Source organism: Microcebus murinus, chromosome 1, assembly GCF_040939455.1.
Source record: "Microcebus murinus isolate Inina chromosome 1, M.murinus_Inina_mat1.0, whole genome shotgun sequence".
Lineage (NCBI taxonomy): Eukaryota > Metazoa > Chordata > Mammalia > Primates > Cheirogaleidae > Microcebus > Microcebus murinus.
In genome coordinates, this window is record NC_134104.1 from 140,152,538 (window position 1) to 140,276,493 (window position 123,956).

The 123,956-nt window shown below is 40.4% G+C and overlaps 1 protein-coding gene, 1 long non-coding RNA gene, 1 other non-coding gene and 4 pseudogenes across 3 annotated transcripts; 1 reads left to right on the plus strand and 6 right to left on the minus strand.

Annotated features, from left to right (window-relative positions):
• Nucleotides 1–13,743: 13,743 nt before the first annotated feature.
• On the minus strand, nucleotides 13,744–55,227 carry DYNC1LI1 (dynein cytoplasmic 1 light intermediate chain 1). Its single transcript, XM_012769176.2, has 13 exons — nucleotides 54,983–55,227; nucleotides 54,698–54,771; nucleotides 31,837–31,953; nucleotides 30,923–31,153; nucleotides 28,126–28,295; nucleotides 25,474–25,567; nucleotides 22,662–22,797; nucleotides 21,957–22,068; nucleotides 19,489–19,548; nucleotides 19,314–19,358; nucleotides 17,788–17,908; nucleotides 16,426–16,581; nucleotides 13,744–14,650 (listed from the first exon to the last, which is right to left on the minus strand). The coding sequence occupies exons 1-13, from the start codon at nucleotides 55,126–55,128 to the stop codon at nucleotides 14,541–14,543; spliced, it is 1,572 nt and encodes a 523-aa protein (XP_012624630.1). The 5' UTR covers nucleotides 55,129–55,227; the 3' UTR covers nucleotides 13,744–14,540.
• LOC142875409 (uncharacterized) lies at nucleotides 24,434–24,477 on the minus strand (annotated as a pseudogene).
• LOC142874375 (E3 ubiquitin-protein ligase RNF13 pseudogene) lies at nucleotides 45,357–50,410 on the minus strand (annotated as a pseudogene).
• A 3,286-nt stretch (nucleotides 55,228–58,513) lies between the features above and the next one.
• On the plus strand, nucleotides 58,514–78,462 carry LOC142861605 (uncharacterized). The gene is made up of 3 exons (XR_012912836.1): nucleotides 58,514–58,592; nucleotides 62,625–62,674; nucleotides 77,541–78,462. It is a non-coding gene; the product is annotated as an uncharacterized LOC142861605 (long non-coding RNA).
• On the minus strand, nucleotides 65,918–73,508 carry LOC109730975 (large ribosomal subunit protein eL43-like; annotated as a pseudogene).
• Nucleotides 78,463–81,869: 3,407 nt separating the features above from the next.
• On the minus strand, nucleotides 81,870–81,931 carry LOC142875378 (U7 small nuclear RNA). Its single transcript, XR_012922753.1, has one exon. It is a non-coding gene; the product is annotated as a U7 small nuclear RNA (small nuclear RNA).
• A 705-nt stretch (nucleotides 81,932–82,636) lies between these two features.
• LOC105873904 (large ribosomal subunit protein uL18-like) lies at nucleotides 82,637–83,596 on the minus strand (annotated as a pseudogene).
• Between the last annotated feature and the right edge of the window lie 40,360 nt (nucleotides 83,597–123,956).

Below are 123,956 nucleotides of genomic sequence, written 5' to 3' on the forward strand. Positions count from 1 at the left end.
GTCCAAGGTGGGCAAACTTTTTCTTTTTTTTTTTTTTTTTTTGAGACAGAGTCTCGCTTTGTTTTCCAGGCTAGAGTGAGTGCCGTGGCGTCAGCCTAGCTCACAGCAACCTCAAACTCCTGGGCTCAAGCGATCCTCCTGCCTCAGCCTCCCGAGTAGCTGGGACTACAGGCATGCGCCACCATGCCCGGCTAATTTTTTTATATATATATCAGTTGGCCAATTAATTTCTTTCTATTTATAGTAGAGACGGGGTCTCGCTCTTGCTCAGGCTGGTTTTGAACTCCTGACCTTGAGCAATCCACCCGCCTCAGCCTCCCAAGAGCTAGGATTACAGGCGTGAGCCACAGCGCCCGGCCCAAACTTTTTCTTTAAAGGTCCAGATAGTAAATATTTCAGGCTATGAGGGCCATATGGTCTCTGAAACAACGGCTGAACTCAATTCTGTTGTTGTGAAATGAAAGCAGCCACAGATGATACATAAACAAATGGGTGTGGCTGCCTCTGAATGAAACTTCATAAAAGGAGGGCAGTGGGCTCAGTTCGGCCTATAAGCCATAGTTTGCTGACCCCTGCTCTAGTTCAGCAGTTCTCAGACTTGAATGATCATCAGAATCTCCTGGAAGGCTTCCTTTTTTTTTTTTTTTTTTTTTTTAAGACAGAGTCTGGCTCTGTTGCTCAGGCTAGAGTGCTGTGGCATCAGCCTAGCTCACAGCAACCTCAAATTCCTGGGCTCAAACAATCCTCCTGCCACAGCCTCCCAAATAGCTGGGACTACAGGCATGTGCCACCATGCCTGGCTTCCCCCCACACACACTTATTTTTAGAAGAGACAGGATCTCACTGTTGCTCAGGCTGATCTCGAACTCCTGATCTCAAGCGATCCTCCCGCCTTGGCCTCCCAGAGTGCTAGGGTTACAGGCGAGAGCCACCACACCCAGCCTGGAAGGTTTGTTAAACCACGGATATTGCTCTGGGTCCCACCCCCAGAGTTTCTGACAGTAGACCTTGGGTGGAGCCTGAGAATTTGCACTTCTGACCAGTTCCCAGGTGATGCTGATGCTGCTGGTCCACGGACCACACTTTGAGAACCACTGATCTCAGATGATGCTGAAAGGGCAATCAGTACTTCTCTCACCTTATTTCCAGGTTTTGGGTCATTTGTTTCAACAAAGGGAAGACGAAGAACTCAGATTTAGAGCATACTGAGATTCAGGTACCAGAGGGCATCCAGTGGTTTTGTGGTAAATAGTTTCAAACATGGATCTGCAGCACTGGAGCAAATAAAGCACTTGGGAAATAGTCATAGCACTGAATAGTTAAAGCCATTAAAATGATAAAGGGATGAACCTATAGAAAGAAGAGGAATTAGGCCAGGACTGTGGAGGGAGTGGGAGAGAAGGTGAGGAGCAGCAAGGGTAAGAAAGGGGAGGAGAACGCAGAAAGCTGTGTTGTACAGTCAAAGGAAAAGTCTTCGCTTTCATCAATACTTCCAAACTGTAGCGTGGCCAAGGGGCCAGATAAGCAGAGTTCGGATCAGAGATATTCTAGGGATGGTAGCTTATCAAAGCTCCTCTCCCAACAAAACTGCAACAACTATCATCAGCTTCCACGTTTTCTTTACACCAGCAGAGGGCCGCAAAGGCAAAGGAATGCTAATAACGTCTTTGGTGCTGAGGTGAAGACCAGTGCTGAGTTAATTCCTAAGAGGTATTAGGGGATAAAAGGACTGTGGGTCACTTAGCTTCCTTGCTGCCATCATCACTTGGGTATTTTAGTCCAGGACAGTTTGATCACTTGAACGAGAGTTGCGATAAAGGAAGATGGAAGCTTCCGAGTGCCTGGGGAAGGGAGAGTGTAGGGTCCAGTTTGAGGCTTGGATTGTAGGGAGCCCTGGCGTCACCATGCCCCCTCAGCACAAGCCTCGCCTCATACCAAGTGCCATTACAGGTCACAGAATCCATCTCAGAGTTCTTTCCTCGTTATTGCTTTTATTTTTTCAAAATGTAAAACATTGATAAAGGTTCCAGGAGTAAAAACATACAAAAAAGTTTACTTAGAGAAGTGTCACTCTGGAAATTGGCTGAATAAACTGTGGCATAGCCACATGGTAGAGTACCTCAATTTTTCTCTTTCTTTCTTTCTTTCTTTCTTTCTTTCTTTCTTTCTTTCTTTCTTTCTTTCTTTCTTTCTTTCTTTCTTTCTTTCTTTCTTTTTTCTCTTTTTTTTTTTTTTTTTTTTTTTGAGACAGAGTCTCGCTTTGTTGCCCAGGCTAGAGTGAGTGCCGTGGCGTCAGCCTAGCTCACAGCAACCTCAAACTCCTGGGCTCAAGTGATCCTTCTGCCTCACTCTCTCGTGTAGCTGGGACTACAGGCATGCGCCACCATGCCCAGCTAATTTTTTGTATATATATTAGTTGGCCAATTTATTTCTTTCTATTTATAGTAGAGACGGGGTCTCGCTCTTGCTCAGGCTGGTTTTGAACTCCTGACCTTGAGCAATCCACCCGCCTCGGCCTCCCAGAGAGCTAGGATTACAGGCGTGAGCTACCACGCCCGGCCCCAATTTTTCTTTTAATGAAGTTGATTTCTGTGAACTGATAGGAAGTAACTTCCAGCATATATTGATAAATGAAACGCCCAGCCCCCAGCCTCTATTTTTAAATATTTCTTCATGTATTAGAAATATTAGCTCTTTATCTGTGATGTTACATTTGCTTATGGCACTTTTTGTTATCTTGTTTTCTAAAATTATTTGTATGTGGTTGAAATTAAAAATTTTCTCTTATTGCATGTGGATTGAATTAAAACTAGAAAACCTTTCCCTACTCAGGTACAACACAATTTACCCATGTTTTCTTTTAGAACTTGTATGAGCTGGGTGCGGTGGCTCATGCCTGTAATCCTACCATGTTTCCCTGAAAATAAGGCCTACCCATAAAATAAGCCCTAGCAGGATTTCTAAGCATTTGCGCAATGTAAACCCTACCCCAAAAATAAGACCTAGTGATGGGCGTGGCTACGCAGCGTGTCTGCACAACCCATGCATCTCATCGCAGAGCGGTAAAGAAGACGAGCAGCCCTTCTCATCTGCCCCATGAGAGCTCTGTTGCTCCACATGAGAGATTGGGGCCAATGATTCTAAAGGAAATAGAGTCGCAAGAAATTCAGGATGGAATTTGGAGTTAGGATGATGTTCCAGAAGAAGACGACTTCACTATATATTTGAATAAATGTAGATTGTTGTACTGTACTTAAAAAGAATAACACATCCCCCGAAAATAAGACCTAGGTGCCTTCTTGAAGAAAAATAAATATAAGATCCTGTCTTTTTTTTTTTTTTTTTTTTTGAGACTGAGTCTTGCTTTGTTGCCCAGGCTAGAGTGAGTGCCGTGGCGTCAGCCTAGCTCACAGCAACCTCAAACTCCTGGGCTCAAGCAATCCTGCTGCCTCAGCCTGGCATGCGCCACCATGCCTGGCTAATTTTTTCTATATATATTTTAGTTGGCCAATTAATTTCTTTCTATTTATAGTAGAGACGGGGTCTTGCTCTTGCTCAGGCTGGTTTCGAACTCCTGACCTTGAGCAATCCACCTGCCTCGGCCTCCCAGAGTGAAGACCCTGTCTTATTTTCGGGGAAACAGGGTAGCAGTCTTGGAGGCCAAGGCAGGAGGATTGCTTGAGCTCAGGAGTTCGAGACCAGCCTGAGCAAGAGTGAGACCTTGTTTCTACCAAAAAGAAAATAAAAAGTACCCCAGCCAGGCATTGGGGGTGCGTGCCGGTAGACCCAGCTACCCAGGAGGCTGAGGCAGAAGGATCGCTTAGAGCCCAGGAGTTGGAAGTTGCTGTGGAGCTACAATGATGCCACTGTAGTCAACCCAGGGTGACAGAGTAAGACTCTGTCTCAACAATAACAAAAATACCAAGGCAACTGAGCACTCCTCCTCATAACCTCCAACCCATTAAAAAAAAAAAAAAAAAAGGTTAAAGAATAAATTTAAAAACAGAAAAGAAAAAACTAACACTTGTGGCTAGGCATGGTGGCTCATACCAATAATCCTAGCACTCTGGGAGGCTGAGGTAGAAGGATCACTTGAGGCCAGGAATTGGAGACCAGCCTGGGCAATATAGTGTACAGGTATGGACCACCATACCTGGCCTGTATTTATATTATATAAAAAATTCTTAACCCAGGCTGGGCGCAGTGGCTCACGCCTGTAATCCTAGCACTCTGGGAGGCCGAGGCGGGCGGATTGCTCAAGGTCAGGAGTTCGAAACCAGCCTGAGCAAGAGCGAGACCCTGTCTCTACTATAAATAGAAATAAATTAATTGGCCAACTAATATATATATATATATATATATATATATATATATATATATATATATATATATATAAAAAATCAGCCGAGCATGGTGGCGCATGCCTGTAGTCCCCGCTACTCGGGAGGCTGAGGCAGCAGGATTGCTTGAGCCCAGGAGTTTGAGGTTGCTGTGAGCTAGGCTGACGCCATGGCACTCACTCTAGCCTGGGCAACAAAGTGAGACTCTGTCTCAAAAAAAAAAAAGAAAGAAAAGAAAAAAAAATTCTTAACTCAAGATAAGGGAAAGGAATTGTCACCAACTAATTCTAAAAAAGATTGTGGTAATACAGTGGATCAAGGTACTACTCTACCCCAAATTTGTGTGTGTATGTTTATATTTACTCCTTTTCTCTCTTTATCTGTGTGTGTGTGTGTGTGTGTGTGTGTGTGTATCCACTTTCTCAAAGTATTACTATGGCTATCCATTCTCTAATTATTTCTATCTTATTGAGAAATAGTTTTAAAAATATTTTGAATTCCACGTACCTCTTCACATTAATAACCACATATTTTTCATTATATCTATGGATTACAATGTGAAACAGTAAAACAAAAAATGGTTGGTGATTTTCTCCCTATTACATATTTAAGAGAATAAAATGCCAGCTATTCCTGGCATTTCTTGGTAGAGGGTAGCCAAGAACTTACTAGGCAATGGACAAGTACACTTTCTTTTATTTTTTAAAATGTCCCTATTTTACACAAGACTTGTCCAAATGGTTTAAATATTTCCTCATTTAAGCCATTTTTTCTACCTGTTGGTTTAAACTATAATAAATTAGGCTTCAAGGGCTGTCTAATCATAATATCCATGATTCTCTTCTACAAAACCAAACCAAACTCATATAATCAATCAAAAGTTATATGACAGGATGTTTCCAAATAGGTATTCATATGTCTTAGCTATTTTCTAGGCCACATAGCTCAAGGAAAAAGAGATAAGAATTCTAGTAAATTATCCTATACTGTACCTAGCTTAAGTTTCTCCCTAGGGTTTATTAAACTTTAACCCATTGGAATAAGAGATTCACTAGTTTTTCCTATAATTTCCTAAAATGATCATGATCCCAGGAAAAGTCTTACACTTTCAGCAAGAATTCCCTGGCATCATTGTCTACAATCCTATTTCAGCATGGGAAACACCTATTTAGTAAGGCCATTAGTAAGGTGTTACATGAAGGAAGAATTCCCAGATTCTGGGATTTTGCCAGTTTGAAAAGCAAGTAATATTTATATAAATGAAAAGTCCCCAAATAAGAAAACTATGATAGATATTACCATTTGAGTCATTCTTCTGTTCCATGAAGGGCCTTAAAAATTGATATCTGATAGTTTTGGGGGTTTTTTTGAGACAGGGTCTCGATTTGTTGCCCAGGCTAGAGTGAGTGCCATGGCATCAGCCTGGCTCACAGCAACCTCAAACTCCTGGGCTCAAGCGATCCTCCTGCCTCAACCTCTCGAGTAGCTGGGACTACAGGCATGCGCTACCATGCCCGGCTAATTTTTTGTATATATTTTTAGTTGTCCAATTAATTTCTTTCCATTTATAGTAGAGACGGGGTCTCACTCTTGCTCAGGCTGGTTTCAAACTCTTGACCTCGAGCAATCTACCCGCCTCGGCCTCCCAGAGAGCTAGGGACTACAGGCATGAGCCACCGCGCCCGGCCGATATCTGATAGTTTTAAAGAAACAAAATTGACAAGTATTGCACCAATCTTACATGAACTCTTTACAAAACCATGAAGAGGAAATATTTCCCAACTTGTTTTAGGAGGTCAACATAATCTTGATATCAAATACTGACAGAACATTATGAACAATGAAGATTACAGGCCAGTCTTTCTCAAGAGCATAATGCAAAAATTCTCACAAAATATTAGTAAATCAAATCCAGCAATATAATAAAACTAATACATTAAGATCAATTTAGGTTTATTCCAGGAATACAAAGTTGGCTTAATTTTTAAAAGGTAAGATCACTCATACCATTAACAGAAAAAAAAAAGGAATAATCTCAATAGATGAAGAAAACAAGCATTTGATAAAATTCAACACCCATTCATAAAACTTATGCTATAAAGTGACTAGAATAGTACTTTCTTTGATAGAGTGTCTACAAAAAGCATGCAGCTAATACACTTAATGGTGAAATGTTGAAAGTTTTCACTCTTATATGGGCAAAAATTAAAGATGCTTCCTCTTACCAGTTTTATACTATTCTGTATTGGAGTGCAGGTATCATACAGAAAGACATTAGAAAGGAAGAGATAAAACCTTATCGGCAGATAACATAACTGTATGTAGAAAAAAATAAAAAATAAATAACGGGTGAACTATTACATTAATACATGCATTAGGTAAGGGTGCTGGATGAAAGTAATGTGAAAAAGATGTATTTATATATACCAGCAACAAAGTGAAATGAAATTTTAAAAGGATGGCATTTATAATAGCATCAAAAACAAATACTCTTCAAAGAAACTACCAAAAGGAGGTGCAAAGCTATACATTAAAAACTACAAGCAGGCTGGGTGCGGTGGCTTAACCTTGTAATCCTAGCATTCTGAGGCTGAGGCAGAAGGATCTCTTGAGCTCAGGAGTTCAAGATCAGCCTGAGCAAGAGCAAGACCCCGTCTCTACAAAAAAATAGAAAAATTAGCTGGGTGTGGTGGTGTACACCTGTAGTCCCAGCTACTTGGGAGGTCGAGGCAGGAGGATTGCTTGAGCCCAGGAGTTTGAGGTTGCAATGAGCTTCGATGATACCACTGCACTCTACCCTTGGCAACAGAGTAAGACTCTATCTCTAAAAAAAAAAAAAAAAAAAAAAAAAATTCAATAGTTTAATTTTTTTTAATTAAAAAAAAAGGAAACTACAAATATTGCTAACAAAAATTGAAGACCTATATAAACATAGAATGATATTACTATTCATAATTTGGAGACATTGTAGAGATGAGTTATCCCCAAATTGATCTGTAAATTTGATACAATCCTAATGAAAATGCCAGGTTTTTGTGACAAGTGACCAGTTGGTTTTAAAGTTTATATGGAAATGCAAAGGGACAAGAATAGCAAAAACAACATAAGGAAAAAGAATACTAAAGGGCTTAGGAGATCAGATAAAGGCTTTCATAAAAAACCTACAGAAATTGAGATGGTAGTACTTGCACGAGGATAAGCAACCTGGCAATGAGAGAGACGAGAAAGCCCAGAAATAGTTGTGTGCATAAACGGACAGTGCAGTTATGACCAACGTAGCACTGCAGTGTTGTAAAAACAGGATGATTTTTTCTCAATAGTAGTACTGGATTAATTGAACACTCATATTTTAAGAAACTATGGGTAGAACTCAATTCCAGATAGATTGTAGGAAAGTGAAACAATGAAGCTCCTAAAAAAAAGAAATTAGGCCGGGCGCGGTGGCTCACGCCTGTAATCCTAGCACTTTGGGAGGCCGAGGCAGGCGGATTGCTCAAGGTCAGGAGTTCGAAACCAGCCTGAGCGAGACCCTGTCTCTACCAAAAATAGAGAGAAATTAATTGACCAACTAAAAATATATATACAAAAAAAAAAAATTAGCCGGGCATGGTGGCGCATGCCTGTAGTCCTAGCTACTCGGGAGGCTGAGGCAGGAGGATCGCTTGAGCCCAGGAGATTGAGGTTGCTGTTAGCGAGGCTGACGCCATGGCACTCACTCTAGCCTGGGCAACAAAGTGAGACTCTGTCTCAAAAAAAAAAAAAAAAAAAAAAAAAGAAATTATAGTAGAACATCTTCATGACCTTGTGGGCAGGCAAATACTTCTTAAAAACAGGTCAGAAAAGCAATAACCACAAATAAAAACTGACAAATTGGACTACATTAAAATCAATAACTTCTAATCATGAGAAGACACCAATAAGAGAGTGAAAAGGCAAACCAGAGAGTGCAAGAAGATATGTGCAATACAGATCTGACAAGGACTAGTAAACAAGTCAGTAAGAAAAAGTATGATACAACCTTCTCCCTCAACACTCTCCACCCCAGCACCAAATGACAAGACTCTTAAACAGGCATTTGACAAGAGGATATCCAAAAGTCCAATAAACATGAAATATGCTTAACTCTAATTAACTAATTAACTCTTGTTATCAAGGAAATACAATTAAAGCCATGAGATCCTACCATCTCTCTGCCAGAATATCTAAAACAGACAATAGCAAATGTAGACAAGGATGTTGAACAACTGGAACTCTCATGCTGCTGGTAGTAAGAGGAATTCTTTTCAGAAAATTGGTATATAATTCACATACCATAACATTCACCCTTTCCAAGTGTACAAGTCAGTAGTTTTTAGTATATTCGCCACCGTATAATTCCGGAACATTTTCATCACCCCAAAAGGAAATCCCACTTCCCATTTTCCCTTCCCCCTAGCCATTACTAATCTACTCTCTGTCTCAGCAGATTTGTTTATTCTGGACACTTCATATAAATGGAATCCTATAATGTGGCTTTTTGTGACTGGCTCCTTTCACTTAACATGTTTTCAATGTTCATGTTATGGCATGCTTCAGTCAATAGTTCATTCCTTTTTATGGCTGAATAATTAGTGTTTCACTGTGGTTTTGATTTGTATATCCCCAAGGACTAAAGATATTAAGCATCCTTTCGTGTGCTTATTTGTCATTTGTATATCTTCTTTGGAGAAACTGTCTATTCAAATACTTGGCCAATTTTTAAATTGGGTTATTTGTCATATTATTTAATTGTAAATATTCTTTATATATTTTGAACATGAGGCCCTTATCAGACATGTCTTGCAAATATTTTCTCCTAATAATGGAAATTCTCATAACCACTTTGGAAAAACTAGTTGGCTTTATCTACTAAAGTTGAATACATACATACACAGCCTATGGACCCAACAATCCAATTCTACAAATACACCCAACAGAAATGAAAACATGTTTTCCACAAGACAGTCATTCAAGAGTGTTCACAATAGCCCTATTCGTAATAGCAACTGAAAAACTGGAAACAACCCAAACATCCTGTTTGGATGTTTGCTGAACAAGAGAACTCCAGAAGATGTCCACTTTCTAATTGCTGGAACCTGCAAATATTACCTGACTTGGCAAAGGGACTTTGCAGATATGATTAAGGATCTTGAGAGGGAGGAAATTAGGCTTCCAGTTTCTGGTCCAGCACGTAAGGACTTTGGAAGTCATCATTTGATCCTAACAAGTAAAAAGCTGAACAAATGAAAAAGAATTCTTAGATCTGTCAGAGAAGTGAGGTCACAGAGCAAACCACAGCCTCAAAATTGGAGGCAGACAGACAAGAGAATCACCTTACCAAGTAGACATTCACAGGCAGAGACCTCCATGGAAGCCAGTACTGGGGTATGAAAATCTGAACCGTGATTGACGAATTACTGGAGGTTCAGTGCGGACAAGCCTGGGAGTTGAGAATTCCAGGGGGACCCAGTCATACATAAGAGGGTTCTTGCACTTTAGTGAGTTTTACCTCCGGCTCTACCAGGTTCTCACAGGGACGATCAGAGAAAAATCCTTTCCACCTTCAGGTAGGAGAAGAGGGAAAGTAACCATTTTGAAACATGCCAGAGCTTTCTGTTCTAACAAGGCCTGCCCTCAAGATAAACTATTTTACCGGAGCCTATTTCCCTAGCATCAGGTCAGTCATGGTAGGGAAATATTCAACTCTAGCCCCCTTTAGACAACCTGTGCCACCTCAAGGCGGGGGGTGGGGGGGGGGACTGAGAAGCGCTAGTGAAGTCTTCACAACGTAGGAGCACAGGCTCATTAAAACTGAGACCTAATCAGAGGACTACAGCACACTTCCCCTCCCCCACATCATAAAGGCCTATGTACTGGAGTTACTTTTACCATATACCATGTCCTGCTATTAACAAAAAATTACAAGGCATACTAAAAACGCAGCTTGAAGAGACAGAGGAAGCATCAGAACCAGACTCAGACATGGCAGGGATGTTGGAATTATCAAACCATAAATATAAAACAACTATAATTAATATCCTAAGGGCTCTCACGGAAAAAGTAGACAACACGCAAGAACAGACGGGTAATGTAAGCAGAAAGACAGAAGTCCAAAACATATCAAAAAGCAATGCTAGAGATAAAAAAAAAAAAAAAAAAAAAAAAAGCAACCTAATAGAGGAATGCCTCCTGGACTGAGGCAGGAATCTTTGAGCTGTAGGACATGTCAATGGAAACTTCCGAAATTGAAACAGAGAGCAAAAAGACAAAAAAGGAACAAAATATCCAAGAACTGTGAACTGTGGGATAACTTGGCAAACCAATAGAAGAGAAAGGAACAGAAGGAATATTTGAAGCAATAGGTTGAGAATTTCCTCCAAATTAATGTCAGATACCAAACCACAGATGCAGGAAGTTCAGGGAGTGTTAAGCAGGTTAAATGCCAAAACCCCCCCCACAAAATCTGAAAAAACTACACCTAGGCATATTATATTCAAACTGCAGAAAGCTTTAGATAAAAAAAAAAATCTTAGGCTGGGTGTGGTGGCTCATGCCTATGATCTCTAGCACCATTGGTTGCTGAGGTGGGATTGCTTGAGGCCAGGAGTTGGAGACTAGCCTGAGCAACATAGTGAGACCCCCATCTCTACTAAAAATAGAAAAATTAGCCAAGTGTGGTGGCACCTGGTTGTACTCCAGGCTACTTGGGAGGCTGAGGCAGAAGGATTGCTTGAGCCCAGGAGTTAAGAGGTTGCAGTCAGCTACGACTGTGCCACTGCACTCCAGACTGGGCAACAGAGCAAGACCCTGTCTCAATTTATATAAAAAAAGAAAAAAAAATTTGAAAGAAATCAGAGGGAAAAAACACCTATAGACGAGCAAATTTTACACCTGACTTCTCTTCAGAAACCATGCAAGCACGGGGGAGGGGGGCCATGGGCAATATACGTAACCTTAACACTTGTACCCCCATAATATGCTAAAATAAATCAGGCAAGCAAGAGAGTGGAGTGAAATATTTAAAGTGTTAAGGGAGATTATACTGGATTATTCAGGAGGGCCCAATTTAATCACTTGGGTGAGGGAGGCAGGAGAGTCAGAGCAGAGAGTCATGCAGAGATGCTATGCAGCTGGCTTTGGAGAAGGGACCAAGAGCGGAGGAATGCAGGCAGCCTCTTGAAGTTAGAAAGGAAAACAATGCGTGCTTCTCTGAAACCCCCAAAAGAAACCAGCCCTGCTGACACCTTAACTTTAGCCCAGTAAGACTGATTTTGGACTCCAGAATGGTTAAGGTAATAAATTTGTATTGTTGTAAGCCATTAAATTTGTGGTAATCTACTATAGCAATGATAAGAAACTAATATACATTCATCAATAGTATAATATATATATATATTTAAATTTTTTGTAGAGACAGGAACTTCCTATGTTGCCCAGGCTGGTCTCAAACTCCTGGCCTCATGTGATCCTTGCACCTTGGCCTCCCGAAGCGCTGGGACTATAGGCACGAGCCACCTCACTGGCCCACTGGCTGTATTTCCACAATGAATATCATGCTGCAATGAGAATAACTATTGCTACATGCAAAAAAAAAAAAAAAAAAAAAGATGAACCACAGCCCTATATTGAAAGATGCCTAGCACAAAAAATATGTATAAACTTAAGATTCCACTTACATAAAGCTCAAAAAATAAGCAAAATTTATCTATGGCTTTGTGAGGCAGTGGTGGTGGGTGGGGATACTGATTTGAGGGGGCACACTGGAAGCTTCTGGGGGATGCTGGCTGTATGTGGTCACTGTGATATTTCAAACTGTACACTTGTAACTTGTACGCTTCTGTACTGTATATTTCAATAAAAACTTTGCTTAAGAATTTTGGGGAAAAAATGTATTCAAAGGAGGATTTAAAAAGTTACCTTAAAAACAAAAAATTAAGTTGTAAAACAAACTTCCTTGCAAAAATTGGTATAAAAATAGGTTCAAAGTTTAAACATGGTAAACACTAGGCTGTAAACTAAATTCCAGATAGAGTGTACATACAATTTACAATAATTTTAGCTAACTCAATTCCAAGGATTTTTCTAGTACATGCTCAACGTCACACACAAAATGAGTTGGTTTCTGCATGCAAACACAGTAGCTGATGTATCAAAATATATGACGATGCACAGTCTGCATTCTTTTTTTGTTAGTTCCACTTATTTCATCAAACACTAATTTAGAGAAAATCTACACTGTCCTAATTGCAGAACCCTTTCTGGATGAAATATTTCATCAATGACATTTCTTATCTCAAATATTTTATGAAACCAAATGTACTTACAAACTTTTCTATGCCTATGAACACCCTGTTTTTCCCACATGGAAACAATCATTGCCCTCTCACATATTTTTGACATTAAATTATAAGGTGTCAAATACTATTGTAAAACTAAACAGATTTTAAAGTTTTAATGAAAGGATTGTGCTAAATAATAGAGGTATTATCTTCAAACACTTTGGTGAAAAAACCTTTGGAATATATATTTTTAAAGTAGCAACAACGACCAATTTAAAGGGCAGTAACCATTTTGGTCCCAACTATCTGAAATGACTCAATAGGTCAAATGTAGATGTATTCTCTAGGTGAACTTCAATAAAAAGATCAACTCGTTCTTACGAAGCAATGAAAACTGAGTATTGAAAAGGTGCAATCAGCAACAGATGTTACTACCTGTGAGTAGCTATGTGTTAATACATCTGCCAAGCTTTTAAAACAGCTTCTTGCCATTGAATGATGACAAACAGCTAAGTTTACCTACTAGGAATGCTGACATAAGATTTTACAGTTCAAGACATGCCTGTGGGGATGATGTGTTGATCAAGGCAAACTCCCAAATTAAGGAAACTTACAGGATAGGGAATCTTATGCACTCTTATGTCTCTTAGGAAGATGACCAGAATGCTTATGAATTCTACAAAGTCAAACATTTCAAAATACAGTCCACCCTCTGTATTCATGGGTTCCACATCCGAGGATTCAACCAATTGCAGATTGAAATTATTCGGGCAAAAACTGCATCTGTACTGAACATATACAGACTTTTTTTTGGTCATTTTCCCTTAAATAATACAGTATAACAACAATTTACATAGCATTTATACTGATTATAACTAATCTAGAGATGATTTAAAGAATACAGGAGGATGTGCATAGGTTATATGCAAATATTAATGGTATACCATTTTATATCAGGGACTTGAACATTCATGGATTTTGGTACCCAAGGAGGTCCTGGAACCAATTACACACAGATACCAAGAAATGACTATACTAACAAATCTTATTAGCTGACAAATACAAATTTAAATATAAGGGAATGCAACAAGTTATTTGAACCTGAATGCAGAGAATAAATACTTTATTAACTGATTACAGTTGAAAGTCACAAACAAAAAAAAGGGTATATTAAGGCAAAGCCATATATATATATATGTATAGACAAATCCAAAGACTGTTACCTCTTTACATTTTAATAACCTCTGCATTTTTCTTTTACATGTTCAGGCAGTGTGCTTTCTTTTCTTCTCTATTAAATAAACATCTTGGCCAATATTTCTAAATTGTATTTTGATGACAACTTATAGGATCAGTGATTGAGACAATGACTAGTGTATCAAATGCTATTGGATAGTTTTCTCAGCATATTAACATGTGTAATGGTACATTATGTTGGTGTGCAAAATCTGACAATTGATCATTTTCTTCCTTTTCAGTTAAACAATTTAAAAAAAAATGATTTTAATAGTCTTAACTAAAGTAAGTTTGGACTTCCAAGTCAGCCAAATGCCCAAATTATATATTTTCTGCCCTTCCCTAAACCCTCCTACATGTTTTAAATAGCTGTTAGAATATGATCACATGGTTGCATTTCAGATCTATAAATTCTGAGATTTTCAAAATCCAAAATTATTCCCTTAGGCAAAATGGCAATGCAAATAGCAATCCTACATAATGTAGAATAATTTTTCTTCTGTATAGCTCCTTTTATAAAAATGGGCAACCATACACACACAGAAGAGACATAAATTTAGTCCATCTGAAAAAGCACTCCAGCTCCCTAATTCCACTTTTGAAGGAAAAGGCAGAGGCAAGTTTACATCATCCCAGAAAACTGAATAAATGGCTTTATTTGGTATCTTCAGGAAGCTTCCCCTTCCGTAGGAGATGTAGGTGTTGTAGGAGAAACTGTAACTGGTTTTCGTGTAATTCTGTCTAGTTCTGCATGAACATCTAGGACAGGCTTCTGACCTACATTGAAGGAAAAGAAAGAAACAAGATTTAGATATAAGGCAAAGTACCCTTTTCATTAACGCCTCTTCATTTAAAAATTGTTAATGTGCCAGGCATGGGGGCACATGCCTATAGTCCCAGCTACTCAGGAGGCTAAAGTGGGAAGAACACTTGGAGTTCAAGACCACCTGGGCAACATAGTAAGAGTCCATCTCTAAATTAATTAATAAAAAAAAAGCTGCAAGGAAGGACACCAAAATAGGAAGAGTGGACTGGGCATGGTGGCTAGCTACTTGGGAGGCTGAGATAGGAGGATTGCTTGAAGCCAGAAGTTCAAGACCAGCCCAAGCAATATGGTGCTATCCCATCTCCAAAAAAAAAAAAAACAGTGGTTGCACACTTGTAGTCCCAACTACTCAGGAAGCTAAGGTAGGAAGATTGCGTGAGCCAAGGGGTTTTCAAGGTTGCAGTGAGCTATGATCCCACCACTGCACTCCAGTCTGAGAGAGAAAGCAAGACCCCATCTCTTGGGGAAAAAAAAAAGGCACAGCAGTGGTTGCTTCTGTAGAAAAAAATTTGCTAACACTTTCACCAACTTTAGCGTACTATGTTACATAACATCCTTAATTTAAAAATAAATTCCCTCATTTTAAATGGTGGAATCAGTTATCAAATAGAGGTAAAACTGGCACCTATGATTTAATGCCACAAAGGTATTTTTAAGAAAAGATATAGGACAAGAATGGTAAAAAAGAAAATAAAAACAAAATTTTAGAATCTGTAAAGAAGATGAATGGTAACAGATAGACAATAACAAATGTAGTGAGGATACAGATAAACTGGAACCCTCATAATCTGCTGATGGAAATGTAAAATGATGCAGCATTTTGGAAAATATTTTGGCAGTGTTTCAAAAACTTAAGTTACCACGTGACCCAGTAACTGCACTCTCAGGTATTTGCCTAGGAGAATTAAAGAACCGTGTCCACACAAAAATGAATTTCACAGCAGCATTATTCATGATAGTCAAAAAGTGGTAACACAACGGATAAATAATCTGTGGCATATCTATACAACGAAATATTATTCAGCAATAAAAAGAAATGAAATACTGATATATCCTACAACATGGATGAACCTCAAAAACATTTTGATAAAGACATACATTGTATGATTCTATTTATACAAAATGTCCAGAAAGGCAAATCCATAAAGAGAGAAAGCAGATTAATGGTTGCCTAAGGACTGGGGGGATAGAAAGGAAGAGGGTTCAAGGTTTCTTTTTTTTTTTGAGACAGAGTCTCGCTTTGTTGCCCAGGCTAGAGTGAGTGCTGTGACATCAGCCTAGCTCGCAGCAACCTCAAACTCCTGGGCTCAAGCAATCCTGCTGCCTCAGCCTCCCGAGTAGCTAGGACTACAGGCATGCGCCACTATGCCTGGCTAATTTTTTCTATATATATTAGTTGGCCAATTAATTTTCTTTCTATTTATAGTAGAGACGGGGTCTTGCTCTTGCTCAGGCTGGTTTTGAACTCCTGACCTCTAGGGATCCGCCCGCCTCGGCCTCCCACTGTAATCCTGTGTTAGGATTACAGGTGTGACCCACCACGCCTGGCCTGATTCAAGTTTTCTTTTGGGTGAGATAAAAATGTTCTAAATTTAGATTATGGTGATGGTCTGCGTAACTCCGTAAGGATGTTAAAACCACTGATTTATACACTTTAAGTGGTATGTAAATTATATCTCAATAAAGCTGTTTTTTAAGAAAAGTGACTTGCTCTGGGTAACTGTACCTGACTTTTTGGCAGATGGTGGTAAACCACTGCTTCCACCTCCAGCCCCGCCTCCAGGGCTACCACCACCAACACCAGGGCCTCCTGGAGAGCCAGTCTTTTTACTCAACAAACTGTTGAAGAAATTTGCCAGGACGCCTTCACTTGTAGCTCCAGCTATAAAAAAAACAAAAAACTTTTACTCAAAACATTAGGTTTTTCCACAAATTATTATTATAGTAATCACACATAGAAAACAAATAATAAAATTTAAGAGCTATAAATTTCAAATTTAAGTCGTTTAATCTTTTGAGGCTAACTATTCTTTTCATATATAAAACAAAACGAGTAAACTTTAAAAGTATAAAATTTATCTAAAAATTAGAATGTTATTTTTAAAAGGCCAAAAGCATTTTAAACAAAAAGATGTTAGATGCTAATGTATATCCCCCTTTTGAAAGTTCTTTAAAAATAGAACTGTTGAGAAATAGTTGCCTGAAGTATTACAATAAGTTACCTAATCCTACATGAAAACGAGTAAAAGTTCTCAGAGACAAATGGGCAAAGGATAGCAATACACAATTCATAAGAGAAGAACATAAACAGAAGGGAAATGTTATGGAAAAAGTCCTTCTTAGTTGCAGGTTTTTTTTTTTACACAGAGTCTCGCTTTATTGCCCAGCCTAGAGTGAGTGCCATGGCATCAGCCTAGCTCACAGCAACCTCAAACTCCTGGGCTCAAGTGATCCTACTGCCTCAGCCTCCCTAGTAGCTGGGACTACAGGCATGCGCCACCATGCCCAGCTAATTTTTTCTATATATATTAGCTGGCCAATTAATTTCTTTCTATTTATAGTAGAGACGGGGTCTCACTCTTGCTCAGGCTGGTTTTGAACTCCTGACCTTGAGCAATCCTCCTACCTTGGCCTCCCAGAGTGCTAGGATTACAGGTGTGAGCCACTGCGCCTGGCCTACACATGCAGTTTTATCATGTTAATTGCAGGTTACCTATTATAGTATAAATATGAAATTTCTTCAATGATCTAACATAGGAGAATGACTAAATATAACAAAACTTTCATCATGGAAATGATGATACATTAAGAATACACTGTAACATGGTTTACAATATGATTAACTGTGAGATTATGTCTCTAGAGACAACGCTTAGAAGGTATTATACAAAAATGAAAATAGTAATGGTAAAAGATGGAATTCTAGGTAGATTTCTTTCCATTGTAAAACCAGTGTACTGTGCTGTTTTCCTGAGGGGTGGGTAGAGAGGGGGAGGGGAGAAGGAGAGAGAGAGACAGACACAAAGACACACATACAGACAGACAGACAGACACACACACGGAGAAGGATAGGGAAGGAGGGAGGTACCTTTCATGTTTGGATCAATTTTTTTTGACCCAGCAGGGATGGGTGACACACTGGCAACATTGGATGACACAGATCTGTTTGGTGTTCGAGGGGAGCCTCCTGGGACTCTTGGTGAGGCATCCTATGTAAAAATAAAGAAAACCTCAATTATAAAAACACTAAACTTTCACCATCACAAAAGTTAATATTATGAAAAGGAATTACTTTACAATTATCCCCCATCTAATTTTACTGGTACTTTTACACTGCAAGTCAGTGACAAAATTGTTAGTAATCCTATCTTTAGTATTAGAAAATATCAGAAGCCCAGCCCATCACATTTGTTTTGTTTTGTTTTTGAGACAGGGTCTCACTCTGTTGCTGGGGCTAGAGTGCAGTGGCATCATCATAACTCACCATAACCTCAAACTCCTGGGCTCAAGGGCTCATGTGATACTCCTGTCTCAGCCTCCCAAGTAGCTGGGACTATGGGCTGTACGCCACCACACCAGGCTAAATTTTTCTATATTCTATAGAGATGAGGTCTTGCTCTTGTTCAGGCTGGTCTAGAACTCCTGCCCTCAAGCGATTCCCCTGCCTTGGCTTCCCAAAGTGCTAGGATCACAGGTGTGAGCCACTGAGCCTGGTCACCACCATACTTTAGAATACTAATTTTTCTTTTTACTTCTAACGCCAAATGTAGGAATACTATTTTTTCTTTCAATAGTTGGGTACAGTGGCATGCATCCATAATCCCAGGTACTCAGGAAGCTAAGGTGCAATGATCGCTTGAGCCTAGGAGTTTGAGGAAGCAATCAATGCACTATGATCACACCTGTGAAATGTGAATAGTCACTGCACTCTCACTGGGCAACATAGTCAGAACTCAGCTCTTAAAAAATACAAATAAGGGTGGGTATATACATATATAATGAGTGAGGTATGCACCATCTGGGGGATGGTCATGCTGGAGACTCAGACTTGTGGGGGGAGGGAGGAATGGGCATTTATTGAAACCTTAAAATCTGTACCCCCATATTATGCCGAAATAAAAAAAAATACAAATAAATTTTTAAAAAATGAATACTACTTTTTCCTTCAACGGAAAAGGAAGAACTTATTGAATAATGAGGTATAGTTATGAGTATAAGCTTGGGAGTCAGATTTGGGTTCCAATCTGGATTTGTATCCTACTAGCTGTATAACCTCAGGCAAGCCACAACATCCTTGCTAAAAGCCCTCATTTCCCCATCTGCAAAATGGGGCTAATAAAAGTACTTGTCTTATACTGCTGTCGTGAGGATATGTAAAATGACACACATAAATGACTCAGTACAGTCACCAACATACAACAAGCATTGCAAAATAGATCTTTATGTGATATAAATATTCTAGAAGTGAAGTTTCTTTTAAAATCTCACAAATTCCAGAAGAATTCTGAATTCAAGTTTATATCAAAGCACATCCATGTGAGATATGTAATGATTTTTAAGAAAGAACAGTATGTACTATATTTTAATAATTTTATCAAAATCTGTAATACTGACCACAGGCCTTCCAGCTGCAGTTGGTGGTTGCTTTGCTAAAAGGGACTAAAAAGAAACAAAAGAATCCTAGTTTAGACATTTGCAGCATGTACTGCTATATTTTTAAAGAAAATACATATAAGAACACAGTTTACCCGTTAACCATATTAAATCTGTTTCTGATGTAATTTCATACCTGAAGCTTCATAAGAAACACCTGGTCATCTTCTGCCATAATTTCCTTCTCATGCACAAACTGAAATGAGCAATGCATGAAGTGAGCAAGTTTAATATATTATGCCAACACTCTTGATAACTTACTCTCTAGATTAGACTAATTAAAAAACAATTCATGAATATAAACTTTATCTATATTTATATTTACATGAGTGAACTGCTCTACCCAAGCCCTATATCTGTACTGTTTAATACAGTAGCCACTAGCCACCAGTGGCTATCAAGCACTTGAGATGTGGCTAATGTGACAGAGCAACTGATATTTAAATTTATTTTAATTTACTTTACATTTAAAAGCTGTATGTGGCCAGTGGCTACTCTACTGAACAGCACAACCCTAGAGCCACAAGCATATTAATCATGTTAACAAAATTTGCTCAACAACAGGTTGGTGTTTTAAAAGGGCGAGTAATATCCCAGTTGAGTGAAATGAAACTTGTTCCTGGTTTTCCTGAAGTAAAAATATAATGGCTCTTCTATCACCTGAATAATTACGAAAAGGAATTGCAAGTTTCCTGCTTCTACTGTGCTATACCACAGACACTGAGTCTATGTTCTTCCCCGGAGCCAGAGTGACCCTTTTAAAAGGTTGTCAGATTATATCATTCCTCTGCTCAAACTCCCCAATTACTTTCCTCTTTTTTTTCTTTTTTGAGACAGAGTCTCACTCTTGCCCAGGTTAGAGTGCCGTGGCATCAGACTAACTCACAGCAACCTCAAAATCCTGGGCTCAAGCAATCCTCCTGCCTCAGCCTCCAGGGTAGCTGGGACTAGAGGCATGCGCCATATTTTTTCTATATTTTTAGTTGGCCCATTAATTTCTTTCTATTTTTAGTAGAGATGGGCTCTGGTTCTTGCTCAGGCCGGTCTCAAACTCCTGAGCTTAAACAATTTACCCACCTCGGCCTCCCAGAATGCTGGAATTACAGATGTGAGCCACCACGTCCAGCCATACAATTACTTTTCATCTAACTCAGAATGAAATCCACAGTTCTTACTGCAACCGAAATGGCCCCACAATAACTGAACTCTGCCTCTCATCTCCTACCACTCCGGCCCTCTGCACAGCTCTTTCCAGCCTCTCTGCCTTCCTCACATGTTCCTGTCTCAGGGTATGTGTACTTTCAGTTCCCTGGCCCTCAACATTCTCCTCTCTTACCAGAGACCTTCCCTCCACCTAAAACAGAATCCCTCCAGGCCCAGTCCTTTCCCTCTCTCTCTCCACATCCTGCTTTACTTCAATAGCACTCATCACCACTTGGCAGATGGTTTCTGTATTGCTTTATCATTTGCATCACCCTCCTTCCTATTTAGCACCTACCACCTAAACAGTGTCTGATTTAGTGCTCAATAAATATTTGTGGAATGAATAAAAGAAAAAGAAAACTTAAAGAAAGCATTTTGTTGGGAAACATTTTTGCTGTTTTGTTTTCCTATGTATATTTCCTTTAATAGACAACCCAACCAAATACCACATCAACTAATTTTTCATTTGACCTTACTTATTACTACTAACCCACAAACAGAAGATGAAAGCTTTATACTGTGAATGTTTAGATTCTTAAGACTCAATATATGTTAAATCAAAATTATTTTTTCCTGAAATACATGTCCAAATTAAAAGCAAGCCAGTGAGAAGTATTACAGGTTGAGTATCCCTTATCTGAAATGCTTGGGACCAGAAGTGTTTTGGATTTCAGAATATTTGCATTAAACTTCCCAGTTCAGCATTCCTAATCTGAAAATCCAAAATGCTCCAATAAGTATTTCCATTGAGCACCGTATCAAAAAGCTTCAGGCTCTGGAGCATTTCGGATTTCAGATTAGGAATACTCAATCTGTATATGGAAACATTCATTTTTATACAACTTTTTAGAAACATCTATATATATAACATAGAACTTCCCATATTGCTTAACATGATTTAATAGTTATAGAATGACATGTCACAGTCAAGACAAACTGGAAGCTCTTGGATAGCTGTGTACTAAAGTGGTAACTAATATCTGTAGAGAAGATCCAAGATCTGCCTCAATAGGTAGAACTAAGAAAATTATTCCAACAATATTTTTTGTGGCTTTTGGTGGAGATTTACGTTAGAAATTTCACAACTTCTGCCCATTCAAACTGTTCAACATACACACTCAGGCCAATCCATGATTTCCAAGGCACTGTATCAGAATACGGATTCTGTACTAATACTTGCTAATACAGATATACCAAAGGCTAAGATTTAGTAACTAGTTGATTTATATTTTGCTAAAACAAATCATTATGTGAATTGTACATTAGAAAAAGCCAAATTACACTTAGAACCCCCGTCCCCCATAGAAAAGAGTATCCTTACCTTTCTACCTACAATCTTAAAGTTGTGGAATTACCCTTCAGTTTAAAAGTCTAAATACTGAAACTACTTAAAACTGTTACCTTTCGGACAGGAGGTTTAGTTATGATGTCTTCAAAATTATCTTCTGCTTTTAATGTTTGAAAATTTTCATGTAATATTCCTATTTTCTTATCATTATCCCACCCTGCTGGACTGGAAAGAAATGCATACGATGAATTCTCAAGCATTTATACAGTCATTTTTTCATTTAACACATAATCACATAAAAGGAATATTTTATGATGCCAATTTGACCAATTAAGGAAAACTAATTAGCTTTTTATTATAATGTCCAAGTTATGTTTTAATAATTTCTACTTAAAATGATTATAAACATTCCTGATCTTAAAAAATGTCCATTACAGTTTTTTCTTGGTGTGGGAAGTAATTATTACCTCCCAATTTTATTCAGGGAACTTTTCAAAAGCATGTCTAGATCACACATTGAGTCATTTATGTATCATAATCAATTAAAGAATAAGTAGATACAATACATTAATATATGCAGCCATTAGAGAGTTTAGCTATAATGGCAAAGGGCTTTCAAAAAGGGCTCAGGCCAGCAGCAAATCTCACAGGCAATGACAAATAGACCAAGGCAGGTAATAAACACAACAATCTAGGAACAGATTCTCATCTATTTGTCATGGAAAGGTTTATTGGTCCCATCTCAAAACTGAAAATGATGATTAATTAAACAGTAGCAACAATACATAACAAAATAATATATTTAAAAGTCTACTTACATAAATACTGCATCCTTTTCCACAACAACAGCAGGAATCTTATAGGGAAATCCATATAGTTTCTGAACAATGTATTTATATACTAAGTCTATATTTTTGTTTTCTTTTACTGAAGTGTAAATAAGTGCTGCACCATCTGAATAATATCATTAAAGAAAATTTTGGGCAAATTCCATGAACAGGTACCATAAAATTGTTTCTCAGCTTATCATTTACATCTCTCTATATATCAGTCTCAAAAGTAACTTCCAAAGGTATATTATGCAGTAAATAAGAATTTCAAAAGTATAAACATGGGCTAACGTACAAATAAAAAAATCTTTGCATAATCAATTGAATTTAGGAGGGTAGAGATCTCCTCAAACCAAGAGTAAATTTAGTAATACTAACACCACTACTACCTCTATATTTAAAGCACATGAAAAGACAATGTTTTTGTTTTTAACCTTCCCAAACTTCATGAAAGTGGAGATTTTATTAACAACTGCTTTGTTTGTACCTTTTCAACAAAAATAATTTGCACTACTTTCTCTCGTTTTTTTATGAATTTCAGGAATTTTTTTTATCAATCCCAGGAATTAAGACTTCATAGACAAAGCTCAGGAGACTTACTGAAGAAGCCACAAAAGACCTATTATTGAGAGAAAGTGAACCAGACAGAATTATCCGGAGGCTTTCAGGCATGACCCAAGGCAAAAGTAGATTTCATGATCAAAACTTGAAATAACACGTGAGGATGTATTAATTGAAGCAGTTTCTAACTTTCACCTTTTCTCCAAAAGACATGGTAGATCAAAAGAGCAAGAGGCCTGTAGAAGGGGCAATGTGACTACTGACATATGATGTGTTCAGAGTGTCCATTAGAAATTCTATGATCACCCCTTAGGACTGTGCTCTAGCACTGACCACTGTGTCCCCAAGAGAGATGGTGACTGAGGCTAAGAAGAAATGCTGGGAGACTGTCTAACTGCTTGACTGCGATACTCATATTTTCTAGGACATGGCCTGAGGCTTATAAATCTAAAAGTAATGTTGCTAAATACAACTTAATTTGGTATGAAACTTCACTTGATAGAAATAATCTTAAATGTTTAACTGTGTGAACTTTGCATTAATGATCTTCTCTACAATAACCAATCTATGATCATTTAGAAGACTTCTATAACTGAAAAATTTACATTGCAATTAAAATTATTATTATTATTTTGGTAGAAACGGGATCTTGCTGTCACCCAGGCTGGACTGCAATATGGTCACAGCTCACTGCAGCCTTCAATTCCTGGACTCAAGCAATCCTCTCATGTAGCTGGCTATAGGGGCACACCACCACACCTAGCTAATCTTTTTTACTTTTTGTAGAAACAGGCACTATGGTGCCTAGGATGGTCTCAAACTCCTGGGCTCAAGCGACCCTTCTCCTGCCTCAGCCTCCCAAAGTGCTGGGATTATAGGCATGAGCCACCGTGCCCAGCCTTAACAACTTTTACATAAAGATGATTTTAAACTGTCACCTCACTCACTGATAAACACATACCTCATCTTCAAATAACAGCTCACATTTTGTATTCTTTTAAAATAAACTGCCTATAAAGGTCTCTATTTTAGTGGATAGCTTCCTTCCTGATTACATCTCTATATTTACATTTAAGGACAACATTAAATAATGTTTAAAGAAACTGTTACTAAATTTTCTAATCTTCAAAGATAACAAAAAAAAGGCTATAGACAACACTTCAATTGAAAACAAACACTTTCTGTTTTCTTTTTCTTTTTGGGGGGAACTTGCTAGACAAATTCTAAAAGAGCTGTAACACTTTTGTTTTCTTTTTGAGACACTATGTAGACAAGTGCCCTTTAACTCAACCCTCAGCTTAGGTGACGTGAGGAGACAAAGGCCCATGAAGAGGAGAAAGAACTGAAGGAAAAGAGGGGAAGGGAAATTAGCAATAATCTTATTCAGCTAGGGTTCCTGTAAGTGGGTCTTTAAATTAAATGCCCATTAGTGAGAATAATTTGTAAATTCCAGACACTAAAAACATGCGTGTGCCACTTACTACTATCTACTCCTAATATCATGTCATTACCTTTCATACTCAGAAACTGTATATGGAGAACGTAACTGAAAAGTATTTGATCCAAGAGGGTGGGTGTACTTAAAGCGTAAGTTTTCAACTGTAAATTCTTTTAAAAGCATTCACTTACAATCTTCATTTTCTCCCTCTTTTAGTTATACATATTATTGTCTCACCTAATCCTTACAATTTAGATAAGACAAGGTTTTCCAACCCTATGATTATCAAAATAACCCATGTAAGCTTTTTAAAGTACAGATTCTACAGCCTCACCTTGAAATGTTCCCATCTAATAGTTATTAGACAGGCACAGCCAGATTCTGAAACCACTGTGTTAGGCTATACACGGAGAAGACAATAACATAGTAAACAAATTAAAAATGAAAATACACAAGACTAAAGATTTATCTTGTCCTACAACTTACCACCAATATCTGAATAGGTTATTAATCAGATATGTTCAAGACAAACCACTAGAATTTTCCATGTACAATCAATACCTATTTTTCTTAAGCATAGTACTTAACCACAGCAAATCAATGTTATGTATTTCAATGCTTGCTTTTTATCTCAAAATAGCCAGATACCAATGATTTGGGAATTAAAATAGAATTTCCCACCAGAGGCAGAAGGAAAAATGTTTACAGAATAAACCCATCAGTTTAATTCTTTTACTTTAAAAAAAAAAAAAAAACAACCAAGTAAGGCACATTGCATCAATAAATATATTAAAAGGATACACTGTAAACAAAACTTCCGGATATGTGACTGAATAAAATCAAAATGTTCATCCCTGTAGTCATGTTCTTTCTCCAAAACACTAATGGCATCACACTGTTGAGTTAAAATAATACAACATTAACTTTAAAAAATCAGAACTAAATATAATAATTCAAACTTCAATTTTAGATGGGAGAACATCACAAAACTACCACTCTGATACAGTGACTAAGCAGTAGGACTCAGAGTATCAACTACTCTAGAGAGTTTTAAAATAATGAATAATTTTAATTTCTTTAGAAAAAGTACTGACTTCTACATTATATTTAATATGGTTAGAACACCACAGAGAAAGTTTTAGTACATAAAAGAATAAGGAATAATAAGCCAAGTTTATCCTAAATGGTCATACTTGCTCATACAACTACTTATATTCTAGGAAAAAAGATCTAAAATATATTCTAGTTCTATAAAACACTTCTGTATATGCAGGGAGTCTCCACTTATTCCAATTGATCTTCATTTCTTTTCTGGTGCTTTTATTCACTCTACTACAACCTCATCACAAAATAAGGGAATTACAGGTGATTTTTGAAATGCCACCTGTACAATCAATGAAACAATTCTGAATTCTGCTTGCTACCTACAAGAAAATATTATGGAAAATACAAAGAAGGCATGTTCAAACATTGTTGACATTCAAATAATTTCACTAAAACTATTCCAAATAAAAGGTGTGAAATATAAAAATAAACAAACATTTCATAGTCTTCATTATACCTAATATTAGTTTGGGGTCAAATCTGATATGTAATTTTTTTTTTGCTGCATGGATACATATATATATATATATATATATATATTAATTAGAACAGAGGCTCCTTGTATAATTATGATGAGCACTTGATTTGCCCATTTTACACAATACTGAGAGTGATATTTCAAATGATTAAAAATACTTGTAATTATTATAGTGTTGACTTAATGGTACTTTCAGTGAAGTATAGTTTAGTAAAGAGATTTTAACTGAAATCAAAGAATTTGGACTTAAAGCAAGAAAGTTAGTTTTCCTGAATCTCCATTTCCAGAGTCTTTAAACTGATGGAATTGAACCACCATACTTCCTCCACTAGACACACATTCTCCCATGCCCCTACACATTTTAAAAGCTCATAAACTGAAGAACATTTCATTTTATGAAATACAGTAGATGATCTCTCTGGCTTGAAAATTCTATGAATCTATGACTCATTTGATACTGATTCAGGACTCTTTAAACTTAACGTTTTTCCTTCGGAAAATAAGGCCGCTTATTACAAGGCAAGTTGTGGTGGTATAAAACAGGGAAACATCTGCCAATAAACAGCTCTTTGCCAAATAAAACAAAACAAAAACAAACCACACAACAAGGATTCCAGTGTGAGCTTTTAAATAATTGTTTTACAGAAAAGGTATAAGTAACAATTAACTACAGCAGAATCACCATTTGAAAAACAGATAGTAGACTTTAACTTATTTTAAATCCTGCCACTATATTCCTTTGTTATTGATAATTTTTGTAACATTTAAAGTAAAACCTAAGCTAGGTTTAAAATTTTTTTTATCTATTTTATTCCTATGATGAATAAATTCTGTGCTCTCCTTTAATTATATGTGCAAATTTTATATGTTACAAAAAACATTAGTAATTTTAGGTTTCAAAAAAATTTATCTTCTGTCATTTTCTTAACTATTCCATGACTTACCAACAGTAAAAACATACTACTTAGGACCAAGTGGGAAGAGGAACTTGTATCTATGAATTATTTTTAAAGGAAATTTGATTTTATTATAAAATGTATACAGTGAAAAAACTAAGTTAACAGAGTTTTGATTATATAGATCCTATCAAAGCCCCTTTAATAAATAAATAAGAAATCCTTAATAACAGCATGTCAACTTTACATAATGAGTGCTGGGAGGTGTTTTAACACATTAACTGCCACCCTAGAAAAAAAACTTTTTCCTTGGGGTCACAGTGTTTTATTACAAAAACAGAATAAAAACTTTGAAAACAAAATGATCTTTCCTAATTTAATGAAAAATTTATTTTCACTTGTTTTGTGTGAGTTATATGCAACGTGATCCACATTTTTAGAATTAAATTGTCAATATTAGTTGTAACAACAAGAACATCAACAGGATTTTCACGAACCAACTGCAGGGTTTTGCTTCATGAGGCCCCAGGCTCAAATCTACCATGTGTTAAATACAACTCACGTGGCAGTTAATGTGTTAAAAAGTCTATTTATTTTTAAGTACATAATCGGGTATTAAGAAATTAATATATCAAAATTTAACATTGAGAAATATTCATTTTATAAAAATTAATAAACTGCCATATTTTACCTGTACTTATTTCTACTGAACTGATGGTACAATGAAGTTTAATTGGATATGAAAATGAAATTTAACCACAAATAGAATATGTGATACATTTTCCTTCAAGGAAACTATGATTAAAATCACAAAACCAACATGTGACTATCATTTGTTATTTTAAACTATTATTTCTATTTGTTAACAAAAATTATCTAGGAAAACTAACGTGTTAACTCCAAAAAAACCTGGAAAACAAAAGTTGTTCTTCCTTGGTGAACATAAGTAGCAGAATATCTAAGAAGCAAACTAACCTTTGTGCAAACTACTAGTACTGGAATGCCCAAGTTATGTGTGAGAGTATCCGCACCCAGAGGTAAAACTACACTGTCATCTTTGTCTTCCTGTGATGTGGTATTTCTTCTCTGTGGAGAAGCTGGGAAGTCTTCTCCTGGCTCTACATATTCTTGGAAGTCTCTAATCACTGAAAATTAAAGTAAACACAGTTTACAAATTGCTTTATTTCAGCAGGTAGCTTTTTCTGCCATAATCTAAATATATATTTTCTTAAGTTTATACTTAGTCTTGTGTAAAAGAAGAAAAAAACTTGAGAAATGGATTTCAAACAATATTCAAACATTGGACCCACATTAATAATTATCAGGCAGAATCTAGATCTGGTTCAGTCTATGCAAAATATTTTGGGCAAGTCACAATCTGTAATAGCTGTGTCTCTACTCTCTCTAATTCACAAAGGACACTGAAGGAATAATAATTTAAAAATGGCAAAAAAATCCCACAATTTAAAGACACTCCTAGAAAACTTTCTAATACTAAATTCCTTTCTCTAAACTCTTTACTCAGGTCTTCTTTTTCCCTAGGCTCAATCTTGGGCCATATTCATTCTATAAAACTAGTACAACTTAATGAGAGAATGCCAATGCTGATAAATTTTTAGAAGTGATTTGCAAGATTGTCAAAATTATCACTAAAAAAGAAAAAGCAAATGCAACGTACCAAAAGCATTAAGAATATTTATTCATTGTGACTCAGTAATTACCCTTATAGGAATTCTCAAGGACAAAATCAGGGATCCACACATGCAGGGATTTACACATAATACTATTTTTTTCATGTTTAAAAGAAAACAACAAATCTGAAAACAAACTAAAATGTTATCTGAAATTCTATGTCCACAGCATAGGATTAAAACTGCATGTGAGGGCCGGGTGTGGTGGCTCACGCCTGTAATCCTAGCACTCTGGGAGGCTGATGTGGGCGAATTGTTTGAGCTCAGGAGTTCGAGACCAGCCTGAGCAAGAATGAGATCCTCTCTCTAATAAAAAATAGAAAGAAATTAATTGGCCAACTAATATATATATAGAAAAAATTAGCCGGGCATGGTGGTGCATGCCTGTAGTCCCAGCTACTCAGGAGGCTGAGGCAGAAGGATTGCTTGAGCCCAGGAGTTTGAGGTTGCTGTGAGTTAGGCTGACACGATGGCACTCTAGCCAGGCAACAAAGTGAGACTCTGTCTCAAAAACAAAAAAACAAAGAGAGAGAGAGAGAAAGAAAAAAAAACAAAGTATGATTCCAGCTTAGAAATAAACAACAACAACAAAAATACTGGGAAAAATACACTAAAGTATATTTTCAATTTTTAAAAACAAAGATGTATATTACTTAATTAGAAAAAAAGTTATTTATTTTTTTAAAAAGTAATTCTTAAAATTAAAATTTTAAAAAGCCAATTCTTCTTTGGATCATGAAGACTGATTCATATGAAGGAAAGCTATTCTAATTTTATACATGGAGTCAAAGGAAGAGAGAATCCTAAACAGTTGAGTGCGGTTCCTCCAAGAACAAAGGGGCACGAACGTACCCTCAGCAGCTCTGGTGGCTACCACCCTTAAGATTAGAGGCTGAAATCTAACAGTAGCTGTCATATTTTATCATACACCAGAATCACCCAGAGGGCTTGTTAAATCACAGATTACTAGCTCCACCCTCTGATTCAGTAGTCTGGGTGGGGAGTGAAAATATGTATTTTTGACAAGTTCCCAGCTGTATTGACTGATAATGACACTGTTGGTCCAGGAACCACACGTTAAGAATAACTGCTTTAGTATAAATTTAGACCAGGCAATGGCCAGCAAGAAAAAAATAAATAGATCAAAAGCATTTAGACATCTTTTTCTAATTTTTTTTTCTTTTCCCTCTCCCTCCCCCAGACATCTTTTTCAATGATTTAGGACATACATTCTCTTAAGTTTTTACTGTTTCCTTACATATAAATTCCAGTAAGCTGTCAATTTCCCCTTGAAAGTTATTACCAGCTAACAACAAAGCATTTCATCTATGTCTTTTCTTATGCAAAGTATAACACTGGCAAATGAAGAGCTCTCAGTGAAATTAAGAAATGTCGGGGGGAGGGGGGAGGGTATATACATACATAATGAGTGAGATGTGCACCATCTGGGGGATGGTCATGCTGGAAACTCAGACTTGTGGGGGGAGGGGGAGAAAGGGCATTTACTGAAACCTTAAAATCTGTACCCCCATAATATGCCGGAAAAAAAAAAAATGTCACTGGCTTACAACCTGTTATAAATGATCCACATCATTTCAATAATTCCCATGAAACTTTCCAATTCACATGGGCATGTATAAAATATACTGTGTAGTTTGTAAATCATAAAACCAGCTTATCATCTTTATATTTACGTTGTTAACATCTTTTCAGGCATATTTCATTTTGACAAAGTTGATGAGATTATTCTACTAATCAAGAAATGAAAACTGCTGAAAAAAAGCAGCTACAGAAAGACTCAAGTTTTTTTCACCTTGAAAAACTGCTTTCCAAAATGAACACATACAGCCTTTTGGCAAGGAGAAAAGGTATTTCTACAAAAGAGTTTACCCTTATGTGTAGGTGTGTAATATGAAAGTATATTAAAACCTAGCATGTCACTCAAACTGAATTTCAAAAATAGTCACATTAATGGTTCCTTCATTAAACATGATTCATAGTCAAAAATTCCTAATAATTATTAAAGTCAGCCAAGACATTTTGTATGTGAAACCTATATTAATAATTTCTAGACTACTCACACTTTTGCTCCATTTCTTTCATCTCTTCAGGAGGGATTTTCAATTTGTCAACATGTTCTCTAACAACACTTGCCCATTTCTGTAAAGAATCCAAAGCAGTCCAAGGCTTTGACATATCAACAACAAGCATAACTAGAGTGTCCTTCAGGGAGATGGCATCCAGTGAAAATTTAAGGAGGCCTTTGTGATATAGGTCTCCATCTAAGATCCACACATTACATCTTGTTTGATCTACAACAAAAAAGAAAGTTACCAAGGCAACAAGGTTAAGTCATTTCATTATCCAACAAACAAAACTATCTGGTATTTTAGTTTGTCTCCACAGGAGATATCTGGCTTTGACAAAGTTCAACTATTTAGGTCACATCTACCAATTTAGTAAGAGTCTAAAATGACTTGACTGCCAACGAAAGTACCAGCATCCTCTACTTCATATTTCTTAATCTGAAACCAGAAACCGGATAACATATTTATAATTTTACCCTAAGCAGATACAGTGATGCATACACAAGATATTATATGCAAAAATGAGAGGCAAGTGATCTAAATAAGAAAAAATGGCTTACCAAATGGAAAAAGCTGAATAGATCACATTTTTATCAGAAAATGAAAAGGTGAAATGGAAGTTAGCAAAAATCACTACCTAAGAGAAGATAAACTGAAAAACTAAGATTCTTTAAGGATGGCAAGAAGGCTAATGTCTGTACTCTAGAATACCCTAAAATGCTTAAGAATATCACTGTATGAATCCCAATCCCAAATTAATAAAAGTATGCATAAACATAACTATTTACCAATCAGCATGATATTGTAGTAAAAGAGGACACACTGTGAAAAGTCAAAGAATAATGTGAGGAGCAGTGCACTTCAGAACAGACTTCAGGAAACTTCTGTTACACATATATGACACTTACCATCCCTGTCTTCATCATGCACATTTAAGTACAAATATTCCAATCCTCTTCCTTTCTTATACTCCTCGATTCCCTGAATTTTCCTTATTAAGCTTGTTTTTCCAGCTCCATCTTCACCTAGAGACATATAAAAAAGGATATGTCTTTTAATTATAATATAGACTATTTAAGGATGCTTTCTGGTGCTAAGTGAAAAACCCAACTGGAACTAGCTTCAACTAAAAAGGTAATTTGATGGACAACAACCAGGCAGCTCCAAAATGGAAGATGAAGACTCCTTCACCACCAGGATTCTCTCTCCCAGTATCGATGCTCCTCTTGTTAAGTCTCGTTCGATCCCATTACAGACTGCTTCCTCTGTGGGTAATTGTCAGGGGATGGGGAGGTGAAGTGAGACACCCATAGCTTCAGGAAGCTCTACTCTTATGCCATCTCAGTTTAATCTGTGAGGAAGAAAAGACTCTCCCCCTCTTGGCTTTCAGTATGAAGAATTTCAGGTAAAGACTCTTAACTGGCCTAGTATTAAGTCATGCGCTCTCAGCCATGGGCCAATCATGGAGGATGGATGATACATCAAGACTGACCAGGACAGTGAACTGTGACTCTCACCCAAATCACACCGCCGTAAGAAATATGTAGCAGGAGAGAGATGGAGAAGATAGGGATAGTAAATTGGGCAAGAAAAAGGGTAGAGGAAATGTATAAGAGAAAAAAAAAAAAAAATAGATTTCCAAACATTAATGACAAGAAATCATGTGATTTAAACTTGGCACAAGTATAAAAACTTTAGGCGGGGTGCGGTGGCTCACACCTGTAATCCTAGCACTCTGGGAGGCTGAGGCGGGCTAATTGCTTGAGCTCAGGAGTTTGAGACCATCCTGAGCAAGAGTGAGACGCTGTCTCTACTAAAAAAATAGAAAGAAATTAGCTGGACAACTAAAAATATATAGAGAAAAAATTAGCCAGGCATGATGGCACATGCCTGTAGTCCCAGCTACTTGGGAGGCTGAGGCAGGAGGATCGCTTGAGCCCAGGAGTTTGAGGTTGCTGTGAGCTAGGCTGACGCCATGGCACTCTAGCCTGGGCAGCAGAGCGAGACTCTGTCTCAGGAAAAAAAAAAAAAAAAAAAAGAAAGAAAGAAAGAAAAATTTAAAACTAGGCTAGCTATTTGAGGTTTTGGTGTTTCGGTGAAGGCTTTTTTATACTGTGAATATTTAAATGCTACATGTTATTGTTTCATGGACTTAGTATTGCATTAATAGTATGTATAGATATAAAACTGAGTTTCTTGGATCTAACAACTTATTCCTGGAGATCCATGAGTTCTCTAAGAATTTAAAAATTGTTTTCATTTTCATGTTAAGCTAAATATATATACATATGTCTTATGTCTTCTGAATGACCATCTTTATATCTGAATGCTGTCAACTCTGACTGCAGGTTCATCTCTGCACTGGTGTTTATAATCCTACTGGTGCCAAGTTGAGGCCAAATGATACGAGCAAAACAGAGGAGAGAACAGGCACATAGGCATGCCAAACTCAAAGTTTCCCAGAGCAGCCAATACCATATTCAATTGTACTGGGCAAACTGGTTCTTTTTTTTTTTTTTTTTTTAAAGAGACAGTGTCTTGTTATGGTGCCCAGGCTACTGGGGGGGCTCAAGCAATCCTCCTGCCTCTGCCTCCTGAGTAGTTGAGACTATAGACACATGCCATGGCACCCAGCTACACTGTTTTTTTATGAACCATTTTCCAACACTTCATAGCAATAAGTGTAACCTTAACAGGCAGTAAAGAATTCAACATTAAGATATCCAAAGGAAATGAAATCGGTATATTAAATAGATATCTGCACTCCTATGTTCACTGCAGCATTATTCACAATAGTCAAGATATAGAATCAACCTAAGTGTCCACCAACAGATGAATGGATAAAGAAAATGCGGTATACATACAAAATGGAATACTATTTGGAAAATCCTATCATTTTTGACAACATGGATGAACCATTAAGTGAAATAAACCAGATACAGAAAGACAAATACTGCATGATCTTACTCATATGTAGAATCTAAAAAAGTTAATCTCATAGAAGTAGATAGTATAAGAGTGATTACCAGGAGCTGGGGAGAGGTGGGGGTTGGGGAGGGGGTTGGGGAAATGATGGTAATAGCTTATAAAATTTCACTTAGATAGGGTGATAAGTTCAAGAGATCTGTTGTACAACATCATGACTACGGTTAACAATATATTGCATTCTTGAAAAATATTGAGAGATTTTAAGTGTTCTCACCACAAAAATGAACAATGAATGTGAGGTAATACATGTTAATTAGCTTGATTTAGCCATTCCACAATGTGTATATATATTTCAAAACATCATATTGTACATGATAAATATATCCAACTTTATCCAAAAAAAGAACTTGACATTAAATCAGTATTTTTCAGTACTAATTTTACAATACTAAAAAAGTAATATCTACGATAATGACAATGAATCCCATGTTGGTCATGCTTAAAATAGAAATAATAACCAGTAAAAAGTAAAATACATAAATACCTCTGTCTACTATTAAACCCAACACTGGCATTTAATTTCACCAAAACATCAGTCTTATATTAATGTTCTTAATTTGAATTTTTATCAGTTCCATAGTTTTTATGATATCTAATTTGTAATTTTTGGTTTTGTAGTTATTTGGGAACTATAAGCAAAAAAAAAAATTATATCTATTCACCTCAGTGGCCATAAGCATTAGACTTTATAATAAAAACAATTTAGGCTGGGGTGCTGTGGCTCATACCTGTAACCCTGGCACTCTAAGAGGCCAAGAAGGGAGGATTGCTTGAGGTCAGGAGTTCCAGACCAGACTGAGCAAGAGCAAGCCCATCTCTACCAAAAACAGAAAGTATTAGCCAGGCATGGTTGTGCACCTGCAGTCCCAGCTATCCAGGAGGCTGAGGCAGGAGGATCACTTGAGCCAGGAGTTTGAGGTTGTTGTAAAGTATAACACCACTGCACTCTGCCTGGGGCAAGACAGTGAGATTCTGTCTTCAAAGGGGAAAAAAAATTTAAATCTCCATATGAGGAGATCTATGAAAACTTTCTTTTTAAAGGAGACTGAATCTGTTCTAGAACTAGAATGAAAACAATCAAGATTTCTTGCAGTCTTTACTTTTGACAAGATACTTTCCAGAAAGAAGTCCTGTAAGTTAAAATGATACCAACTGAACTCTGATCATCCCACAGAAACAATGTTATGCATTGTAAGTAAAAACCTAGTGCCCAGCCTTATAATTGAAGCTTTAATCAACCGTACAATGTTCAATAAGTATTTTATAAAGTATATATAGATCCACTAAAATAGACAGTAATTAGTCAGGTAAAACTACATTTAATATGACCAGGGTTTATGTTATTTCTTTAATTTCCACTTTAAATGTTAGAAATTGAAAAAGTACTAGCTAGATTGAACCATTCCACAATGTATACATATTTCAAAACATCACGTTGTACACAATAAATATATACAATTTTTATTTGTCATTTTAAAAAGGAAAGTAAAAAGATACCTTCATAAGGGTCAAAAATTCAGATGAATTTATTTCAATTTATATCTTAGTGTTTCCAATTACTTAAAGATAAAGGTTTCTGAATAAAAAATACGTACTTGTAGAAAATCTCAAGCATAAGCAAAATTTTTAAAAAATCATAATATCACCTAGAAACAATCATTGCTCATTTGGTTATCTCTGATGGTGATGTTATGGGTGATTTTTATTTTTTTAGAGACAGAGTCTTACTCTGTTGCCTGGGCTAGAGTGCCATAGCATCAGCCTAGCTCACAGCAATCTCCAACTCCTGGGCTCAAGTGATCCCCTCCTGCCTCAGCCTCCCGAGTAGCAGGGACTACAGGCATGCGCCACCACGCCAGCTAATTTTTTCTATATATTTTGAGTTAGCCAATTAATTTCTTTCTATTTTTAGTAGAGACAGGGTCTCGCTCTTGCTCAGGCTGGTTTCGAACTCCTGACCTTAAGCGATCCTCCCGCCTCGGCCTCAGCCTCCCAGAGTGCTAGGATTACAGGCGTGAGCCACTGTGTCCAGCCTATGGGTGATTTTTAAAGTATAAGACTGTGTCTCTTCCTTTCAGTTTATCTAATCTCTAGCTTTAAAGGCTTAAGTCAGCAGACTCAGAAAAGATTCTGAGCCTGCATTTATGACATCAAAAATACTGTCAATCTTAACTACATATGCTCACTATTTTAAGTTCTTGCAGCTATCACAGAGCATGGTTATTTCCTTTTACTAAGAACTGAATACAAGTGGAAGAGTTCTCCTCTTATCATGAGACAGGAGTTGAGTCCTCTCAGTGAATGTTGTCATTCATTCACTTCACTGAACTAATACCTGGGGAGCTTGTTAAAATACAGATTGCTGGGCCCCACTCCAGAGTTTCTAATTCAGTAAGTCTGGGCTGGGGCCTGAGAATCTGCATTTCTAACAAGTTCCCAGTGATGCTGATGCTGCTGGTACAGGGAACACACTCTGAGAAGCACTGCATTAGACACTGACTACACTAGGCCAAACACTAGGAAACAAAGATCCCTATGTCAAAGTTGCTGTCCTTTAGGAGTCCATAAATTGGAAAAGGAAAATGGAGACAATTTCAAGATACTGTCATAGGACCACACCAGAGATGAGTAACAAATTAGGAAGTGAGCCCAGAGGGAAGAAGAGCCTGGTTTTGCTTGGAAGTCAGAGGGCTTTGCAGAGAAGGTAACACTTCAGTCAAATCTTACAGGGTTAATGAACCACGGAGAGCTAGTCATTCCAGAGTACAGAAAGCATGTACAGAGACCTGGAGGCAAAGAAGTGTCCTTTTAGAAAGGACAAATAATTTGAATTCATGAAATTTAGGATGTGAGGTGGAAAGGAAGCAGAAGGTGAAAACAAACAGAAGAGGCCAGATCGTGAAGGGCATCTTATGCCATGCTGAGGAGGTCAGGCTTCATCCTGAAGATAATGGGGAGCCACTGGCAGAGTTCTGGTATGGTAGAAAGACTGCTATGGCAAAAGTGTGGAGTAAGTTTAGGATTACGGAGCTAGACAACAGGCTATTATTGGAATCCTAGCAAGGAGGCTGAGGCGGGCGGATTGCTCGAGGTCAGGAGTTCGAAACCAGCCTGAGCAAGAGCGAGACCCCGTCTCTACTATAAAAAATAGAAAGAAATTAATTGGCCAACTAATATATATATAAAATTAGCCGGGCATGGTGGCGCATGCCTGTAGTCCCAGCTACTCGGGAGGTTGAGGCAGCAGGATTGCTTGAGCCCAGGAGTTTGAGGTTGCTGTGAGCTAGGCTGACGCCACGGCACTCACTCTAGCCTGGGCAACAAGCGAGACTCTGTCTCAAAAAAAAAAAAAAAAAAAAAAAAAAAAAAAAAAAAAAAAAGAGCCCTAGGAATCCTAGCAAGAAATGAGGCAGGCCTGAACTGAAGTATAGGGACGAGAGGAGACAGCTACACTCAACGACTGATTTGGTTAGGAGTTGACAGAAGAGGAAGACAAGTCAGAAAAGACTGCCTTGCCACAACTTGAGTAACACCACCCTCTCCTACCACCTACCTCTGAGGTGGTTGGTCCTAAGTCGTCGTTGAGGCTGCTCTACTATCTCCACCCAACATTTGTGTTACCCAGTGTTCCTACTCTTTTTCTCACTCTGTATGTAATTCACAGACAATCTGCAAATCCATAACTACAATTCCACCTATAATCTGGTGAGCTATAGATTTCCTTCCAGCTATAGCCTCTCCTGAACTGCCTACCAATCATTACTACTTGGATGTCCCATAAATACCTCACATTTCAATATACCCAAAGCAATATTATCTTGCCACTTCCCCCAAAACATTCACTTATGTAATTATTAATATAAGATTCCAACCTTAAAGACTTTACATCCTCCATTCCCTCTACTTGGAACACATCTCTCTTCAGAAATCTACATGTTGCCTAAACTTCTTGCCTTTCCTAAAATACCATCTCCTCAGGCCTCCCTAACTACCTCACTTAAAATTACAACCTCCCAACATTCCTTATTCCTTCTTGTTTTATTTTTCTCCATTGAACTTATATAATATGTATTTTACTTCGCCTTCCACATCCTCAAACGCAAGCTCCAGAAGGACAGGCATTTTTGTCTGTTTTGTTCACTGGTGCATACATCCCTAGTTCTTAGAAAGTACCTGTGACAGATAGGCCTATTAACTCTGCTCCTTTCACAGCAAAATGTATATTCATAAGCCTCCTACAGAGCAGCCAGTGACAGATCTTCTCTCAAACAAAAAGTGCCATCAATTCAGTTATAGCCAAAAAATAATCTGAGTTTCACAAATTCCTGAATGAAAGATGCAAATGTTGTCCGTCTATTGGGAGTATTTTAAAACTTTATTGTGTGGCCAGGTGTGGTGGCTCACGCCTGTAATCCTAGCACCCTGGGAGGCCAAGGGGTGGACTGCTCAAGGTCAGGAGTTTGAGACCAGCCTCAGCAAGAGCAAGATCCCATCTCTAGTAAAAACAGGAACAAATTAGCTAGACAACTAAAAAAAAATAAAAAAAAATATTAAAAAAAAATATATATATATATATAATCAGCCGGGGATGGTGGCACATGCCTGTAGTCCCAGCTACTCATGAGGCTGAGGAAGGAGGATCTCTACTTGAGCCTAGGAGTTTGAGGTTGCTGTGAGCTAGGCTGAAGCCATGGCACTCACTCTAGCCTGGGCAACAAAGCGAGACTCTGTCTCAAAAAACAAAACAAAACAAAAAAACTTTATTGTGTATTATTGGGTTTGAAATGCAAAAGCCTAAAAAACTAGGACAGAAAAAGGATGGAATTTCAAGCATGTTAACATGTTTCCATACAATAAAAGTTAAATGACTACAATTCACCTCCCTTTGCCCATACCCTAGTTAAACGGCACACAGCAGCAAACAGAGTACCTACCATGTGCATCCTGCCAATAGTTAACTCTAACACAACCACAATCCTAAAGGAAGCTGGTTAACTCCTATTTGGTAGATGAAGATACTGAGGCTCAGAACTGTTAAAATTAAGCACCTTATCAAAAAATCACACAGGTAGCAAATGACAGAGCCAAGATCTGAATTCACATGACTTTAACTCAAAAGCACACTATTCCTAATATAAAACAATGCTGATTGTTTATTTTTTTATATTATGACTTACTGAAGAAAAAGGTATTTCTGTTTCTGGGGGTCACTGCTCTTTTCAGAAGAGAAAGAAAAATGATTTAATTCATTCTTCTCTACGGGCTTCCTCTGAGTGATAGGTAGATATGTTCCTATTCTGAGTCTACCTCAAAGTACTGAGAGTAAAGTTTGTTTTAGTATACTGATAATTTCTTCTCTGCTGAATAAATAATGATAGCTGTGCCTCTTAACATTTAGATCTTGTAAATGAATTTTAAGATAAACTTTACAACATGAAATTTGAAAAAGATAAGAGCATATAATCAAATAAATATGTTAAGCAAGGTAGTTTAAGATTTTTTCCCCACCCTGTGATATCAGAATTTCTCATTTTTGATAACAAATTAGAAGGGGTCACTTAGGAATAAAAAACATTTCATAAACACTTCCTTATAGCATTTGGGGGCTATAAGGAGCTCTAATGAAATTCCCTCTTCTTACAGATGAGGAAACTGAGGCCAAGGCAACAGTCAAAAAGATTAGTGGTAACATGGACTAATCAAAAAGATTAGTGGTAACATGGACTAACCCAAGCCTCCCAAAAGAATACAAGTAAATCAACCTCCTCAACTCAACTCCCCTTACCTCTTAGAGTAAACAGAATAAGGAAAAAATGGAAGGATAACTTACTTCCAAGAACATCCTAACCACCTTACTCAGTGCTTGGCACAGAGAAGGCTCTCAAAATATTTCAGTATTTTGGCTTAGTGAAACAAAATCCTTGTGGGAGCAAAATTTCTATCAACTATTCTTCTCCATCTATCATTTATGAACTTTAAACACCTGGAAGTTATAGTCAGTTGAAAATTGAACATTCATATTTTATATACATTTTAAGCCTATTTCTTTTCCTAAGTTCTAAGCCTGAATTATAACTATTTTCTGCAGCTATCACTTTCTCTACACCTAAACACACTGTGACAAGATCTGTCTTGATGGCAAATGTACACATTTGAAAAACAGACCTATTTCATAAAATGTCTAAAAGGCCAATAAAGACAAAGATTCTGTGAACAAAATCTCATTTTTTACCTACTACTGCCAGGAATCTTATTTGAAGTATTTGCAAAGATACAGTCTTGTTATAGAGTTATACACATCTTCCAATCATATTATTTGTTAGACTATTTTTCTCTTTTTATGTCTTTAAGCAAAAAGCTTGTTAGCCCATGGCTTCCTCCTAGTTCTCTTCTCCTCACTCTATAAACATACCACTTGGCTCATGCCTGTATGCCTGTAATCCTCATACTTTAGGAGGCCAAGGAGGGAGGATTGCTTGTGGCCAGGAGTTTGAGACCAGCCTGAGCAAGAGCTAGACTTTGGCTCTACAAAAAATAGAAAAATTAACTGGATATGGTGGCAAGTGCCTGTAGTCCCAGCTACTCAGGAGGCTGAGGTAGGAGGATTGCTTGAACCCAGGGGTTTGAGGTTGCCCTTAGCTATGATAACACCACTGCACTATTCCCTGGGCAACAGAGCAAGATCCTGTCTCAAAGAAAATAAAAACAAATAAAAAAGACCCACACCACTTAAAAGTAAACATTCACTAAGTGCATACCACCCTCCAATGCATTCCCATCCTGCAGCTAAGCAATCTTCCTGAGAAACAATCTCGTTATGCCACTTTTGCTCTTAAGATCTTTCAGGGGATTCTAGTTAATGATAGGCATGCTGAAGTATTTACAGGGAAGTGTACTGGTATCTACAACTTACTTTGAAATGCATTAAAAAATGGGTCACTGAGTAGGGCACATGTGATAAGGCAAGTGTATTTAAATGTTAATGGTAGAATCTAGGTTGGGATATACGACTATTAACTGTTCAGTTCCTTCAACTTCTCTGTATGTTTGGAAATTTTATAACGTGAGAAAAAACATTCAGGGTTTTCTTATTGTTCTTGTGGGTAAAGGGCAAAACATAAAAGTTAACATTTTTTACAAAGGCCCCCTTACCTTTCCAGCTTAACTTTCACCATGTCCCATCCCCCCACATGTTAGGTTCTAGACACCCAGAATTTCTTTCAGCAACTTTTTCCATTGTAGCAGAGGCCTCATTCTCTCCCAACTCTAAATCTTCATATATGCTGTCACTTCTCTCTCAAATAGCCTTCTCTTCCCCTCACCATGGAGAACCCTAGCTTATTCTTCTGGTCTCTAGGAAGCTTTGTTTTGACTCCACAAGTGTAAGCATCCCTCCTCTGTACTACCAATAGCATACTGCACACTAGGATACAGCATTGTAGAGGGTCATCTTATTTTGTGTGTTTCCTCCAACAGATTGTAAATGTGTTTATTAAATCTGTCGCCTTCATTCAACAAATACACTGTGGGCAGGTTCTCTTAACAGTAAGCAGGATATAGTCTTTGCTTTTAAGGAGATCACAGACAAGAAATTGTCTTGTTCTTCTCTAACAGGCACTGTTCCTGCTTGCTCACCAAAAATAGAAACCACGCTCTATGCACAGAAAATCCTTTATCAATGTTCATATCTTTTAATCACAACCACAGTTTCCATTTTCATAATGTACCTCATCTGTAACGGCTTGTCCTGGACCTTTACCACAATCTATTAAGATCATTCATTACTCGTATCTATAAAACTCAAGTGGCTGCCTCTCATCAATGACAGATCAATGAATAGTGTAAGCTCAAAATAATTACTCCTTCACTAAACTTAGGGAAACTTGTTCCAGTCACTGAACTGAGTTGTTGGTCCTTAGCTGCCTTACCATGACCAAATTGGACTATGTTTGAAGATATTAAAAAGTCCACCATTAACTCTTTCTCTTTACTCTACTATGCAATGAGAAGGATAAAAAAATGTTAAAATTCAGGATGGCTGTGTTTTGGCATTGATCGACACCTAAAAATAATCTTTAATTACAAATCATTCAAGAAACAAAAGCTACTAAATTATAAGTTATTGGGGGCAGGGGGAACACAGAGCCTAACAGCCTGAGGAATAAAATAAAACAAAATAAAAATAATTACATATGTACTTTATTCCAAACAATATACCTTCAAAGTGACAAGTACAGTAATGGGACTTGCGTGGCTTCAAACTATGCTGAAAGAAGTCACCTACTTATCTATCTATCTTCCATTCCTTGGCCTTCAGTTGGCCGTGAAAGAGACACACCAGCTTTAAGTTTGCCAGCCAAACAGTTAATGATCTGTAAACATACACTTACACAAGTAGAGAGTTCCTGTTTAAACAGACTAGATGAAAGCTCTTCTGTAAAGAACTCTTTAGGTGATGATGCTAAAATCATTCTCAAAATATTTTAGCTAAATTTGTATTTTCATATGTTAGATTTTCTTAAAGAAGGCACATTTTAAAGGTATTTTAAAAATAAACCAAAATATTTCATTAGCTTGATACTATTATAATAAAGCCATTTTCATGTCTACATGCACGTGCTGGGAAACTTATTCTGTAAAGGAATAGACAGTAAATATTTTAAGCTTTGAGGGCCACACAGGTCTTTGTCACATATTCATCTTTGTTTTGTTGTCCCTAATCTTTAAAAATGCAAAAACAAAACAAAACAAAAAAACCATTCTTAGCTTGCTAGCCATTCAAAAATAGCCAGTGGGCCAAACCTTGTCCTAGTAGATGGATCAAAGGAGGAAAAGTTTGTTGATCAGGCTACAGTGAAATTCTCCACAGCAAATAAGCCTGTTTTCCAAATTAGTCATCTAAATCCTGTTCAAATAAGTCACTCTCTATGAGCTAAATAGAAGATAAGTACTTAACAGAACTTCAGTTTTACCATAAAGTGACAATGGCCATCAATTTTCATCTTATCAGCTCAAATTTGAAGACTAAATTGATTACAAAAGAAAACCTCAACTACTCTTACTAGTAATCCCAGTACTTTGGGAGGCCAGGTGGGAGAATTGCTTGAGACCAGGAGTTTGAGACCAACCTGGGCAACATAATGAGACCCTGTCTCTACAAAAATTGAACAATTGGTTGGGTATGGTGGTGCACACTTACAGGCCCAACCTACTTGGAAGGCTCAGGTAGGATTGCCTGAGCCCAGAAGATCAAGGCTCCAGTGAGCAATAACTGTGCCACTAGCCTAGGTAATAACACGTTAGCCTAGGTGACAGAGTAAAACTCTGTCTCTTCAAACAAACAAAAAAACTCAAAGGCCATACAAAGTCACCAAAGAGTATATGGATAAAGGTAAAGGTGTACTCATGATACTGTTTTATCTCCCTGACAGACCTCTAATTCAACAAGATGAAATGTCCACCAACTTTATAATAATAATTAACAAATTAAAAATGTGAAGATTTAGAGGATGTGATTTCTAACTGCAACACTGTCATCATTACTTGTGGGTAAGTCAAGTAATTCCATTTGTTCCCCAACTTCTAAATGGAGGGGAGTAAGATCAGACCATCTCTAAGGTGATGGATTTAAATTCTACAACTATTATCACCCATTACTACTACTACTACTTCTTTAAGTAACGGGGTGGTCTCCTAGGTTGCCTCAAACTCCTGGACTCAAGTGATCCTCCTACTTCAGCCTCCCGAGTAGCTGGGACTATAGACATACACTACCACACCTGGTTTTATCCATTACCTCTTGATCAGTGATACAACAGATATAAAACTCAGCAGGGTTTTAAAAAGTTAACGTCAAAACATGAATCATGTCAAAATGAGTAGTCAAAGCAAAACACTTAAGTACACATAATATGTGAGTGATAACAGCTATCTTGAACACTGTCACTGTTTGACATTATGGTCCACAACATCAAGACAGTCAGGAGAGAGGGAATTCAAACCTGTCATATCCCTTCCTTGTCTAAGTGAACTATTAACATTATAAAGTTAATATGTTTGAGTTGGCCTTGTATAATGTAAAATAAATCACTCTCTTCTATCTGAAAGCTCTGGTGACAAGAGCCATAAGGGGTCTTCACTAAACTACTTTTGGCACAGATCTTCTGCATAGCCTTCTACAGGTTATCAGGAGGACCCAGGTGGGTGGGGAGATTTGGTCAGCTCTCCATCTCCCGGAGGGCATCTCCTCCCTCACTTCAGCGGGTAAGAGCAGGGAGATACTGTTAACCAGATGGAGGACTCGGTCGACTACAAGTAAATGTTTATGCATGACTGTTTAAGACTACATCCCTCCAGTATGTCAAGGCGTACCTGCATAGCAGAAAGAAAAACCCAATTTTGAATCCTAGCTCAGCTGTGCAATCTGGGGCTCAAAACCCTCTCTGTAAAACAATAAATATGCTACATATAAAACACCTAGCAGAACAACCAACACAAGCAACAGGTACAATACATGATAGTTCCCATCCCTGCAGTTGGCCAAGGCCCTACCTTTGGATTTCATTATTTTGCAATCCACTTCACATTAAAAAATAGAACTTATTATTAATCCTTTCCCTTATTCTAACAGATTGTCTACATATGAATTAAAAATCATTTATTTTGATCCAATAAACATTTACCAAAGCCAATAAATGCCAATCACAATGGTTATTAACAGTTTCTATGCTCTAGGAGGTCAAAGTTACACTAAAGCAATGGTTCTTCATCAAATATGATATATATTTTGTGATTAAATTGCCTTTACACTAACATGTCAATTTTTAACCTACCAGATAGGCAAAGATTAAAATGAATAATACTTAGTGTTGGCAATGGTGCTACATGTTTAAACAAGTACTTTCACATACTGATGGTGGAAATGTAAAATGCTACACTTTCCCAGAAGACTGTTTGGCAATATGTATATAGAAAGATTTAAAGAATATATACTGTTTTCTTTATTTTGAGACAGAGTCTCACTCCGGGCTAGAGTGTCATGGCATCAGCCTAGCTCACAGCAACCTCAAACTCCTGGGCTCAAGTGATCCCCCTGCCTCAGCCTCCCGAGTAACTGGACTACAGGTATGTGCCACCACGGCTAGCTAATTTTTCTATATATTTTCATTTTTATTTATTTATTTTTAAAGTGGAAAACATGTTTATTAACATTCAGACTCCCCTCTTACAAGGCCATATAAAAGTTCTTAGCATTTTGATTATACATTAGTCTACATTTTCTACAGTTACAATGATGTATAATTTAGCTTTTCATAATACATTGTTTCAATACATCATTAGTTCTGTTAAACATAAGCACTTTTTTACTTTTAAATTTAATACTTGAACAATTTCTTCTGTACGTAGTTTATTTAGCAGGGCTAATTAGCATAAGTTGCTCTTTATTAAGAGGTGTATGATCTGAGTATTAGCAGTTGCTGAAAGTTTGGTGTCTTTATGCAGCATTTTCTTTTTGCTTTGATCACAACACAAAACCCTTAAGGATACTGAAATTCAGTAAGTAAAGTCCAGAGCTATTACTTTAGCTGCTGAATCAAATTTATACATAACACTATAGAATTAAAAACCTTAAAAAAAAAACTTTTGAAATCTGGACTAGTACAGACTGTTCCTATCAGGATAAAACTACTTGAGAATAGGAAGGAAAAAGCTTTCAGTTTCTTTGTGCTGATAAGAAAAATGCTAAATTAACTGTTGCCTCTCACTAATGATGGCAATTTGGAGAAACAGCAGAACAAACACATTCCAACTCAACAACTCTAGGTAACTTCATGGAGGTGAAAGTTGACTTAGTTCATGCTAGTGGCCACAGCACTGACCTCATGTGTGAAACACAAAACATTTGCATACTCTGATCTAGGTCTTAATTGCAAACTATATTGAGGATTTAAAAAAATATATTTTGGCTATATTTCATTCCAAAAGAACTGATTTGATGCTTGAGTTACAGCACCAGTCTATTATTACTTATTGGTGAAATGAAGTACACTCCTGCAGATAAGTACTGGATTAAAAAGCCTGTTTCAGTAATCCAATTAAACTGTAGAATACTAAAAGTTAAGTTATTTCTACAGAAATCTCTGAAGGGAGCAAAAAAAAAAAATCAAATTACAGTATATACCTAAATAAACATTTTAAAGGGAAAATACCAACCTCATTCTGAAGGTCAAACGGTATTTGCTATGTTGTAATCCCATTCCCCATTAGGCTGCAATTGGACCACAACACTATGTTCACTAATTTCAATTTCTGCGTCACTACTGTCAGTCTCTTCATTGTCATCTTCCTCATAGTCTGAAGATTCTGTCATGTTCTGATGTGAGTGGGATTCTGACAAAGCCCCAAATGACTGGGCACTGATGGGAGCTAAAGGTCTAAGTAAAGGGGTATGTTCTGACACTTCATTTTCTTCTTAACTACTATCTGTGTCTCAGTCTGAATCGCCTTGAGAAGGAACAACATTTTTGCTTGCAGACTGGACAGGTTTTTTTGGTTTTAGTTAGCCAAGGGTCTACACACTTGCAGTGATAAGCATGGGAACAGGGAAGGATTCTGAGCTTGTCTCCATCTTCATATTCATCCAAACAAATTACACATACATCATACTCATCTCCTTTTTTGAATTTATGTATAGGGAGTTTCTTAAGTTGATCTTTACGAAGTCTGTTTCTTCTAAGCTCTACGTCTGTCCTGGACAAATTTTGTGATCTGAGACCACAGGTGACTCCACAGGAGAAGGTTGCAAAGGAGAACTGGAAGCTGAGGCCACCCGAGTAACCTGGAGACCAGCGGGAAGGGTAGGTAGATTGGCCAAGTTTCCCCTCCCCTGCATCTGGGACTGCTGGTGGGCTCCCCAGCAGGTGGAGAGACCTGCGGACACTAGCCCAGAGACGGCTGCCGCCAGTGAGCAGTAAGCCAGTAGTGGACGCGGCACCAGGCTCCCAAATCCCTTGGGGCACCTCCGTGTGCACAGACCCGAGCCGTGCGGCAGGCGCCATATTATCTCATTCTCCCCTCTGCCGACCCTACCTGCAGCTGTCCAGAGAGACAATATAGCCACCAGCCGGAGGCACCTCCAGGGAACGGGACCTTCCCCTCTGGAGCCCTACAGCTGACCAAAGGGAACTCAGACTGTGAACTCCCTACCCGCCAGCCCTCCCAGGTGCTGCTGGCATGGTGATCCCAGGAGAACGGGGCGGCCCCTGAGGCTGAGAGACACAGACCCAGCTTGGGCTCCCTGTGGGTAAATTGGGACTGGCACTCCTCTCCCTGGTGGGGATATAGCTTGAACTCTGGGGCCCAGAGGTCAGACCTGCAGACCAGATCCCATGCACTGAGGTCTCGCATTGCCCGGGACACAGAAGGGATATACCTGAACAGCCTACCGTGTGCCCCCAGGGGCAGATCAGTGTCCCAGAGGGCAACCCTCCTCCCAAAGGGAGGCCGGGAGCCCAGCCCAGGTGGCTTTCCTGCACAGGGAACCTTCTCGCCACAGGGAACCTCCCCCACCGGCATCACAGCCAGGGGAGGCCTGGTGGCGTGTGGTCTGGCCTGCTGGCAGAGGCCCAGGAGTAGCTGCTGAGTTGGGGAGGGTGGAAAGAAGCGAGGCCCACTCCAGACTCTCTACATATTTTTAGTAGGCCAATTAATTTCTTTCTATTTTTTAGTGGAGACGGGGTCTCACTCTTGCTCAGGTTTGTTTCAAACTCCTGACCTTGAGCAATCCACCTGCCTCAGCCTCCCAGAGTGCTAGGATTACAGGCATGAGCCACCGCACCTGGCCAGGATATATACTTTTGACCTAACAATTCCACTTACAGGAATTTATCCAAAAGATAATACTGGGCAAGTACAAAATGAAGTATAACAATAATAATTTGTCTTCCAATCAATTATAATTATGGTATAGCCAAACATACTATTCAGACAATAAAAGGGATAAAGCCATGTCTATTAATATGAAAAAAACTCATGTTACATGAAGTAAACCATAATATATGAAGTAAAAACAATCAAATTACAGGATGACAAAAAATACAAAGTATGAGTCTATTTTTGTTTAAGAAACAAATATATACATATAAAAAATGAACACTGATTAACTCTAGGTGGTAGGATCATGCATTATTTTTATTTTTGTTTGTTTGTTTTAGGACAGGGTCTCACTCCGTCATGCCAGCTAACGTGCAGTGGCGGCCGGGCGCGGTGGCTCACGCCTGTAATCCTAGCTCTCTGGGAGGCCGAAGCGGGCGGATTGCTCGAAACCAGCCTGAGCAAGAGCGAGACCCCGTCTCTACTATAAATAGAAAGAAATTAATTGGCCAACTAAAAATATATATACAAAAAATTAGCTGGGCATGATGGCGCATCCCTGTAGTCCCAGCTATTCAGGAAGCTGAGGTAGCAGGATCACTTGAGCCCAGGAGATTGAGGTTGCTGTGAGCTAGGCTGACGCCATGGCACTCACTCTAGCCTGGGCAACAAAGTGAGACTCTGTCTCAAAATAAATAAATAAATAAAGTGCAATGGCTCACTATATCATAGCTCACTGAAACCTCAAACTCCTGAGCTCAAGCGATCCTCCTGTCTCAGCCTCCGAGTAGCTGGGACTATAGGAGCACACCACCAAGCCTGGTTGATTTGTTAGAGACAGGGGTATGGCCATGTTCCTCAGGCTGGTCTTGAATGCCTGGCCTCAAGCGATCCTCCCACCTCTACCTCCCAAAGTGCTAGGGTTACAGGCATGAGTCACCTCGTCTGGCCTGCATTACTTTTATAATTTGAAACTGAGTTCCAATTTTGAGAAGGTGTCCTAACATAATTTCTTTTGGTGCTTTTAATCCCATGAAGTATGAAATAATCTCAGTTTACAGGTCAGGCGGTTGTAATTTGCCCACAATCCCACAGCATCAAATGACGCGAAGGGTTAACTTCCAGATTTTATGCTTCTATGTCAAGACTCCTTCTATCATACCTGTGCTACCTCGGTCCTTTTCACCAGGTTTTAGGCCTTGTTGTTCTCCTTTCAAACCTATTTAGCAAAATTTTACTCAGAACCACCTTTTCCACAAAATCTTTCATGACCTATTTAGCAATTATTTCATACTGACATATTTGATTTTTAACCCTTTGCACTCGCTGGCTTTTTTCTCGATTCCTTTATTCTACTCGGGATTTGATTCTTTAAATACTCCAGATTTTACAAAGTGCGGCAATAGAATAAAAAACTGGAGTTTCTTTTCATACAAACTTATTTATTTGGATTTTTTTATATTTCAAATTATTGATACATTCAAAGAATAATTTTAACCTCTATAATTTTTGCTAACCGTGTCAAGTCACACTCGACATCCAGAGTGCAAAGGGTTAATACTTTTGAGTCTTTTTTTTTTTTTTTTTTTAAAGAGGCAGGGGTCTCACTATGTTGCCCAGACTGGATTCCAACTCCTGGGCTCAAAGGATCTCACCTCAGCCTCCTGAATAGCTGGGACTGCATGCATGTGCCACCATGCCTGGCTTACTTTAAGTCTTTTCCCCAAAGGAGTTTTATAAGCTCCTAGAGGGTAGGAATTGAGTTTTAGTCAGCACTGTTTACCCCAGGTGACTTGGCAAAGTGTTTTATGCACAGCATGCCTCTAATAAATGTTTGATGAACAAATGAACAAACAGGTAATCTGTGAGGTCCTTCTAACAGCCACTATACTGACTTTACTATGCAAATAAAGAAAATAGGGCCCAAAAAGGTTAACCCAGGGTCACCCACTTATTAGTGACAGAGTCCCATGCCAAATGTTGGTCTTTTCTTTTTCCTAATTCAAGGCTCCTTTCTGTCTTGCATTTTCTAAGTGCTTTTGCTGACACTCTCTCACATGGACTTCATACTAGCTGCATTACTGCTCTACTGCCTTTACACTTGTGATTTTCCAGCTCTATTTTCTGTTGTTGACAATAGCACTGGGGGAAATATTACATGAATTCCTCTAAACAATTTCTTAAACCTATGTTCAAACTATACTGCTACCTGGAATAACAATGATACTTTAAGAAAAAGCTGTTCGGCATTCATTTAACACATATTCACTAGCACCTGTTGTATGCCAAACACCACATACCACTAACAGGAAACCTCTATTAACTGGCATCTGTGATTTTATTGATAAAATTGATTCCCATAGTAACCTAATACAGAGTTCACAAACTTCAGGTTATAGGTCAAAACTGGTCTGCTGCCTGTTTTTTGTAAATAAAGTTTTATTGAAACTCTGCCGTGCCCATTCATTATGTATTGTCTATGGCTGTTTTGGGACTATAAGAGCAGAGGTGAGTAGTTGCAACAGAGACCATATGACTCAAACAATGCCTAAACTATTTACAATCTGGCCCTGCACAGAAAAGTTTGCTAATCCCAACCATTTTAAGATTCCAATATGCCATCTTACTCTCAAACCATTTTATATTTGGTACATTTTCAGTAGTAGTAACACACAATACACATGTAATAAACAATTTTATGTTCCCCCGACGCCTTCTCCCTGGGGGGCGATCGGGAGGCGCTAAAAAATAAAAAAAAAAAACAAACCAATTTTATGTTAATCTTCAAAAATCACCAATTCAGTATCATATATATGGTTACATTCTATTCTTTGTATCTTATTCTCATAATCATTCATGCCAGAAGATAGCATTAACATACTTCAACTAATTAAAATCTGTTTCCCATAAGTCATGGACCTTTAATCCCGGGTCCTCACAAGATTAACAGTTCTAAAATGAACACTAATTATTTTTAAAATCAGCCCTCTCACAGAAAGCCCTTAGAAACACTCCCTTGACTGTTTTAAGTTACTTATCTCATCATATCTCTAGTTCCATTGTGTATATCTTGGTTTCCTACTTGCAATAACTCAAGCATAACAAGAGGCCAGAGTTTTGATCTTGAGTTTAAAAGAAAAAAACAAAAAGATCTTCACATATACTTCATGATGATGTTCAGCATTTCATAGAACTTTTTTGGCTAGATAGTACCCTGGATAACTTCAGGAAATAAACAATATAGTGACTCTGGATTTCTTCCCTGGGTGGAATTAAATAGCCTATGCCTACATTAATTAATTAAAACACAGCTGCAATTTGCCTTAAAACATTTCTTTAAAAATATTTAATAACTCATAAGATTTAAAAGAACAAAAAATTATACAATGTTAGATCAGACAAGACTTGGGCAATCACTAAATTCTAACAGCTTAATTTACAGATGAGAAAAATGAGGCTTAAATGACTTGCTAATGTGTCAGCCAGTTTTCATTAATTTACACTGACAGCAAATCCTAAAGTCAGGCATTGTGCTGGGGACCAGGATTACATATATATCTTTGTTGAATTCAGTAATCTAAATCAATGAGATTTTTTGCACTGAAAAAGATACACTCCAGAGAATCAGATAAAATTCCTTAATAACTGCTAGGTATTCTGTTACTTTTCCTATAAAGAAAGATCTTTTCCCATAGGGAGATAGCCCAGTATACAGATTAAGAGTACTGGCTCTGGGAGCCAGACTGCACATTTCCAATCTTTGTCTCTTTCTGGTTGTGTAACCCTAGGGCAATTTACTTAACAGTTCTGTGTCTGTTTCCTGATCTTTAAGGGAATAATCAGAGTATGTAAACAATCCTTCCATGATTAGCACATGCAAGTGCTCTACCTTAGGTATTATTATTATTATTATTATTTTCCTTAGGGAGTTTTCTTATCAAAACATGGAAAAGTAATCAAGATATGGAGAAACTGCCCTTAAAGGCAGCTATTAAAATATAATTATAATCAATTGTAATAAAATGTGATTAAATATAAATGGCAAAGAATAAAAAATAGTTCTTAAAAGGATAATTTTAAGTTAGAGGCTACATAAAATACATGCACAATAAGACCCACTTTTAATATTAAAAACAAACTTTAATGAAACCTATGTTCAAAATATTTCAATCACTAATGTCATGGTCTTTCTGGATTTTACTAGGAATCTGGCCTATGCAGATTAAATGATTGCCTAAACAAAAATTAAAGATTTTCCTTTACAATAATTACCAGTACTATTCAAAGATGGCCTTTGAGCAGGAAAAGTTTTGTACCTGGCACTCTCTCCCTTGAAGGGACTTCTATCAACTTGCAAAGCCACGTCAGAGTCACAGAACACAGGAACCTTACAGTTGTGTGACCTTGGAAAATTCAGTTAACAGGTCTCTAAAAATTCATTACCTCATCTATAAATCGGTAACATCCACATTCCAGATGGAGGGCAGATAAAATAAGATTTCTATGAAAATGCTTTGAGAATTGCCCTTACACATACATTCATTCCTAGTTCTGACCCCTTTCTCCCATTAGAAGTCCTGTAGCAAGCTAATGTTAAATTGTAATTTGTGTATGTGTGTGTGTTTGGGAGGGTGGTGGTGGTGGTACTTAGTCTATTATCATTCCTATTCTAGGTTTCTAGAAATACAAAGTCTAATTATAGCCTCAGATTTCGTTTTTTAAGTATGGGACTCCAGAGACCACTTTAAGTCAGGAAAGACATATTAGGGCCAAGCATCCTCCTGCCTGGTACCCTCAAACTCATGACAAAGAAAACCACAATCCCTATTTGTATATTTCTTTCCTCCACCGACAAAGACTGAATGCTGCCATAATATATGATGGTGAATTATCTTTAGAGGTATTTTAGAAAATTAACCTTATTTATGTAATCAGTAAAAATTTAGATGTTAGCTTCTACCAAAGCTGAAAAGGACTTTGATGAAAACCCCAATAGTATTGAAAGAAAAGATATTAAATTTTAAGCTCATAAAACCTGATACTAGATGGTACTTTATGAACTATTAAGCTCATAAAAAAAGAAATTTATATCACTGAAGACCACTCAAAAAAAAAAAAAAGGAAATTTAATCTATTTTAATATGAAGGAGTAGAGGAATCTGGGATCTCTACACTCAGTCTCAGGCACTGTTCCAGTGTCAAATGGCTGGTTAAAAAAAAACATGCACAACCTAAGTGCAAATTAGGTACAACAAGAAATGAACAAAGCTGTCACTTTTGTTTCACTTCAAACAGAACCACCTATGTAATATCTCATATACAGGAACTGGAGGGAATTTGTAAAATGAAAATTCAGGAATCTTATCTTTATAATAGCAGTATTTTAAAAGTCTTATTTAACTTAGAGTAATTAAAATATCCATTTCAATGACCTGAAATCCATTTTAGTTTAATAATTAATAGTAATTTGTTTAAATGAGTACATTAAAAACACTTTTTGAATTCTTTTTGCTTTTGGACCCTAACTCATCTCTGCCCTATTAGTATCACTTATGTCAACACTAATTCGATTTTTACAAAGACAGTTCTGATCACAATATTTTCTAATTAAGATAAATCCATCACAAAAAGTCACTGTGCTGTTATCACTTTACAAACATTATCTTATTCAATCTTCCCCAAAACCCTAGCAGGGAGGAATCATTATTTCTATAACATCCATTTTAGAGATGAAGAAACTGAGGTTTATAGATGTGAAGCAACTTGTTTAAGACCACAGGGGTTGTATGTGATAGGGCTGTGATTTTAGGCCAATATGCAGTAGGTGCTTCCAGTCACATTAAAAAAGAAAGATAAAAACTAATTTTTAAATTAATTCCATCTAACTTTAAACAATGTCAAGAATCATATATTCTAGGTTGGTTGTAGTTCATTTAAAAAATTAATTTTTTCTATTTAAACATTCATATTTAACTGTTGACCCTATAAAGTAACATTTGACTTCTTTGTTTCCTTTTGTTTTTAGATGTACATAATAAAGTCTTGAGACACCAATACCAAAGTTTTAAAACTTAATCACCACCTTAGAAGCCAAACTTTAGAATCCCCCATATAAAGAATATGGAAGAAATCTCTTATGCAAATGATTCAAGAACTAAGCCTGCAAAAATCAGAACCTACGAATTGTTCTCGAACACCTCAATCCTCGACTCCCACCCAGTCAACTAAAGAAACAAAATACACAACTTAACACAGAAACGAGGAAATATACAACAATCAGGAGAACTGAAACATCAGGCCATTTCTCTCCTTATTATATCCATCTGGCCAAACGGACTGAACTACAAAGGTGTTATTCCTATTGCCCTTTACAAATTGCAGAATTTTAAGTGACAGCTAAAAAGGCAGCTGCAACATGAGCACATTGGACTCGAGAACGCTGAATCCAAAAAACATTTATCACCAGGTCTCAGTTCTAGCTTCTCTGTCAATTATACAAAGAGTCAGCTATTAAATATTAATGGCATGCCATTTGCACTGGAGCTCTTAAAAAGAGCCTTCTGCTACCAATTTTTGTTATGAAAGAAAAATGTTCTTCTTTTCCAGGTAAACCCCAGCCCACTAGAATCCCTCAGAGGAGCTATCTTATTCCTTCCTTCCCAGGGGAGGCTGACAGGGCCACCTCCACATCGCGGGGAGGAGGAGGAGGAGGGACCTGAGGGAAGGTGGGTGCCCGCAGGTCCCGGGGTGGGGGTCTCGGCTCCCCCTCTCCCTCACTGGTCAGCGACAGGTCGGAGGACGGGGCGGGGCCGGGCCCGGCTGTCCGCACAAAGAGAGCGAGCGAGCGAGCTGGCAGGCGGACCTGGACCCCGGCCGGGGTGGGGACCGGGCGGGGCGGGGGACACTTACCCAGCAGCAGCACGTTCTTCCCCGCGGGGAGCTTGGAGCGCGAGCGGGTGGAGACCTCGCTGAGGATGCAGGACCTAACCGGGAGCAAGGCGCACGCTGAGGCCGGGGCCGGGGGCCGGAGCCGCAGCGCGGGAGGGACGGACCCGGCCTCTAGGCGCGCCCAGGCAGGGGCTGCCGAGAACGCGGGGGCCGGGCCCCGCGCCGAGCTCTGGCGGGCACGGGATCCCGAGGCGTCCGCAAGGCCGGGAGAGCCGGCGGGGGCTCAGGGAGGGGTGGGGTCGTTACCAAAGGTTCTGCCCGTCCTCGTCGTCGCCTGCCGCGGCGCCGCCGTTGCCCGACGCTAGTTCGTTGGCCAAGGAACCGCCCGTGTAAGTCGAGGCTAATCCCGGCGGAGAGGAACCGAAGGAGCCGACTCGCCCCACGGCCGCCATCTTGCTCGGGAATCACTCCACTCCCGGCAACGCTGAATGAGCGAGGCGGCGAAGACCGCGGCGGCGAAGGCGGCGGGAACCCGGATATGGGGCGTTCAGCGCACGGGAGCAGGGCGGAGCCTGTGGGGGCGGGGCCCGGGCCCTGCCGGGACTGACAGAGCCTGCGAGGCCGGACTGCGCATGCGCTGCGGGCAGCCGGCGCAGAGGTGCTGCGCTTGCGCGGGCGGCGCGCCAGGCTGCTGTGCTGCAACCTTAGGTTCTCTGATCGCATCGTGTTGAAGCGCTTTCTTCCCGCGCACCCGCTGCCCAGGGCTGCCTCGGGGAAGTGCGGGTTGGGTGTGTCAGCTGAACAGTGCTCCCTTCCACCCTTGGGTCAGGTGCACGAACCCCGCACCCGGCGCGGGATTTCTGCACTGTCATTGCCGGCCCACCCGCTATTCAGGCTGGCGCGGGTCCCCAGCCTACACCGGCGTTTCGCCGGCGCCGGAACAGAAATGGACCTCCCCGCTGGTAAAGAAGCTGTTCTGCAGCCCCGGGCTGGAGTATTACTGTGGTCTTGGATTTCTGGGCTTTCTTGTTTGCATTCTCACGGGGCAATGTGTTCCTCAGACTGGACGTACATCAGCAGCATGTTCTCCCACCCTCGAAGCAGCTGCGTGACAAAAAAAGTATTGACAGGGCTTGCTTTAATGCTCTTGATATTTTGTATGAGATGCTCTGTGAGATTTGAAAAGACCCACTAGGGGAATCATCTAACCAGTCACCAGGCGTTTATTCCACATTTAACGTTTATTTGCAGGTGGCACTGGGAATACACGGATAGAAAAGAAATAATCTTTAAAAACCTCAAAATAACTCCCTTTCTATTAGAAATTTACTGGTAAAATGTGTTTGAATGTCTGAGCTCCACGTCCACAGTCAATGGTTTTAAGGTCCTACTCTAGTACACATTGTAAGAGCAGTTGCTTAAAACCGTCAGGCCTTTGTTTATTATCGATGTCATTTCATATTTGAAGGTCACTTGCTGATCAGTGCTGTTACACTAGTGAGAAAGTCCACAACCAAAGACTGTAGTTGGTATATATTAACACCTTGGAAGGCTTTGGAGGCTGGCAAATCTGGGTTCAGGTCTAACTCTACCAGGTTACTAAGTATGTAACCTTAGGCAATTTACTTAACCTCTCTAAGTCTCAATTTCTTTATCTGTAAGAATGGGATAAAAGGACCTAGAGTTAGTTGTTACAAAGATCAAATGGGATAATTCATGTAAAAATGACTTAGAACAGCAACTAGCAAATCTCTAGCACACCCATGTTAATTGTTATTAATGAAAGATTCCTTCCCCCTCCCCCTTTTTTTTTCCTATGAGACAGGCCAGGCTAATTTTTAAATTTTTTTATAGAGACAAGGTCTGGCCATGTTACTCAGGCTGGTCTTGAACTCCGGCCTCAAGCCATCCTCCCCTCTCATCCTCCCAGTGTGCTTGGATTCCTCTCATCCTCCCAGTGTGCTTGGATTATAGGTGTGAGCCAAAGAGTCTTGCCCACTTGTTGTTTATGTGGTCAGGGAAGGAACCGGAGCCCTCCCTGGCTGTCCCAGGTTTTGTGTGGCACCAAGCAGGACAGGGATCCTCCAGGAGACTGTTCCAAAAGAGAGCTGTACACTCTTCTTGGCCCCTCTCAGAATCAGTTCACACTCTCTGCACTTTATTCTTTCACACGTCTTTTTTCCTCAGAACACTTTTCCCTCAATTTTGTTTATGTACAGAGTTGTCAGTTCCAGATCATATTTGTCTAGTCTGAGAAGTATTTACTTTTATAATGTCAGGTTTTTAACATCCTGCGACTTCCAGTTGCTCAGCTATCCACTTAAATTGAGGTCAAAGTTGTATTCCTTGTGGTTTTATATTATCCCTATCTGGTATTCTTCCATTAAGGTGGCTGACAAAAGTGGCCATCTATGGATGCCTACTATGTACCAGACACTGTGCTTGTTGTGATTTGTAGTCCTCATACTTTGTAAAGGATCAGCTACCCCAGGTTACACAGACCAGAGGTTTATAGATAACCTGAGATTTTGACTTTTCACTCTGTCAAATTGGCTAGGTGAAATCATGTTAAAATAAATGTCCTGACAGCTTTAGGTGAGATTATGGTGAATGCCTTCTGTGACAATATGTATGTTACAAAAATAAGGAACCTGTGTATTGTATGGAAATCTATAAAAGGAAATAATTGAGCAGTCCCATGGACTTTTTGTTGCATAAGTGCTGTTTACAATTGAGCTATTTTCTATACTATGATCACTTTTTCTTTATTGCCCAATTTTTTGTTACATCTAAAATTAATTATTTCTGCAGTGACTATTAGATATGTGAGGAGCAAAAAGAAAAGAAAAAAATAGTAAAGTAAAAAATATAAAAAATAAAAATAAAAAAATAAAGAATAAAATTAATAACCATCTGTTTTTCATTTGCTTAGACTTCTAAGTCCTTAACTCTAATTCGGTCTTAAATTCTTGTCCCAGTTATGTAAAACTCCTTATTAGGTATCCTAACAATTTCAGTTTCTTGAGGACACCTTTAAGAACCTTCTGGCCTGCTCCAATCTGAAGCGGTTGTTCTGTAAACATAATACACAGCAGTCATCCTGTGATCTCCTTTCACCATTGTTCAGGGGATTCCCTTTACCTCAATCCTGTGTCTTCTTTCTTACTTCCTATTTTAATAGAGAACTTCCTCCAATAGTTTTTTTTGTTTGTTTTTGTTTTTGTTTTTGAGACAAAGTCTCACTTTTGTTGCCCTGGCTAGAGTGAGTGCCGTGGCGTCAGCCTAGCTCACAGCAACCTCAAGCTCCTGGGCTCAAGCGATCCTCCTGCCTCAGCCTCCCAAGTAGCTGGGACTACAGGCATGCACCACCATGCCCGGCTAATTTTTTGTATATATATTTTTAGTTGGTCAATTAATTTCTTTCTATTTTTAGTAGAGACAGGGTCTCGCTCAGGATGGTTTTGAACTCCCAACCTCGAGCAATCCGCCCGCCTCGGCCTCCCAGAGTGCTCCTCCAATAGTTTTATAAGGAAATGTGCGTGGGTACAGTTTTGGAGTATCCAGTCAGGGTCCAGCCAGGAAAAAAATTTCATCTTTAAGAGGGCACTTGGTGAAAACTTAGCGAAGGGACTATTTAAAAAGGTGTGAAGTGTTAAGAGAAGGGACTAGTACCAACAGGAACCCTGAGGCCTGAAGGGGAAAGAGGAAGGAGTGTTTACCAGAATCCAAAGAGACCTACAACTATAGGAAAGGGTTGCTCAACAAAATCTGTAGCCTTCAGTACAGGAACACAGCACTGACCTCTCTCTTTCTATCTCCTGGCCATTGTCTCACTTTGACCAAACCCAACCGGAAGCCAGCAGGCAAGAGGACCCAAGTGAAGCGATCCATGCATGTCTACCTTCCTGAGCAAAAAGTGAGTAGTAGAGAAGGATCTGGAGGGGCAAACAGGATATCCAACACATCTTATACATTTGAAAATGCATTTAATCTACCCTCATTTAGTCATAGTTTGGCTGAGTATAGAATTCTTAGGTTACAGATTACCTTCCCTTAGGTTTTTAAAGGCCTTTATCCTGTGTCTGCTAGATTCTAGTGTTGCCATTGAGAAATCTAAAACCATTTTGATTCCTAATCCCTTGCTATGTCTTCTTTGTTTTTCCTCCTTGGAAGCCTTTACAACTTCCACAGATTCCCTCTAACATAGCTGGCCCTCTTCCAATATCTGCACTTTCATACTTTTCCTTCCTACCAAGTATCGGAAGAATAATCCTTACTCTTATACTAAAGCAATCTCTGTGCACTAGATTCTATCTCCTGTCCTCAAGGACATTGTTTCAACAATTCTTCCCCCCTCCCAGCACACTTTTCTCTAAATAATCATTTTTTATCTGCACTAGATCATTGCCATTAGTATAATGACATTTATACTCTACGTGTTTTTAATTCTATCTTTAAAAAAAAGAAATTTCTCCGAACCCTAATCCTTCACCAGCTACTGCCATATTTCTTTCCTCTTCTTAACAGCAAAGCTCTTTAAAAAGGGTTGTCTCCGAGGCTGAGGCGGGAGGATTGCTGGAGGTCAGAAATTCGAGATCAGCCTGAGCAAGAGCGAGACCTCCGTCTCTACTAAAAATAGAAAGAAATTAACTGGACAACTAAAAACATACATAGAAAAAATTAGCCCAGTATGGTGGCACATGCCTGTAGTCTCAGCTACTCGGGAGGCTGAGGCAGGAAGATCGCTTGAGCCCAGGAGTTTGAGGTTGCTGTGAGCTAGGCTGACACCACGGCACTCTAGCCTGGACAACAGAGTGAGACTCTGTCTCAAAAAAAAAAAAAAAAAAAAAAGTGTTGTCTCTGTTTGTTGTCTTAAATTCCTCTTTCTCCTTGCCCTTATGAGCCGCTTCAATTAGTTTTTTAACCCCTGACTCCATAGAAACTGCTCTTACCCTTGTCAATGACCTCCTTGTTGCTCAATCCAAGGATACATTCTCTGTCCTTGTCTTTCTTGACCTAGCAATAGCATAGTGATACTGTTGCTTGTTCCTTCTGGGTATCCTTCTTCACCTGCCTTCCTGGTCGCCATGTTCTCTTGTTTTTGTTTTTGTTTTTTCTTTCCTCACTAGCTCCTCCTCCTCAGTCTCCTTTGCTGTTTTCTCATTTTCCTGACTGCTAATGTTTGAGGACTCCAGGGCTCAGTCTTGGTTCCTCTTCTCTTGGTGATGTCATCTAGTCTCAGTACTTTTTTTTTTTCCTTTTTGCTCCCCAAGTTCCAGAATGCACAGTCTCAGTACTTTAAATTCCCTCTATATGATAAAGACTTCTAAATTTATATCTCTAGCCCAAAGCTCCATCTGGAACTCTAAATTAATACATCCAACTGCCTATTCCACATCTCCACTTGGATATTTAATAGGCAACTCAAACTCAACATGTCCCAAACTGAACTTCTGAACCTTCCCTCACAAAAACTCGTCTACCTACTGCCTTCTCCAATAGATAACAACTCCTTGTTGCTCAAGCTGAAAACCCCAGTCATTCTTGACTTCTCTGTTTCTCTTATACCCCACATCAAATCCATGAGAAATCCTATTGTCTCTACCTTAAATATCCCTTCTACCTTCTACATACCTACGATCCAACTTCCTTTTTTTATTTTTTATTTTTTTTGAGACAGAGACAAATTCCAGATTCTCCTTGCCTTGCTTGCCTTTTTGCTTTTTACAGTACCTTCTAGCATGGTATAGAATTTGTTTATTTGTTAGAATTTAAACTCTGATAGGACAAAGATCTCTGTGTTCTTCAATAATGTACCCCAAGCTCTTAGCACTGAGAACATAGCAGGCATTCAGTAAAGATTCACTAAAGTAATGAATAAATGAATGAATCTACTCCTTGTCCCTAAGGTTCTAAAATTTCAGGATGATGTGTTTGTGGTTTTTTTTGTTGTTTTTCTTTTTTCTTTTTTTTGAGACAGAGTCTTGCTTTGTTGCCCAGGCTAGAGTGAGTGCCCTGGCGTCAGCCTTGCTCACAGCAACCTCAAACTCCTGGGCTCAAGCAATCCTTCTGCCTCAGCCTCCCAAGTAGCTGGGACTACAGGCATGCACCACCATGCCCAGCTAATTTTTTCTATATATATTAGTTGGCCAATTAATTTCTTTCTATTTATAGTAGAGACGGGGTCTCGCTCTTGCTCAGGCTGGTTTCAAACTCCTGACCTCAAGCAATCCTCCCGCCTCGGCCTCCCAGAGTGCTAGGATTACAGGTGCAAGCCACCTGCCCGGCCATGTTGTTATGTTTGTGTGTGTGTATGTGTGTGTTTTAAGAGGAGAAGGGAGTAGAAGTTCCTCATTCCAACATTCAAAAGCAGGAGCTCATTTTACAATATTTTAACCATTTTAAAAATATAAATCTTCTTAAATATATTATACTCTTGACTCCTTTGCTATTTTAACAGGTTGTATAAATATAGATTTACTTTTTGTTGGAGGCTCTGGGCTTCCTTAGGCTTATCAATGATAGTAACCTGTTGTTATATCAGAGAAGTGCTGAGGTCCTACTGGGACAGCTTTAGTGTTTCCCAGCTGGCTTTGCTTTTTAGTTTGGTTCCTGATCCACCTGAGCCTCGAGACCTGTAAGTGGGAAATGGAACACTACCCAGAGAGAGACAGCTCTGTCCTCTCTCCGGCTTTCTGTCTCTCAGAAGCTACAGTGTCTCTCCTTTCTACTTGTCTCTCTTCCCTCTTTTTTCTCTGCTGACCAGCATCCTCTGCTTACTCTCCGGTTTCCTTGAGACTTCATTGGGTATGTCTCCATCTCAAGAACAGTGATCATTTGACAGGCGTAAGGGCTCTGCAGAAAACTAGTTCGACAGGGCGGGGGACTCTTTGTGGGTCTGGAGGTGAGGGATAGAGAACCACTTCCTCTTTCTGTTGGAGATGCCTCCCTCTGTGTTTGGGAACCTGGACAAGGCAACCACCAGTGGAGCTGCTTCCTGTTGTAGCAGCTTCCACAGGCTGCCTTGGGCACGATTTCAAATAAGACTTGCTTCACCCACTGCGCCAAATGCTGCCAGTCACAGTTGACATAAATGCTGGCTGAAAAGCCAAAACCAAAAGAAAAAAGGAAGTAAGCAAGATGAGTGGACCCTTCAAGTTTGACTCTATGAGCAACACAAATAACAAAAGAGTGTTAAAAAGTACTTCAGAGTTTGAATATCCCATCACCTACAGAATATATGAATCTTTTTTTTTCTGAGACAGAATCTAACTCTCTTGCCCAAGTTAGAGTGCCGTGGCATTAGCCTAGCTCACAGCAACCTCAAACTCCTGGGCTCAAGCGATCCTGCTGCCTCAGCCTCCCAAGTAGCTGGGACTACAGGCATGCGCCACCATGCCCAGCTAATTTTTTCTATATATATTAGTTGCCCAATTAATTTCTTTCTTTTTTTTTTTTATTTATAGCAGAGACAGGGGTCTCACTCTTGCTCAGGCTGGTTTCAAACTCCTGACCTTCAGCAATCTGCCTGCCTCGGCCTCCGAGAGTGCTAGGATTACAGGCGTGAGCCACCACATGCAGCCTCACCTAGGGATTTTTATCAGGCAAGTCTTCTCAGATACAAGCACAAAGAGATGGGAAAATATCAGACAAGAGAATGAAATAGACTTTCTTGGTACTTTTTTTTTTTCTTCATAGAAAACACTAGAAAGAGTATCTCTTGAGTTTTTGGGGGGTTTTTTTGGTCTAAGGTGAAATTCCTCCTTTTTTTAAAAAAAATAAGTATTTGTGTGAACATCTGTGTGTCTGTGTGCAAATATACCTTAGAATTCAATTTTACAAAGAAAAAAAATTTTCTTGGCTTAGAGATGTATTGAGAAATAATCCCCTCTGAATATTTTCCTAAATTACCAGATAAGATTATAATTGGAATTGTCTTTCATTTCAGACTGAGCTCCTCACCACAACAATATCCATATCTGTTTTCCTGGAAAATGGGTAATGAATGGAAGGGTAACAACCTATAAAATCAGCACATTCACAGCAGCTTGAGTGGACAATCAATGAAGTGCACAGAGAAAACAAGGAGACTTATCTTTTAGACCAGAAGGATGTTTATTCTTCATGTATGTGTTTTTTATTTGGGGCGGGGGGGTTGTTATTGTTTTTGTTGAGGCAGTCTCAGTCTGTTGCTCAGGCTGGAGTGTAATGGCATGGTCATAGCTCACTGTAACCTCGAACTCTTGGGCTCAAGCGATCCTCCTACCTTGGCCTCTCAAAGCCCTGGGATTACAGGCATGAGCCACCTCGCCCAGCCTCATTTATATGTTTTAATTATCTACTTACATATTTTTCAATACAGAATACATAGGATTTTTAGAATGCTTAGTTGTTATTGTTTTAATCTATTCTTAACCACTGAAATGAAAAAAGGTTCATTGATTGATATATTAGCTGGACATGTATTATAAATCTGTTTGGAGGATCTCATATTCCTGTAATCAAATACTCTGAGATTCCAGTCTATTACCTTTTTTTCAGATAGTGATTTTAATACCACTTCTTAGATTTCCAGTGTTACATTCTGCCACCCTCTTTGCTTCCTGAAGAAGATATCTAATAACTAATTATATAGTGATCTGCCAACACTAGGTCACAAGGTAATTAAGTTTATCTGCTTTAGGGGCTCTGTGTTAGGCCAAATGGAAAAAATATGAAAATTTCTGGTATTTTTAGAAATATGCTATCTTTTGTAGCTGTAGGTGATTTCATATTCATACCAATTTAGCCTACTTTAGTCTAGAGCTAATTATGGTTTCTGGTTCCTCTTACTAAAAGTAAGCCTAGAATTATAATCTATTATATTCTCCACCAACAAAAACATTATGTATGTTTCTTTTCTTTCTCGCATGGGAAAAGGACGTATGTTTCTTTTATCCTTATGGGAAAGAGGATGAAAGTGTTGCCCAGTGGGAAATTGTTTAGAAGCAAAATGAATTATTTTACATAATATGAGATAAAAGAGTTGTTTTATTGGTAGATATTTTAAAGAGATTCTAATGATCCTAAACTTTATTCTATTTTATTTTCCTCCCTAGCCCTTTTATTTTTTAGAGACAAGGTCTGGCTATGTTATCTAGGCTGGAGTGTAGTGGCTATTCATAGGAACAATCGTAGCACACACTACAGGCCCAAACTACTGGGCTCAAACAATCCTCCTGCCTCAGCTTCTTAAGTATTAGGTTATTAAGTATGAAATGTCCGCTTCCCGTAAGTTCTGACAGTTGATATCTCTGACATTTCACTTTGACACTTCTTTTTTAATTTTTATTATGAAGGTACATCTTCATTCTTTCAAATATGTGGTTTAGTTTGAGATTATTTTTCAAAGTTTTCTTTTAGAACAATTTTTGTGAAACCATAGACAAGTCCAAAATTTGTGTTATTTTTCAATATGAGATCTTTCGTGGAACCAATGCTACACAGGCAGCTTGAAATATTAATGAAGTGTTTGGGAAGGATGTGGCTAATGAACGCATAGTACATCAATGGTTTAAGAAGTTCCATTCTGGTGATTTTAATCTTGAAAATGGGCCACGTGAGATACCTGAGACCAAGGTGGATAACGATGAGCTGAAAGTCGTAGTGGAAGCGAATCCATCTAAACCTATGCATGAATTAATAGCAAGGTTTGATGATACTATTCCAATAATATTGGACCATTTGAAACAAATGGGCAAGGCAAAGAAGCTGGATAGATAAGTACCACATTAAAGAAGCTGGATAGATGGGTACCACATGAATTAAATGATCATCAGAAGAGAAATCATCTCGAAGCTTGCCTTTCTTTGCTGTCACAACATAAAGGTGAACCATTTCTATACTGTATTAATATGTGTGATGACAAATGGATTCTTTTTGACAATAGCAAGCATTTGGCACAATGGTTGCATAAAGATAAAGTGCCAAAACACAGTGCAAAACCAAATATTCATGGAAAAAAAGTTAATGGTTTCTGTCTGGTGGTCCAGCGCTGGTATTTTCCACTACGGCTTCATGAAACCTGGTCAACCGATTATAGCAGGTGTCTACGGCAACCAATCAGACAAAATGATGAGGATGCTTGCGATTAAGCAGCCTAGATTGGTCAATAGAAACAGGCAAATCCTCATGCAAAACAATGCTCAACCACGTGTTGGACAAACAATGCTGCTCAAACTACAGACGTTGGACTTAGAAACTCTCTGTGATCCGTTATATTCACCAGACTTTGCACCAACTGACTGCCACTTCTTCCGGGCTTTGGACAACTTCTTGCAAGGAAAAACACTCAATTCGCAACAAGCTGTGGAAAACACCTTTTGAGATTTCATTGCCACTTGGCCCCCAGGCTTCTTTGCTGCTGGCGTAAACAAGCTACCATTAAGATGGCATAACTCTGTCCATAGTTTAAGCACATACTTTGATTAATTGTACTGCTTCTTGTTTGAGATATAATAAACTAAACTTTTGATTCAAAATCGGACATTTCATATTTATTTATTTATTGAGACAGAGTCTCACCTTGTTGCCCAGGCTAGAGTGAGTGCCATGGCGTCAGCCTAGCTCACAGCAACCTCAATCTCCTGGGCTCAAGCAATCCTCCTGCCTCAGCCTCCTGAGTAGCTGGGACTACAGACATTCACCACCATGCCTGGCTGATTTTATATATATATATATTAGTTGGCCAATTAATTTCTTTCTATTTATAGTAGAGACGGGGTCTCGCTCCTGCTCAGGCTGGTTTCGAACTCCTGACCTCAAGCGATCCTCCCGCCTCGCCCTCCCAGAGTGCTAGGATTACAGGCGTGAGCCACTGCACCCAGCCGAACATTTCATATTTAATGACCTGGGACTACAGATGCATGCCACTATGCCCAGCTTGATCCTAAACTTTTTACTACTGGAAACATAAAGTTGGAGTTGCCTAGTGAAAATGTGAAATGGAATGTGAATGGAATGGAATCATGAAGCAGAATGTCCTTTCTGATTCTTCCCTAGTCAATTTCAGGATTGTTTTGAAGAGTCTTACATCTTTATCCTATATTTCATAGTGTCATCTTATATTTCAGTTCACCCATTGGTAAATGAGGAATAAGATAAACTACATAAAGTAGATAAACTACTAGAATTTTCACCCTGATATACCATCTCTAGTTGTGATGGTGTTGTTGTTATATAAATTAACCCATTTAGTATAGGCTAGTGATATCTGAAAAGGCGGAGCTTCTGCTGGTCTTTCAATCCCTTCAATCATCTGATGGTGGACTTACCCTAATGGCTGAAGTGGTGTTGTAGGTCCAGGTACCACTGGCTACTGTTTTCATGCAAGAACCACAGTGCCAGATCCCCACAGCTTGTCTCTTCATCTTGGCTTTTCCACATGAGGAGCAAGGATTTGGTGAGCTGGCTGATTTCAAGTTTCTTCACCATTTTCTGGAGGGAGGCACCATAGTAAGTCCCATATTTACGGATGATTCCAAACTTCTTGGTGCATTTAGCCCTGTGGGTGTGAACTAGGTCTGAGCCCAGAAGGCTCTAGTTTAAGAAGTATATTTGTTGGCCATATGATCTCATGGTTTAAAGTTTTGTTTTAAATAACAACGACATTATATTGAGTCTGGCATTTTAGACTCTGTCTGCATTATAAAACCTAAGTATTGAATCAAACAGTGTTAATGATGGACAGTTAATTTGCATCATTTAGATGAAACAAAATATTTGGATTCAATCTTTGGGATGAGTTGCATGGGGTAATTGGTTCCAGTCCAGGTTCTAGAATGAGACCAATATGAGTTTAAGTCCCAACTCTGCCACTTGCTAGCTTCATGATCTGGAAGTTGTTTAAACTCTGAAGCCTGTTTCCCACTGAGAAAAGAAATTGCAGTGGATGTAAACAGATGGAAAACCATACCATGTTCATGGATCGACAGAATCAATATTGTTAAAATATCTATACTACCCAAAGTGATCTACAGATTCAATGCAATCCCCATTAAAATACCAACATCATTTTTTATAGATCTGGAAAAAATAATGCTATGCTTCATATAGAACCAGAGAAGACCCTGTAGAGCCAAAGCAATCTCAAGCAAAAAGAACAAATTAGGAGGCAGCAATCGACCAGACTTCAAGCTACACTACAAAGGTATCGTAACTAAAACAGCATGGAATTGGCACAAGAACAGAGACATAGACCGATGGAACAGGACTGAGAATCGAGATGTAAAACCATCCTCATATTGTCACCTGATCTTTGTCAAAGCAGACAAAAACATACACTGGGGAGAGGAGTCCCTGCTCAATAAATGGTGCTGGGAAAATTGGATAGCCACATGTAGAAGACTGAAACAGGATCTGGACTTCTCACCCCTCACAAAAACCAATTCATGATGGATAACAGACTTGAACCTAAGGCATGAAACCAAAAGAATTTTAGAAGAAAATGTTGAAAAAACTCTTATAGACATCAGCCTAGGCAAAGATTTATGAAGAAGACCCCAACAGCAATCACAGCAACAATAAAAATAAATACACAAGACCTGATCAAATTTAAAAGCTTCTGCACAGCCAATGAAACTATCACTAGAGTGAACAGACAACCTACAGAATGGGAAAAAATATTTGCATGCTACACATCCGATAAAGGGCTGATAATTAGAATCTGTACAGAACTCATGAAAATTAACAAGAAAAAAATTAAACAACTCTATTAAAAAGTAGGCAAAGGACATGAACAGAAACTTCTCAAAATAAGACAGCCTAATGGCCAACAAACATAGGAAAAGTTGCTCAATATCTCTAATCATCAAGGAAATGCACATCAAAACCACAATGAGTTATCATTACTCCAGTGAGAATGGCCTTTACCAAAGATCCCCAAATGACAAATATTGGTGTGGATGTAGAGAGATAGGAACTCTCATGCACTGCTGGTGTGACTGCAAACTAGTACAACCTTTATGGAAAATAATACAGAGATACCTCAAAGAACTCAAAGTAGAACTACTATTTGATCCAGCAATCCTGCTACTGGGCACCTAAAGGAAAAGAAGACATTCTATAACAAACACATGTGCACTCATGTTTATAACAGCACAATTGACAATTGGAAAGATGTGGAAACAACCCAAGTGCCCATCAATACATGAGTGGATTAATAAAATGTGGTATATGTATACCATGGAATACTACTCAGCCATAAAAAACAATGGTGAACTAGTACCTCTTGTATTACCCTGGATGGAACTGGAGGCCATTCTTCAAAGTGAAGTATCACAAGAATGAAAAAAAGCATCACATGTACTCACCATTAAATTGGCACTAACTGATCAACACTTACGTGCGCATATGGAAGTAATATTCATCGGATGCCAGACAGGTGGGAAGGGGAAGGAAGGAATGGGTAAATTCACACCTAAAGGGTGTGGTGCACACTTTCTGGGGGATGAACACACTTGTAGCTCTGACTCGGGTGGTCCAAAGGCAATATAGGTAACCTATATTGCCTTTGGTATTCATACCCCAATAATATTCTGAAATAAAAAATAAATAAATAAAATAAAATGAAGCCTGTTTCCTTAACTCTAATAGGGTTAGAGTGTGAGGAATAAACAAAAATGAAAAAATATGACACATAGAGAGGAATGAATAAATGTTAGCAGAAATGTTTATTGTTATTCCCATTTGAGGTAAATTTTTAAGGCTGTTTTGTAGAGCACAGTTTCTCAATCTTTATTTTTTTATTTTATTTTATTTTTCTTGAGACAGAGTTTTGTTGCCCAGGCTAGAGTGAGTGCCGTGGCGTCAGCCTAGCTCACAGCAACCTCAAACTCCTGGGCTCAAGCAATCCTCCTGCCTCAGCCTCCCAAGTAGCTGGGACTACAGGCATGCACCACCATGCCCGGCTAATTTTTTCTATATATATTAGTTGGCCAATTAATTTTTTTTCTATTTATAGTAGAGACGGGGTCTTGCTCTTGCTCAGGCTGGTTTCGAACTCCTGACCTCGAGCAATCCGCCCGCCTCAGCCTCCCAGAGTGCTAGGATTACAGGCGTGAGCCACCACGCCCGGTCTCAATCTTTAAATGGTTTTAATGTGCACACAGATCCTGTGGGCGCTTCGTTAAAATGCCTGTTCTGATTCAGTAGGACGGGGCTGGGGCCTGAGATTCTTCATCTCTAACAAGCTACTGGATGGATATCGATGCCTCTGAACTTCGAACCAAGGTTATGCTGCAGAAAGAACACAGGCTTTTAGGCCGGGCGCAGTGGCTCACGCCTGTAATCCTAGCACTCTGGGAAGCTGAGGCGGGAGGATCGCTCAAGGTCAGGAGTTTGAAACCAGCCTGAGCAAGAGCGAGACCCCATCTCTACTAAAAAAAAAAAAAGAAAGAAAGAAAGAAATTAATTGGCCAACTAAAATATATAGAAAAAATTAGCCAGGCATGGTGGCGCATGCCTGTAGTCCCAGCTACTCGGGAGGCTGAAACAGAAGGATTGCTTGAGTCCAGGAGTTTGAGGTTGCTGTGAGCTAGGCTGACACCACCACTCTCTAGCCCTGGCAACAGAGTGAGACTCTGTCTCAAAAAAAAAAAAAAAAAAAAGATATGCATGTTAAAGCAGAACTCAAAATAGCCCAACACTTCAGAACATAGCAAACACACTAGTTCCCTGTACATTGCTCTTATCGCAGAGGAGAGACCAGTCCTGCTGTTGGCAGCACTGACGTTCTCAGCATGCCTCCTCTCGCCACTCCAGCTGGTTTCTGATTGGTCTGCCAACTCCAGGTGTCGATTGCATCCTCGACATTGTCCTCTGCACTCTGAGCCTTCCTTGCCTCACTATCTCTCCCCGACAGAAAGAAACTGCTTTTGACTTTTGCCAGGAACAGGCCACCCCTGGCAAGCTGATCTGAGTTCTAAGCGCTCACAAAGAGCTTAGAGTTCTTGGATCTCATAAAACATTAGACCTGGGAGAAACTTCATAGTTCAACCACCGGGAAAACAACAACAACAACAACAACAACAACAAGAAGGAGCAGCAGTGTTAAGTAGCTTGCCCTGCCTCATAATTACCTAAAAACCTCTCAAAATAAAAGGCCTATTATAATATATTGTGTCTAACTGGAACTTTCTGTGTGGTAAAATTTCAATCAAGGAGTTTCATCTCTTATTTTACATTTGGTCATCCTCTCTAACTTCCTGCTAAAGGCCAAACCTTTTCTTTTTTCTTCTCCGATATTTTGAAATATACATGTTTAGAGCAAAAAGTTATTAAAGAAGATGAAAGGTTTTTCAGTGTTATCTCATTGAAATCCTTCTTGAACTCATATAGAATTTCCATTTCAACTTTTAATTGTAAAATGTTTCAAATAGGCAAATACCAAAATAAGGTCATATATACCTATCAATATGTTAGTACACACATTGTACAAAATAAATGTAATGTGATCGTAGAAAGTCTTTCTTTCTTAAAATTTTTAAAAGAAAGCCTACTCTGCTCCCATCTTTTTTCAATCTCTTCTTCCTTAGAGGTAATCTTTATCTTAAAAATAGGTAAATTTTGGCCAGGCTCGGTGGCTCACGCCTGTACTCCTAGCACTCTGGGAGGCTGAAGCAGGTGGATTGCTCGAGGTCAGGAGTTCAAAACCAGCCTGAGCAAGAACGAGACCCTGTCTCTACTAAAAATAGAAAGAAATTAATTAGCCAACTAATATATATAGAAAAAAATAGCATGGTGGCGCATGCCTGTAGTCCCAACTACTTGGGAGGCTGAGGCAGGAGGATCGCTTGAGCCCAGGAGTTTGAGGTTGCTGTGAGCTAGGCTGATCCCAGGCAACAGAGAGAGACTGTGTCTCAAAAAAAAAGAAAAATAAGTGAATTTCATTCTCATGTAGGTGTACATTCATACACTCAATTGTTTTGTATGTTTTAAAGTTTTACATACATAGTGTGTACATTTTATAATTTACTTATTTTACTTAATATTATGTTTTCAAGATTGAGCCATATGGACTGGGCAAGGTGGCATACACCCCAGGGCTTACACCTCTTACACCTCGTCTCATAGAAAAAAGATTGAGCCATATAGATGAATCTGAGATCATTCATCTTAATTGCTAAATAGAATTATAAATCACAGTTCATTTAATCCACTCTCCTTCATAGGAACAGTTAGGTTGTTCTATTAGACAATTCTGTTAGACTTATCACTAGATATCCCATGGTATTTTTTTGGTTTTATTTTTTGGTGTTTTTTTGTTTGTTTGTTTGTTGAGACAAGGTCTTATTCTGTTGCCCTGGCTAGAGTACAGTGGCATAATCATAGCTCACTGCAACCTCCAACTCTTGGATTCAAGTGATCCTCTTGCCTCAGCCTCCCAAGTCGCTGGGACTACAGGAACGTGCTCCCACAACCGGCTGATTTTTCTTTTTTTGTAGAGATGGGGTCTCACTCTTGCTCAAGTTGGTCTCAAACTCCTGAGCTCAAGAGATCCTCCCACGTTGGCCTCCCAGAGTGATAGGATGGATGACAGGCATGAGCCACCACACCCAGGGAATTTCCTATAGTTTTTGCAACTAGGCTAAATGGTATCTTTATTGGTCCTACATTTGTCAATTTTGCCTGAACTATTTTATTCATTCTGATAGCTTATCTATAAATAGATTTTCTTGTGGGGGGATGGTAATTGGATTATTAAGTTCACCATTTTCTTAATATTTTTTACTATGACCAGATAGAATAATTTGGATTTGTCAGAATTTTAGGAGAAGAGGTGGCCGAAAGGTAGGGTAACAGATGGCCTGGTGGTACTGCTTCTCTTTAAAGAGACAGCCAGAGCTGGGGAGCTGTCCACTCAAAGCTTCGTGTAGAGAGGGTCTATAGAGCTTTTGAAAGGGTATAACATGAGGATCTAGTTAGAGGCCCCATGAGATGGCAGATGGCTGCATAATCTGTAATGTGACCCCCTCCTTTATGTCCTAACGTGTTTTCAGTAAAAATGGAAAATAATCAATGTTTAGTCCCACTGATATTTTTTCAGGAGCCATAAGGAGGTGTAGCTTTGTATATGATGTATATGATACACAGGCTGTAGAATTAAAGCAGCCTTGTGATTCCTGGGGCTAGGATCCTAACAAGCATAAAGAAGTGGAATCTGGAATCCTGGAGAGGCGCTGGAGCTACCCAGGCTTGGGGAGTGCGATTCAAGCCAAGTTTTCTAAATTCTAAGCACAGGAAAAACCTCAAGTGAAATTTGGGTTTTCATCAACAACCATCTGATTTGAATATTTCCTCGTGTGGAGTGTACACTTTCAAAAGACAAGATTCCCTTACTTTTTTTCTAAAATTTATTCTTTCGAGTTTTGACTTTGCTAATTCTTTGGACTTCCTTGAAATTAGAGTGTTTGTAAGCTGAGGGACATGAAAAGAAATACCACCTTCCAATTATCTCCTCAGTGGTTTGTCATAAAGCCAAAATTTCATCATTAGATTCATTTCCTATGGGCCTTCTACCCATAGAATGATTTAGGGTCTTGTGTTAGCTGAGAGAATAATAAACTAATACATGTATTGAATAATAAATTAATGTTAATGTAGGTTAGTTTATCCATTTAACCCATTGCTATCAAGGAGAAGATAGTAGGGGAAGATCTTGTAGTCTAGGGTCAAATCATCCGGGTTAAATCCCCACTCTATCACTTCCCAATTCTGTGTTATTTGAGACAGTTACTTTACCTGTGTGTGCCTCGATTTTTTGTCTGTAAAATGGAGACATTACTTAGAACATAGGGTGGCTGTGCATGCTAAATGCCAAGCACTTAGAACAGTGCCTGCCCTATGGAAAGTGTTATTTAATATCAGCCTTAGTTATTATTATCCTTAAAGAGAAAGCAAAACCCTAAAGAAATGGTCTGTAGGACAGCTCGTTTTGCAAGAATAATGAGATAGGGAAAATCTACACACAGTGTATGGCTGAAACCAAACAATGGAGGCAATGAGGGAAGGGACATCCGGGTAAGAGTGGAGGTTTGAAAGAAGAGGTTTCAAAAGAGAAGAATTTGCTCCTTGGAAGTTTTGCATAGAACAATGTTTACATGCCTAGTTCCCACATTTTGGAAATTCGAGTTCTCTATCATATATTAGAGTTCTCCATGCAGTTTCCATAGCTCTTATTGCAATAACAATGCATAACAAAGCACCCCAAAACTCAGCGGCACTAAGTATGTATGTATTTATTTATTTTTTGAGACAGAGTCTCACTCTGTTGCCCTGACTAGAGTGCCATGGCATCAGCTCACAGCAACCTCAAACTCCTGGGCTCAAGTGATCCTCCTGCCTCAGCCTCCCGAGTAGCTGGGACTACAGGCATGTGCCACCATGCCCGGCTAATTTTTTCTATATATTTTTAGTTGGCCAATTAATTTCTTTCTATTTTTAGTAGAGACAGGGTCTCGCTCTTGCTCAGGCTGGTTTCGAACTCCTGACCTTGAGTGATCCGCCCACCTCGGCCTCCCAGAGTGCTGGGATTACAGGCGTGAGCCACGGTGCCCGGCCCTAAGCATGTATTTATTGCTATGTGTATGCTGCTAAGCTGGAATTGGCTCCCCACCATGGATCTGCTCCACATTGTTGGTTCTGTGGTCCAAGCTGAAGGTCAGTGACTGCCTAGGCCATGTTCTTCTGGTGGAGGTCAGTAGCTCCCGGAATCCTGGCCATGAAACTGACGTACTGTCAGTTCTACCCACTTTCCTTGGCCAAAGCAAGCCTCATGGCCAAGTCCTACATCCATGGGACCGGGGAAGCACTATTTGCCCATGGAGGCCAGGAGGGCAAGGGGTGGTTATATATTGAACAAAAATCATTCTATATCTCTGTCTAAGATTTTATAGTTTTGATCATGTCTCCTTTTAGCTTTTATTTTTTCAGAATAAAGAATCCTAGTCTTTTTCTCAATCTCCCCCTTCCTACATGGCTTTTCTCTCTGGTCTCTTCACCCTTTTGTTGGCTTTCTTGCCTCTATGCCCCTATTGAGCTGTTAGCTTCAGGATAAAGTTGGAAATAGCGTTCAATATCTTTTTCTGGGATCAAGATGAATAGAAAAAGTGAAAGAAACTAACATTTTGAAGTCAACTGTCAAGCACCATGCTAGATATTCTTGATACTATGTTAGGTATTATTCTTCATGCATTTTCTCCTTGAGTCTTCAGAAACTCAAATGCCTCTGAAACTAGGAAGGCAAATGAGTGAAGTGAGTGGGATATAATTTTTCTTACTTCATACATAACTGCATTTCACAGCAGTACCACTTATTTTATTCACAATCCAAAGAAACCCTTGTTGAAATTTAAGCCCTGTTTTTCAGTTAATAATTTTTCATCAGACACCTTTTCTCCACACCCACTACAGCTCTTCCTATGGACCACTTTGGAATAATATGTTGCATTATCTTCTTTAGACATAGATACTTTGCACAGTAAACATTTATTTATTTATTTATTTATTTATTTATTTATTTATTTATTTTTTGAGACAGAGTCTCACCCTGTTGCCCAGGCTAGAGTGCTGTGGCGTCAGCCTAGCTCACGGCAACCTCAAACTCTTGGGCTCAAGCAATCCTTCTGCCTCAGCCTCCTTAGTAGCTGGGACTATAGGCATGTGCCACCATGCCCAGCTAATTTTTTCTATATACATAATAATTGGCCAATTAATTTCTTTCTATTTTTAGTAGAGATGGGTTCTCGCTGAGGCTGGTTTTGAACTGCTGCCCTTGAGCGATCCGCCCGCCTCGGCCTCCCAGAGTGCTAGGATTACAAGCGTGAGCCACCACGCCCATCCTAAACATTTAGAAATATTCTTTTCCACAAAGAACACTGCTATCCCATAATATTCTTTAAATATGTATTATCCCTCCTGATCTATATTTAATTTACCCACTCTTGTTAGGGATATACATACAGAGATACTTCATTTTTCTCTTGATTATAAGAAAACAACTACACAAGAGTGATGACAAATGACAACTGACACTCGGCTGTGCTCCCTGGGGTTTTTATCAGGAATGATGAGGACTGTGGTGAAGTATAGACTACGTGACCACCCTAGAGGGGGAATCATCACTCAGCTCCAGACAGTCATTGCCAGTTAGGAATTCAAGCCCAGCACTGCTAGATCTTCTCTTTCTCAAGACAAGTCAGGAACTCAGATTTCTTTCATGTGCAATTTCCCATTTTTAAATGTCACCAACTATGTTAGTCAGGATAGACTAACTAGGCTATGCTGTATAAACTCAAAAATGTCACTGGTTGAGCACATCATACAGAGCATGATGCAGGTCAGCAGGGCTCTCCTCTAGCTGGCAACTCAGGGGACCAAGATCCCTTTATCCCGTGATGCTATCACCTTGACATATGGCTTTCAAGGTCACACCACAGGGGAAGAAAGAGAGGAAAGATGCACACAAGCTCTTAAGTGGTGGGAAATGTCACACAATTATTTCAACTCACAGTCCATTGATCGGGTGAAGTTGCTTGATTCCAGAGAAGGCAGAGAGATGAAGGGGAACAATTGGATAGTTGATGGCCGCTACCTGCTACTGCCATGGCAATTAATTCAAAATAAACAGACAAACCAGAAAAACCTCTGGGCAGATCAATCAAAATACAAGTGCAATCTAGTCCCTACCCAGATGCTGTCATACTAGAGTAATTATCCTACCACTGGAAAAACACTGAGGCTTGAAATGAATAAAGTGTCTTGCACAAGCCTCACAGCCAATGAATGGGGGAACTAAGTCCACATTCTTTTTCCATACCATGCTACTTATGTGTTTTTTTTAATTAATTGAATGATATAGATGGACACCCATACTTCCTAAACACCCCTTAAAACTATTTATGTATGATATTAAATAAAATCTCACAATTAAACAAGAATTCTGTTAACTCCAATATTTGTATAGACTTTGTTGTCCAGTGGTTCTCAAACTTGAACAAATGTCAGAATCAGCTGGAGGGTTTGCTGGAACACAGATTGTTGAGTCCCATCTAAGAGTTTCTCATTCATTAGATCTGGGATGGATGGGGATGAATTTGCATTTTTTTATTTTTATTTTTTTTAACAGATGGGCTCTTTCTCTGTTGTCCAGGCTGGAGGCTGCAGTGCAATGGCAAAACTGTGGGTCACTGCAGCTTTGAACTCCTTGGGCTCAAGCAATCCTCCTGAGTAGCTGGGATAACAGGCCCTTGCCACCATGCCTAGCAGAGTTGTGCATTTCTCTTTTTTTTTTTTATTTTGACACAGAGTCTTGCTTTGTTGCCCAGGCTACAGTGAGTGCTGTGGTGTCAGCCTAGCTCACAGCAACCTCAAACTCCTGGGCTCAAGCAATCCTACTGCCTCAGCCTCCTGAGTAGCTGGGACTACAGGCATGTGCCACCATGCCTGGCTAATTTTTTATATATATATTAGTTGGCCAATTAATTTCTTTCTATTTATAGTAGAGATGGGGGTCTCGCTCTTGCTCAGGCTGGTTTCGAACACCTGACCTCGAGCAATCCACCCACCTCGGCCTCCCAGAATGCTAGGATTACAGGTGTGAGCCACCGTGCCTGGCCAGAGTTGTGCATTTCTAATGAGCTCCCATGTGATACTGAGGCTGCTGGTTTGGAGATCACACTCTAAGAATCACTGGATTAGGCCGGGTGAGGTGGTGGCTCACGCCTGTAATCCTAGCACTTTGGGAGGCCAAGGCAGGAGGATGGCGCAAGGTCAGGAGTTCTAAACCAGCCTCAGCAAGAGCAAGACCCTGAGACCCTGTCTCTACTAAAAATAGAAAGAAATTAATTGGACAACTAAAAATATATATAGAAAAAAATTAGCCAGGCATGGTGGTGCATGCCTGTAGTCCCAGCTACTTGGGAGGCTGAGGCAGGAGGATCACTTGAGCCCAGGAGTTTGAGGTTGCTGTGAGCTAGGCTGATGCCACCGCACTCTAGCCCAGGCAGCAGAATGAGATTCTGTCTCAAAAAAAAAAAAAAAAAAAAAATCACTGGATTATTAATAGAATTAGGTCCTGAGTCCTGGACAGCCCAGACAACAAACTGGGTGTGGATGGGTCACTTAATCTCTGAGTTTCCATTACTTCACCAGTATAGTAAGCACTTTAGACTAGTTATATGTATCATTTTATGACTCTATGATAAAGAACTATTTTTAGGTTGAGTGCAGTGGTTCACGCCTGTAATCCTAGCACTCTGGGAGGCTGAGGCGTGAGGATCGATTGAGCTCAGAAGTTTGAGACCAGCCTGAGCAAGAGTGAGACCCTGTCTCTACTAAAAATAGAGAAATATTAGTCAGGGTGGTGGCGCATGCCTGTAGTCCCAACTACTTGGGAGGCTGAGGCAGGAGGATGGCTTGAGCCCAGGAGTTTAAGGTTGCTGTGAGCTAGGCTGATGCCACAACACTCCAGCCTAGGAGACAGAGTGAGACTCTGTCTCAAACAAAAACCAACCAACCAAACAAACAAAAGAACTATTTTAAAAATAAACAAACATTAAAATACCTCAGGGGCCAGGGAGGGCATATATTAACTGGAAAGGGACATGAGGATGCCTTCTGGTATTCTAAATATGTTCTAGCTCTTGAAATGGATGGTTGTTAGATGTGTATACTAGGTTAAAATTCATCAAGCTGTACATTTAACATGAATGTATATTATGCACTTTAATATATGTATATTAACCTTAATAAAAAGGTCAAGAAAATATGCTTCTTGTCAAAAATGGAATTAAAGTGCTTTTATACTAATTCTGATTTTCATTTTTAGTGTGACAACAGCTAATATAATTTTTATTGCCTTGCATAAATAATATCCATCAAGATAATACAAAGTGATGGAAAATAAAGTTTTAGCATCCATGCATCTGTGCAGCTATGGGATATTAAAATTGCTGCCAATATGAACTTAGCTCCTCATTCTGTTCACCTGGAGAGACCAAGGCAGTAAGGAATCTTGGAGTACTGCAGTGGTGGAAATATCAGACCGTGTTCTCCTGTGTTTTATAAATTCAACCTGGGCATCACAAAACACTTTGGTTCCCAAGTGACTTAGCTGAATATCATCCAAATAATCAATGTTATTTGAGAATGATGATGTAAAGGATTTTGCCTGTTCCAAACTAAAGGAGAGAAGGATCAGATGTACAATTCATTTATATTGACTCGATTTTATGGATTGGACCAAAAAACAAAACACAAAAAGACAACAAAAAAATGTTAAACAGTGCAGCCATTCCATCTTATATTCTGGACGAGAAGCATATGCCCTGGAAAGAGAGAGAGTGGGAGATATGAATCTGCAGATCCCTGCGTCAATCTCAGTAGAGCGCCGGAGTTAAGAGTACAGCTCCTCCCAATGCTGTGCTCAGCGACATCACACCGGGAGTTTGAAATTGGCCTCGGTGAGAATATTTACACCACGGATATTGGCAAATGCTGCAAATCAGGATGACTTATGTCAGGGAGCTGGCTTACCAGCACATCACTCCTCACCTGTCTCGTGGGGACATTTCGACACCCTGCTTTTAGTGTCTAAAGGTATGGATTTTTTCATACAACACGAAGCTTCCTTGAAAGTCAACTATTTCGTCTGGTGCTCAGTATAAGAAAGAGCGAGCTGTTCCTGCATCGGAAGAAAAGTTGACTGCTTTGGGCTCATGCAGAAAGCCGGTTTTGTGTCTGTAGGTCCATAAAGTCATATTTATGTCTAAAGCTATCTTGTGATTGATTTCAGGTTTTTTTTCAATATATATTCAAGATATTTCAAAGGTAATTGTGTGCTAATTTAAGACCATAGTCACTGTGCAAGCCATGGCTTCCAAGTGGGCTTATTCCTGTATGTGTGTCCCGGAAATTATTCATTTTGGTGTTAGTCACTGGGAGACTGGGCCAGATGTAACTAGGGACCAGAGCTGCATCTTGATACACTAAGCCAGGGATACTTCATTGCTGTGATAATCATGATTTGCTCAGAATTTACTGAGAATCCTGGTGATGTTTTAGAAGGAGCATTCGCTTTCACAGAGTTAAGGGGTTTAGGGGTACAATCTAGAATTTGTAACTAACTATATTGGATAAATAAGTTCACTTCTCTGGGCGTTGGCATCTTCATCCAAGGGATGAAGGGGTTGGAGTGGATAATCCCATGTCTCCTCTAGCTCTTCAGAAGAGAAAAATGAAACCAGCTTACAGCCAATGAGTAGCCTGCAGTTGTAAAAAGACAGTATGCATATAAATATGCAACATCATACGCTGTGATTGAAAAAGATACTATGTGCTACTGCCCCAATATGTCCCCTCCATGTGTCCTCTGGCCCCCATTATGTGAGTTTCTGCATAGGGTTAGAGCAATATTGTAGCAAGGAGACTGGAAGAATAACTCTACCATTTCTGAGCTGTGTCTTTGGGCACATTACTTAACCTCTGTGAGTCTTAGTTTCTTCATCTATAGATGGATAGGTTGAACATCTACTTACAGGGCTATTGAAGATTAAGTACATGAAAGGGCTTCATAAGGTAAAAAGAATAACTCAAATATTGTTTTGTTTGTTTGTTTGAAACAGAGTCTCACTCTGTTGCCCAGACTAGAGTGCAGTGGCGTCATCCTAGCTCACTGCAACCTCAAACTCCTGGGATCAAGCAATCCTCCTGCCTCAGCCTCCTGAGTAGCTGGGACTACAAGTGAATGCCCCTATACCTAGCTAATTTTTAAATTTGTTGTAGTGACTAGGTCTCACTGTGTTGCTCAGGGTGTTCTCAAACTCCCAGCCTCGAGCAATCCTCCGGTCTCAGCCTCCCAAAGTGCCATGGTTATAGGCATGAGCCACTGCACCAAGCCTCAAATATTAATTAATATTCATCATTGTAGCTTGGAAAGTGATTAATGATGTCAGAATTACACTGAAATTCTCCATGCTTCACAATAATAGAACAATAGCCTTAAAAAGAGATGAATATTCTGTCTAGAGCATTCCAAGACATACTGTCAATGTATAAAGACCAATGAGCCTGTAATCTTAGCACTCTAGGAGACCGAGGTTGGGGGATTGTTTGAGCTCAGGAGTTCGAAACCAGCCTAAGCAAGAGCAAGACCCTCTCTCTGCTAAAAATAGAAAAAATTAGTCAGGCATGGTGGCGCATGCCTGTAGTCCCAGCTACTTGGGAGGCTGAGGCAGAAGGATCACTTGGGCCTAGGAGTTTGAGGTTGCTGTGAGCTAGGCTGATGCCACGGCACTCTAGCCTGGGCAACAGAGTGAGACTCCGTCTCAAAAAAAAAAAAAAACCAATGAACTGTTTATAACTCATGAAATAGTTTATAAATAAGTTGATTCTTAGAGATTGAACAATGGATTATTCTATCTGAAATTAGTTAAGCCTTTTATTTCTCTTTCTTTCTGTTGCTAATTGCACGTATTAATGTTAGAAGAAAATAAAAAGCAAGAGAGAGCTATGCTGCCCGAGAAGGGACCAGCTGACCACCAAGTGGTCCTCCTTGGCTGGCACCCTTATTGCCCTCCCCCCAGCACATAGCCCCCAGGTCATCTCTCAAGGACAGATTCACATTAGCAGAGTTCAAAGAGACTGATGTATAAAGCAGAATCCTATATTAGTTTTTATTTATCTATTTATTTTTATTTCAGACTATTCTGGGGGCACAAAGGTTTTGGTTACATGAATTACTTTTGTATAGTTTGAGTCAAAGTTGTAAGTCTGTCCATCACCCAGATAGTGTATATTTTATGCATTAGATGTGAATGAACCCATCCCTTTCTCCCCAGAATCCTATTTTATTAATTTGCAAAGAGAGCCTTAACTGCTGAGGGGCTGAATATTTGCACTTTTTGGCCAGTAAGTTCTAGACACTTATGCAAATAACAGCTATATAAACAGAAAACCCAAATTATAGTCGCTCAAACAAGATAGAAGTTTCTTTTTTCTATAAAAGAAGTCTAGACCGATATAGAAGTTTTGATGTGTCACCTGGGATATAAGCTTTACCTTTCTGCTCTGTCATCCTCAGCCTGTGGCTTCCTTTTTCAAGGTCACCTCATGATCCAAGATGGCTGCTAGAGATCAGTCATGATGTCCACATCCCAGGCAACAGTAATAAGGAAAGAGGTTAATGAACTCATATTTGGTAAAGGGTAAAAAAAAAGAAAAAGGAAAGAAAAAAATATTAAAATATTTAAATAAATTAAAAAAAAAAAAGGAAAGAGGGATATACCATCTGTTTTTCAAGAGACTTCCCATTAGTGTCATAAACATTCTGCTTACATTTCATTGATAAGAATCTAGTCTCATAGCCACATTTAGCTGCAAGGACAGTTGAGAAGTGTAGTCTTGCAGCCTGTCACATTGCTAGCCCAGTTAAAATTGACACTGTTATTAAGAAAGGAAGGGAAAGGATACTGAGGTAGGCATTTCTGCTGCAGCAGCCAAATTATAATCATAAGGTGGCTGACTGAATGACAAAGAGAGTCAGGTCTGTGGTTTAAAGAGCTAACAGCCAAGGCTGGGCTTCTCAAACTTCTATGCGCACATGAATCACTGGGGATCCTGTTACAATGCAGATAGTGATTCAGAATATCAGACATTAGCACTGAGATTCTACATTTCTAACAAGCTCCTGGGTAATGCCAGTCTATGGGTCACATTTTGAGAAGGGCCTAAAGCAGCATTCTCAACACTATTGGTGCTTTCTCTAAAAATCAGAGGGAAATAGCTGCTGCATCCAGAGCATTGCATGGGCATCCGTGGGCTGGGGTTGCTGGGTTTGGAGTGAGTACAGACTAGGTAAAGCTTAATGCAGTTTGCTCCAACTGAACCTAGTACGGCAACTTTTCCTTTCAGAGCATCTGGCCTGTGTACAGACTGATGGAAATTCCCTAAAGTCGAGTTGAGAAAGAGGGAGGAGTGAGAAAGCAGTTAGGGGAAAATAGCCCCCTTGGGTGTCATGACCTTGAGTCAGAATTCAGCCTGTTGTCCTGCCTAAGAGAACAGTCCTTGGCTAAACTAAGGCAGGCATTTAATTTTGTACTGCCTTGGGAAGTGCCTATGCAAATTCCTTTTTTTTTAAATTTTATTATTATTTTTTTAATTGGGCCTTCCAGTAAGGACCTGAAGACCTGCTAGACAAATTCTAAAAGAGTTGTAACTGCAAATTCCGTAAGTAGAACCTAAGGACATTAAAACAGACCGGGGGCCCAAGACATCCACCTTCTACCACCCATGGAAAAAACCAAAAACGACAACATTAAGCATCTCTTTCTGGTCAGACGCGGTGGCTCACGCCTGTAATCCTAGCACTCTGGGAAGCCGAGGCAGGCGGGTTGCTCAAGGTCAGGAGTTTGAAACCAGCCTGAGCAAGAGCAAGACCTGTTTCTACTAAAAATAGAAAGAAATTAATTGGCCAACTAATATATATAGAAAAAATTAGCCGGGCATGGTGGCGCATGCCTGTAGTCCCAGCTACTCGGGAGGCTGAGGCAGGAGGATTGCTTGAGCCCAGGAGTTTGAGGTTGCTGTGAGCTAGGCTGATACCATGGCACTTGCTCTAGCAGCCTGGGCAACAAAGCGAGACTCTGTCTCAAAAAAAAAACAAAAAAAACTCTTTCTTTGCCCTGCTCCTACTTAGCCCAATTCCAGATCACAGAGGGTGATCCTTTTGATGTTTGTGGAAGCCCACATTTCCATCAACTGTCCATTTTTACTAGTTAAGCCATTGCAACAGGGCCACATAATGAAAGAGATCCGGGCTACTAATACATATATTTTATATACATATAGAGACTTTTGTTTTAGCTGCTTAGTCAATAAGTTTATTGTCTTTATCAGAAAAATCCTCATAGAAAATTGCTGTTTGGTTTAGCTTTCAGCAGCCTGCTCCTGAGCTCTGAGGAAGCTTCCCTTCTTTTGAGCTACCCAAGCTTTCTTCTGGATAAGGGATATGTGGGGACGGTTCCATCTCTTCTTTTTAACTTCTTTCTTGGGCTTCTTCTCACAGACCGGACTATCTCGTATAACAGCCTGAGCTTTCTCATACGTCTCCTCCGTCGTGTCTGGAGTAACATTCTTTCTGTACCGAGAGAACTGTTTCTTGTAAGCATCTTCCTCTTCCTCCATTAGATAACGCATATAATCTGCAACATTGGGCCCCACGATGGTGCTTCCGATGTACTGCAGCATTAAATTCCTTGCTTTCGGAATCATAACCGGGGAATCATTTGGAACTGCGAGGGACAGGCAAGCCTCCACCCCACAGCTCCCTTCGGGGCTCCAAGAGCTTTAGTGCCAGTGGCAGTTCTGGCAAGACCCGAGTCCAAATAGCACGTGAAAGCCCCAGGCTGGCCAGGCACCTCCACTCGGCCTTCACAGACCTTGTCCACGCCAAACCTGCTGAGAAACCTGCGGGCCAACAGCATGCCTGCGCAACACGCTGCGGCATAATTTGCAGGCCAACCTGCACACCATATTTTGGTGGTTCGTGCGCATAAGCTGTGCAGACTGTCACATCCTCTGCGACACAGGCATAGGCAATCTGATAAATGACACGTGAGTTACACGAGCTATCATTCTGTATTTGGGTGTGTTGTGCTTATTTTTATCCTGTATCACCAAGCGTTTCCCAGTGTAACAATCAGTTTTACCCTCTTGTTGTCTTCTATGTTTTTTTATTTCTTTTTATTTTATTTTATTATTTTATTACTTTTTCTTTTCTTTTTATTTTTTTCCCCATTGGATGCCAAGTTCTATCTCTTGTCTTCTAAATTTCACTTGGTATCTCATAAAGTAGGCCTTATTCTTGACAACTTTAACACACCCCATCCTGCTGAATAGAGAATCAAATCCTCAGATCCACACATACTTCTAATATATTTTAGACTCTTGGAAGATTTATTTCTAGTGACAGAAAGCCAAAAGAGAATTATACGAGAATGTGCTGTGTATTTGAAATATTTACTTTTTTTTTTTTTTTTTGAGACAGAGTCTCACTTTGTTGCCCAGGCTAGAGTGAGTGCCGTGGCGTCAGCCTGGCTCACAGCAACCTCAATCTCCTGGGCTCAAGCGATCCTACTGCCTCAGCCTCCCGAGTAGCTGGGACTACAGGCATGCGCCACCATGCCCGGCTAATTTTTTGTATATATATTTTTAGTTGGTCAATTAATTTCTTTCTATTTTTGGTAGAGACGGGGTCTCGCTCAGGCTGGTTTCGAACTCCTGACCTTGAGCGATCCGCCCGCCTCGGCCTCCCAAAGTGCTAAGATTACAGGCGTGAGCCACCGCGCCCGGCCTAAATATTTACTTTTAATACATGTATAATTGTAATATATATACAAAATGCAATGACTTAAATATAGATGAGGTCAAAAGACTAAATTTGAGGCCCTTTGTGACTGGGAGGCCGAGGGCAATGGCCCTCTTTGCTCTCTGTGACAAGCTTTGGGAAGCTTTGGGACCAGACACCCACCCTGTCTTCCCATCCCCAATGTGCTTGGGTGGACTCTATAATGTGAGCTATAATACTCACTGTCTACCCAATATCCACCCCTCTCTTCTTCCTCACTAACAAAACTGCAATTTTGTTTCAGGGGCAATGTACCAATTGAAATAAATAGCCTCCCTTATAGCTTGGTATGGACCATGTGACCCATTCCTGGACAAAAGTCCACTGGGTGAGGTTTCAGCAAAATGATTATTTTAGTGATAGAAAGGGACAGACTTCTGACTTATGGATTTTGCTCTTGTGCCTTCCTGCTTTGAATACAGATGTGATATCTGGAGGTGCAGCAGCAGTTTTGCAGTCATGAAGCTGAGAGCCAAATGCTAAGGATGGAAGAGCAGAGGGATGGAAGAAATCTGGGTTCCTAATGGCACTGTAGATTTGCTGTAATAGTCTCAGACCACTATCTCTAGACATCTTGTTATAGTAGGAAAATATTATTATTTGGGGCTTATTGTATGGGCTTCTCTTCTTCTTCTCCACTCTTTACTCTTCTCCCTTCCGCCTTCCCCAGCATTGTTACACTATTAAATCAAGTCTAATGAAAATGAATAGGGGTGTGAGAGGACTTGGGGCAAATTCTAGTAATGGTGATAAATCGTAGGTTGATTGTGTGAGTATAAAAGACTTAATTTGTAAAGGATGGATACTCTGACATATATACGTAGATAGATAGATAGATAGATAGATAGATAGATAGATAGATAGATAGATAGATAGAAGGGGGGTGTTCAGTTTCCGTTTTTTTTTTTTTTTTTTCTGAGACAGAGTCTCATTCTGTTGCCCTGAGTACAGTGCAGTGACATCATCATAGCTAACTGCAACCTCAAACTCCTGGGCTGAAGCAATACTCCTGCCTCAGCCTCCCAAGTAGCTGGGACTACAGGCATGTGCCACCATGCCCGGCTAATTTTTCTATTTTTAGTAGAGACAGGATCTCGCTCTTGCTCAGGCTGGTCTCGAATTCCTGAGCTCAAGCACTCCTCCCGCCTCGGCCTTCCAGAGTGCTAGGATTACAAGTGTGACCCACTATGCCCAGCCAGGACAGATACCCTAGACAAACAGTCTAGAGAAGCACTTCTCAAACTGTAATGTACAAACAAATCACCAAAGGATTTTGTGAAGATGTAGACTTCAATTCAGTTGCTTGTTCAGAGAAGCAACGTGCCCTGGGCCCTCAATGCCCCTACTTGTTTTTGCTCTGTGTCACAAGAATGCAAGGCCCTGACCACTTATTACCACGGCCAACTCTTAGGCTTGTTCTTTCAGAAAGAAAGTAAAGTAACCTTTCCCTCATCCATCCCCGCCCCCACAAAATTTTATTGTATGTATTTGAGATTTTTTAATTTATTTTTATTTTTTTTATTATTTTTTGAGACAGAGTCTCACTGTGTTGTCCAGGCTAGAGTGAGTGCCATGGCGTCAGCCTAGCTCACAGCAACCTCAAACTCCTAGGCTCAAGCGATCCTTCTGCCTCAGCCTCCCGAGTAGCTGGGACTACAGGCATGTGCCACCATGCCTGGGTAATTTATATATATATATATATTTTTTTTTTTAGTTGGCCAATTAATTTCTTTCTATTTTTATTTTTTAGTAGAGATGGAGTCTCACTCTTGCTCAGGCTGGTCTGGAACTCCTGAGCTCAAACGATCCTCCCACCTCAGCTTCCCAGAGTGCCAGGATTATAGGCGTGAGCCACTGCGCCCGGCCTGCATTTGAGATTAATAGCATGATGTTATAGGATACATATAGATAGTAAAATGGAGCCCAAGAAACATAGTGAGATCTTGTCTCTACAAAAAATTTTAAAACTTATTAAAGCAGGCCTAGTGGCATGCACCTGTAGTCCAAGCTATCTTGGAGGCCGATCTCTTGAGCTTGAGAGTTCACAGTTGTATGAGCTATAATCATGCCACTGCACTCCAGCCTGGGCAACAGAGCGAGACCCTGTCTAAAATAAAATAGCTACTATAGTGAAGCAGATTAACATATCTATCCCTTCACGTTGTTACTTTTTTTGTAACAAGAGCAGCTAAAATCTACCTATTTAACAAAAATCTCTAATACAATACAATATTATTAACTATAGTCCTCATATTATATCTTAGATCTTTAGACTTTTTCATCTACATGGTACAGACTTTCTAATCCTCTCTTTATTTTTCCCGCTCTTCACCGCTTTCCTTCCCTCCTGGTATTGATTCCTAAACATTCGATTGCACGACCTCGAGAGCCCATCCCAGGAGAACCATGCTTTGCTTTGCCAAGGCAAAGACAGCACCCAGTCATTGCATAATCCCTTCTCACACTCAGAGCTCCTGAGCAGCTGCTCTGGAGGTGGATGGAAATAACCCACCGTTTCAGTTTTTATAACCCATTCAGGAATGAAAATGTTATTTTTAGGGCACAATCATTTAAAAGCCCTTGCTGGCCTGTGGGGAAATGTCTTCAATCCTTTAGAGTAATGAAGTGGATTCTCTCTTTTCTTTTCCACCCAGTGTCCAGAATGAGCTCTTTCTTTGTAGTAACATGAAATGATTCACTGCTTACTTTTTGAGGGTTTTGAAAACCTGGTGCTAAACATATCCAACTTAGAGAGTTTCAAACCGATGGAATTTAGGACACCTTCCTGCTTCGTGGCCTTTGTTTATTAAGAGAAACTTAATATCCCTAATTTCACCTTAGTTTTTTGGATATAAAGTTGAGAAAATGGTTCAGAGCATTGTCAGATATATAAGGAATGAGGTTCTCTTAGTTTGTATTCACCCAAAAGCGGACCAAGAGGCAAGGATTTTGGTGAAAGTAGTTTATTCAGAGCCACTGTGAGAGTGGGTAAGGGAGACAAGGAAGGGAGGAAAGCAATTGGGGCTTAATCCTGATGAGGGCTCTTGGAGGGGCTGCTGGAACATGACTCAAAACTGTCCCACTGGCCGGGTGTGGTGGCTCACGCCTGTAATCCCAGCATTCTGGGAGGCCGAGATGGGAGTATCACTCAAGGTGAGGAGTTCGAGACCAGCCTGAGCAAGAGCGAGACCCCCATCTCTACTAAAAAAAATAGAAAGAAACTAATTGACCAACTAAAAATATATATAAAAAATTAGCTGGGCACGGTGGCACATGCCTGTAGTCCCAGCTATTTGGGAGGTTGAGGCAGAAGGATCACTTGAACCCAGGAGTTTGAGGTTGCTGTGAGCTAGGCTGATGCCACGGCACTCTGGCCTGGGCAACAGAGTGAGACTTTGTCTCAAAGAAAAAAAAAAAAAAAAAACTATCCCACCGAAGAGTGAGAGACTTGGGGTATTTATACACCAATGAGTATCTCTCAGCGACTGAGGGTTGCTCCTGGGCATTAACTATCTGAAGCTTCTGGCCTATTCTGAAGCAGACTGAACAACCTCCACCCCAGATCAGAGAATGTCCTGACACAGAGAGATATAGGAAAGCCTCCAAGTAGCCAAAGGACATGTGGATGGGGCACTGTCAGCATCTACTACAACAAGGGTCAAAGTCAGTTTCATAAATGAACTATGTATTTCTCAGTTAAAATATATGGTATGCAGGAGTTCAAAAATATATGGTATAATACCTTCAATGAGATCACTTAAGAAAAAAAAAAGGAACAAAAACAAATAAATAAAATATATGGTCTGTCTGTTTTCATTTTTGGGTTTTTTTGTTTGTTTGTTTGTTTGTTTTTGAGACAGAGTCTCTCTTTGTTGCCCAGGCTAGAGTGAGTGCCGTGGTGTCAGCCTAGCTCACAGCAACCTCAAACTCCTGGGCTCAAGCAATCCTCCTGCCTCAGCCTCCCGAGTAGCTGGGACTACAGGCATGCGCCACCATGCCCGGCTAATTTTTTCTATATATATTAGTTGACCAATTAATTTCTTGCTATTTATAGTAGAGATGGGGTCTCAGTCTTTCTCAGGCTCGTTTTGAACTCCTGACCTCGAGCAATCTGCCCGCCTCGGCCTCCCAAAGAGCTAGGATTACAGGCGTGAACCACCACTCCCGGCCTTCGTTTTTGTTTTTTTTAAATTATTTTTTTTTCTTTTTCTTTCTTTTTTTTCTTTCTCCCTGGAACGTATGGTCTTTTGAAAAACCATTTTGCCTTGCAAGTTCTGTTTGCCTTTAAGCAAAGTAGTAGAAAGTCCAGCTGTAGCCCTTAGCTGTGGAGCAAAAGCAAACTGGAATCGAAGGCCTCACCATCGGTAATTCCCATTCCCCAGTTCCATAGGTACTCAGAGTAAATGAGGTCACCCTCTCTCTACAGAGTCAGCACAAGTCTGGGCAGAAGATGACACCGTTGGCACACGAAAACTGAGACAGCAGCATTTGCAAGATCCAGGAAAGAACAGGGCCCAGACTCCATCATTATATCTAGACGATGCAGGTTGCAATGTTAATTGCCTGTGACAGGCATGACAATTAAATCCAATAAGTAAATCCAATGAGTAAAAGATGTCCTGGTGCCTACATTAGAGCTCTTGAAGACAAATAAGAAGGTCCACATATATACCATTTTAATTCTTCTGAAAAGAAAAAACACTTTTTTTTTTTTTTTTTTTTTTGAGACAGAGTCACGCTCTGTTGCCTAGGCTACAATGCAGTGGCCTGGTCACAGTGCACTGCAACCTCAAACTCCTGGGCTCAAGCGATTCTCCCGCCTCAGCCTCCGAGTAGCTGGGACTACAGGCGTGACTCACAATACCTGGCTAACTTTTCTATTTTTAGTAGAGATGAGGTCTCGCTCTTACTTAGGCTGGTCGAGAACTCCTGAGCTCACGCCATCCTGCCTCGGCCTCCCAAAGTGCTAGGATTACAGGCATGAGCTACTGCACCTGGCCTGGTGGCACTTTTTGTTTGAGACAAGATCTGCCACTGGCTGCTCTGTAGGAAGCTTACGAATATACATTTTGCTGTGAAAGGAGCAGAGTTAATAGGCATATTTGTCACAGGTACTTTTTTTTTTTTTTTTGAGACAGAGTCTCACTTTGTTGCCCAGGCTAGAGTGAGTGCCATGGCATCAGCTTAGCTCACAGCAACCTCAAACTCCTGGGCTCAAGCAATCCTGCTGCCTCAGCCTCCCGAGTAGCTGGGACTACAGGCATGCGCCACCATGCCCGGCTAAGTTTTTCTATATACATTAGTTGGCCAATTAATTTCTTTCTATTTATAGTAGAGACGGGGTCTCGCTCTTGCTCAGGCTGGTTTTGAACTCCTGACCTTGAGCGATCGGCCCACCTCGGCCTCCCAGAGTGCTAGGATTACAGGCGTGAGCCATCGTGCCCGGCCTGTCACAGGTACTTTTTAAGCTACTACGCTCAGCACGTTTTCTTTTGGTTTATAAAAATAATACATATTTCTGATAATTGTAGAAAACAAAAAATGCAGAAAAAATAAAGGATAAAAACTATAATTCCCTTTTATGACCTTTTATAAATATATAAACAAAACATATGAATTTTAAAATATATAAGTTAGGCCGGGCGCTGTGGCTCACGCCTGTAATCCTAGCTCTTGGGAGGCCGAGGCGGGCGGATTGCTCAAGGTAAGGAGTTCAAAACCAGCCTGAGCAAGAGCGAGACCCCGTCTCTACTATAAATAGAAAGAAATTAATTGGCCAACTGATATATATATAAAAAATTAGCCGGGCATGGCGGCGCATGCTGTAGTCCCAGCTACTCGGGAGGCTGAGGCAGGAGGATCGCTTGAGCCCAGGAGTTTGAGGTTGCTGTGAGCTAGGCTGACGCCACGGCACTCACTCTAGCCTGGACAACAAAGTGAGACTCTGTCTCAAAAAAATAAATAAATAAATAAAAAATAAAAAAATAAAATATAGGCCGGGCGCTGTGGCTCACGCCTGTAATCCTAGCTCTTGGGAGGCCGAGGCGGGCGGATCCCTCAAGGTCAGGAGTTCAAAACCAGCCTGAGCGAGACCCTATCTCTACTATAAATAGAAAGAGATTAATTGGCCAACTGATATATATATATAAAAAAAAAAATTAGCCGGGCATGGTGGCGCATGCCTGTAGTCCCAGCTACCCGGGAGGCTGAGGCAGCAGGATCACTCGAGCCCAGGAGTTTGAGGTTGCTGTGAGCTAGGCTGACGCCACGGCACTCACTCTAGCCTGGGCAACAAAGCGAGACTCTGTCTCAAAAAAAAAAAAAAAAAAAAAAAAAAATATATATATATATAAGTTAATTCAGATCTTTTATAATACAAATTATATATTAAAACCAGTTGAGATCTTTCTACATACAATATATCATTTTATATCCTGTTTTTCATATAACATGCAATAGGCTGTATGATTCTGTATGCCATTGAAAATTATTTGAAATATTTCTATTGTCAGAATCATATTTCATCACCTGGGTGTGCCATAAGCCATTTTGTCATTCTTCTATGAATTTCCCTTTACGATAACCGTAGTGAATACTTTTGTGTTGACCACTTGACATCTGGGTATTTTGTCAGGATGTACTCTCTAGTGTGGGATTACAGAGTGAAAAGGCAATAAGGCCAAAAGTCTGGGGACTGAGTTATAAGGGGCCATTTCTCCCTACCCGAGGTCTCCAGTGGAAATCTGGACATAAGAGATGATTCTCCTTGGCTGTAGGGCAGGCCTGCCAACATATGAAATCAGCATTCTGGAGCTTGCAGAAACTCTAGAGATTATCTCCCCTGCTTCCCAATACCCTCCTTGTTTTTCAGATAAGAAAACTAAATTTCAGGCCGACTCTGGGAGGCCGAGGCAGGCGGATCACTCAAGGGCAGGAGTTCAAAACCAGCCTGAGCAAGAGCAAGACCCCATCTTTACTAAAAACAGAAAGAAATTAATTGGCCAACTAAAAACATATATAGAAAAAATTAGCCGGGCATGGTGGCGCGTGCCTGTAGTCCCAGCTACTCGGGAGGCTGAGGCAGGAGGATTGCTTGAGCCCAAGAGTTTGAGGTTGCTGTGAGCTAGGCTGACGCCATGGCACTCTAGCCAGGCAACGCAGTGAGACTCTGTCTCAAAAAAAAAAAAAAAAAAGGAAAAAGAAAACTGAATTTCAAAGAGGTTTAGTCACTTGCAATTTTTGGCAATTATCTAGACATGTAAGCCCTTGACAAGCCTCTCTGAGAACAGCACAGATGGACCAGACTTGGCCAGGCCATCACACTCTGGACTTAGATTGTTTTTAGAAATTAAATGACGTCATGACATAGAAGATAGAATGGCCAGACGGCTGGCTGCCCAGCCAGAACGTAGGCTATGTTTTGGATTCTCGGGAGCCTGAAAGGGTACCTCCTTCCTCATCAGCTGAACACACATAACAAGATAAACTATCTCTTCCTACATTTGGAAGAACCACGAGGTTTGGTGGAGTGCCTAGAAGCAAAAATAAACCTTCAGGAGGAACAGGCCACTGGGTCAGATCGAGCCAATAAAACCCACACTGGGAAAAGCTAAGCACTTTTGCGAGAGCGGATAGTTCTTTCCTCATTTGTTGTATGGAGGCTTGGACGCCCTGGTACGGGATGTATTTTGCAGACATTGTCAGAGCCCTTGCTCATATTCCCTCAGCATGTACCATTTCCCCAAACACCAACTGTTTCCTACTGCAAGCCCCTGAGGGCTTTCCCTGGCTCCAGGATCCTTGCTCAAGCACATCTGGGCGGGCAGGCTAGACGCACAGGAAGACATCATGCACATCTGGACTGGCGGCTAGATGTGCAGGAAGACCTCATCCGCTGGAGCAAACCTCAACCAATGATCAATAGGACTTGGTGTTTCAATGTCCCTGTTTCCTGGCCCGCTTTGATTTGCTGTTGGCTCTATACCGTCTCAAAGAGGGCCTCAGTAGGAGTGGGCCCAGAAGTCCACAGTAGCAACCTGCTCATTAACACATCTTGCGTTGGTCCACTTTCCTTCCCTGTCACACTTTCTTACTCCTCTACCAAGCCTTCCTGGCATCACTTCCAACTCACATCCTTGTGCCGGGGTCTGCTTCTTGGGGAACCCAGCCTAAGACGATGTAGCCCTCTGAGAGTAATCGTAGGAAACCGTGATGTGACAAACCAGTTAGTGTGGTAGACACAAATTGATCCAGATGTTAGAATAAGCAGGCAAGCACATGAAAACCACTAGTATAACTGTATTCCATATGTTCAAAGCACTAGAGGAAAGATTGACCATGTTAGGAAGAGACATGGAAGATATTTTCAAAGCCTGCTGGAATTCCCACAGATAAAATAGAGAAAAGGAAGCAAATCAGGAAAAACATAGAGGAAGGCTGCAGTGGAGAAGGATCCCAGGCTGACAGGCAGAAGCCAAATGGTAACAGTTACAGGTAGGTTCAGGCACATAAAGCAGGTGGAAAAATTAGTAGTCCTTTAAACGAGAGATAATCTTATTCCTCTCTCATGTAGAAGAGGACTGTGAGTCCATTCTATCAACTATTCTATCGCATATCCCATTTTGTTTTTTCCATAGAACTTTTTACTACTGGATATTATCTTATTTATTTCTTTGCATTTTTTTTTTTTGAGACAGAGTCTCACTTTGTTGCCCAGGCTAGAGTGAGTGCCGTGGCGTCAGCCTAGCTCACAGCAACCTCAAACTCCTGGGCTCAAGCGATCCTTCTGCCTCAGCCTCCCGAGTAGCTGGGACTACAGGCATGCGCCACTATGCCCGGCTAATTATATATATATATATCAGTTGGCCAATTAATTTCTTTCTATTTATAGTAGAGACGGGGTCTCGCTCTTGCTCAGGCTGGTTTTGAACTCCTGACCTTGAGCAATCCGCCCGCCTCGGCCTCCCAAGAGCTAGGATTACAGGCGTGAGCCACAGCGCCCGGCCTATTTCTTTGCTTTTGATGAGCCACCTTCTTTTATTAGCATATATGCCCTCAAATGGCAGAAACTGTCTCTGTTATTCTCACCCCTCTCCCCAGTACCTGAACAGTGCTTGTACACAGTTGGTGAATAAATATATTAAATAAAGTAGTAAGAATTTCGTAGCAGGGACCCAACAGATTTCTCCAGTTAATAAACCAAGTTACAGGCCGGGCGCGGTGGCTCACGCCTGTAATCCTAGCACTCTGGGAGGCCGAGGCGGGCGGATTGCTCAAGGTCAGGAGTTCAAAACCAGCCTGAGCGAGACCCCGTCTCTACCATAAAAATAGAAAGAAATTAATTGGCCAACTAATATATATAATATAAAAATCAGCCGGGCATGGTGGCTTGTGCCTGTAGTCCCAGCTACTCGGGAGGCTGAGGCAGGAGGATCGCTTGAGCCCAGGAGTTTGAGGTTGCTGTGAGCTAGGCTGATGCCACGGCACTCACTCTAGCCTAGGCAAGAAAGCGAGACTCTGTCTCAAAAAAAAAAAAAATAAAAAAATAAAAAAAAAAAAAATAAACCAAGTTACAGAAGTATAAGTACCTTTTTAGAGATATGGACTTAAGCATTCAAGAATTAAAACCAGGCCGGGCGTGGTGGCTCACGCCTGTAACCCTAGCACTCTGGGAGGCCAAACCGGGCAGATCATTCGAGGTCAGGAGTTTGAAAGCAGCCTGAGCAAGAGCGAGAACCCGTCTCTACTATAAATAGAAAAGAAATTGATTGGTCAACTAATATATATAGAAAAAATTAGCCGGGCATGGTGGTGCATGCCTGTAGTCCCAGCTACTTGGGAGGCTGAGGCAGGAGGATTGCTTGAGCCCAGGAGTTTGAGGTTGCTGTGAGCTAGGCTGACACCATGGCACTCACTCTAGCCTGGGCAACAAAGTGAGACTCTGTCTCAAAAAAATTAAAAAAAAAACAAAACTAATACCAGAAACACTTTTAAGGGATTACCTGTGGGGACGCAAGATGGGGAGAGGAAAAATGCAATAGAGGGTTAGTGCTTTTCTGTGGCACTTGTGTACGTATAACAATGTTTAAAATCCATTTACTTTTATTTCTTTGATATCAAAATTTTGAAAAACTAAGTTTAAGAAGATCATCGTAGAAAATGTGGAAAAAACTGGAAGAGAATGCAAAACTAACAAAGCATTATTTGTCATCTCACCACCTAGAGATAGCCACTGTAAACGTTTGGTCTATTATCTTCTCATTGAAATCATTCACAACAGAGAACTCGTGTATCTTTCCTTTCCTTTTCCTTCCGTTAATTCTATCGTGAGGATTTGCGCCCAGCTGGAAATGCTGCCTGGGAAAGATATTTGACCTAAGGTTAAAAATTCTGTTACTTCTTGTTTCCCCTACTTAGAAGGCTGCATAATCGTACATCCTTTTTCTCCTCTCTCCACCCTGCAGTCCACCCACGCAGTCCTGCTTAACTCACTCTTAGCCCCTCTCTCCTCCCCCTTGTTCAGGGACGTCTCGAACTCCTCATTCTATCTCCTCGGCCACAGGACAGCCGTGTGTGTTTTTCTTGGCTATTGCATAATAAACTACCCAAAACTTAGTGGCTTGTATGGTTGCAGGCGTGCAGAATTTCTTCTTTCCTTTTCCTCCATCTTGACCTTTTTTCATCTCTTTGCCAACTTCTTGGTGACATTTTAAGTTTCCGCTTCTTCTTATTATCTCTTATTGAATAATTTCCTCTGCCTAGTCACCTCTTGTTCTACCCCCAAATCTGGATCCTCAGGAAGCCCTTCCCAGGTTCATCCATCTTCCTCTCTGGAAGAGTGCCCCATCTGGGGGACTCTTGGTCAACACACAAGAGAATTCACAGCCCCAGAAGATTACTAGAACCTTCTTCCTGGCCTCCTGCCTTGCCACTCCCACTGTGAGACTCCTCCCCCAGGACTGTTTGAGACTCCCTTGAACTGAAGAGATTTGTGAGCAAGTGACCCTTGACCCAATTAGAGTCCTCCTGCAATCTGTGCTAATCTTCTTAGGTGTTAATATTAGCATTATCTTGTCCTACCCAGGTGCCAGGGAGGCCAGCTGCCTGAGGCCTTATCAGCAAAACCTTTAGAAAGGCTTCCTTGCTTCCACCCCCCCCCTGCTTTTTTGATGTGGATTTCTGGTGTGGCAAGAGGTGCTCCTCCAAAAGACAAAGATTTAAGGAAGAGCACAGGAACTATTTCTCAAAGCTGCTATCTGTCATAGGATAATTAGCACTTTATTAAAGGCCTGTAATAAAGGTGCCTGTGAGCAAGGTGATCAGTGGCACTCCAGCTTGAGAGAGTAGATTCTGGTGGAATAGGTCTGGGGTGGGGCCTGAGTTTCTCCATGTCTAAGAAGCTTCCAGTAGATGCTGTTGCTGGTGGTCTGGGAATCACATTTGGTCAGGGTTCCCTGGAGAAATAGAACCAATAGGATGCATATATTTATAGACACACATGCGTAGATACATACACACACACACACACACACACACACTCACAGAAAGTCCTCAATGTTATTGATAGATTTTTGGAAACTGCAACTTTAGGCAAAATGATGTATAACAAAACCCATTTTACTATAGGATTACGAATTGATATGAACAAAAGTTAAGTTCCTACTGCATATCTCTAGTCTCAAAAGCATCACTAAATAATGACCCAAAACACTTCTAATATTAAACATTGAAATAAATGTGATTAATAAAAACAAGTAATGGGCAGGGCGTGGTGGCTCACGCCTGTAATCCTAGCACTCTGGGAGGCCGAGGCAGGCGGGTTGCTCGAGGTCAGGAGTTTGAAACCAGCCTAAGAGTGAGACCCCGTCTCTACTATAAATAGAAAGAAATTAATTGGCCAACTAATATATACAGAAAAAATTAGCTGGGCATAGTGGCGCATGCCTGTAGTCCCGGCTACTCAGGAGGCTGAGGCAGCAGGATGGCTTGAGCCCAGGAGTTTGAGGTTGCTGTGAGCTAGGCTGACACCACGGCACTCACTCTAGCCTGGGCAACAAAGCGAGACTCTGTCTCAAAAAAAAGTAAAAAATAAAAACAAGTAATATAATTATGTACCCAACTATTCTAGTTCAGGGTCAGGGTGGCCAGAGCCTATCCCAGCAGCTCAGGGCACAGGCGAGAACCACCCTGGACAGGAGGCCATTCCATGGCAGGGCACACTCACACACACACCCACACTCACTCATACTGGGACAATTTAGGCACTCCAATTCACTTAATTTGCACATGTTTGGGATGTGGGAGGAAATCAGGGTACCCATAGAAAACCCATGCAGGCACGGGGAGCACGTGCAAACTCCACCCAGACAGTGGCTTCACTTTGAACTAAACAATGTTATTTGAAGTTCTGCTGTATGTATATGTACATGTGTGTATATGTATATATATATATACACCACATTCATATAAATATATATATGAGAGGATATTTGTTATGAGAATTGGCTCATGGAATTACGGGGGCCAAGACGCCCCACAATCAGCCATCTGCAAGCTGCAGACCCAGAAATACAGAAGGTCCCAAGAGCCAGGCACTCAAGGGGTCTGAGAACAGGAGAAGATGGATGTCTTAGCCCAATAAGAGAGAGAATTTGTTCTTCTTCTGCCTTCGGTTCTATCCAGGCCTCAATAGGTTGAATGATGCTTGCCCAGATTGGTGAGGGTGGATCTTCTTTATTCAGTCTCCTAATTCAAATGTTAGTCTCTCCCAGGCACAGTCTCACAGACACACCCAGAAATAAAGCCCAGCTTTCTGGGCATCTCTTAGCCCAGTCAAGTTGATACATAAAACTAACCATCACACTCAGCAAGAAAATGCTACTAAGTAGTAAGGAAATGAAGGGACAGGCTATGGACAGCCTCCTCCAACTCTGAGAGGCTGCAAATAACTCTCCATTTTCCCCAGGCATCTCCTAGCAGCCAAGAGCCTGGGCTTTAGGGTCAGACAGTCGTGTTCCAATCTGCTTGGAGCACTGTACTCCAAGCAGAGCAAGAGCACTGTGTGCTCTTGGGCAAGTCATTTGGCCTCTCTGAGACCCAGTTTCCTCATGTAAAAAAAGAGGGTGGGAATAATACCTGCTTCACTGAATTGTCCAGGAGATCTTGTACACAACGAGTATAATGGCCTAGCAGAGTGCCTGGCATATAGTGGGCCTCCACAGATGCTGTCACATCTTGCTATTGCAAGGATGGAATCCAGGCCAAGCGCCGTGACCACACCTTTAATCCTAGTACTCTGGGAGGCGGAGGTGGGAGGCTTGCTTGAGGTCAGGAGTTCAAGACCAGCCTCAGCAAGAGCAAGACCCCATCTCTGCTAAAAATAAAAAGAAATTAGCTAGACAACTAAAAATATAGAAATATACAAAGTTAAAACAGGCCAGGTGAAGTGGCTCATACCTGTACTCCTAACACTCTGGGAGGCCAAGGCAGGAGGCTTGCTTGAGGTTAGGCATTAGAGAGCAGTGTGAGCAAGAGCAAGACGCCATCTCTACTAAACTAGAAAAAAATTATCTGGGTGTGGTAGTGAGCACCTGTAGTCCCAGCTACTCAGGAGGCTGAGGCAGGAGGATCGCTTGAGCCCAGGAGATTGAGGTTGCTGTGAGCTAGGCTGACGCCATGGCACTCTAGCCCGGGCAACAGAGTGAAACCCTGTCTCAAAAAAAAAAAAAAAAAGAAAAGAAAAGAAAAAAGATGTAATCCAGAGACCTAAGCAAGTGCTCTCTATCTTTAGCTTTTCCACATTCAGAGTGAGGATGTGGCTTTGTTTTCACAGGTCCTTCAAAGTTAGTAAACGGGAGTGTTAGCAGGTGTGCTCCTGTATTCTAGCCACCCTGGGGCAAAATGAGGTCATGCTTTGGAAGCCTGGAGAGAAGGCCTCGTTCTCGTTAGCTGTCACACCCTCAGATATTTAAGTGTTTTTTGTAGACTGTTTTCTATTATTAAGTTCATGCCACACCCTTGTCACAGATCCTTCTCAAACAGCAGAAAAATAAAAACATTTCACATTGCCTATGGATCCAAGTCCATTTTCTTCTCTTACACACACACCACCATGTTCTTTGGGTACATAAGCTTCCTTCCTCAGCTTCCGGCTTTCCCAGACTTCCTAATTAAGCTGCAATACCTGCGAATCCTTTCAAGGATTTATTCCATTTGCCTGAACTTTCAAATTCCTTTAAAATAGCTACAGCCTGCTCCGCTGACAAACAGGAGGGAGGACTACCCTACTTTTTTCTCTGGGTTTCTGCCTGTTTTGACTCTTGCAATTTACTCCCACATGTTGTTTAAATTTTACTGATGATTCAGCAGAAGCTGCCACCAGCAAAACCAGTTGTTTTGTGCCTAGAACACTCTTCTGCTGGCCTAATTTTCTGCGATGATGACAGCAACCTGATTTCTGGAGGTAAAACTTGGCTTCCTCTCTCAAGATGCTTGGGAAGAGTTGTAGCAACGGCATGTGTGATTAGTTCATTACCATATCCCTAAATTTATGTCTCCTTACTTATAGGACTGGTTCGTTTTAGCAGTTTAAAAAAGACTGTAACTTGAGCACAGTCATCTTCTCTCCATTTAGCAAAATGAAGCAAAATTTAGCAAAATTCCTAAAGTGCAATTGCTACAATTTCTAACTTAAGAGACCAAAGGGGCAGTGGGAGTACAGAGTTACGAAAGGAAAGATATAAAATAGAGCAAGACTGAACAGTGACTTGAGGAAATCAAAGATAGTGCCCAAATGGTTTACTTCACTAGCTGTGGAACGGTATTAACCAACAGGATTTGTATTTTAAGGACCTCCTATATTCAAGTTAAGTTTTGTTCTGTTTGAGACAGGATCTTCCTCTGTTGCCAGGCCAGCCAGGGCTACAGTGCAGTGACCTCATCTAGCTCACTGTAACCTCAAACTCCTGGGCTCAAGTGATCCTCCTGCCTCAGCCACCCAAGTAGCTGGGACTACAGGCATGTCCAGCCATACCGGCTAATTTTCCTATTTTTAGTAGAGACAGGTCTCCCTCTTGCTCAGGCTGGTCTCAAACTCCTGGCCTCAAGCAATCCTTCAGCCTTGGCCTTCCAAAGTGCTACAACATCCAGCCTAAGTTGGTTTTTTTTTTTTAACCTTAAAGCTATTAACACTAATTAGTATACTAAATGTTTTACATTTAGGAAACAAAGATAGGCCATCAGATAGGCTAATTAACAGAGGAGAAACCTTGATGAAGAAAAAGTGTAAACAAAAGCAAGAGGAGTGTAAATTTGTTCTTCTTCCAGAGACCACATACTCAAGCAATGTTGACAAAACTCAACACAACTGGGAAAGAAAGGGAAGACATAATTTCCCTGAATTCTTGGAGGCCCTTCTTCTAAATTGAATACTCCCAGGTGGTCCTCCAGATTCTAATTTTTGTTTTCAGACACAAGTTTCTCTCTGTTGCCTGGGCTAGAGTGCTGTGGCATCAGCCTAGCTCACAACAACCTCAAACTCCTGGGCTCAAGCAATCCTGCTGCCTCAACCTCCCAAGTTGCTGGGACTACAGGCATGTGCCACCATGTCCGGCTAATTTTACATATATATATATTTTTTTTAGTTGGCCAATTAATTTCTTCTATTTTTAGCAGAGATGGGGTCTCGCTCTTGCTCAGGCTGGTCTTGAACTCCTGAGCTCAAAGGATCCACCCACCTTGGCCTCCCAGAGTGCTAGGATTACAGGCGTGAGCCACAGTGCCTGGCCCAGATTCTAATTTTTTCTAATACCTTAGTATTAACTCGTTAAAGGTTATGTTAATTGTTAATGTCTAATTATTTAGCTTGTTTTCTTTATGCTTTAAGTGTTTGCACTGATGCAAGATGAGTATCTGGACAGCATGTTATGGAAGAAGTTTCTGAACTGGGACAGAGTTTAGACTAGGACAATGTCCCCAAACGCTTTTCCAACTTCAAAATTCATCAAAAGACTTGGTTCTAGAAGAGTCTTGGAATGTTTTAATGCCACATCCATTGCCATTCCAGTTCAGAGCACAGCCCTGGGCATGCTGGAGTGTGCTCAGGTCCTTTCATTTTGCTGCCTCTGCCCAAAGCTACTCATCTCAGGCCAAAGGGATGCTTGGACACTCATAATTCCCTTTTCAAGAAAGGAAGTGCTCAACTTTCTACCCTGTTACTGAGTGCAAGTTCTAAGTCTTTCCCTGCTGTCCCTGGAATTGTGATTTAACATGACTGGCAGCACCAGAATGCAGGGAAGCACATGCTTCTACTTGCAAGATTAAGGAAATTGTGTAGTTTCATTATTGTCTTCCCGAGCGGTCCTTCGGGTACGAGTATCTATGCGGATTGCTTTTCAAAGGGCTCAATAGAGAAAAATGTTAGAATAGGTGTAAGTGTAATTAAATCATCTTTTTTTCACTTTAACTTTTATGAGTTTTAGTGCATTTATTATAGAGTAATTAGAAAATGTAGGCCGGGCACGGTGGCACACGCCTGTAATCCTAGCACTCTGGGAAGCCGAAGCAGGCAGATTGCGCAAGGTCAGGAGTTCGAAACCAGCCTGAGCAAGAGTGAGACCCCCGTCTCTACTATAAATAGAAAGAAATTAATTGGCCAACTAAAAATATATATAGAAAACATTAGCCAGGCATGGTGGTGCATACCTGTAGTCCCAGCTACTAGGGAGGCTGAGGCAGGAGGATCGCTTGAGCCCAGGTGTTTGAGGTTGCTGTGAGCTAGGCTGACACCAAAGCACTATAGCCCGGACAACAGGTTGAGACTCTTGTCTCAAAAAAAAAGAAAAGAAAAAAAAATGTAATAAAGAGAAAAATAACATTAACATTTTACTGTGGAAGGTTACTTTTATTGTTATACTAGAAGAATTTTGAGTCTCATGAGTGGGGCTAGAGGAAGCATTCTTCAACATTTTTCTCTAACTGGGATTCCTTCTTTTTGAAGTATCTTACCCCCAGAAAAGTTTCTATTTTGCTGAAAAGGACTTTCATAAAAAGTATACCTAGTCTAGGCTCCTCATAGGCAATTCCAATAAACTAGAAATTAATAGATTTTAGAAATTCTAATTTCTAATTCTGACTCTGAAATCAAACCACTCCAGGAAAATAACTAACCTGATCTTTAAATTCTGTTGCACATTTTAAGATTAAAATAAAAATACATGTACGTGGTAAAAAATGTGAAATAATTCAGAAAGGTATAAAATGAAACGTAAGCACTTTCTTCCTTCCTGATCTCCGTTCCTTCTCCCCAAAGGGAGTTGAGTTTCTTTTCTATACTTCCAGAATATATGAAATAGGATCAGACAATGTCCCTCACCCCAACGAGCCTACATTCTAGTGGAGGAGCCCATTATTATATATAATTGAAATGATCAGACAATTATAACATTGCAATCGTGACAAATGCCTACAAAGGAAAGCTATTGGGTACCAAGATCCCATAGCTGGGTACCTGATCAGGAGTTGGGGAGGCTGCAGAGGGTTCCAGAGTGAAGTAGCACTTGAATGGAAAGCCAGAGGAGGCCAGACGAAGTGGCTTACTCCTATAATCCTAGCACTCTGGGAGGCCGAGGTAGGAGGATCGCTCAAGGTCAGGAGTTCGAAACCAGCCTGAGCAAGAGCGAGACCCCGTCTCTACTATAAATAGAAAGAAATTAATTGGTCAACTAAAAATATATAGAGAAAAAATTAGCCAGGCATGGTGGTGCATGCCTGTAGTCCCAGCTACTAGGGAGGCTGAGGCAGGAGGATTGCTTGAGCCCAGGCGTTTGAGGTTGCTGTGACCTAGGCTGATGCCACGGCACATAGCCTGGGCAACAGAGTAAGACTCTGTTACAAAAAAACAAAAAAAGAAAGCCAAAGGAGATATAGGAATGAGCTAGGTCAAGAAGAGCAGGTAGGGGTGAAGAGTATTTTAGGAAGAAAAACAGCATGTGCAAAGGCCCTGCAGCGGGAGGATGGAGTGTATGAGAGACTGAAAGGCAGAGGGTGAGGAGAGCAGGGGAACATGGGGAAAGATAAGGCCAAGAGGGCGATAGAAGCCAGACCATGAAAAGCCTTAAGAACCATGAGAAGAATTGTGTGTCTGTCCTAAGAGCAACAGCGAGACAGATCGGTGTTCATCCATTCCACTCTTCAACGTGACTGCAGAGGCGGGAAAGCTAAAAACTGCATTCCAGGACACCCTTACAGGGAGGGCACTAGATGCAGTCTAGGTGCAGCAATCAGACTCACTCATGTGAGATCTGGAAGGTGGAGATGAGGCGAGGCTACACTGAACTGTTTCTGCTGGTGAGCACAGTCAGGGAAACAGTTAAAAAGTGCTCTGGGTGGCCGGGCGCGGTGGCTCACGCCTATAATCCTAGCACTCTGGGAGGCCGAGGCAGGCGGATTGCTCAAGGTCAGGAGTTCGAAACCAGCCTGAGCAAGAAGGAGACCCCGTCTCTACTAAAAATAGAAAGAAATTAATTGGCCAACTAAATATATATATAAAAAATTAGCTGGGCATCATGGCATATGCCTATAGTCCCAGCTACTCAGAAGGCTGAGGCAGGAGGATTGCTTGAGCCCAGGAGTTTAAGGTTGCTGTGAGCTAGGCTGACACCAGGGCACTCTAGTCTGGGCAACAGAGTGAGACTCTGTCTCAAAAAAAGAGAAAGTGCTATGGTGTCCAGAGGCCCAGTGTTCTAAGAGGGACTGGGGCTTTCTAATTTTATTTATTTATTTTTGCTCATTGCAGATCTAGGAGGCACAGGGTTACTCCAGAGCCAACAAGCATAGCAGTAACAATGCCCTCATCCCTGGATTGCTTCTAAGGTAGCGTGCCTTGGAGCCCACAGTTGCAGTGGCAGCTCCCTGGTCCCCACTTTGTGATGGAAATAGCTACTCCATGGGCAGTCCAGTTCTATCATGTTGTCAGAGTCCTTCCTGGGGGCCCACCCTAGAATCCACTACCCACCCCCTGCCCTCCGCACAGTTTTGTAAGCACCTAATTCCCTGTATCAAATCCCTTTTTGCTTGAAAGAGCCATAGGTAAGTTTTCTGCAATTGAGCACTCACAGATAAAAATGCAAAACTATCTAAAGTTTCAAGGCAGGGGAGTGCTCAGATCAGATGACCTCAATGTAGAGGTGAGTTGGAGGGCTCTAGGGTGGACTAGAAAGCTAGTGGTCATGGATGGGATGGGTGCCCAGCAGCAGGAATGCAGAATTCCAAGGATGTGCCTGAGAAGGGCTGAGACCACACACTACCCTGTGAGGGTCCAGCTGTGGGTCTGCCCATGATCAGAGGTCATTTTTCTCTTTGGAAATACAGGTGACAGGAGTACCAGTCAGTGAGGCTGATCCTAGGGAGAAGCTCCTTCCACTACTAGGCTAGTGGAAGAAAGAAAGAGAAAAAGGCAATCTTAAAAACAAAAACAGGGCCGGGCGCAGTGGCTCACGCCTGTAATACTAGCACTCTGGGAGGCCTAGGCAGGCGGATTGCTCGAGGTCAGGAGTTCAAAACCAGCCTGAGCAAGAGCAAGACCCCGTCTCTACTATAAATAGAAAGAAATTAATTGGCCAACTAATATATATAGAAAAAATTAGCCAGGCATGGTGGTGCATGTCTGTAGTCCCAGCTACTCGGGAAGCTGAGGCAGAAGAATCGCTTGAGCCCAGGAGTCTGAGGTTGCTGTGAGCTAGGCTGACGCCATGGCACTCTAGCCTGGGCAACAAAGCAAGACTCTGTCTCAAAACAAAACAAAACAATTTCTTTTACAAAATTGAAGGGTTAAAAAAATTTTATTATGGTATATATTACAACATAAATTTCAACCATTTTAAGTATACAATTCAATAATTTTTAGTAAAATTACTGGGTAGTGAACCATCATCACAATCCAGTTTTAGGACATTTCTATCACTAAGATCCCTCTCAGAAGAGTCTTTTTGTTTTTGATTTTTAACTTTTATTGTGAAATGATTTCACTTACAGAGAAATTGAAAGAATAGTACAGCAATTGCTATATACCTTTCATCTATGTGCACCAATTACTATCATTTTGCTCATTTGGTTTCTCTTTTTCTTTCCATATACATACAAAATATGCATTAATGATTATTATTAGTAGTAGTAGTTTTGTTTTTTTTTTTGAGACAGAGTCTCGCTTTGTTGCCCAGGCTAGAGTGAGTGCCATGGCGTCAGCCTAGCTCACAGCAACCTCAAACTCCTGGGCCCAAGCAATCCTCCTGCCTCAGCCTCCCGAGTAGCTGGGACTACAGACATGCACCACCATGCCCGGCTAATTTTTTCTATATATATTAGTTGGCCAATTAATTTCTTTCTATTTATAGTAGAGACGGGGTCTCGCTCTTGCTCAGGCTGGTTTCGAACTCCTGACCTCGAGCAATCCGCCCGCCTCGGCCTCCCAGAGTGCTAGTATTACAGGCGTGAGCTATCAAGCCCTACCGGTGGTAGTAGTTTTGATAAACTATTTGAGAGTAAGTTGCAGATATGCAGCTTTACCCCTAAATACTTCAGTGTGTAGTTCCCAAGAACAAGGACATTCTCTTAAATAACCACAGTACAATGACCCAATTCCAGAAATGCAACATTGAAGCAGTACTGTTTCCAAACATACAGCATATATTCTGATTTCTCAAACTTCCCAGTCATGTCCTTTACAGTAATTGATCCAATCCGTCATCACAAACTTTGTTCTCCTTTAATCTGCAACAATTTCCTAGTTTTTCTCTTTAAAATCTTTTATGACCTTAACACTTGAAAAAAAAAAATACAGATCAGTTGTTTCCTTCATTGTCAAAAGGAAGACAATCTTGACTCAATGAATTTATTGCCTTAATTTCCCCATTTTCAAGACTGTATATGTACCTGAATTATATATATATATATATATATATATATGGAAGGCACTTTCTGTTTCCTACAGAGAGCTATTTATTGAAGCAGCAAATATTTATTGGGTGCCTAATCCATTCCAGGCACTGTGCTGGGTGCTGGAGGCTGTGAACAAGACAGACAAGTAGTGCTTGTTCCAGATGTTAATATAGGCTATTAGCTAAAGGTCTTCTGGTTACAATGAAAGGAAAGCTACTCTAGCAAATGTAAGCAAAAATGGAATTTACTGGAAAGCTACTACTGGAAGAGTTAAACACCCAAGCCCTGGATGGGGCACGACCAGGCATTTATGGACCTTCCCCTTAGGGTGATAATGTCATTATGGTGACTCAGCCCCAACAAGTCCCTTTTGCTGTGTTCTGCAGTTCAAGTCTAAAGTTTATGGGGAAAGATCCTGATCGGCCCAGCATGGATGAGGTGTCTATTCCTGCCTAGTCCAATCAACCATGGCCAGAATGACCGACTCATGAGGCTCAATATGGTCAAGGAGGACCTGCCCTTGTAAATCTGAGTCTTCCAGAAACTGGGAGATTTGTGAATGGAGCAGACACTCTAGTTAGTTTCTATGTTATTGCTATAGTTTGTATGTTTGTCCCCCCAAACCTCATATTGAAATTTGATCTCCAGTGTTGGGGTGGGGTCTAATGGGAGGTGTTTGAGTCACGGAGGCAGATCCCTCGTGAATGGCTTGGTGCCATAGTCTTTGAGGCAATGAGTAAGTTCTAGCTCTATTGGTTCTCTGGAGAGCTGGTTGTTAAAAAGAGCCTGGCACCTCCCCTCCCTCTTTTTTTTTAAATTTCTTTCCCCCTCACCCCTCTCTCTCTCTCTCTTGTTTCTTCTCTTATCCTGTGATCTCTGCACATACTTGTTCCCCTTCACTGTCAGCTGTGAGTAGAAGCAGCCTGATACCCTTACAAGAAGCAGATGCTGGTGCCATGCTTCTTGTACAGCCTGCAGAACCATGAGCCAAATAAAACCTCTCTTCTTTATAAATTACCTGGCCTCCAGTATTCCTTTATAGCAACTCAAATGGACTGAGGCTATTATACAGCCTTAACACTTAAATAGGTTCAGAGTTGATATTACAAATATTTAAGAACTGCTATGGCACAGGCATGACTGTTCAGAACAAATGATGGCTGTACCCCAGGAACAGGCTCTAGGAGGACGCTTGCTAGGCCAGGCATTAGCCTTCTGGTTATTAGACCATGAGTAGATATGAGACATCCCATGGGAGGGGCCAAAGTGGCCCTGGAGAGGTGGGCTTTGGGGAATTTCCCTAGAAGCTCAGGTGCTCAAGAAATGGGCTCTCAGATGAGTATTCAAGTGGAAGTGATTTATTAAAGAAATGTTCCCAGAATGGCCACTAAGAGAGTGATGAATGCTGGGCACAGTGGCTCATGCCTGTAATCCTAGCACTCTGGGAGGCCGAGGCGGGTGGATAACTCAAGGTCAGGAGTTTGAAACCAGCCTGAGGAAGAGCAAGATCCCATCTCTACTATAAATAGAAAGAAATTAATTGGACAACTAAAAATATGTAGAAAAAATTAGCCGGGCATGGTGGCACATGCCTGTAGTCCCAGCTACTTGGGAGGTTGAGGCAGCAGGATTGCTTGAGCCCAGGAGTTTGAGGTTGCTGTGAGCTAGGCTGACGCCACGGCACTCACTCTAGCCTGGGCAGCAAAGTGAGACTCTGTCTCAAAAAAAAAAAAAAAAGAAAATTAGAGGGAGAGGCACAAAAGGTCATATTGCAGAAATTAAAAGATGAAAAGCAAAAGCAAAGAGAATCCTTTCAAGCAGCAATAAGACCTGGATATAATATCACTGAAGTAACTTATATAGCAGCTTATATACTCAGGGAAAAAAAAGGAAAGTCATTAAATGATGTAGACTGTGAAAGAATGCATTCTCAAAGTTGTAGGATGCTTAGGCCCAATAACATTTCAAAGTACAAACAACTGCCTCTTTCAAGGAGAACCATAACTGATTGGCAGCATGAATAAGCCTTCAATTTAAAACAACTTCATGCAATACTTCAAAAGGAAAATATATATTATTCAATTGCTTTGGATGAATCAACTGATACTACTGACTTGGTATAGGTTTTATACTTCATTTGGGTCATAACAGAAGGTTTTCTTTGCTATGAAGAGTTACTTACTTTGGGTGCTCTTGCAAACAGAACATGGGGAATAGATATCTTCAACACCTTTCGAGATAAATGTCATGAAGTTGGACTGAATTTGGTAAATTTAGTGAATGTATGTACAGATGGTGCACCTTCTATGACAGGAAAATATGAAGGGTTTATTGCACAGATAAAAGAAGTATTAACAGATCCAGATGCTCTCAATTCTTTTCATAGGATCTTGAATCATCAAAATCTATATGCTAAAGCTACTATTTTAAGTGACACTTTGCAACAAGTTTTAAGTATTGTTAACCATATTCCTACAAATGCAAAACACAGCATCGTCAGTTTCATAACATGTTACAGTTGAATGGTGAGGTATTCAGTATGGATTTGAAGTATCATGCTAAAGTGTGTTGTCTATCTCAGGGACAGGTGTTAGTGAAAATTTTATCTCTGCAAGAACAGATAGTTAAATTTTATGAAGAACAGAATCATCAATGTGAATTATTGAAAGAAGATTTCTAGGCCAGATGTGGTGGCTCACGCCTGTAATCCAAGCTCTCTGGGAGGCCTAGGCAGGAGGATCACTCAAGGTCAGTAGTTTGAAACCAGCCTGAGCAAGGGCAAGAACCCATCTCTACTAAAAAAAAAAAAAAAAAAAAAATAGAAGGGAATTAATTTTAGCCAACTAAAAATATGTAGAAAAAATTAGCCGGGCATGGTGGCGCATGCCTGTAGTCCCAGCTACTCGGGAAGCTGAGGCAGAAGGATCGCTTGAGCCCAGGAGTCCGAGGTTGCTGTGAGTTAGGCTGATGCCACGGCACTCTAGCCTGGGCAACAGAATGAGACTCTTGGCCGGGCGCAGTGGCTCACGCCTGTAATCCTAGCACTCTGGGAGGCCGAGGCGGGCGGATTGCTCAAGGTCAGGAGTTCGAAACCACCCTGAGCAAGAGCGAGACCCCGTCTCTACTATAAATATAAACAAATTAATTGGCCAACTAATATATATACAAAAAATTAGCCGGGCATGGTGGCGCGTGCCTGTAGTCCCAGCTACTCGGGAGGCTGAGGCAGGAGGATTGCTTGAGCCCAGGAGATTGAGGTTGCTGTGAGCTAGGCTGACACCACGGCACTCACTCTAGCCTGGGCAACAAAGCGAGACTCTGTCTCAAAAAAAAAAAAAAAAAAAAAAGAATGAGACTCTTGTCTCAAAAAAAGAAAGATTTCTGTAGGAATGCAACATTTCTGTGTGATATCATGTCAAATCAAAACGACTTGAATATTTCTTTGCTAGATAAAACTAAGTCTATATCTGGGAGGCTGAGGCGGGCGGATTGCTCGAGGTCAGGAGTTCGAAACCAGCCTGAGCAAGAGCAAGACCCCGTCTCTACTATAAATAGAAAGAAATTAATTGGCCAACTAATATATATATAAAATTAGCCGGGCATGGTGGTGCATGCCTGTAGTCCCAGCTACTCGGGAGGCTGAGGCAGGAGGATTGCTTGAGCCAGGAGTTTGAGGTTGCTGTGAGCTAGGCTGACGCCACGGCACTCACTCTAGCCTGGGCAACAAGCGAGACTCTGTCTCAAAAAAAAAAAAAAAAAAAAAAAAAACTAAGTCTATATATGATATGTGGCAAAAAATCCAAGCATTTCAAAAAAAGATATCTTTTTCAAAATACTTCTTCAAAATGAAATTTCATGGAATGCCGATGATGTCAAAAAAAAAAAAAGAAAAGAAAAGAAAGAAAAAGATTTTAAAAAAATGAAATGTCAGATGAACATTTTCTCCAATTGGCAAAGGTCATTGTGCAGGATGACACATGCAAATCATTTGCAGAATATGCAGCTGTTATAGACCTATTAATTGGAGAACACAATGAAAGTTTCACTGACTGTCGCGCCCGCCTCGCCAGCAAGGAAGACGTGGCAACCGGAGTTCTTCTGACAGCGCTTTATTGGGGAATCTGAAGATGACTAAAGCGAAAGACCCCGAGGAGCTCTCGGAGCCGGCTTATATAGGCACTAAGTACATTAGGCAGAATCTGATTGGCTCACGCAAGAGCCCTCATTAGCATACTTGCTGAGAGACAGGAAAAAGCCCCTACACATGCGCGGTTCACCCTGTTTATCAGTCTTGTGGTATGGGTGTGACCAGGAAGTCGGCGCCATCTTGCAATGGCGTTGACACTGCGCCCCACAACTGACTTTGAGAATCATGACAGCACACACAAATTAGCATTTCAGCCTCACCTAGTAGATATCACCAAGGCTCCTAAAGAACTAGAGATGAAATTGATTGAGCTCTCAGTAGATGACATTTTAAAGTCATTGTTTGATGTTAAGAAAGATCCAATTGAAATATGGAAAAATGCAGTAGAATACCCATGCCTTCTCCAACATGCCCAGAAAATACTGTCTTGCTTTTCAACCATGTATTGCTGCGAATCTACATTCTCCTACCTAAACCAAATCAAGATGCCCTTAAGCTCACAAAGACTGATACCTGTCTAGGGGATCAACTGAAACTTCGGACCACCATGGTGCAACCAAATATTCAAATGCCTTCCAACAAAAAAGCAGACACAACAAAGTCATTAAAAGGTTACTTAACTTTAAAATTAACAAATAGGCCGGGTGCGGTGGCTCACGCCTGTAACCCTAGCTTTCTGGGAGGCCGAAGCGGGTGGATCGTTTGAGTTCAGGAGTTCAAAACCAGCCTGAGCAAGAGCGAGACCCCGTCTCTACTATAAATAGAAAGAAATTAATTGGCCAACTAATATACATAGAAAAAATTAGCCGGGCATGGTGGCGCATGCCTGTAGTCCCAGCTACTCGGGAGGCTGAGGCAGGAGGATTGCTTGAGCTCAGGAGTTTGAGGTTGCTGTGAGCTAGGCTGACGCCACAGCACTCACTCTAGCCTGGGCAACAAAGTAAGACTCTGTCTCCAAAATAAAAAAAAGAAAGAAAAGAAAAAAAAAAAGAATAAAATTAACAAATAATTTTCATTTTTAAAAAATTATTAAGCACATAGTAGATTTCTACAAAATAATGTACATTTTTAAGTATATCTGATTGAAGCTTCCTTTTTTTTTTTTTTTTTTAGAGCAGCCTTATTTGTTTACAGCTAAATTAACATGGCCTTCCAACATGAAAACGTTCCCCACTCCCAGCCTAGGTCCTCCTGACCAGCACCAGCACAAAAAGTCTGAACATTCCTCACCAACTGGTGCTCTCTCCTGTTTGTTTGGATTTGGAGTGACACCTGGAGGCAAAGATGGTTTGAAGGTTGTTGCTTACAGGCATCTGCCACTTGCTGACTATGCTCTTCCACTCTTTGGGGTGTGGCCTCTACTCGGGTCCCAATGCCTGCCCCATGGAGTCTCATAGGGCTGTGCCTTTTCCATGCCCAGCCACACAGATTTGATTCCCCTGACATCCTTCTCTTATATTCCCTTTCTGTTTTGTTTCCACTGTTTGCAACCAGGAACTCTGACAACACACAACGAGCTTATGCTATGAAAATAATACATAAATAACTTCAAAAAGTCTTGCATAGTGAGCCACTTGTAACAGCACAGGCTGTAGATCCTACTGGTTTTACTCCTATATTCTTGGTCAAGTGTTGACATGTCTCACTCCCCACTAGAGGGTAATCGCCTTGAAGGCTCGCACTGTGATCTCTTCCATTAACGTAGACTCATGTCTACCAGAGATGCTCACACAAATTAGGTTTCCGCTAATGAACAATGAATAAAAAGTAACATATCATGGTAAAGACAAAAAGAATATAGAAAATTAACATGGATTTTTTTTCTATAACTCTGAGGTTCTATACACAAAAGTACCTAAACAGATAACTTTGTTACTGCAAGAATTTTTTTTGTTCAAATATTGATGAAAACGCTCTTCTATGTGGCCTTTCTTTGTCTGATAATATTTTGTTTACTTATGTGCAGTGACCTTGTTTCTAAGCATAAAGCTGAGTTTCCCATGATTGTTGTTTTAGGTGATGTTTATGTGGATTTTTTTTTCTTTTGCTCCTTGTGGATAAAACATCTTAATAACCATAGGGTCAGAATCTGAAGCAGCTAGAAATTGACACTTAGGTGGTCTTCCATCTGCCCTGCTCTTAGCAGGGTCCACATCCCAAACAGATGAAAACCTTTTTGTTTTGAAAACACACAACAAATATACTGAGAAAGAAAAAGCAGTAAAATATATGTTCCAAGCAAGAGAGGTTTCTGCTTTATACTTTTAAAAAATCATAAAAGATGAATCCACTATTAGCCCAAGACATCTTGAGTCAGAAATTCAGGCACCTGATTATTCTATAAAATCAAAATGACAGCATCCATGGAGAGACAGTTGCCTGGTAACTCGGACCAGAAGGGTGTCTTTAGATTCCTCTGGAATCATATGTGTCTATTTTGGTTTTTCTGTTGAGCTCATTTCCTTTCCTACAATCCCAAAACTGAACAATTTTTAGAGAAAAATTCCACTCAGAAGAGAGACTCTTTTCCTTCAGAAGATATTTTTATTAGGAAATTCAGCTGTCTTCATGCAGTTGAATTGCTCTATTTTCAGGGCTGTTGGATGAACATATAAGAAAAGAGAAAAATGCCAACTGAGAGAAGGTTTCAGATGGAGACGTATATTTTGAGGCTGAAAGCCAGACACCGGCCTTCTAAGAGAAGAAATTGGTTCAGCATCTCACATAAGATCAAAATATAATTTACGCAGGTGAGAGGAGCTTTGTAAACTCCTACTGCTTCATTGAAGCAAGGAAAGCTGTCTAGGGAGGCTTTTCCTCTCCCAGATTAGAGTCCCCAAGTCTATCTTCTTATAGCCCAGGCTAAAGCGCAGCGGCACAATCATAGCTTACCGCAGCCTTGAACTCCTGGGCTCAAGCAATCCCCCTGCCTCAGCCTCCCAAGTAGCTGGAACTATAGGTGCATGCCACCATGCCCAGCTAACTTTTAAATTTTTTGTAGAGACAGGGTCTCACTATTGCCCAAGCTGGTTTTGAACTACTGGCCTCAAGTGATCCTCCCACTTCAGCTTCCCAAAGTGCTGGGATTATAGGCCTGAGCCCCTGAGCCCAGCCTCTACCTTCCTCTGAATTAGTGATCTGGTTCCAGATTTTTTTTCACTCTGAACATAGATGAAAAAAAAAAAGTTAGATAACTGCATTACTTATGATTCTTTTGGTTATAAGAAAGAGAACTTGAGGCCGGGCGAGGTGGCTCACGCCTGTAATCCTAGCACTCTGGGAGGCCGAGGCAGGCAGATTGCTTGAGGTCAGGGGTTTGAAACCAGCCTGAGCAAGAGCGAGACCCCGTCTCTAATATAAATAGAAACAAATTAATTGGTCAACTAATATATATAGAAAAAATTAGCCAGGAACATGCCTGTAGTCCCAGCTACTTTGGAGGCTGAGGCAGCAGGATTGCTTGAGCCCAGGAAGTTTGAGGTTGGTGTGAGCTAGGCTGATGCCATGGCACTCATTCTAGCCTGGGCAACAAAGCAAGACTCTGTCTCAAAAAAAAAAAAAGAAAAGACAGACAATAATGAATGCTGGTGAGGATGTGAAGAAAGAGGAACTCTCATATACTGGTGGTGGGAATGTAAATTAGTGCAACCACTATGGAGAATAGTACGGATGTTCCTCAAAAAACTAAAATAGAACTACCATATGACCCAGCAATCCCACTACTGGATATATATCCAAAGGAGGGGAATTCAGTATATCAAAAAGATAACGGCACTCCCATGTTTATTGCAGCACTATTCACAAAAGCCAAGATTTGGAATCAACCTAAGTGTCCATCAAGGAATGAATGAATAAAGAAATTGTGGTACATATACACAATAGAATAGTATATAGCCACAAAAAAGAATGAAGTCCTGCCATTTGCAAGAACATGGATAGAACTGGAGAACATTATGTTAAGTGAAATAAGCCAAACACAGAAGGACAAATCTCACATGTTCTCACTCATATGTGGGAGCTAAATATTAAAAACAATTAAAAAAAAAAAAAACAATTGATCTAATGGAGACAGAGAATAGAATGATGGTTACCAGAGGTTGGGAAGGATAGCAGTAGGGTCTCTAAAGTAGGGATGGATAATGGGTGCAAAACTATAGTTAGGTAGTTAGATAGAATGCACAATATTTGATAGCATAACAAAGTGACAATAATGAACAATAAGTTAGGGTATACTTTAAAATAAGTAAAAGAGTGGAATTGGAATGTTCCTAACACAAAGAAATGATAAATGCCTGAGGTGATGTATACCCTAGTTACCCTGATTTGATTAATTCACTTTGTATGCCTGTATCAAAACATCACATGTACTTTATAAACATATACAACTATTATTTTTTTGAGACAGAGTCTCGCTTTGTTGCCCAGGCTAGAGTGAGTGCCGTAGTGTCAGCCTAGCTCACAGCAACCTCAAACTCCTGGGCTCAAGCAATCCTGCTGCCTCAGCCTCCCCAAGTAGCTGGGACTACAGGCATGCGCCACCATGCCCGGCTAATTTTTTCTATATATATTAGTTGGTCAATTAATTTTTTTCTATTTATAGTAGAGATGGGGTCTCACTCTTACTCAGGCTGGTTTCGAACTCCTGACCTCAAGCAATCCGCCCGCCTCGGCCTCCCAGAGTGCTAGGATTACAGGCGTGAGCCACCGCGCCCGGCCAACATATACAACTATTATGTACCCATAATAATTTAAAACATAAAGAAAAGGAAAGAAAGGTCCAACGGGAGCTCTACTGAAATAAATCCATTTCACTGAGCTATTCTGTTGTCGTATTACTCACTGAAGACTCATAATCCCTGCAGAGCATGTCAAATTGGCTGAGTTGAGGTCACATGCCTGGGCCTGCCTCTAATAAGAGGAAGGGAACCGTGGAAGGAGCCTCTGGGAACCCCTTCAGCTTCTACGATGGAAGAGCAGGTACCTCGATTTACAGTCAAATCAAGACTACACAATGAGGGGCAGGGAGAAAGGTATTTCTCCAAAAGGAAAGTCTGGTTCCATTAGGAAGGGAGAATAAATGCTACAAAGCCAAAAAGAATATCAAAAGTCCACCCCTGTCTTAGGGTGGGTTCCCAGAAGCAGACACTGAAGCAGGGATCCTTGCAGTAGAGACGTGGTGAAGTTGTAAGAAGGGAAGGGAAGCGGGATAGAGCAGGGCACAGGCTGAACACAGATGGGGTCTCAGCTGACGTCTGATTTCAGCCTGAGTATGAATGGCACCACAGAGTTGTCCTTTTTGAGGGAACGGGGCTCTGCTTTTGTTCCTGCCATGTCAGTCAGTCATTGGCTGCATGAAGCCCTGCAGAAATACAACATCATGGGAAATATAACCTCCCAGGTATTTCTAGGGAAAGTGGCTTCCATTGGCCAAGAATAATTCTCCAGAGAAGGGTGTACGTTTGCGCCATTAGCAGGCAACACTTACAATAACTGTGGCTGGGATCAGGGCAGGGCACCAACGTTGTCTACTACCACTGTAATATTAATAACAAAGTTGAGGAACTTGGATTTGATTTACTAAGCTTGTCTAGGATTTCCCATCTATAGACTGGCACAAGCATCCTAGGACTACCACTAATTCTGGGGCAGAACAAATGAAAGGGATGAATTATTTATTGTATGGCTGAATCACTGGGGGAAATTATATAACTATCAAAAAGATAACGCCTGTAATCCTAGCACTCTGGGAGGCCAAGGCGGGCGGATTGCTGGGGGTCAGGAGTTCAAAACCAGCCTGAGCAAGAGCGAGACGCTGTCTCTACTATAAATAGAAAGAAATTAATTGACCAACTAGAAATATACACAAAAATTAGCCAGGCATGGTGGCACATGCCTGTAGACCCAGCTACTCGGGAGGCTGAGGCAGGAGGATCATTTGAGCCCAGGAGTTTGGGGTTGCTGTGAGCTAGGCTGACGCCACGGCACTCACTCTAGCCTGGGCAACAAAGCGAGACTCTGTCTCAAAAAAAAAAAGTCTCCAGGCATTGCTAAATGTTCCCCGGGAAGCAAAATCATCCCCAATTGAGAACTACAGTTCTAACCCCTTTATAACTGTATTAAATTTTCTCTACTAAATAATCTGGTGAGGGTTTTTATTTTTCTAACTTGAAGCTGAATGATTCAGAAAGCTATGATCAATATCTACATGATCAATCAGAAGTTAAATAATAAGCACATTACTTAGAAATATACAACCAAAAAAAGAATAAAATATGGCTGGGCACAGTGGCTCATGCCTATAATCCCAGCAACTCTGGGAGGCCGAGGAGGGAAGATCGCACAAGGTCAGGAGTTTGAGACCAGCCTGAGCAAGAGTGAGACCCCATCTCTACTAAAAATAGAAACAAATTAATTGGCCAACTAAAAATATAGAGGAAAAATTAGCCGGGCCTGGTGGCGCATGCCTGTAGTCCCAGCTACTCAGGAGGCTGAGGCAGAAGGATGGCTTGAGCCCAGGAGTTTGAGGTTGCTGTGAGCTAGGCTGATGCACTCTAGCCCGGGCAATAGAGTGAGACTCTGTCTCAAAAAAAAAATTTAATTAAAAATAAATAAAAGAATAAAATATAAGTATTGAATGCATTTACTGCTAGAGCATAGGACTAGAGGACAAGGAGGAGTGATTTTGAACTTTTAAAATTATGTTTTTTAGGCCGGGCGAGGTGGCTCATGCCTGTAATCCTAGCACTCTGGGAGGCCAAGGCGGGCGGATCACTCAAGGTTAGGAGTTCGAAACCAGCCTGAGCATGAGCGAGACCCCGTCTCTACTAAAAATAGAAAGAAATTAATTGGACAACTAAAATATATAGAAAAAATTAGCCGGGCATAGTGGTGCATGCCTGTAGTCCCAGCTACTTGGGAGGCTGAGGCAGGAGGATCGCTTGAGCCCAGGAGATTGAGGTTGCTGTGAGCTAGGCTGACGCCACGGCACTCACTCTAGCCTGGACAGCAAAGTGAGACTCTGTCTCAAAAAAAAAAAATATATATATATATATTATGTTTTTTAAAGAAATGTATGCATATACATTTGCATATGTATGCATATACTCTTTGGAAAAAGAGTACATGGCTGATTCAGCATTCTGTTACTAAATATTAAGTTCCAAGAAGAGGCTCAAAATTCTTATTCTCAAAAGAGATTAAAGATGTGCTTATTCTGGTCTTTTGTTTTTGATCTCATCTAAGTCATATTCTCTTATATTTTATCCAGGAGCAAGTGTGGCAGTGATTTAGCTTGTTCAGATGAGTCATATTTATTTCTTTTCCAAGATAACTCCAGGCTGCCTCCTCCCTAATGGTTCTGGGTGGAGAACTGGCTTACCTGGTTGTAGTCAGAGAAGACAGGTAAAAACATTGTGGTAAAGGTTATGTGAACATTGAAATAACATTAGAGTCTCTGGGTCTGCATGGGTTGTCTCCTTCCAAAAAAAAAGGTGGAGGCAGTTTTCAGATGTTGCTTTTGAAGGAGCTGAGGAAATTTCATCCCAAAATATGACTTCTTGGTATAAAGAGTATTTTGAATTGAAGACCTTTAAAGATCAACAGGCATTGGAAGGGGTTTTCCCTCTATCTGCATAAAACCAGATGAACCTACCAAGAAGGACAACTGTCTTTCCTTCCCCTCCCTGTTATCTCAATATATTGCAGGAAAGAAGATCCGGGAATGCAACCAGACCTGGCCCAACCCATTTTAAAGACAACACCTGTCTGTCAGGTTAATTTAATTTCCAAAGAGAATCACTTACAAGTCAATCTGTTTCTCCCCATCCATTCATTCTCCCAAGTATATATTCATACTTGGATATGTACATATGGATATGAATATATCCAAATAACCCTAGTAACCATAATTTGCCACTCTATAGAATTACCTATATTCCTCATCTCCTTCTCCCCTCTAAAATGAGTGTATATAAGATTCTGGACCCCACTGGAATATTGGGTAATCACTCTGTGATTCTCCCAGTGCACAAGGTAAATAAATTTGTAATCTCTTTCTAAATCTGACGTGTGACCAAGAGAAGACATAAAAAAGATGGAAATGGGCTGGGCCCGGTGGCTCACGCCTATAATCCTAGCACTCTGGGAGGCCAAGGTGGGCAGATCACTAAAGGTCAGGAGTACGAAACCAGCTGGAGCAAGAGCGAGACCCCGTCTCTACTATAAATAGAAAGAAATTAATTGGCCAACTAAAAATATATAGAAAAAATTAGGCAGGCATGGTGGCGCATGCCTGTAGTCCCAGCTACTTGGGAGGCTGAGGCAGAAGGATCGCTTGAGCCCAGGAGATTGAGGTTGCTGTGAGCTATGGTGATGCCACGGCACTCACTCTAGCCTGGGCAACAAAGCAAGACTCTGTCTCAAAAAAATAAAATAAAATAATATTAAATAAAATAAATAAATAAAAGATGGAAATGTATATATGTGTGTATATTTTTATGTAAATAAATATGGAGAAATATATATACAAATATGACATCTAGGTATTTTACATATAATTTATTTGTATATTTAATACATATGTTTTATATATTAAATATGTATGTTTCAGTATATACATTAATATTACCATATGCATTTATTTATATGTAAATAGCTTTTTTCTGACTAAAAATAGTATTAAATGCTAATTATGGCAAACCAGACAATAACAACAGCATTTTTTCTTTTATTGACTATGCTTTTGGTGTCATATCCAAGAAATGATTGCTGTAAGGCTGGTAGCAGGCTCCCCTCCCCTCCCTAGATCAAAAAGAAAAGGCTCACGAGAACAGACCCACCAAGGACAACTGCCAGGCCCCCTGAAAACAACACCACCTGGATGTCCACCCAGATAAGAAAGTTTTGGATTCCTGGATTCCCCAAATACCGCCAGCCCCTCCTATTCCTCAATAACCGCTGAAGGTCACAGTGGAAAATCACCAGCTCTTCCCGCCAAAAGTCCCCAGTCCGCCTCAAAGAGTATAAAAGCCCTAACCCCCTCCAAACAGACATGACTTCTAGGGTCTCCCCTCTCTTGGGACCCATGAACCTCCCCAGGAGCGCTCAATAAAGACACGTTGTTTGGCCCTAGTCTCTCTCTGTTTCTTTCGACACCAGAAAACTTTGCAATTGCTAAATCCAAGGTCATGAAGTTTCTCATTTTTTCTAAGAGTTTTATTTTACTCTTTATTTATTTATTTTTATTTTTTATTATTTTGGTTTTTTTTTTTTGTTTTTTTTTTTTTGAGATTGGTTACTGGGAGATTTTTTATTATTTTGAAAACAGTCTTGCTCTATCGCCTGGTCTAGTGCCGTGGTGCCAGCCTAACTCACAGCAATCTGAAACTCCTGGGCTCAAGCCATCCTCTTGCCTTGACCTCCCAGAATGCTAAGATTACAGACATAAGCCACCGTGCTGGACCCTAAGAGTTTTATAGTTTTGCTCTATCTATGTTGAAATCTTTGATTCTTTGAATTAATTTTTGTTTATAATATAAGGTAAGAGTTCACCTTCATTCTTTTGCGTGTAGATATTTTTCAGTAGATATACAGTACCTCTTCTACTTTTCTATTTTAACTTTTTTTTTTTTGAGACAGAGTCTCACTCTGTTGCCTTGGCTAGAGTGCCATGGCATCACCCTAGCTCAGAGCAACCTCAGACTACTGAGCTCAAGTGATCTTCCTGCATCAGCCTGCCGAATAACTGGGACTACAGCTGTGTGCCACCACCCTGGCTAATTTTTTCTATTTTTAGTAGAAACAGGGTCTCACTATTTCTCAGTCTGGTCTTCAATGCCTGACCTCAAGCAAGCCTCCCGACTTGGCCTCCCAGGGTGCTAGGATTACAGGCATGAGCCACCGCATCTGGCCTGTTTTAACTTTTTATATTTAATGCATGCTTGCTTGGAAGTGATTTTGAAGTTGCTAATCCATTTTCCAAAGTGATATTATTCCCTTCCCCAGTTATTATTATTATAATAGCTTTATTGAGATATAATTCACAAACCATACAATTCACCCATTTAGAATGTATAATTCAGTGTTTTTTATAATAGTATATTCACAAAATGTGGCATCATCACCACAATATTTTTAGAACATTTTCATCACCCCAAAAGATACCCTATATCCTTTATAGCAGTCACCCACCCTCCATTTTCTCCCAATCACTCCAACCTAAGGCAACAACTAATCTACTTTCTCTCTACATAGAGTTGCCTATTCTGAATCTCTCATATAAGAATCATACAGGCCAGGCGCGGTGGCTCACGCCTGTAATCCTAACACTCTGGGAGGCCAAGACAGGCAGATTGCTCGAGGTCAGGAGTTCGAAACCAGCCTGAGCAAGAGTGAGACCCCTTCTCTACTATAAATAGAAAGAAATTAACTGGCCAACTAATATATATAGAGAGAAAAAAATTAGCCAGGCATGGTGGTACATGCCGGTAGTCCCAGCTACTTGGGAGTCTGAGGCAGGAGGATTGCTTGAGCCCAGGAGCTTTGGGTTGCTGTGAGTGAGGCTGATGCCACGGCACTCACTCTAGCCTGGGCAACAAAGTGAGACTCTGTCTCAAAAAAAAAAAAAAAAAAAAAAAAAAAAAAGAAGCATACAGGCCAGGAGCTGTGGCTCACACCTGTAATCCTAGCACTCCGGGAGGACGAGGCAAGAAGATCACTCTAGGTCAGAAATTCGAAACCAGCCTGAGCAAGAGTGAGACCCTGTCTCTACTAAAAATAGAAAGAAATTAATTGGCCAACTAAAAATACATAGAAAAAATTAGTGGCACGTGCCTGTAGTCCCAGCTACTTGGGAGGCTGAGGCAGAAGGATTGCTTAAGCCCAGGAGTTTGAGGTTGCTGTGAGCTAGGCTGATGCCATAGCACTGAACCCCGGGCAACAGAGTGAGACTTTGTCTCAAAAAAAATACATGGTGAGCTATTTCTACTTACAATACTGGTGACACAAAATGTGCAAGTTTTTTCCTAATATCAACGAATTGTCCAACTCTCCAGGTGTCCAACAATTCAGTTGAATACTGACGCTATCTACCCAGAATTAGCATCAGACCAAGTTAAGGGCACAGTCACATAAGACTGTTCCCAGACTTCGGACACCAGTTGCAAGTTCAAGTTTGCCACCTTTGCCTCTGACCAACCAGCTTATAAATCAAGGGTTCTCATGACCTCCTACTCTGGCCCAGTAATTTGATAGAATGGCTCAGAAAACTCATAGAAGCACATTACTTACATTAACCAGCTTATTATAACAGATACAACCCAGGAATAGCAAATGGAAGAGATGCATAGGGCAAGGTGGGGGGAAGGAACACAGAGCTTCCATGGCCTCTCTGAATATGCCACCCTCTTTGTCCCTCCACATGTTGACCCGCTTGAAAACAATCCAAACCCCATCATTTAGGGATTTTATGGAGCTTTCATTACTTAGGCATGATTGATTAAACTGTTGGCCATTGGCGATTCTCCTGCCCCTCTTCCCTCCCCAAGGTCAGAAGGCAGGGCTGAAATTTCCAACCCTTTAATCCTGCTTTGGTCCTTTTTGGTGACTAGCCTCCATCTTGCAGCTACGTAGGGGCTCCCAGGCACTCGTTTCATTGGCATACAAAAAGAAACTGTTATCCCTCCAGAAATTCCAAGAGTTCTAGGAACTCTTGTCGGGAACTGAAGTTGAAGATCAAATATTTATTTCTTTCCTTTTTTTTTTGTTTGGAGACAGTCTCACTCACTTGCCCAGGCTAGAGTGAGTGCCGTGGCATCAGCCTGGCTCACAGCAACCTCAAACTCCTGGGCTCAAGCAATTCTCCCTCCTGCCTCAGCCTCCTGAGTAGCTGGGATTACAGGCATGAGCCACCATGCCCGGCTAATTCTTTTTCTATGTATTTTAGTTGGCCAATTAATTTCTTTCTATTTTATTTTTATTTTATTTTTTTGAGACAGAGTCTCGCTTTGTTGTCCAGGCTAGAGTGAGTGCCATGGCGTTAGCCTAGCTCACAGCAACCTCAAACTCCTGGGCTCAAGCAATCCTCCTGCCTCAGCCTCCCGAGTAGCTGCGACTACAGGCATGCACCACCATGCCTAGCTAATTTTTTTCTATATATATCAGTTAGCCAATTAATTTCTTTCTATTTATGGTAGAGACGGGGTCTCACTCTTGCTCAGGCTGGTTTTGAACTCCTGACCTCGAGCAATCCACCCGCCTCAGCCTCCCAGAGTGCTAAGATTACAGGCGTGAGCCACTGTGCCTGGCCTCTTTCTATTTTTAGTAAAGACGAGGTCTTGCTCTTGCTCAGGCTGGTTTCGAACTGCTGACCTTGAGCGATCCTCCCGCCTCGGCCTCCCAGAACAAATATTTATTTCTTATTATGTGAACTAAAATGGAATTGATAAGGGAAACCCCCATCTATTACTTGGAGCATCAGGCAGACCCCGGAGACCCCACCACTCACGGAAGACCCACGCCAGTATAATACTAACCTGTTACCTGGCCCAGCAACTGGTATATCGTCTGGCATCAGCATAACACTAAATCTATGCCTGACACATCAACATGATATTAACCTGTTACCTGAGACATCGACTAACCTACACCTGGTACCCCACCCCTCAGACCACCCCAACTTAATAAAAGTGGGAAAGATCAGATAGACGGGGCTCAGAATTTGGTGGCAAGGCCCCTCTGAGCCCACCAGCAAATAAACTTTGATTCTCCAACTATCCGTGTGCCACTCCGTTTGTCCTTGGGACCGCCCGCTGTCACACTTGCAGTAACAAAATCTTTTTTTTTTGAGACAGAGTCTCACTTTGTTGCCCAGGCTAGAGTGAGTGCCATGGAATCAGCCTAGCTCACAGCAACCTCAAACTCCTGGGCTCAAGCAATCCTGCTGCCTCAGCCTCCCGAGTAGCTGGGACTACAGGCATGCGCCACCATGCCCGGCTAATTTTTTCTATATATATATTAGTTGGCCAATTAATTTCTTTGTATTTAGAGTGGAGACGGGGTCTTGCTCTTGCTCAGGCTGGTTTTGAACTCCTGACCTTGAGCAATCCCCCAGCCTGGGCCTCCCAGAGTGCTAGGATTACAGGCGTGAGCCACCACGCCCAGCCTGTAACAAAATCTTAAGGCTCCCACAACCGGCTGACCAAATGGACCGCCTCCTAGCCAAAAGGATACCTTAAAACTGAGTTGCCAGCCAAGAGAGGGAGGTCACACATGTCTCTTTATGCCTTGTTCCCTTGCAGAGATCCTTTGTGACCCATTGACAGGCCTAAAGCTATGCAAGACAAACCTGCAGGTCCTCAATTTACACAGCAAATATATGGCCAGTAGCTTGTCTCTGATTAACAGACTTCTTTATCTTAACTTGAAACATTCCAAGCCTAGCCTGTTCCGGTGGCTCATGCCTCTAATCCTAGCACTCTGGGAGGCCAAGGCCGGCGGATCACTCAAGATCAGGAGTTCGAAACCAGCCTGAGCAAGAGTGAGATCCTGTCTCTACTATAAATAGAAAGAAATTAATTGGCCAACTAAAATTTATAGAAAAAAAATTAGCCGGGCATGGTGGCACATGCCTGTAGTCCCAGCTACTCGGGAGGCTGAGGCAGCAGGATTGCTTGAGCCCAGGAGTTTGAGGTAGCTGTGAGCTAGGCTGACGCCACGGCACTCACTCTAGTAGCCTGGGCAACAAAGCGAGACTCTGTCTCAAAAAAAAAAAAGAAGACTCTGAACAACAGGCCTTCCTAAGTCCCCTCACCCCCCAGTTTATTGCCATTAGATCATATGCTTTGTCCTCCAGTCACTCTTTTGCACAACTTTCCATAAAAATACAGTTTCCTCTGCATCTTTGGGTCTTCATTTTTGAAGACTTCTGTGTCGTGTAAAACTTACATTAAATAAATGTGCGTACTTTTCTTTTGTTAATCTGTCTTTTGTTATAGGGGTCTCAGCCATCAACCTTGTGACAGGTGAGTAAAAGATATCACTTTTTTCCCTGTATAATATACACTCTAAGCATCCTACAGTGGAAATGGCGTGCCCATCATTTGTGATTTTGATGAAACATTATTGCATTAAATTTAGAAAAGCAGTCTACACACAGGAAAGGGCTAAGTTGAGACAATTGATGCCATGGGATAAGGCTTAATTTGGTAAGAGGTTTCATCTAAATATTTCTCCTAGTTGCCCTTTAGCAGAGGTAATTGCTTACTCAAGCTAGTCTCTTTACATAAATTTCAATTTTCCAGCATTTGATTAATCATGACAATTGGGATTCTCCATGGAAACAGAGCAAGTTGCTACACCTTCCAAGAAGCATAAAAATAATGTTCTCCTTTTATTTGTTGCCTGGCAACCATACTCTTTGTTTTTATGCACAAGGAAATTTCAGAGAAAATTGCTGATCAGTGTACCTTTGGCAAACTAAAAAAAAGGAGAATATATTTCTCTTAACATTCAAAAATTGATATGGAAGGCTGGGCGTGGTGACTCACACCTGTAATCCTAGCACTCTGGGAGGCCGAGGTGGGCAAATCGCTCAAGGTCAGGAGGTCGAGACTAGCCTGAGCAAGAGTGAGACCCGTCTCTACTATAAATAGAAAGAAATTAATTGGCCAACTAAAAATGTATATAGAAAAAATTAGCCGGGCATGATGGCGCATGCCTGTAGTCCCAGCTACTCAGGAGGCTGAGGCAGGAGGATGGATCAC

What these genes read in the sequence shown, in the direction of transcription:
- DYNC1LI1 (XM_012769176.2), bottom strand. Translation starts at nt 55,128, where the DNA reads ATGGCGGCCGTGGGGCGAGTCGGCTCCTTCGGTTCCTCTCCGCCGGGA. An exon ending in GAAAGAAATGGAGCAAAAGT is followed by an intron (nt 28,296 to 30,922) that starts GTGAGTAGTCTA and finishes TTTAATTTTCAG; the next exon opens with TGATTAGAGACTTCCAAGAA. An exon ending in TACTAGTAGTTTGCACAAAG is followed by an intron (nt 25,568 to 28,125) that starts GTTAGTTTGCTT and finishes TTAACTCAACAG; the next exon opens with TGTGATGCCATTAGTGTTTT.